Source organism: Balaenoptera acutorostrata, chromosome 1, assembly GCF_949987535.1.
Source record: "Balaenoptera acutorostrata chromosome 1, mBalAcu1.1, whole genome shotgun sequence".
In the NCBI taxonomy this organism is placed as follows: domain Eukaryota; kingdom Metazoa; phylum Chordata; class Mammalia; order Artiodactyla; family Balaenopteridae; genus Balaenoptera; species Balaenoptera acutorostrata.
Genome location: NC_080064.1, coordinates 133,002,417 through 133,146,595, shown reverse-complemented (window position 1 = coordinate 133,146,595; position 144,179 = coordinate 133,002,417). Strand labels below are relative to the sequence as shown.

General features: G+C 38.2%; 3 protein-coding genes and 1 non-coding gene across 6 annotated transcripts; 2 read left to right on the top strand and 2 right to left on the bottom strand.

The window, feature by feature from the left end:
- Window positions 1-12,039: 12,039 nt before the first annotated feature.
- On the bottom strand, window positions 12,040-19,200 carry FASLG (Fas ligand). Its single transcript, XM_007165334.1, has 4 exons — window positions 18,910-19,200; window positions 18,282-18,327; window positions 13,653-13,709; window positions 12,040-12,434 (listed from the first exon to the last, which is right to left on the bottom strand). The coding sequence occupies exons 1-4, from the start codon at window positions 19,198-19,200 to the stop codon at window positions 12,040-12,042; spliced, it is 789 nt and encodes a 262-aa protein (XP_007165396.1).
- A 45,384-nt stretch (window positions 19,201-64,584) lies between these two features.
- On the top strand, window positions 64,585-64,687 carry LOC114237600 (U6 spliceosomal RNA). The gene has a single exon (XR_003623130.1). It is a non-coding gene; the product is annotated as a U6 spliceosomal RNA (small nuclear RNA).
- Window positions 64,688-66,126: 1,439 nt separating this feature from the next.
- Window positions 66,127-140,006, bottom strand: SUCO (SUN domain containing ossification factor). 3 transcript variants are annotated; one of them, XM_007165331.3, is made up of 24 exons: window positions 139,810-140,006; window positions 122,522-122,630; window positions 120,668-120,778; window positions 118,326-118,480; window positions 115,014-115,151; window positions 114,629-114,779; window positions 110,999-111,122; window positions 110,167-110,291; window positions 109,024-109,091; window positions 101,242-101,349; window positions 99,572-99,677; window positions 97,011-97,031; window positions 96,753-96,808; window positions 96,183-96,274; window positions 95,296-95,361; window positions 90,203-90,271; window positions 89,151-89,241; window positions 84,910-86,067; window positions 82,214-82,301; window positions 79,387-79,491; window positions 77,667-77,821; window positions 76,978-77,069; window positions 69,276-69,331; window positions 66,127-68,145 (listed from the first exon to the last, which is right to left on the bottom strand). In XM_007165331.3, exons 1-24 carry the CDS (start codon window positions 139,869-139,871, stop codon window positions 67,702-67,704), a joined length of 3,750 nt encoding a protein of 1,249 aa, XP_007165393.2. In that variant the 5' UTR covers window positions 139,872-140,006; the 3' UTR covers window positions 66,127-67,701. The 3 variants fall into 3 exon arrangements, with proteins under 3 accessions (XP_007165393.2, XP_007165394.2, XP_007165395.2); XM_007165332.3 differs by lacking the exon at window positions 97,011-97,031 and having other exon boundaries at window positions 110,167-110,303; XM_007165333.3 differs by lacking the exons at window positions 120,668-120,778; window positions 122,522-122,630; window positions 139,810-140,006 and adding an exon at window positions 119,668-119,710 and having other exon boundaries at window positions 110,167-110,303; window positions 118,326-118,428.
- A 2,227-nt stretch (window positions 140,007-142,233) lies between these two features.
- Window positions 142,234-142,682, top strand: LOC102998723 (protein S100-A11-like). Its single transcript, XM_057530077.1, has one exon. It carries the CDS (start codon window positions 142,234-142,236, stop codon window positions 142,543-142,545), a length of 312 nt encoding a protein of 103 aa, XP_057386060.1. The 3' UTR covers window positions 142,546-142,682.
- Window positions 142,683-144,179: the final 1,497 nt, after the last annotated feature.

The window sequence follows — 144,179 nt, the reverse complement described above, 5'->3', positions numbered from 1 at the left end:
AGAAGCTGTACAAAATGGAAGGCTTTTACAGAAACAGAGCAGTACAAGGAGGTTATTAGCAAATGAAAAGAAAGTTTCAGGCAAGGTTACCTCGCTAGTACTGACCAAAAATTTCCAGAAATTCCACTCCTGGGAGAAGTGGAAACTGCAATTAAGTCTTTGTTTGCTGTTCTGGGGACAAGTGGTTCCACCTTGGGCCTATTGATTCTTTTTTCTTCCTTTTTATTTTTTTTTCACAGAAACAAACCCAAGCATAAAGAGAGCTTTGTCTAAGATTGTGCTGTCCTTTCAAATAAATGTGAAATTAAAAGATGGTGTTGCTTATGTAATCCACTATCTATTTTGAAAAAGTTGTTTAATACTTATCTCACACTATATAAAAGTAGATTTTTAAATACATTATGGAGTTAAAGCACAATGAAAGTTTTATATTCTAAGAAAGTAGAGAAATATATACCTATAAGCATAGGGTGAGGGAAGTCTGAGTGTGACAAGAGCTATACAGGAAACAATATATTTGCTTTTAAAAGTTAAATATTTCTGCATGGAAAAGTTAACAAACAGATGACACAATGGGAAGAGATCTTTGTAATATATGTAACTGACAAAGAGTTACATTCATACCACATAAAGAGCTGCTATAAACCAGTAATAAAAAGACAACAGCTTAATTTTTAAGATAGGTAATTCGCTGAAGAAGAACCACAAATGGCAGTAAATAAAAGTTTCAACTTCAAAAATATTTTAATGTAAACTATGGAGACCGTTTTTTGCCTGCTGGTGTTGTAAAAATTTTTACAAATGATCATATAAACAGGGCCTATAGTATAGAGAAAAGGCACTCTCACCTGGTGTGGGTAGGAGTGAAAATCAGTACAACTTTTCACGGAGCAATTTGATAATACCCATTGAAAGTCATAATATATAGCTTATACCTAGACCTTCCAATTCTATTTTTCTATCCTAGAGAAATACTAGCAGAAATACACAAACATGTATATAAACATAGTCATTATAGCATTTTTTTTTTGAAACAGCAAAACTTTGGGAACAAATTAAATGTTCCTTCATAGAGAAATGACTGAAGATGTGCTGACGGTCTATGCACCCAGCCATTAAAAAGAAAGAGGTAGGTCTGTATGTATGGAGGAAGAGATGTTCATATTGTTCTTTTCAATCATTTTTTCAACACACTTTTATTGAGTGCCAGAAAAAAAGTAGACATGGATCTAATTGGAAAAATACACAAAGGAAAAAAAGTCTAGGAAATCATTACAATAGGTGCTGTAAAGGAAAGAGAGTAGAAAATAGTAGGTGTAATCCTTGATTCATCTCTTTTCCATGCACCCAACACCCAATCAACAGACCTGAAAATTCTACTACCAAAAGTAATAGATCAAAATTTTCCACTTCTCTCCAATTCTCCTTCTACTATGCTTTTCAGTGGCTTCCACTAGAACTAACAATGAAATCTAAAGCCCTCACTGCAGTTTAGAAAGCCCTACGTGATCTGAGTCTCTATCAACCTCTCTAGCATTATCTCTTGCCGTCCCCAGACTCCAGCCCTGTGGTCTTTCATGTTATTCCTGCTACATGCCAAGCTCATTCCTGTTTTAGAGCCATCGCTTTTGATGGTGGTTTTCAACAAGCAGGGAGGAAGGGGCCACCACAGAGGGAAGTTTGGAAATGTTTGGGGGCTATATTTGGTTGTGTGAAAGGATTTCAATCTAAAATGGAACTGGAGGGTATGCAATGAAGAACCTCACATATGCGCCCTCAAAGGAATGGAACTTAAGAACTGAGAGACTGATTTCCAATAAATGCCTGGTTTATGGAAGACTGAGTCTTGTCTCCTGACCAATGAACATCTGCCAAGAATCTCTCTCCATCCTCAAGCCAAAAAACTTATTGCTTGGACTCTGCCTGAACTTCCCCCTCTTTGCACTGCTTGCTCATAAATACAGCCCACCACAAACCCTCAACAGACTTGCCTGTAACTTGCTACAGCACGTGTTTCCTGAATAGCAATCCCTCCACTATTCTCAAATCAACCCGATTTCTGGTAACTTGAGCTTGCCTCAGTTTACCTCTTTATTTAGGTTGACAGTCATCACAGTGACTAGTGAACCTACTGGCATTTAAGCTCTTAAGAAAGCTCAGCATATTGCTAGGTGCATTATGGTTTCAAAATACCATAAGCAAGCCATAAAAAGTTGTTGCCTCTGCTTGCAACGCTCTTTAGCTTAATCTCTGCATTCCTGGCTCTTGTTATTTTAAATGGTACCTCCTCAGAAAGGCCTTCCCTCTGATGTAGTTTTCTAGTCTCTCTTTACCTTATCACCTTATTTTAATTCTCTACATGGTGTTTATCTGATAATTTATATATTTATTTGTTTGCTTGTCTGTTTATTTTCTCCACCACCCACACCCCCAATTAGGATGTAAGTTTAAAAGAAGCAAGGAACTTGTCTGTCATGTTCACCACTCTATCCCCTAAACAATGCTTGGCACCTAGTAGGTGCTTAATAAATCTTTGTAGAATGAATGAAGGGTATTGGTATTATAATGGGGTAGCATGACTTTTTGCTTTAGGTAAGATTCCTTGGATCGTAAAAGCCTGGTCTTGAATCCTAGCTCTGTTACCCTGTGACTTTGGGAAAGTTACTTAACATCTCTGAAACTAAATCAGTTTTTGGTCACTTTCAAAATGGATTTGTGGAGTTGTTGTGGGGATTAATAAACATAAATGTCAGGTGCTTTGCATAATCCTCACAAAAAGGAGTCAATAAATTATAACTACTATGGCTATTTATGTACTTCATTGTTTGGCTTAGGGCAAGAATAAGTCCTGTGACAAGCATCCCATTATTTTTAAATAAAAAGTTGGGTATTCTTACCCAAGATGGGCATCCACCTTGTGAGTCATAAGGTATGACAGTGTGGACTTCGCTGTAGAGCAGAAAAAAACATATTCATCTCCTCTTCAAATGTTCTTCCAGCTACCTGGCCACTGACTGTACTCCCGCTTCCTTCCCAGAGCAGAGCAGTCTTTCCGTGTTCTTCTGGAAAGTTAGAAAGAGCCAGTTTGCCATCCTAAAGGAAGTATGAACCACCTCAGCCCCCTGCATGGTGTTCTTCTCTTTGCCACCCTCCCAGACCCCTGCAGAAGCCTCCGGAATTTCTTAGAAGCCAGAACACAACCTACCAAATGATGCAAAAAGGATGCTGAGGTTTGAGCTGTCTTCCCTTGCAGCTCACACTTTAGAGTTCTGTTTAACACCTTCGTGTCTCTTTCTCACCATCTGAGCCAAAGCTGTTTTCTCTTCTCAATGAAGACACGGGGTGAGGAGAAAAAGACGCATTGCATGTTATCGGAATCCCCAGTTTCTTCAAGCTACAGTCTTTAATCTGTTACGAAGGTCTAGAATCTTAGTTCATTTACTTAAGGCCAGAGACCTTTGTAGCTTCCTGAATCTTCCACCTGCCTTCTCTTCCAATCAGGAACAATTTATAGAAGCTTCCCTTCCAGAAAATGTGTACCAAGTTCCCTTCCACAGACTGGACATAGTGCAGGCGTGCTGCTGTTAGGGTGGGGTGTGTGAGAAAACTGAGACCTAAACCAAGTGAAACTAAAAGATCCTGTGCCCAGAGGCACTTTTGAGACACCAGTGATGCCTCTTCAACCCTCCAGTCTCCTTTGCAAAGGTTCCTGTCTTGCATATGGTGTCTTACATGTGCGGACACTTGCAGAGTTCGATAACGTCAAGGGTGCTTCTTACTAGCTCAGAGTCTTTGAAGTGGTTCACCCACAGAAAGTCAGGGCTACGACAGAAGAACCAAGAGGTTCTATCCCTTCTGTGATGAGCAGCCAGAGAAGGTGGATTTCCTTAGCAGCTCACATCTCCTGAGGCAACCCTGAGTTAAGCAGAGGGTTTTAGCTATAGATAAGGATAGCAAAGAGCTTAAAGTGTTGTATCTCACCAGTCAAATGTTTACACATCACTCTATTTCATTATATTTCAGGATTTAAAAAATAGGCATCAAAATGGATCACACTAGGCTGTGAATATAATGAGCACAGACTATATTTGATATATTCAACTAACTTTTATAGAGAATCTGACACATGCCAACTGCTTTTATGTGTATTACGTCATATATTTTTTAAAAACAATAAAAGCAATGAGAAAATGTTTTAAAGGCTATGAAAATGTAAGATATTATTTCATTTTTATACCTCAGAATGAGATTTACCTACATGTTTTTCCTCATTAGTATTTTTATGTGTGATGGGATTCATACAAAATATAGTAGGATTATGAATAATCGATTTTGTAAGCACATAAGGATTTTTTTAACAGTGACTTTATCAAGAAAGTTGCTGAGGGATATAACAATTCCACTGACTTACCGTCAGGAGTGATTTTCCAAGTCACAAAGTAGCCTCACTCCATTTGCCATTAACAATATTCCCAAAAAACCATAGGAAAAGGAATTGGCGTCCTTATTTTACAGAGGAGACAACTGAATCTCAAGATATTCATGTCACTTACTTAAGGGCCCACATATAGCTAGTTGAGTAACAGAGGCTGAACTCAACCCAGGCTTTCTGACCCTAAGCTCAATCTCTTTCCTTCTCACCTTATTAAAACCAGGATGCTATTTGCTGGTAGAGGGACAATAAGGGCAATTCAGATGGAACACAGTAGAGAGAAGAAACAAAAGAAGAATCTAAGAGAAAGTCTCAACACTGAAAATCTGTGACCTCTATCTATAGAATTACATCAATATATACATATGTTATATATAATATAACAATAAATATAATGCAGAGTATTGGCAATAGGCAAAGTGAGACTCACACTGAAAAGCAAGGAGCTAAGGAAACTCTGAAAATTAATGGGATGAGGCTCATTTTGAGCGCCATTATATAAGATACAGTTCTAAGAAGTCTCTTTGCATGTGGAAAGAACGTAAGACATAGGGTTAGACAACTAGAGTTAAGTCCCATCCACCATTTCTTACCACATCACCTTAAGCAAGGCTCACAACTTTTCAGTGTTTCAGTTGTTTTTGTGTATAAAATGAGGATAACAATCTACCTTACAGGGTTTAGTGAAAATTAAACAAGATAAGGTACATGAGAGAGCTTGACAAGCCATAAAATTCTATAGGCGTATTAAGCACCAAAGACTTATGGCAAATGTGTAGAGGATTTCAATTAAATCTAAGAAAGAACTATCTACAATGTAACATAGGCCAGTACAGAAATGGGTTCCCTCACAGGTCAGGCAGCCCTCTCTTCCGAACATTTTCAAATAGAGAATATGTTGGAAATGAGTTCCACTTGTTGGAAATATGGCAAAGAGGACTTCTACCTTAGAAGAGAGGTTGCCTTATATTATTTCTAAGATTACTTATGACCCAAGATCTGTGATGAGTAATTTTTGGCAACTGGGGCAGTTTCAGGTTTATATATGGCAATCTTCATACACACAGTTTCCTTCCTTCTTAAGGCTGGTATAGAGAACTTCTATCCATGAGAAGAACTCAAGCAGAACTCTAAGGCTGGTTGGTCTCTGTGCCTTTGGCTATTAGTGAAGAGTTGGCCCTTGTTGGTACAAACCCAAGGATGTGCAGCAGGAAACAAGAGTTTTCTTCCTCCGTCACAGACCGTGCCTCTTACATGACAGCAGCAAAACTATAATACAGTAAGTGGCACCACCAGCCCCCCAATTGCTCAGACCAAAAATGAGAGAATCATCATTTCTCTCATGTCCCACATCCAATCCATCAGCAAATCCGTTTAACTCTAACATGAAAATGACTCTCAACACCGTGGTTCAAGCCATTGCCATCTCTCATCTGGCGTGCTGAAGCAGCCTTCTACTGATCTCCCAACTCAGAGGCTGTTCTCCAGAAACAACTAGAGTGTTCCTTTTAAATTGTAAATGAGGTCACGTCACTCTCTGTTCTCTGTTCCCAGCCCTCTAACAACTCTCTATGACACTTGGAAGAAAATCCACACTCCTTTCCGAAGCTTCCAAGGCCCTACATCATCTGGCCTCTGGCTACCTTTCCAACCAGTTTTTATCAAGCTCATTCCACTCTAACCATATACCAAACATACCAACCACATCTTTGCATTTTAATTTCTCTACTTGATGTGCTCTAAGTGGTGTGCCCTCCCCACTTATCAAATAATCCCCTCCTTCTTCACCACTCTCTACCACCTTACCTTGCTTAAATTTTCTTCATTAACACTTACTACCATATGACTAATTAGGTATTTATTTGCTTCTTTTTTGTCGTCTATTTACCATCTCTCCATTAAAATATAACTCCATATGAGGCTTTCTTTTACATTGTATTCACAGTATCTAGGGTAGTTTCTGGTATATGGTAGATATTAAATAAACCATTTTTGAATGAATGAGCTTATGCTTCCTTTCAAGTACTAGGGTTTTGGGTGACACACTTAAGGAGATAATTGTGACAAATTTGGGGGATGATAGTGATGTCTAACAGTCAGTTTTAGGTATAACTTACACTGTGTGTGTAATGTCATCTCTATCCATTACCCCCAAACCATCAGTAAAATTTGTCTACACCCAGCAAGTTGTGGTAGTAGTGCCTTGAGGGAAATACAGGTATTCCACAATGGGAGTACCTTAGAGAACATCCACTGCCAGAAACCAGGTGAGAGCCAGGAAACCCGTTATCATGTGGACTGCCCAAAGAATGGAGGTATTTCCTGAAATTTTCAGAAAACTTAGAGAGAAGACAACTTTCAACAGAATGTGATTGAGGTTCATGTCATTTTACTGAGAAGGAGAAAAAAGGGTGACTCCGTAGAACTGAAGGAGCCTCCGAATGAGAGAGGAGAGACATGTGCATTGCACTTTCCTCTGAAGATGTATCCGTCAGAATGGTGAATAAATGTCTCCCAGCAAAGGGAAAGCTTTAGCAAAAGTAAGAAAATCATCACTGAGGTGATGCTTTTCTACCCTCTGGGTGAACTGTAAAGAGCAAAATACCCACTTAGCTGTCTATATTTCCAAGGCTGGTTGGCTTCTAGATGAATCCCAAAGATTCCTGGCTACTCTCAATAGTTATATTATTTCTGAATAAGGTCCATTGTTGAGCTTGAAGACCCTAAGGAATTGGCTTTAATTTGGCTCTCCTAGGATCACCTCATTCTGCCTCTGGATGATCCAAAACCCGGGGAAAGAAAAACACACACACACAAAGTAAAAAATTTATCTCTACTAACATCACAACTTAACCAAACTCCTATGAAAAAATGTTATTTAACATGTGTAATTTAACATGCAATTTAACAGCACACTTTCTTAGATAAGGACCAGGGAATGTCTATGGCTTAACCTCCTTAAGGAAATCTTATAGTCTGGCTTTGAGGAACCAGCCTTCTCCCCCCAGTTCAACCTCTTCCAATGATCTGTTGTTTCAAATTAGTCATTCTCACAATGATGATTCCAGTAAAGCTTTTTTTCTGTTAACCTGTGGTAAGTCAAAACCTACATCAGAGAATACAAAGTCACCACTCTGGGGCGGGGGGGCTAAGAAAAAAACATGGTTTTCTGCATTTTCAGTTGTTTGAAAAGAAAGAAAACCTCAAACTACTAAACCAGAAGTGACCTTTTTTTTTTAAGTAGTCTACTTTGGGTTTAGCATTTCATAAAGGAACAATGATTGACTCTACTTTTGATGAGCACATTCAAAAGGTTTTGGGGTTTTGACATTCCTTGTGTTCCTGCTTAAAGAAAAATAACTAAAGGAACTGTTAATATCTCTTCCCTGAAACCAGTGCTTAAAGCATAGTAAGCTACAACCCTGTCTTCAGAAAATCCCGAAGGCATCCTAGCAGAGCTCAGACTTAGATAAAAGTACCAGTAGTACCACAACTAGCTAATGGCATCAGTCATCTCAGGATACCCAGCACCATTCCTACTCCTCTTTGCTCTAATACCATTATGTAGGAGGGCCCACTGACCCAAAAAAATGGTCCAGCAAACTTCCCGTGACCATTAGAACTGGTGTACTTGGATGGATGGAGTCATATGAAGAAGAAATGGATGAGGAGAATTTCATTGTGAGGGTTGGGAATAGAGATCATCAGCCAAAAGAAGAGTGACTACCTCTCTGACTTTCTCCATGAGGTACCTGGTCAGAAACCTGACCATATAGAGCAGATTAATCAACAGAAGAGTTTCAAGGAGAGCAGGTGACACATTCCAACCTGGACTTTTAGTTTTGTTCATTAATTTATTCAACAAATATGTATTGTGTATCTCCTAAATGACAGTTTCAGCTTTAATTACCTAGAATTTTTCCTCAACAGTCTCCCAAAAGCTCCTGGTAATGCCAACGACCAAATAGATCTTTCTTGTTTTCTAATTCTATGAATTAGGGTGCACTATTTTTTTTTTTTCATCTGTAGCCTCAAACTCCCATTGAATCATCTAGTCAAAGCTGGATAAACAAGCACACACGTCCTTGAGGCAACACAACTATAGATTCACTACTCTGAAAAACATACACATTGAAAGACTTTTGCCTTATAATGAAAGTTATTTAGTCAACAAATATTTATTGAGCACCTAACATGTGCCAGGCACTGGGTTAGGTAATGTGGATACAGTGGTAAACAAGGCAGAAAAGGTCTTGCTTTTGGAATTTTTTTTCTAGCAGAAAAAAAAGAAAAAAACCCAGATATTTTTAAGTGGTTAAATAAATAACAGGCAGTTTCCTGGCTTAAAAACTGGAGCCCAGGGTTTCCCTGGTGGCGCAGTGGTTGAGAGTCTGCCTGCCAATGCGGGGGACACGGGTTCGAGCCCTGGTCTGGGAAGATCCCACATGCCGCGTAGCGGCTGGGCCCGTGAGCCACAATTACTGAGCCTGCGCGTCTGGAGCCTGTGCCCCGCAACAAGAGAGGCCGTGATAATGAGAGGCCCGCGCACCGTGATGAAGAGTGGTCCCCACTTGCCGCAACTAGAGAAAGCCCTCGCACAGAAACGAAGACCCAACACAGCCATAAATAAATAAATAAATAAAAATTAAAAAAACAAAAAAACAAAAAAACCCCAAAAAACTGGAGCCCATGTGTGTGGAGAAAACCTTCTCAGATGTTTGTCTCTATGGGGAAAATGAGAAATGCAGCCATTTCTGGAGGAAGAAGAAGGCTAAAGAAAGGTTTGGGGGTTTTTTTGGTTTAGTTTGGTTTGGTTTATCTTTCAGTGACAGGGGATACTTGAATCTATGTACATACTGGTGGAAATTATTTCATAGAGCTAGTTTGAAGATTTAGAAGAAAGAAGAAAATTTTTAAACAGGTAAAGTAGGGAAGAGGAAATTAGTGCACACAGAAGGTCCTCTTCCTCCACTGTATCAGATGGAAGAAAGAGATCATTCAGATACAAGTGGGTTTGTGTTTTGGTGGTAAAAGTGAGGTTCCATGGTGGGAGGAGGGGATGAGGTTGGTTTATAAAAGGAAAAGACATGATGTAGTTGTCTCAAACAGTGAAAAAAACATGCTTACCAGGGAACTGAAGAAAAAGTGCTGGGCTGTGTTGAATGCCTATTTGAAATCTGTGATCACTAATGTAAAGCAGTGGTTCTCAGCCAGGAGTGATTTTGCCTCCCCACCTTCAGCCTGGGGACATTTGGCAATATTTGGTGATATTTTTGGTTATCACACATGGGGGGAGGGGCATGGTACTGGCATCTAGTCGGTAGAGGGCAGGGTTACTGCAAAACATACGACAACGCATGGGCAGGACAGCCCTCACAACAAAGACTTGTCCAGCTCATAACGGCAATAGAACCGAGGTTGGAAAACCCTGATGTAAAGTGATGTCATATTTATGTACAGATCATCTCGGAAAAGCTACAGAAAGAGACAGTGAACCTCCTTGTGGGCAGAGATGGAGTCACGGGACAGGATGAGAAGAGGACTTATTTTCATCCTGTATCTTTGGGTACCTTTTAAAATGTGTGCTATGTGCATGTAGTACCTATTCAAACCTATCAAAAGACAGAAATAATTCACTGATAAATAATTGATTGGATGACTTAAGTAGCTGATAGATAAAAATAAAATGAAAATAGTCAATCGGTTTGTGTCATTTTTCTCCAGCAACATCCAGCTGTTAGGATGCCAGCATAAAGAGAATGGGATTTTTACAAGAGGAAAACAGGGACGGTAACAGAGTATTTTGGAATTCAGGGTCTTTCCAAGATACTGATTGTAACGACAGATGGTGGAACCTAAGCTGGATAGAGAAAAGAGTGAAGATAGAGAAGGAGCTGATGGATATATAAGAAAATGATAGCATTTATTAAGTAGATGTCACAACACAGTAAAATATATATACATATTTTTAGGAGAGAAAATGTTGGACCAACTGAGTTGGAAAGAGGACATGATGTTGTGAAAATAAGGTGTCTGAAATCAAATTCCAGAGGAGATGTTGTTATTTTTAAGGATGACAAAGTCTAGGGAGAAGTCATGGTAATGAGCATTTGGAGAAAATAGGAAAAGGTTATTGTGAGACCAAGGTGAGAAGGCAAGAAACCAGGTGTTTGGATGGATCCCTCAGATCAGTGGCTTCTTCTGGAGAATGAAGTGCCTCCCATAGAGTGGCTTATTAATAATGGCAGACACTATTGTTTGCCATTCTATGATGTGTTATATACTATAAGTACGTATCAGCCCCTTTTTGCCCAAAAAAGTCAAGTGATCTGCCCAGTGATTGCATAGTTAGTAAGTAGAGGAACAAAGATTCAAATTCAGGTTTTTTAGTCCAAAGTCTGTGCCCTTTCCACTATGCCACATCTCTGTCCCCAGGAAAAGACAAACTGTCATCAGATCTATGGGAAGTTGGGTGCGCTTAACACTGGCAATAATATTGGTAATGGAAACTCTGGATAGTGGGAGATGGAGGGGAAAGAGAATATAGTGAGGAGAGGAGAGCCTGGTGAAGATGCAAAGATTTGCCTCACAGCTCTTCTCACCCTAGTAAATTCTTCTTAAAGTGGGCTTAAGTCATAATGAATGAGGAGGCCATGGAAGAAAGAAATAATAAGGAAAAAATCCAGATCTTAGTGATTTCCAAAAAGGACACTCATAATGTTTATCTGTATTCTAAAATAGTTTTTGTTACATGTAGTCTGTTCATTAAAAATGCACAAAATATATATAAATATTAGTTATATTATGGGAAAACAGCTTTAATAACTGACAATCAAAGAGTTTTGAGGACTATTAGAGTTGGTTGCCCAAAAAGCATTCAAAATCTACCACCAAATGCAACCCATATTTTCCTAACACGTCCTTCCCAATCTCCATGTTCTCTCTACTTATGTAACTCTTCTAGTCAACGCGTGCACGCGTGCACACACACACACACACACACACCCCTACAATTGCACTGGAAATATACATGCTGTATAGGGAATGGACTGAGTCCTCAAAAGATCTCCCTTGCTTCTCTGTTAGCATCACCTGATGGCTCAGGCTATGCATTTAGAAGTAAAGATGCTGCCAGTGGGACACTGGCCTTTTAGTCTCTTTAGCTTATCATGTAAGACTAGTCCTCTTTTCCCATCCCTTATACATTCATGTTGCATCCATAGACGTGAAAGACAGCCTCCCCTGAGGTAGACAGTAGACCCACCCCAAGAGGTGAGTTAAAAGGTGTCATTTTCAGTGTACCAAAGTGTGCTAGGCCACTTAAGATGAGTGTAGAACACCCTGGGAGCTGCTTCTCCCTGCCTCTGCATCTTCACATGGCAGCCCAGAGTTTCATGTTCATTACTCATAGTCTTCCTCCTGTCTGGCTCGTGGACCTTAGGTGAGATGAGGAACTGTAGAACTGCTGGACCCTGTGGTCTCAAGATCCTCTTGGTTCATGTCTTCTCTCTTGACCTCAAGTGGACTTAAGAAGACCCTCATTCAAGACAACATTCTCAGTGCCTATAACAAGAAACCATAATGGAGAGAATCCCAAAGTGCTTTTCTTAGAGCTTATATAAGCCAAAAAATGTCTTAGATTCCTCAAAATTGACCAGAGAGAGCTCAGATACATTGACATATAAATGGTCAGCATTGGTGAGATTGAACACAGCCCCCAGGTAGCTGCTGCGGGCCCACATCTGGCCAGTAGTGCAGTAGTTCATCATCTTCCCCTCCATGAGCACCAGGTCCTGGGGGTACCTAAAGTTCCTCGTGTAGACCTTGTGGTTCAGGGGCTGGTTGTTGCAGGACTGACCCCGGAAGTACACTTTGGAATACACAAAATACAGCCCAGTTTCATTGATCACAAGGCTGCCCTTCTTATACTTCACCCCAGAGACCAGGGCAATTCCATAAGTGTCTTCCCATTCCAGAGGGATGGATCTTGAGTTGGGCTTGCCTGAAACCAAACCAGAGAGGAGCTTTCAGCCAGGAGCGCTCATGTATCACAAACCAAGCTTCCAAGGCAAAATTGTGGACCATTCCTTGAGCAAATGCTTTTTACCCCAAATGACATAGCCCATAGTGAAACAGGTGATGGATCAGGCCTGACCTGTTACTGAATTTCTTCACACCTTCATCAAATTGACGTCTTCAATTTTATCATCCACACATCTGGGACAATAGCATATACCCCTAATCAACTGCAGTGAGAAATGATTGGGATGATTTTAGCTCTCTGGAACAAAGGTTCAGAACTAGTACCAAAACTACTAGGGTTTGAGGTCCCTTCATGAGGTGGAAAGTCAAATCCAAGGAACTCTGAAGTTCTAAAGTTGGGAAGGACCTTAGGGATTATCTAGTCCAATCTTTACCTGCACTAAGGATTCTTCAGTGTGGGCGAAAATCCCCTTTCATTTGTATCCCCACAGCATTATGTACATTCTTAAGCAGAGAGTGCTGGAATTATTGCTTATGCACCTGTCTTTCCCTGTTAGATTGTAAGCTCCTTGAAGGCAGGAGCCATGTGTGGTTCATCTCCATGTCCCCCAGGCTTGGCACACAGCATGTGCTCAAGAAATGTCTGTTTATCTAAATTGGGTCATTTTACAGCCTCTGCTGAAACAATTTCAGGGACAGCAGCATACCACTTTCCGTGATACTTATCCACTTTTCAGGTATTTGTGGACTTTACACTGGGAGTGCCCATACCACCTTGCTATCAAATCATTTTACTCCACTACACGACCACTAGTGCCAGGACTGGGCCTCCCCTCTCCTTTTTCTACTCATGGACAAAGCAGGGTAAAGCTCTTACAGAAAACCAGGGAAACACGTACTAAAATAATTCATCATTCCCCATCTCCCCAGCTCTCACCTCTTGGACCTGTGGCCCAAATTCCCTAAGGGTCATTGGAGTGAATGAAAAGAGTGAGCTCGTTATGGGCAAGGATCACGTCATAAGCAGCTCCATTTCTCCAGTTTAGAACAGGGCCTTGCCCAGAGTAGGGGCTCAATGTGTGTGTGAGGTTGACCTGACTAGAAAGATGTAACTACTCTTGGGTTTCAAATACTGTCACTGGAAAGTATCAATTCCTGCAGAGCACAGTCATGGAGACCAACCAGCTCTTCTGCTTTCTGCCGAAGGCTTTTCCAAGCCCATCTTCCAGATACAGACCTGTTAAATGGGCTGCCTTTCTCAGCTCCTTTTTCTCAGAGGGTGGATTGGGGTGACCTGTTTCATAGAGAGATGAAAGATATATGTAAAAAATGACATAACAACTATTCTTTTTGTGGGACTCTAAGCAGGGCATTTAAATAAAAGAGGTTTTATAAGCATAAATGGCAACAGTCTAACATAACCAACTCATTCAAGTCCAAACTGTAGGAATTACAACAGCCTGTATTTCAGAAACAGAGAGGTAAAAAGGAACTAAATTAAAATAGACACATGCATAAATTATAATGTTACAATAAAATAATAGAAAGGTTAGTTTATAAAGATGTATCATATAAGTTATTGCATTTATAACTGGCCACAACTCTTTGAGGTAGAGATTACTGTCCCATCTTATAGATGGCAAAATGAGCTTAAAAGTTGGGTGACTTGTATACGTATAACTGAATCACTTTGCTGTACAGCTGAAACTAACACAACGTTGTTAATCAACTATACTCCAATATAAAATTTTAACTTTTTATAAATAAAGTTATTTCCTGAAAAAAAAAAACAAGTTGGGTGACTTATCCAAGAAGACCTGGTTACTCAGTGTCAGAGTGGGACTGACACTCAGGTCTCCTGAGTCCAAATCCAAGGCTCTCTCCTCTCTGGCTCAGCTGCCCTTAGGACTCTGCAGGACAAAGGCTGAAGAAGACTGCTAATCTCCAGGCCACTAGGTCTTCCCCAATGGCATTCTACAATCTGCCCCAAATAAATTATCCTAAGATCTCAAACACCTTGAATGCTCCTCATTGAACATGTAATTATGTACAAGTGTCCCCCACCATGTGATCTCTGCCTATCTGTCCAGCCTTATCTTGCTTACTCACCCACACTAGACATAGCTGCACAACAGTTCTGAACCCACCCAGCTTCCCTGCCTCTGTGCCTTTGCCCATGCTGTTCCTTCTGCCTGGGATGCCCTCCCAAACAGATCTCTGTGCTACATTCCTATCAACCCTGCATATACCATCTAAAATACCTCTTTTCTTGCAAAACCTTCCCAAGCCTTTCTAATCAAATATGATTGTTCCTGCCTTTGAAACCTAGAAGCACTCTGTCTTCACCTCTCTTGTCAGTTTTGACGCCCCTTTTTCTGTGGTAACTGTATAATTCATCTTACTCCCCAAATAAATGGCAAATTCCTTACTATATGTTTAATCCACCAGAGTAATTAGCTCAGTTTCTACCCCAGGGCATGTGATCAGTACATGTTTGCTAAATTAAATTGAAAGATTTAAAATAGACAACAGTTCTCAAAATAGGTACTATTTCTCTGACTTTATAGATATTTCAGTGGAATAGCTCTACCACTTAACTAATGAATTTAGCTAAGACGTTCAAGAAAGTTTCATAGAAAGGCGCTCATCCACATCAGGCTTCTCATGATTAGCCTATAAAACTCTATATGGTGTGAGAATGCTCCAATCAGCTGAGAATATGATGTAAGCAATTATTACCTCTGTAGCCACCCAGGACCACCCACCATGAATGAGGTGTTAGTGAACAGGAAAGGCAAAACTGAGTCTCTTCTATATTCCTACACCACAAACCATCTGTGCAGCTGATCTGGCATTCAGCCATGAACTGACAGGAAATGGAACAGAGAATCACATGTTGTATATCCCTCGCAGTGTTATTCTCATAGAAGGTGCTCAATAAAAATATCTGCTGGATAAATGCTGGAATAAAGTAGAAATATATCCTGTATTTTGGTGATGACTGTATCCTGCTCCAGGGTCTTTGCACATGCCATTCTCAGTGCTGGAATGATGTTCCCAGCCTCCTACCCACCCACACACATCCACACATCCACATTAACAACACCTCCTTAGAGGGGACTTTCCAGACCACTCAATCTTAGGTCACACTTAGTACAACTTAAGAGTATGTTGTCTGTTTGCTTGCTTTTGTTTATCTTCTCTAGCACGCTAAGAGCTCCATGAGGGCAAGCCTCTTGTGTCTCGTTCTGTCATCACCCACTACCCAACACCCAGCCTGGAGCACAGGAAACACTCCAAGAACATTTGTGAATGAATAAAAGATTTAATAAGTTAACTGTGGAAAAATGAAAGTGAACCAAATAAGAAAGGTTAAATAACCTACAATAGTACCTTCCAGAGAAAAATCACAGTTAACCTGTTGGAGTATAAATCCTTCTAGATGTTTACTAAGACTATAAAAATATGCATATGTCAATATTAAACTAAACACACTGCTTTATAACTTGTCTTTTATCCAACAATATAGAATGCACAATCTCTATGGCAGTAAATGTCCTTCTAACATATAGCTTTTTAAAAAAATTAATTAATTAATTAATTAATTAATTAATTATTTTGGCTGTGTTGGGTCTTCGTTTCTGTGCGAGGGCTTTCTCTAGTTGTGGCGAGCGGGGGCCACTCTTCATCACAGTGCGCGGACCTCTCACTATCGCGGCCTCTCTTGTTGCGGAGCACAGGCTCCAGACGCGCAGGCTCAGTAGTTGTGGCTCACGGGCCCAGTTGCTCCGCGGCATGTGGGATCTTCCCAGACCAGGGCTCGAACCCGTGTCCCCTGCATTGGCAGGCAGATTCTCAACCACTGCGCCACCAGGGAAGCCTTAATATATAGCTTTTAGTTGCTGCGTATTATGCTCTCGTCTGAATACATCGTAATGTATTTAACTAATTTCCTATTAAGAGGCATTTAAATTTCTTCTGACTGGTTTATTATAAATAGCCTTATAAGGAAGTGATGAACATCCTTATTATAAATTTTCAGGTACATTTTGATTATTTTCTTAAATAATAAAGCCTTAGTGATGAGATTACAAGGTAAATTAACAGTTTTAATCCTTTGATATCTTTTTCCCAACTGCTCTTTAGAAAAGGTGTAGCAATTTACATGCCCACTGACTCTCAACTGTTGAAGCAGACCCTTTTCTCTCACGTTTTTGCCAATCCGGGTTTTGTTTTTTTTTTTAAACTTCACTAATTTGCTGGATAAACCTGGGTATCCCCCTTTTTAAATTTGCATCTCTTAGCTCATTAGTAAAGTTGCTAATTTGATTTCCATGTGATAATTCACCAACTTCTGGTCCATCTGGGTTGATCTAGGAAAGATACTTGATACTTGTTTAGTGGGACAGGTAGACCTGACTCATCTGTTCACTTGACTTTTAATTACTAAAATGACTCCAGAAAGTGGGTGAAAGATGAGTAATTACGTACCCATTTTACCAGCCACATTCCACTGATTTTCAAAGCTATCTTATTTTAGAAATCCTCCAGAGGCTTTATTTTTCTAACAAATGCTTTTACTCTGCTTGGGTACGTCTGGAATTTCTAACTCTTTAGGGACTCAGACCCAGAACTAGAAACCAGAGGATCCTATGGATGGCTCCTACAAGAGCCTACCTGCTAGGGCAATAGGGTGACTTGGGTTTCTCAGGCATATCCTGAGAAATTGGAATAGGCTCCCCTTACTGGGTGGCCAGTGCTGTCTTCTGTTTTCTTCCCAATTTCTAAGGATGAGATTTAACTATTGTCTTTGCAGAGGCATCTTGCTTGTCATCTTTATTCTCATTCCATGGCCATCAGAACGAGACAGGAGTTTCCCTATGACATGAGGCACCAGAGCATGTACTGGGAAGCACTATAAGTGACAAGGCATTAGGAGCCTATGTTCCTTCTCACCCCAGTTTCACAGCAGTGGCCTTGGGCACATCACCTAATCTATCTGGTGTTTTGTTTCTCTTCTGAAAAATGAGATGACTGGACCAGATGTTCTCTAAGCTCCCTTCCAACTCTTACCAAATCTAAAGTTCAGTGAATCTTAGTTTAATAAGTTGCAGTATTCTAAATCTATCTGTCCACAGTTTCCAAAACTATGTCCTGAAACTTTAGAAGGTCAATGTTCAACATTTTCATCTTCTTCCTGTCCTGGATCTCATACAAAGGCTTTTCCTTTATTATCAAAGGTAGCTCACGATTGCCTCTGTGAGTGAAGTGGGACTACCCTTTGAATAATGGCAAAAGTCTTCCTCCAAGCTTTCCAGTGGCTGCAAAAGAACCATCCTAATGTGGATGATTGGTTGCCCACTTTTTAAAAGCTTAAATATATCCTATGAAAAAATTTTAAATAAGGTCTGACTCAAGTAATCTCTTATAGAGATTAAATAGGAGAGCACGGATCTTTCCCAGCAGCAGCTATCTCTGCCTTTACCTCCCCTTCTCCCCCGAGAAGTTATAGCCACAGCCCTGTGCACGGGAACCAGGAGGCCTGAGGAAGGGGACAGGCCTGGAGCCAACTGCTAAGGGGCAAAGGTCCAGGGTTGTATATGTGTGTTGCCCTTTCCAAATTCAAGCAGAAATTATTTTGACTTTTGTGCGATACTCAGCTACACTAATTTTGAACAATTAAATTCACTTCGTATTTTAGGCCAGCTCAAAGAACCAAAATGACCAGAGATTCAGAATTGGTTAGGATTCCTCTTCCATAGTATACATATGCCCAAGAATGAGATGGAATTCAAGGCATGCCCCCAACATGGTTCAGCGCTAAGGACTATCTTCCTAACTCATGTACACGCATGAAAGGACTCACCTATTTGCTTCTCCAAAGATGATTCTGTATGCCTTTGGCTGGTGGACTGGTGAAACCAAAAGAGAAAAGGTATATAATAAATATGAAGTTCTTTAAGCAAAGGAGGCAGAATTGTCAAATAAACTAAGCACTGGAAAGGGAATCTAAACACCTTAGAACCTCTGCTAACTCAGACTCCGGCCAAGTTGTGCCTCTCCATGCCTCAGTTTTGTGATCTGGAATAGTTCCAATATTTTTAAGTATTTTCAAGGAACTTTAGTTTGTCCATTTGAACAAATTCACTTGTAAGCAATATTCCAAGTTCCTTTTCTTTCTTGAATCACTGAGTATAAGGTAGGTAGCAGCCAACTGAGAAAAGAAGAACTCTCATTACCAGTCCTAATTTGGCCCTGATCCTTCCCAACATAGATAATATTCCTTTCACTCCTTTCACTTGAGCCCCCATTTCTCTGCATATAGAACAGGATGGCTAGAGTGATTCATTCCTAAGACAGGAGAAAAGGATTGCCAAGTACTTTGCAAGCAAGACTGTGGTCCATATGGATCCCTGTCACCTTCCTCCCTCCACTACAGCAGGGCTGTCTCACACCCGTGCCTTCAGGGCACAGCAATTCACGGGGCTGCTTACCTCTCTGAGTTCGGCCAGTTCCTTCTGCAGATGGAAGAGCTGAAATAGTCCCATCCCCAATCCAAGCAGGGCCACCAGAACCATGAAAAACATCACGAGGAGACACGGGCCTGTGTTGTGGTCCCTCCTCTTCTTCAGAGGTGGTGGTAGTGGCGGTGGCCTCCTTTGCCCGGGCCTTCCTGGCACAGAGGACGGACAGGGGAAAACTGACCCTGGAGAGGCCCAGGGAGAGCTGGCACTGCTGTCCACCCAGAAAATCTGGGGGTACGGGTAATTCAGGGGCCGTTGCATGGCAGCCAGTGCCTCGGGCCAGCCCCCAGCCAAGGGCTTTCCTCCTTCTCAATCCTGGGGAGTCCCAGGTGTCAAGGACGGGACTCCTGTTTCTTCTGAGTGCTCGAGAGAAAGGAGCCGGCTCTCTCTTTATAGAGTTTCCAGAACCCAGGGAAACACCTCTCTTTCGTTCTTTCTTTCCCTCTTTCTGCTTCTCAAAGAGACACCCACTCGCTTTGCATCTGAAGCTGAGAAGCCTCAAGAAGCTCAGAGCAAACCCGGGGAAGTTTCCGCCCACAATCTTCTGATGAAAGCTTTCAAAACCCCAATTGCTGCTGCCTTGCTGCCTGAAAGGCTGGTAGGGCGGGTTCCTCACCTCAGGCCCCGCGAGAGCAGGTAGCCGCAGCACCGCCCTGTGGACTTTGGCCATTGCCCGGCCATGGGGAGAGTGGCCAGTGGGGCACATTCAGGCACTGAGGGGCGAGAGCACGGAGTCATGGCCAGAGAAGCCGCTTCTATGTCTCACCTTTGGCAGGAGGGAATCGTCCCCCTGCCGCCATCCCTTCCCCACACCCAAATACTATTCACCCTGACATAGCAAAGCAACATAATTTACAGCTTACAAACCTGCTCCGCCCACTCTGTAGAGATCAGATCAGAGGTTACAAACCCGTCGCCCATATGCCTTACGGAGCCCACAGACCTGCTTTGCTTGTGCCTCACAGTGTTCTTTCTTTCTACAGACTGTCCCCTTTAAAAATTGGGATATTCCATATGTTTTTTAATTTATATTATCTTTTTTTTTTTAAATTTATTTTTGGCTGTGTTGGGTCTTCATTTCTGTGCGAGGACTTTCTCCAGTTGCGGCGAGCGGGGGTCACTCTTCATCGCGGTGCGCGGGCCTCTCACTATCGCGGCCTCTCTTGTTGCGGAGCACAGGCTCCAGACGCGCAGGCTCAGTAGTTGTGGCTCACGGGCCCAGTTGCTCCGCGGCATGTGGGATCCTCCCAGACCAGGGCTCGAACCCGTGTCCCCTGCATTGGCAGGCAGATTCTCAACCACTGCGCCACCAGGGAAGCCCTATCTTATCTTTATATTATGTTTTGAACCACTAGAATATTGGACCGTCTGGAGACCCTCTCTGCACACCCCACCAGCTGGAGCTGGGCAGCAGCTGCTCTTGGGGATGGGACACAGGTGTTCCAGGCTGCCCAGCCTGCACACCCTCCACTGTATTTCTCACGCATCTCACCGTGTGAAACGGCTTTCCTGGTCCCTGTAGGCCTGTCTGTTTGCCATATCTGTTATGGTTGTCAGATGGCGCCCAGTTAAATTTGGATCTCAGATAATAACTAGTTTTTAGGATAAGTATGTCTTAAACATTGCATGGACTATAGTAAAAATTACTCGTTTTTTATCTGAAGTTCAAATTTAACTGGTTATCCTAATTTTTTTTTTTTTTTTTAACTAAAGATGGGACTCTACCTAAACTTATTTCACATTTTCTCTGGCTTCAAATACCATTTACAGTAATTTCCAAGTGCTCAGCTCCACATAAATCATATAAACCTCTCATAAATCCCTATTTTCCATTTTATCAAAGGGTTCTGCCTTTGAAGTTTCATTAGTTGTTATATCATGTTTTGGCATTTCTATGGCTATCATTCTGCCTCTCCACCTGAACCAAACCGACACCAAACTTATTTCCCTGCTCCATTCTGCCCACCCCCGTTCCCAATACAACCTGTTTCACCTGAGGTCACTCTTTCTGGTGACAAATTCCACTCCACTCTCTTCCCCTCCTCCAGCATTGAACTAGTCACCCAGGACTGTCGATTTTACCTGAGCCATGCTTGTCACATGAGCACGCTGCCTCCCTACTGTCATTGCCTGAGGTCAGGCTTTTATTATCTCACCTGAAATATTGCAGTGATACTCTAACTTGTTTCCCGGCCACCAGCCTTTCCCAAGCCCAAGTCACCCTGCATAATGCTGCAAGAATGAGGTTTTTAAAAACAAATTCAGTTCTCACTTCCTTGCCTAAAACCTTCTGTCGGAAAGTTTGATTCTGGGAGTGGCCCAAATGCCTTAGTGTGACACACAAGGCAGTCTGTTGAAATCAGACTCCAACAGCTGGCACTGCCCCCTCTCCAGGCACTTCTGCCCACATCCCAGTCTCCATGCATGAAACAGGGAGACAGATGAAATCAGAATGACGGCACAATGTTCTCACTCTCTTTTACAGATGGGCAGAGGTAACATGCTTTAGAACTCACATACGGCTTTCTTCATAGTCATGAAAAATGATGTTTATAATTAATAATCAGAAAATATAATTTTAAGAATTCCACCATATGTACAACCAAAAACACAACCCTTAAAGTATCCTGAAATAACTCTTAATAACAATTGAATAGAATCATATTTTTTAAACTATAAAAATTTTCCTGAAAATGGCAAATATTCAAATAAATGGAAAAAATACACCATATCCTGGATGGGGAAGATAGAAAGAAAGTGTCACATGATGGTTAGGGAGTTAAACTGCCTGGGTTCAAATCCCAGTTCTTCCATTTATTAGCTATGTGAACTGGACAGGTCACTTTCCCTCCTCTATGCCACAGTTTTCTCATCTATAAAAATGGGCATGATCACGATAGTACCTATTTCATAGGTACTATTGTGAAATTTATGAAAATTAAACGAGTCAAAACATTTGATACACTTAAAATAGTCCTCAACATCAAAGTAAGCACTCAAAAAATGTTGCTGTTCTTGTTGTTGTAAATACAGTGTATCTTCCCACAAATGATTCATCTGTAGACTTAATGTAATTTACCTTCTTTCACTAAGGATAAAAGAAGGTAGAGGGGGTGGAGATGGGGGAGAGATGTTGCAGGGAAAAGTACAAGTCAATGTCTGACATCAGTAAGAGGTTGAATCCCTTGACACCATGATGATCTTACCCTATGTCCTCACCTCTACTTGGTATTATCCACTTTTCTAATTTTTACCAACTGCTATGGATATAAAGTCATATCATACTATTAATTTTTTTTCTGATTTCTTGTGAGGTTGAACATCTTGTCATATTTTTGTTATACAAATATCTTCCCTTTCGTGTATAATTCCTGTTTTGTACACCATGCCCATTTTTCAATTGGGTTTCTTATCTCTTTGTGTTTATTCACAGGATTTCCTTGTACTTGATATTCTAGATATTAATCTATTGTTACTTTTAGACATTGAAAATATCTCACACCATCACAGATTTCATGTATAGGCTTTCACCTCTCTGGAGTTCATCTTTGTTTGTGGTATAAAAGAGTTCATCTTTGTTTTTCTCCATGTATGAACCAGTTTTCCCAACACAATCTATATTTTCCCCAGCTGAATTACAGTGGTATATTTATCATATATGAAGTCTATACATGTAGTCGGGTCTTTTTCTGGGTTCTTATCTCTGTTTCATTGTTTTATTTCTCTATTCTGGTACTAGGGTCACACAGTTTTCACAATTATGGCTTTCTAAAATGTCTTGAGAGCTAGAATGGTAAAATTTTCCCTCTTTGATCTTCTTTTTCAAAATTGATGTAACTATTTGAGTATATTTAATTTCTCCTATATGTATTAGGAAAAGAAAAACTATCATGGTCTTAAAATGTTCTACTGGACTATTAACAGTAATTGCACTAATTAAGGGGAAGTGTTTTCTTTACAATGTTTTTGCCCTATCCACAGTTTTCCATGCGTTCTTTATGACTTTTAAAATTTTTCTTCAGGATGGTCTTATCCATTCTTTCTTAGATAAATTGCTTGATACTTTGTAATTTTGTTGTGATTATAAATGTTGTAATTTTCTGTGGCATTTTTAGATTCTGCGGTAAGCAACCTCTAAGATGACCCCAATGACCCCCCACCACCTGGTATTCATGCCCTTTCATAATTTCCTCCTCTTGAGTGTGGGTTGGACCTACTGACTCACTTCTAACTAATAGAATACAGCAGAAGTGTTGGGATAGCACTTCCCAGATTAAGTTATAAAAAGACTGCAGCTTCTGCATTGCAGATGACTGACCTCTCATTGTATCCTCACGTGGCGGAAAGAGAGGAAGCAAGCTCTCTCCTGGCTCTTACAAGGGTAATAATCCCATTCATGAAGGCCCCACCTTCGTGACGTCATCTAATCCTAGTTATTTTCAAAAAACCCCACCTCCTAATACCATCACATTGGGACACAGAATTTTAAGTTATGAATTTGGGAGGGACACAAACATTCAGTTCCATAACACCCACCTAAACCAACCTTGAATTCCTGACCACAGAAATTTTAAGATAAATATTTTTTATTTTAAGCCATTACATTTTGGGGTCATTTGTTATGCAGCAATAGATAACTAATACAGATAACTATAACTGGTTTAAATAAATGTTCTTCACTTTGTAACAAATAATCTTGAATCTTACAAACTTGTGGAACTCTCTTTTTATTTCTGATAGTGTGTCTATTGATTTCTGGGTTTTTTTCTATAAAGATATACATTATCAGTGGATAAAATGAGAAGTTTTAATCTTCCCTTCCAATCCTTATGCCTCATTTTTTTACTTTTGTTTTTGTATTGTCTCAAACCTCAAGAAGAACTACGTAAAACAGTAACTGTGATTGTGGGTATCTATGTCTTGTCCCTAATCACAAAGAGACTGCATCTAAAGTTTCTCACAATAAGTATGATGTTTTCCGAAGGTTTTTGTTTTTTATATATCACTTTTGTCAATAAAAGTTTCCTATTGTATCATCAGCATCTCATCAATCTCATCAGCACACAGATGAAACACAAATTAGGATAGCTTGAGAAGGGCTTAATAAAAAGGACTGTTTACAAACATAGAGGTAAAGTGTAGGGAAATCAAAAAGGATAGTATAATATTCTAGCAATATTATAAGGAACAGGGTTGTTATGACCACTAGTCAAGGGGAAAGGTAAGTTATTGGAACCTAAGGAGAGAATTGTGTGGAGAAGACAGCCTAAATAGGAATTATGACTTCCAGTCAAGACTTGCAGCCAGCCCTAGATGAGCCTGGAGAATAAATACCCTGTCCTACCACCTTCCCCCTTCCCTCCTGCTGGGGTTCCACACTAGGCAAATTCAACCCAAAGCCAGAAGGTGAGGAAGTCCATTGATGTAGTCCATACAGGATAAATTCACAGGAGAGAGAGCAAAATATAGTCCCCTTCCCCACCATCACCTTCATCATGTTCGTACTGCCTAGAATTTTAATTCTGGCTTGTGATGGAGTCTTATGGTTCCTTTGTACCAATATTTAAATGGCAATTTAGTTGGATATACATTTCCAAATCTAATGTTCTTTATCTCTCTTTTTTTCAAAATTTTGCAAATATTACTTTTTGTCTTCTCACATCCAGATTAGTGAGAAGTGTGTGGTCAAACCACCTCCTATTCTTTTTAGGCATTGTTCTTTTTCCCCTCTAGAAAGTTTCAGAATATTCTCTTTGCATTATTAATTTCACTAAAATGAATATATATCACTTCTTTTTCCAATATAGCCTATGTGGTACTTTACAAGCCTTTTCAGACTAAGGTCTTTTACCTTTCTTTTATTTGGGGAAATTGTTTAAATATTTCTTTCTCTACATTTATTTTGTTTTCTTCTGGAACTCCTATTACAAGGATGCTGACATTTCAATTTCTACTCTCCTCACCTCTAAGCTTTTCTTTCAAAATACTTTTCTACTTTTTTGATGCTTTGCAGCTTTCAGAAATCTTCCAGCTCAGTAATACATTCTTCAGCTCTATCGTTTCCACAACTTAACATATCCATTAAGATTTTTATTTCAACTATTACATTTTTCAAACCCAATATTTCCAATTAGTTCTTCCTTGAATTGTTTTTCTTGACTAATGTTATCAGTATTTCACCTTTATATTTTTTGAGGGTATTTCTCCTGCTTATTTTAAACTTATTTTCTCTGGTCTGTTCATTTTCTCTGCCTGGTGTATTTTGCTCAGTATATTGTCTTTCTTATAGAGCAGTGTGTTCCTTGTGTGTCTGATCACTTTTCCTTGCGAGCCTGTACTCACTCTCCTGGGAATGTCAGCTATCATAGAGGATAACGTGCAGCATGTATGTGGGAGTTGGAGGTCGGGAGAAGTGAAGGTGGCTAAAGCCCAGGGATCCAGGAGTACCTTGTGCCCTTCCTAGAGAGCTTAAGGAGTTGGCAGGTGGTCACTTCTTTGGAGGAAGAGCCTCTGGCATTATACTCTGGGGTCAATCAATCATCCCCTGTTTGTCACCTGCCTTACCAAGTAAAACTTCCCTAGTTTCTGCCTGGCATTGCTCTTTTTCAAGAGATTTCTTCCTCAGTTGGAGTCACCTGCCCATACCTGCTGTTGACTCTTCCCCATCTCAGCCAGATTCCAGCACTATCTTGATATTCCCCCCCACCAGTGCTGCTGGGCAATCACTGCTGTTTATCTCCCTCAAAATGACAACCAAGCAAGATAGGAAAGAGAAACAAACAGAACCATAAACCTCTGGCCCAACCTATCTTCCTACGGCATCTGACCCTCTTCTCCCATGTGCTGCTGTAAACATATACCCACATGTACACCGAGACCCAACTACCACCCTTTTCCCCTCACGAGTTTCTCATGCTTATGTCCGTTTCTCAGGCCCATCAAGATACATCCTGTTTCTTGGAGTTGTTTCAAGGGACAGAGTCAGAAACTCATGTTCATATGTCAACTTGTCAGCCCTGCTATGTTCTTTGCATCCGTTGCCCCTAGCATTACTATGGGGATTAATTAAATGAGCTAATTCTCGTGAGGCACTTTAGGAGAGTGTTTGGAATGTAGTACATGCTCTATACCTGTTAGCTGCAATTATTATTTATCATCATCATTATTAATATACATAATAAGTCTATGAAAATGAGTATATTATCTTCATACATGAGTAACTGGATTCAGAGGAGAAAAGTAACCCTGGTAAGAGTTTGAACCAGGGTTCAGTCACATCCAAGTCCATTGGATCTCCAAAGAGTGTGCTCTTCCTACTGTTCTTTTTATAGATGGCCCTTTTCTACTCCCACCTCACAAGATCTGATTGGCTCAGGAAAATTTGCAAGATGTTGAAGGCTTTTTAATTCACTTTACTAGGTAGATGACCACAACTTTCTTTGTGCTTCAATTTGATCTCTTGTCTCCAAGAGAAAGGCAACTTTGATGTTTTTTTCTAGTATAAAAGAATGGGTTGGGGGATAAGCTATCAAGGGGAACTCTTGTTTCTCCAGGCCACAGCAAGTTGAAGGGGGAAAATCAGGAAGCTGTGGATGACAGCAGCAATGGGGCTAAAATTATCCTTCAGCCCTGCCACCCCATGCAACAGTATTATTGGATGTCAAGACTACTCTCATCCTTTCCCTGTCCTTTGTGTATCAGTTGGAGTCTGGTCAGGAAAACAGAAGCCACTCTAAGTATACAAAGTGGGGAAAGGATTAATACAGGAATTAAAGACTGGACAAGCAAAGGTCGGGAAGGACACTTTTAGGAAAATTTGAAGTGCAAAACCTATGCTACAACCAATAGTTTCAGCTTCCAGCAACACTGAAGTTGGTGATTCTTAGGAGGACAGCAGAAAGCTGTAGGGAAACCACACACTACCTCTGTTGTCCCCACACCACACCACACATCAGTAGGTACTGTGACAACTAATGGCTTCTCCTTTACCACCTTCCGAATCTCATGCAATTGTTTCTCATTGGTGGAATCTAATTGGGATCCCACTTGCAATGGAGTGTAGGAGTTGTAATTTCTAGGCTTTATGCTCCTGGGAACAGAAAAGAGGGTAAAAAGACAGGGATAGTACTGAGTATTAACAACTTACATGTGGTACACTCTGTCTATCTTGTTCACCGTCACTGGGTAAAAACTCAACGAACATATACTGGCTGAATTAATAAGTGCAGGAGGGTCCCAGGTCAGGAAAAGCACTCTTTGGTGGGAACTGAGATTCTTCTGCTACCTCATTCAGTGATGCTATGTGCTCCACCTCCTGATGATACTCTGCACGTGCTATTGGCCTGCTGCTGACTTATTGTAGCAGCATGGCAACATTGTATTTCTTCACCTTCCACTGAGGTGGGCCATGTCACTTCTTCAATTGTCACTGATGCAAATGTAAATCTGATCATGTCAATTTGCTGTTTAAAAGTATCACTTCAGTGGCTGCCCATTGTCTTTAGAATAAAATCTGAACTCTTTATCATGACTTCCAAGCCCTTGCATTATCTGGGCTCTTCCTAACTCTCCAACTTAGCTCTTTCTACTTTCTTCTTCTCTCACCACAGTAAGGCCACACTGGCCTTTCAGTTCATCAAATACGGCCAGTTCTTTCCTACCTCAGGACCTTTGCCTGCGATGCTGCCTGGAAAGTTCTTTGCCCCACTTATATTTGACCAGGTGCTAGAACGCTTCAATCCTAAACTAAATATCACTTCCTCAAAGAGGCCTTCACTTGTCACTGCATCTAAATTAGATAATTACTATTTTCTTCATAATACTCTGGGGGTTTTTTTTCCTCTTCTGGTACTTATCACAATATCATAGGTATAGATATAAAATCCTGTCTATACTCTGCTCTTGATTGTATACCCAACCCAACACAGTGCCTGACAACTAATATGCACTCAATAAATAAATGTTGAAACTCTTTGCAGGCTCCTCATAAAGTAATTTTACAGAACGCTCAAGTTACAATTTACTTCCTCAATTTCTCCTCAATTGTTGGCTTTTAAACCCTGAGACAAGTCAGAATGCATTTGAAAGGAAACACAGACTTACTCCTAAAGTCCTCTACTACCATTAATAATCCAACTGGATCCCAAGCATCCTTTGGTCTTTCCTGCCTCCAGATGACCTTCTTCACACCCAAAGTATGTCCCAAGAAACCAGGGAGATACTCTGTCCTCCCTACTGGCTCAAAAGTTTTAATACCATTCAGTGCATTACTATTTCTCTCAGGAGGTTCATCATGTTTCCCTGCAGTTAGAACCCGGGTGGCTGACTTTGACATGGTAAGTTAGGTATGGCCTTGCAGATTGACCATCTTTTATTCTCAGTCCTTGTATGCGAGCACGATAATACATTGTGCACAACAGGGAACAGTGTCAGAGATCATACATTGGTTACCTGAATTTTGCCAGTGACTAATTGTTTTAATTTCTCGAAGAGAAATGGCTAAACATGAATTCCAAGCCTAGAATAGTGCCTTGTATTAGAGGCATTCAATAAATATCTATTGATTATATGAACATAGGTGAAGAAACTGACACTTACATAGGTTAAGTGACTTGCCTAAAGTCACACAGACTGTTGGTGTTTGAGCCAAAATTCTAATCCAAAAAGGACACAATGTGAGAAGGATTATGAAACAAGAATGCTCAAGACTACACTGTGGGGTTTCCCTGGTGGCGCAGTGGTTGAGAATCTGCCTGCCAATGCAGGGGACACGGGTTCGAGCCCTGGTCTGGGAAGATCCCACATGCCGCAGAGCAACTAGGCCCGTGGGCCACAATTACTGAGCCTGCGCATCTGGAGCCTGTGCTCCGCAACAAGAGAGGCCACGATAGTGAGAGGCCCATGCACCGCAATGAAGAGTGGCCCCTGCTTGCCACAACTGGAGAAAGCCCTCGCACAGAAACGAAGACTCAACACAGCCAAAAATAAAATAAAATAAAAAAATAATAATTAAAAATGAATATCTGCTTAAAAAAAAAAAAGACTACACTGTGAGCAGTGTTCCCAAGTATATAGGGCTGGGAATCCACTGCCTATAGGGCAGTAAGTAGGCAGGATAGAGACACTATCTATTAAGAATGGAAATGTCTGAAGAAATATAAAGATCAGAGCAGAAATAAATGAAATAAAGACTGAAAAAACAATAGAAAGATTAATTAAACTAAGAGCTGGTTTTTTGAAAAGATAAACAAAATTTATAAACCTTTAGCCAGACATCAAGAAAAAAGAGAGGGCCCAAATCAATAAAATCAGAAATAAAAGAGAAAAGTTACAACCAATACCACAGAAATACAAAGGATCATAAGAGATTACTACAAACAGTTAGACACCAATAAAATGGACAATCTCCCAAGATGGAACCAGGAAGAAATAGAAAATCTGAACAGATCAACTACCAGTAATAAAACTGAATTAGGAATTTTTTAAAAAGCTGGATGTGATGGTTTCACAGATTAAATTTACCAAACATTTAGAGAAGAGTTAATGCCAATCCTTCTTAAACTATTCCAAAAAGTTGCAGAGGAAGGAATGCTTTTTAACTCATTCTATGAGGCCAGCATCACCCTAATACCAAAACTAGACAAAGATATCACGCAAAAAAGAAAATTTCAGGCAAATATCACTGATGAACATAGATGCAAAAATCCTCAACAAAATTCAACAATACCTCAAAACAAATTCAACAATACATTAAAAGAATCATACACCATGATCAAGTGGGATTAATCCCAGGGATGCAAGGATGGTTCAATATCCACAAACCAATCAATGTGATACACCACATTAACATATTAAAGAATAAAAATCATATGATTATCTCAATAGATGCAGATAAAGCTTTTGATAAAATTCAACATCTATTTATGATAAAAACTCTCACAAAGTAGGTATAGAGGGAACCTACCTGAACATAATAAAGGCCATGTATGACAAGCCCATGACCAAAATCACACTCAACAGTGAAAAGCTGAAAGCATTTCCTTTAAGATTGGGAACAAGACAAGGATGCCCACTCCCACCACTTTTATTCAACGTACTACTGGAAGTCCTAGGCACAGCAATCAGACAAGAAAAAGAAATAAAAGGAATCCAAATTGGAAAGGAAGAAGTAAAACTGCTACTGTTTGCAGATGACATGATACTACACACCACCAAAAAACTACTAGAACTCATCACTGAATTTGATAAAATTAATATACAGAAATCTGTTGCATTTCTATATACTAACAACAAACTATCAAAAAGAGAAATTAAGAAAACAATCCCATTTACAACCACATCAAAAGAATAAAAATAAATCTAACTAAGGAGATAAAAGAACTGTACTCAGAAAACTATAAGACACTGATAAAAGAAACTGAAGGCAAGAAAAATAGATGGAAAGATATCCCATGTTCGTAGATTGGAAGAATTAATATTGTTAAAAAGAGCATATTACCCAATGTAATCTACAGATTCAATACAATCCCTATCAAAATATCAATGGTATTTTTCACAGAACTAGAACAAATAATTCTAAACATTTTTTGGAAACACAAAAGACCCTAAACAGCCAAAATGATCTTAAGAAAGAACAAAGCTGGAGGTATCGTGCTCCCTGATTTCAAACTATACCTCAAATTTAGAGTAATCAAAACAGTATGTACTGGCACAAAAATAGACACATAATTCAATGGAACAAGATAGAGATCCCAGAAATGAAACCACACTATTATGGGTAATCAATCTATGACAAAGGAGGCAAGAATATATGATAGAGAAAAGACAGCCTCTTCAATGAATGATGTTGGGAAAACTGTACAGCTACATGCAAAAGAATCAAACGGGACTACTCTCTCACATCATGCACAGAAGTAAATTCTAAATGGATTAAAGATTTAAAAATAAGACCTGAAACCATAAAACATCTAGGAAAAAAACATAAAGCACTAAGCTCTTTGGCATCAGTCTTAGTAATATATTTTTGGATGTGTCCCCTCAGGCAAGGGAAAAAAAGCAAAAATAAACAAACAGGACTACACCAAACTAAAAAGCTTTTGCACAGTGAAAGAAACTATCGACAAAACAAAAAGTCAACCTACTAAATGGAAGTGAAGGGGAGAAGGTATTTGCAAACAATATATCAAATAAGGGGTTAATATGCAAAATATATTTTTTAAAAAACTCATACAACTCAACATCAAAAACACAAACGACCCAACTGAAAATGGACAGAAGATCTGCACAGAAATTTTTCCAAAGAATACATACAGGTGGCCAACAGGCACATGAAAATATGCTCAACATCACTAATCATCAGGGAAATGCAAATCAAAACCACAATGAGATATCATCTCACACTTGTCAGAATGGCTATTATCAAAAAGACAATAATGGAGAGATATACCATGTTCTTGGATTGGAAGAATCAACATTGTGAAAATGACTATACTACCCAAAGCAATCTACAGATTCAATGCAATCCCTATCAAACTACCAATGGCATTTTTTACAGAACTAGAACAAAAAATTGCACAATTTGTATGGAAACACAAAAGATCTCAGATAGCCAAAGCAATCTTGAGAAAGAAAAACAGAGCTGGAGGAATCAGGCTCTCAGACTTCAGACTATACTACAAAGCTACAGTAATCAAGACAGTATGGAACTGGCACAAAAGCAGAAATATAGATCAATGGGACAGTATAGAAAGCCCAGAGATAAACCCATACATAAATGGTCACCTTATTTTTGATAAAGGAGGTAAGAATATACAATGGAGAAAAGACAGCCTCTTCAATAAGTGATGCTGGGAAAACTGGACAGCTACATGTAAAAGAATGAAATTAGAACACTCCCTAACACCACACACAAAAATAAACTCAAAATGGATTAAAGACCTAACTGTAAGGCCAGACACTATAAAACTCTTAGAGGAAAACATAGGCAGAACACTCTATGACATAAATCACAGCAAGATCCTTTTTGACCCACCTCCTAAAGAAATGGAAATAAAAACAAAAATAAACAAATGGGACCTAATGAAACTTAAAAGCTTTTTACAGCAAAGGAAACCATAAACAAGATGAAAAGACAACCCTCAGAATGGGAGAAAATATTTGCAAATGAAGCAACTGACAAAGGATTAATCTCCAAAATTTACAAGCAGCTCATGCAGCTCAATATCAAAAAAACAACCCAATCGACAAATGGGCAGAAGACCTAAATAGACATTTCTCCAAAGAAGATATACAGATTGCCAACAAACACATGAAAGAATGCTCAACATCACTAATCATTAGAGAAATGCAAATCAAAACTACAATGAAATATCATCTCACACCAGTCAGAATGGCCATCATCAAAAAATCTAGAAACAATAAATGCTGGACAGGGTGTGGAGAAAATGGAACCCTCTTACACTGTTGGTGGGAATGTAAATTGATACAGCCACTATGGAGAAGAGTATGGAGGTTCCTTAAAAAACAAAATAGAACTACATATGAGCCAGCAATCCCACTACTGGGCATATACCCTAAGAAAACCATAATTCAAAAAGAGTCATGTACCAAAATGTTCATTGCAGCTCTATTTACAATAGCCAGGACATGGAAGCAACCTAAGTGTCCATCGACAGATGAATGGATAAAGAAGATGTGGCACATATATACAATGGAATATTACTCAGCCATAAAAGGAACGAAATTGAGTTATTTGTAGTGAGGTGGATGGACCTAGAGTCTGTCATACAGAGTGAAGTAAGTCAGAAAGAGAAAAACAAATATATGTTAACACATATATATGAAATCTAAAAAAAAAAAAAAAAAGGTTCTGAAGAACCTAGGGGCAGGACAGGAATAAAAATGCAGACGTAGAGAATGGACTTGAGGACATGGGGAGGGGGAAGGGTAAGATGTGACAAAGTGAGAGAGTGGCATGGACATATATACACTATCAAATGTAAAACTGATAGCTAGTGGGAAGCAGCCACATAGCACAGGGAGATCAGCTTGGTGCTTTGTGACCACCTAGAGGGGTGGGAAAGGGAGGGTGGGAGGGAGACCCAAAAGGGAGGAGATATGGGGATATATGTGTATGTATAACTGATTCACTTTGTTATAAAGCAGAAACTAACATACCATTGTAAAGCAATTATACCCCAATAACGATGTTAAAAAAATAAAATATAAAAAAATAAAAAATAAAAATAACTAAAGTTTGGAAGAAAAATAAAGCAGATATAATTACATATGTAAAAAAAAAAAGACAACAAATAACAAGTTCTTGCAAGGATGTGGAGAAAAGGGAACCCCCCACCATGCACTGTGGACAGAAATGTAAATTGGTGCAGCTCCTGTGGAAAACAGTATGGAGGCTCCTCAAAAAGTTAAAAATAGAACTACCATATGATCCAGCAATTCCACTCCTGGGTATTTATCTGAAGAAAAGGAAAAGACTAATTTGAAAAGATATATGCACCACTGTGTTCATTGCAGCTTTATGTACAATAGTCAAGGTATGGAAACAACCTAAGTGCCCAGCAATAGATGAATGGATAAAGAAGATGTATATAATGGAATATTACTCAGCCATAAAAAAGAATGAAATCTTGCCATCTGTGACAACATGGAGGGTATTGTGATAAGTGAAATAAGTCAGACAGGGAAAGACAAATGCTGTCTGATTTTACTTATTATGTGGAATCTAAAAAACAAAGCAAATGAACAAACATAACAAAACAGAAACAGAGTCATAGATACAGAGAAAAAAACAGGTGGTCGCCAGAGAAGAAGTCAGTTGGGGACCACAGGGGAAGAAATAGGTGAGGGAGATTAAGAAGTACAAACTCAGTTGCAAAATAAATGAGTCACGGGTATGAAATGCACGGTGTGGAGAATATAGTCAAGAATTATGCGATATCTTTGTATGGTGACATATTGTAACTAGACTTACCATGGCGATCACTTTGGTATGTATAGAAATACCGAATAACAGGCACTCTCATAATGTTGTGGGTCAATTATACTTTAAAAACAAACCAACTCATAGAAAAAGAGATCAGATTTCTGGTTACCAGAGGCAGGGGAGGTTGGGAGTGGAATTGGATGAAGGCAGTCAAAAGGTACAAACTTCCAGTTATAAATAAGTACGAGGGATGTGATGTACAACGTGATAAATATAATGAACACTGCTATATGTCATATATGAAAGTTAAGAGAGTAAATCCTAAGAGTTCTCATCGCAAGGAAAAGAGCTTTTCTGTCTCTTTAATTTTGCATCTATATGAGATGACAGATGCTCACTAAACTTACTGTGATAATCATTTCGTGGGGTGTGTAAGTCAAATCATTATGCTGTACACCTTAAACATATAAAGTGCTGTATGTCAATTATAACTCAATAAAACTGGAAGAATAAAAGCCTGGAAAGGCCTGGGTCTTGTGGGCTCTTTTATGAACCCCTTATTGATGTTTGAAATGCTTCTTTGCAAAAACATGTGTCATGGTGGGTTTGTGGGAAAGTCACATGCACTAAGGACCGACTTAAATGTCAAAGTCGTTGTTTTTGTCACCCACTGTTTCCTTTGAGTGTCTAGCAGATGTGAGTCAGGTCTATGCAGCTGGATGCCTCCAGAGCCTTCCATCCTCAGGGTCTCATGAGAAGAAACTTTTGAGCACACAGCCTCTGAGCCTGGGATCTGGTTCACTGTCTGTTTCGGACCTTGAGGCAGCCCCAGCCCAGTGAGTGAAGAGCCCTAGGCCTTGTACCAGTTCGTTATTTGACAGATGAAGTGCTCCCCGCTGAGCTTTATTTGCAAACTAGCTGCAGTGCTGTCTTACCAACCTAAAACCTTACAGGGTTCTAGAATCTCAGCGCTGGAATAGGGAAGAGATCACTCTGTCGTGTCCCTAATTTTACAGATTCGGACCTGGGCTCCAGAGAGGTGAGAGGATTCTCCCAAGGCCACAGCCAGTGTGTGGAAGAGTTGGGAAGAGATCCTGCCCTGTCTCCTAGTGCTTCTCCACCACAACTTTCACATCTGGAAATGAAACACAGTAAACATTTGTTTCTGTTCAATTCCACCCATACATGTCTTGAGCACCTAATAGGTGCCACGCAGCATGGAAGGTTCAAGGGCACAGCCATGGTCACGCACAACTCCTTTAGGAGCTCTTAGTTTGGTGGGTCCTGTCCCTGGTGTCGTCTTCACATCCGCTGAAACTCATCCAGTCTTTTCTGTCCCACCCTGGTCAATCACTAACTAATGTTCTGTTGGGATGGGTGGGAAGGAAAAGGGGAAGGAAAGAAACATTTACTTAGCAACTACACTGAGATAGGAACACTGTACATTACCTTATTTGACCCTCAAGCAGCCTTCCATGATTCTTATCTCCATTTTACAAGTGATTTGGAGAAGCTGAAGAACCCACGAGGAGGCTGAGCTTGGATTTGAATTCAGGTCTTCCCACCAGACCACACTGCCTCTCTGGCTTTCACTTCACCTCACAGCTGTCTCCTCGTCCCTGCAAATTCTCACGTGCCTTTAGAACTCCTTCGACAGATAAGTTCCCCTCCCCAAACACATGCCATCAAAATCCCTACTTATCATTCTAGGGAAACTGAATTCCACGTGGAAGCTTCTCATTCTCACTTTCAAACCCCTGTGCTCCCAGCCCACACTCCTCCATGCCTCCTGGGTTTATAAGGTCTACCTGCCTCTGAAGCCACACTCTCAACTCCTAGCTCTACTTACCTCCCTAAATGCACTGTATTCTAGGACTGAGACCTGGACTGAGCTACTCAGACTCTACCCCCTACCTTCCCTACCCACCACCACAGGACAGGCAGCCCAGTATTGTCACTTTCTCTATCAACAGAAGAGCTAACGGGAGCCCAGCAAGGCTGTGTCTTTCCACAGCAGGAACTCCTGGACCCCTACACCTCTACTCCTCAGGGTTCCTGCTCCCAGACCTCCCTGCCCCACCCTGTGGGGAGGGCTCCCATGTCATGTTGCACGTGATTTTTTTTCCATCTCCTGGGGATCTCTCTATCATTCCAGCCCATTTCTTTATTCCCTCTATCCACAGTTAACTCTATTTTATCTTAGTCTAGCAGCCTGGGTTAGCCCAATATCCCCGAGTTATGCCCGGTGAACTCTTCCTTCCCAAGTCAGCTCAGACATCACCTCCTCTGTGAAGCCTTCCCAGGCACAGCAAATCCCTCCTTCTTCAAGGCTCCTGTAGCCCGTTTATTACAGCCCTTCACATACCAAGTCATTAGAAATCTCTTCTATTTCCTAAACTCAAGCATCTTAACTCCTGGGACGCTTTCATGTCAACTTCGCAATCTGTAACCTCTAGCCCAGAGGCTGGTACACGGAAATGTTCAATAAATATCCCGAGTATTGCTTGTCTCGACAGACCCTGTGGAGTAGAACTAGAGCCAAACAAACAGTGGAAGGTTCTGCTCCACTAGACTCCGGACTCCTCAGGGGCAGGGGGGGGGGGAATCTTCTTCCATCAGTGGGTCCCTGCTGTGTGTATAGCCGCAGTGCTGCAAACACAGCGCGAGCCCCCCTGGGCTGGGGTCGGTTCCCAGTTCAGGAGATGCCTAAGCTCAGGATAATGATGCATCGGCAGAGATTTGGGGCAAGGGCTGCACTAAATGTTCTGAGGTCCCTTCGAGCTCCAAATCCATGGTTCCATGATGAGGGAGAGGTCGGTTAAAAGATCAAAAGACAGATAAGAAAAGTGGTGGACAGAGGAAGGTGGAGGTGAAAGAGGCACAAGGCAGAAAATAAGGGTCGGTGAGGAAAGGGAGGCTGAAAACCGGAGAAAGAGAGGGGACCGGAGGGGCCAGGCAAGAAGGAGGACAAAATGAGGGAGTGGGGCCTCACTAACCGCAGGTAGGTGCTTGCACACTGGGCGTGATCAGGTTCCCGAGATCCCATTGCCCATAGGCACAAAGTCATAGAGAAGAGCTGAAATGCTGAAAGCTGCTGCACTTGGAAATCAGTCTGAAATGGACTTAATGTCTCTCCCACCCAAACGGGAAGCTAAGTCCTGAGAAAATCAGTTTCAATTGACAAAAACCAAGCCGCACGGGAACACAGTTAAAGCACTTACTGCCCTGCGCCATCTGGCCCTTCTCCATGTGTCGCAGCTTGGACAGCCCTGAGTCAGCATGCCGGGAGCACCAGTCCTCAAGCAACAAGGCCACAGGGAGGGCAGCCCACCCCGCCAGCTCTGGTGACCCACTGGTTCCATAACCCATCCACCCCCTTTGCCCAAAACTTATTGCACGTTACAAATGGTGACACTGCAGGCCGAGCTCTGGGACCAGACCGATTTCTGAACAGGAAATAACAGGCGCCCTGCCCTCTGGTCACCTTGGGGCTGAAGGTCCTGCTCTAACTTCATAACCTGGTTCTTATCAACAAGCAACCATCTGGTGCCCCCAGGAATGTTTACCAAGTATCATGAGCGTCAATATTTACAGAATACCCATCCCGTCCGGATACTGAATCAGATCCTTTATGTGGATTATCATGTCAGTTCCTCAAAATAACCCAGTGAGGTTAAATATCCCCATTGGCAGATAAGGACACCAAAGCTCAGAAAGGTTAAATAATTTTTCCAAAGTTATACACACAATTATTAAGTGGCAGAGCCTGGATTCAAACCCAGGCTGTTGAGCTCTTGTGTCCATAACAAACTGCATCCAGCAATAGTATTTTTTTTCTCTATCCCTGACGCCCTGCCCATGTGCCTGTTCCTCTCATACTCGGGCCCTGCTTTGCTCACCACCGTCTTCCCCAGGCCCGCTCCCCTGCCCCAGACTCTCCTCCCTGGACCATGAGCCTGGCACCTGTGCTTGAGTCCCCTGACGCAGCCCCCTGACAGATGCCCCATCAACCTACCGAGGTACCTCCCCGGCTGTCTCCTGTCCCATGCCTCACTGCAGTGGAGGCCAGCCTGCCTGCCTTTTTATTGCCAGCTTCAGAAACCCGCCCCCATCACCACTACAGCGGTTAACCTCTGCATCTTTCTGTCCACAGCGTGTCTGTCCTTCCTCCGACAGAACTGGTTTTCACACACACTGAGACACCTCAATGCATCCCCAGGACAGTGATTGACAGCCGGCTGAATCAGCTTCCTCTCTGCAGATATCTAACCCACGAGGACCCCGATCCTGCAATGCACATCCTCCTTACACATCTCGTTGCTCACACATCAAGGTAATTTGACGGTAAGGAAGGGGAGATCTCAGCCCTGGGCCTGGCACTCCTCAGGCTCCAATCCTCTGAGGGTGGGGATTTTGGCTGAGAGAGCAAACGTGTTGGGGTTTCCTTCATCTCGCAGCTCTGCACTTTCCTTATTCTTGCACAGCAAGTACTGCTCTCACACCTGCATCCTAACCTGTGTGTGCAACCTACATCCTGACATGTGTGTGTGCACACATAGTGTGTGCAACAGCCTGCAAAGGCACTGCTCACTCTCCCTAGGCTCATGTAACCCACACAGGACAGAGGAAGGGCCCAGAGAGGGTCAGGCAGAGAATAAAGACACCTACAAGGACCCAGTGACTCTGGCCACTAAAGCAGTTTCATTTCCACGACATTCCTTCAGTTGATTCTGTTTCAGCTCCAACTCCATAGAGTGAAGAGTGGGGAGCAGGGGGGCGGGTGGGATACTGAGGAAGTGGTCAGAGCAGCAGCAAGCATTTCCTTTCACAGGCCTTGGGGGCAGAAGCTAAGCATCATGACCTCTTGGTTCAAAAAATCTCTTCTCCTGCCCCACAGCCCCTTTCTCCAGCTTATAGACACATATTTTCTGTGTTCTCCATTTCTTCACATTTTCCTGGACCTATGTACTGTCTTCCCTCCTGAAGAGAGACCCCCGTGTTCATGGTCACAGAGTTGCCACTGAAATTCATCTTAGCACTCAGCCATCAGTTCATTCATTCATTCTTTCTTTCACTCTGCATCTACCATGTGCCCCTGTGCCAGGCATGGACCCTGCCTTGGGTTTCAACACAGTGTGATCATCCAGTATAACTTCCTCATTGTCCAGTTGGAAATCTGAGATGAAAGACCTTCCCAAAGTGAAATGAGCATCATGGTTGGCAGCATATCATTTACATTAATGAAATATCTCAGAGCGCTTAAATATGATATATGTTGAAATCAGAGGTTTCCTGTGCACAGATGTCTCTCTCCTCCCCTGCTTCATGTCCTCCATGCTTCAGGCACACAGGAGGCATCTGCTTATTTTTGTGGGCAACTTCATGTCACAAGGTCAGTGGAAAATTAAGAGTTGGTTGACTGTGTCCCAGAAACTAAGTCTAGTCCACACTGGATCTGAAGATATCTATGACCTAGTGACATCTCTTGTCCTGAAAGAAGGGTTGAACGTTATTGTCACTCACACTCCTCTTCTTTTTTTTCTTTTTTTTTTTTAAATGAAAGTCAAACCTATAGGTTTATAAATTTATTTATTTATTTTTAGCTGTGTTGGGTCTTCGTTTCTGTGCGAGGGCTTTCTCTAGTTGTGGCAAGCGGGGGCCACTCTTCATCGCAGCGCGCGGGCCTCTCACTATCGCGGCCTCTCTTGTTGCGGAGCACAGGCTCCAGACGCACAGGCTCAGTAGTCGTGGCTCACGGGCCCAGTTGCTCCGCGGCATGTAGGATCTTCCCAGACCAGGGCTCGAACCCATGTCCCCTGCATTGGCAGGCAGATTCTCAACCACTGCGCCACCAGGGAAGCCCCACACTCCTCTTCCTGAATCAAGCAGAAAGGTCTTTTTTAAATTTAATCCTACAGTGCCTAAGTTTTGCCATCTACAAATATGGGGGATGTGCAACCCAGAATATTATGGATTTTGAGTGTCAGCCAAAAATCAAATACTTTAGAAATAAAATGGAGTGCACTAGAGAGAAAACATCTAGTTGTCCAAACCTAACATTAAAGATGAGAAAACTGAAACCCAGGAAAAAAGTGAATTACTCAGTCTCACCCAGGTTATGAGTGGCAGAGCCAGGGCCAAAACCTCCAGTCTTCCAACATCCATCAAGGCCAGGTGCATCCCACTGCTGGCTCCAAACACTCTGATCGCCCTGGAGATAGGGCTCAAACCACATGACATATGGGTCCCATTCAGATAAATCTATGATGCTCTTTTGTCCCCAGATAATTGGTTTTAGAAACTTTGTGTTTGTCCTCATTAAGGAGCAGAGATTGTGCTTCTTGATTGTTTCACTGGATTGAGAAAAATAATTAAATGTTATTTTTCCTCTTGATGAATGCCCTCCACAAGAAAATATTCAACTATCTAAAAAAAAAGAAAAGAAAGAAAAAAACCAGCTCCTATATGGAACCAGGAGGGTATTGAGGAGGACGGGGAGACCCAATTGTAGGAGCCCAGCCCTTAAAGCTTAGATGGAGAGAAATGTTCCTATATGAACACTCTTGCTTGTAGGAAGGATGCAGAAATCCTTATAGAGTGACTGCGCTTGTTCATTGTAAAGTAAATTTGCCCTGCAACCATCACCCCATTTTTGGTAACAATGGTCCAATTTTCTCTGAGAAGTTTTCCTCCCTCTCTGTGCATGTGGTTCAGTTGCAGCTGATCCCATCTAGATGCCATCATGCTCCAGGACTCAGACTCGGTCAATAAAACCATGAGTCTCGCTGGCCTCAGTGACTGGGTCAGAGCTGGCCAAGGGCCCCAAGCTGGGCCATTACTGAGCATCTCTGGAAACTTTGCTGGCGCTGCTGGGAAAGAAGCGCTCTTGTTCTGCGGGGCTTGTTAATAACACAGAGGGGAGGCCTGGCCCTGCTTGTCTAGTCATCTACATGGGAGTGTCTAAGATAGCACAGCTGAGAGATGAGCAAAGATAGGTACTTGACGATATCACCTGAGTATCCGATTCCAGCGGGGCCTAAATTTTATAAACTGTGGGGATCAGAACATTTTCTTTCTTTCTTTTTTTAGTGTAAGCCTATTTGAGTTGGGTTTCTGTCACCTGAAACCGAAAGAGACCTAATAAACCCACAACAAGGATACTGAGGGGATGCTTAAAGAGAATAAGAGTTTTAACGAACGGGCACTGACAATGTTTGGGGCAACTGGCCTGAGTCTTGCCAGCCCCTGAGAAGAGGAAAGGTCAACCCCACTCAAATAATCAGGGCTGCCGGGTGGCAGAGCAGAGCTCACCAGGAGAGAAGAGCTCATCCTGGGCTGACATCTAGACCTCCACCCACCTAACCTTCCAGTGAGATTCAATGTGAGAATATGAAACTGCTCTCGATGAGGTTCGCCTCCTCTAACACCCACAATGCTTTCCAGGTCCCCAGAACATAATTTTTATTTTAGAGGCACCCAAAGATGTCTGATTTATTAGGAAAAAAGCTAAACAGTGGAAAGGGGGAAAGACTGAGAAAGAGTACTCGTGTGTGTGTGTGTGTGTGTGTGTGTGTGTGTGTCTGTGTGTGTCTGTGTAAAATGAGGGTGGTGGTGAAGGAATCCCTCCCAACCCTAAGTTCCATGAATAAGAGGGGGGCAAGATGCTGCAGCTCTCGTGACCCTGGTCAGACTGGCAGTAAAGGAACCGCTAAACTGAAGACATATGGAGGGCAGGGGTCAGGTCTACCTTATTCACTGTTATATCATCAGCACCTAATTAGAGAGTTTAGCAATCAGGAAATATTTGTTGAAGACAGGAAGGCAGAGTTTGCTATATGCCAGCCAATGATGGGGGTGTGGGGGGAGGGAAGAGAAAGCCGAGACAAAAGGAAGGCGATAGGAATCTGAGAAAGAAAGAGCACCAAGGGTGGTGGGAAGGAGAAGGCATCTATCTGGTGGGTTAAGGTGTTGAAACATCAACACCTGCAGCTGAGTAGGTGTCAGGGCTGGGACAGTGCTGGGGAAAGATGGCCCAGTCTTTTGAGGCAGGAGGAGTCTAGGAAAGGGCTGAATGAACAATGGAACAGGGCAAAGAAGGGCCAAGTCTCTAAAGCTTGTTACAGAAAGATGAGTCACTGCAGCACACAAAATTACCAGCCACATTTTCTCTATTGCTCAAACCCAAGTATTTTTGGTTGTTTTTTGTTTGTTTGTTTGGTTTTGATCATATCGATAGATATCCCAATCTCAAAGACCTTCCTTTTCTGTGACTTCTGTCCCTCCCTGTGTTCACCAGAACAAACAAGGCGGACATTAGTCCTTTAACAAAAGCACAGCATTAGACCCTCATGATTTATTGCAATCCTGCTTCTTGAGCAGTTGCCTTGATTTCTCATTGCCTTTCCTGGTTGATTTCCTGCTAATCATCAGTCCCTCCTCCCCCACACCCCAGCATCTGGAGTCGGAGAGAAGAGGTAAAGTACAGACTGAGGCGCCACCACAAAGCCAGGAGCTGATCAGTCATTCCGCCAACACCCCTTAGCACCAGGCAGCACCTACCACTGTGGGCGTACAGTGGAAGACAGGATATCCCCTGTCCTCAGGGAATTTACACAGCAAACCACCAGTGGGGATCTTGTTTGTAGCTCTCAGATTATAAAATGGCTATTAAAGCTATGAGCAGTCAAAAGACATAACACGTTTCTGAAGCTCATGCCATGCTGTCTGTTCTACCAACCTGATTTATTTGAACCATATTTAGAACACCTCCTGGCCATCTCCTTCCCAGGATGTGGCCAACGCTGGTAGTCAGTCACCAGAAGTGGGCAAGGGACAGGAGTAAGTCTGGGAGCCCCTGTGTTCTGCCACCGATCACTGAGCACCTGAGTGCCACGCCCTCACTACCCACCTCTGGGAAGCAAAGACGAGCAAGCCAGTCCTCAAACTCAGGTGGCCCGCGGTTAGAAAGGCAGCGTTGATGCAGAGAAGTCCTCATGGAACAGTAACTGCATTACAAGTGTGATAAACATTCTAGACACCGCCACATTAGTATTGCGTTAAAAAGGAGAGAAATCGTACTTGGACTGAGGCTGGAGGAATGGACAGAGGTGGGAGCAGAGGAAACACTTCATTGAGGAGGTTGACTGTGAGACGGGACTTGAAGAATTACCGCCACTCATTTATTTTAATTTGATGTCTTTAGAAAAAAGTTTGGGTCCATTCAACCGAAAGCTCATATGAAGCAAGTAAACAATTCAAGAGAAACTGCAAATCTGATCTGTGACCTGAATCCTCCTTGCTCCATGTGATCCGAATCCCCCAGGCATTCCTGCCAGCCTGATTCAGCCTGTCTCCCGAGCAGTGAGGGCAGCTGCAGGTGCATCTCTGCCCGTCCTGTCCACGACCAGCCCTCCTCCTCCGAGGCGAGGCACACACGAGTGATGCCCGTCGGTGGGCCTTTCCCCACAGCCGCCCCTTCCAGGGCACAAGCTTCCCAGACAGCCACCTGTTGCCCAAGGCTGCTCCTCCCTCCTACTGTCACGCACGGTTCAAGCCTGGTCACTTTCTTCTGGAGCGGCTCTGACACAGCTTGAAAGTCAGGGTTTCCAGAGATGAGACACATCAGAGGCTGCTCTGCCCACAGCCCTCTGTGGTCTGCACTCCAGATCTCAAGCGTTCCAGAGTGCAGTGGAACAAGTGTGTGCTCCGCCCGAGAAACAGAAAGTCAGCCCTCATCTTGTTCCAGGGGCTGGCAACACATGGGCTGAGGGAGCCCCAGCCCTGGGGCCTCTAGAAAACGAGCCAGCCTCCAGGCACACGGGCCAGGTTTCTCAGAATGTTAGACAAAGGAGGCTTTAACCACGGAAACTCGGGCGGCAGGAGCCGTGTGGAAGCACAGCGGCACAGCAAGGCAGAGACGCTGGTCAGTGATGGGGCTGTGCCAGGAGCAGCTTTTCGTGTTTGATGCTTGTCAATCATAAACATGCATCCTGCTTACCTAAGTTGTGTAGTGTAAGTTCACATGGTTAGGTCCCAGCCTGTAGGCACAGGAGATATAGTCCTCATCTTCTGATGTGTGCATGAATATGCGAATATGCAAATAGGATGGGTATATCAGCATCTGTTTCACAACCAGGTAAAGTCAGCTTTGGCTCTTTTGACCCACTGATAATACAAGACAATATTTTACACTCATTCATAAGCTGTCCCTAAACCAAAGGACACAACAACGTCCTTTAAGTTGGTTTTCCAAGTAATCACATGCACTGTTCTGTGTTTTGACAACAGAGGAAAGTGCTTTTCTTACTGGGAAAGGGCATGAAGAAGACAGAGCAGGAGAATTCCCCTCCCACCCAGTGGCTCCCTCACTAAAGATCTTCACAAAGATGTTCCTTTGATCATCAGAGATTTATAAAATTTTAAGGAAATACAGAAGCCCTCGATTTACTACACACTATATGGTGGGAGATATTGAAAAGTAAATATAAACTTAAAAAACAGTTATAACCTTGGGACTTCCCTGGTGGAGCAGTGGTTGAGAATCTGCCTGCCAATGCAGGGGACACGGGTTCGAGCCCTGGTCTGGGAGGATCCCACATGCCGTGGAGCAACTGGGCCCGTGAGCCACAATTGCTGAGCCTGCGTGTCTGGAGCCTGTGCTCCGCAACAAGAGAGGCCGAGATAGTGAGAGGCCCGCGCACCACGATGAAGAGTGGCCCCAACTTGCCGCAACTAGAGAAAGCCCTCACACAGAAACGAAGACCCAACACAGCCATAAATAAATAAATAAGTAAAATTTAAAAAAAAAAACACAGTTATAACCTCATGGTGAGAGTAGGCACAGTGCCATGGAAGCCAGGAGAAGGGTCACCAATCTTCTACAGGCAGGGTGGGGGTCAGAGAAAATATTTCAGAGGTTGTGATGCTCAAGCTACGTCTCAAGCAGCTAAGCCGCAAGGGAGGAAGCATCACTCCCAGCAGACAAAAGAGCAGGACAGGAAAGCAAGGCATGTTCTGCACCCGCCTCGCAAGAGCTCGCCCTGCTTTGTTTTTCTCTGTGGTACTTAGTGCCATCTGCCATTTTATACCTTTATTTGTGTATTGTCTGTCACCAGCAACTAGAACATAATTCCCCCAAGGGCAGGGACTTCGTTCTGTTCTCTGCTATAATCCCTGCACCTAAACATGTTTAGCATGTAGTAGGAATCAAATACTTGCTGAATGCATGGATGTTGGCAGGAGTGAGAAATGAAGCTGGACAGTCAGGCAGGGTAGCCTCGCCATCATGAGGGTCTTGTGTGCTCTGCTAGCGAGTGTGGACATGAACTTGGAGACTTGGTGCAATATTTACAAATTGGCAGCCCATAATTTACAAACAGCTCATGCAGCTGAATATCAAAAAACAAACAACCCAATCAAAAAATGGGCAGGGGCTTCCCTGGTGGGGCAGTGGTTGAGAATCTGCCTGCCAATGCAGGGGACACGGGTTCGAGTCCTGGTCTGGGAAGATCGCACATGCCCTGGAGCAACTAAGCCCGTGAGCCACAACTACTGAGCCTGCACGTCTGGAGCCTGTGCTCCGCAACAAGAGAGGCCACGATAGTGAGAGGCCCGTGCACCGCAGTGAAGAGTGGCCCCCACTTGCCGCAACTAGAGAAAGCCCTCGCGCAGAAACGAAGACCCAACACAGCCAAAAATAAATTAATTAATTAATTTAAAAAAAAAATGGGCAGAAGACCTAAATAGACATTTCTCCAAAGAAGACATACAGATGGCCAAGAGGCACATGAAAAGATGCTCAACATTGCTAATTATTAGAGAAATGCAAGTCAAAACTACAAAGAGATATCACCTCACACCAGTCAGAATGGCCATCATCAAAAAGTCTACAAACAAAACATTCTGGAGAGAGTGTGGAGAAAAGAAAACCCTCCTACACTCTTCGTGAGAATGTAAATTGGTGCAGCTACTATGGAGAACAGTATGGAGGTTCCTTAAAAAACTAAAAATAGAGCTAGCATATGATCCAGCAATCCCACTCCTGGGCATATATCCTGAGAAAACCATGGTTCAAAAGGATCCATGCACCCCAATGTTCACTGCAGCGCTGTTTGCAATAACCAAGACATGGAAGCAACCTAAATAAATGCCCACTGACAGATTAATGAATAAAGAAAGTGTGGTGTATGTATGTGTATATATATATATATATATATATATATATATATATATATATATATATATATAATGGAATATTACTCAGCCATTAAAAAGAATGAAATAATGCCATTTACAGCAACATAGATAGACCTGGAGATTATCATACTAAGTGAAGTAAGTCAACAGAGAAAGATAAATATCATATGATACCGCTTATATATGGAATCTAAAAACATGATAAAAATGAACTTACAAAACAGAAACAGAGTCACAGACTGAGAAAACAAACTTATGGTTACCAAAGGAGAAAGATGGGGGGGAGGGATAAATTGGGAGTTTGAGATCGACATATACACACTACTATATTTAAAATAGATGACCAACAAGGACTTACTGTATGCCAGTTTTAAAAAAACTGGCAGCCCTTGGGCCAAACACAGGAGTGTTTTGCTTGACCTATACTGTGCTTTTTAAATTGGGGTATTTTTAAAAATTTTTATTGGAGTATAGTTGATTTACAATGTTGTGTTAGTTTCAGGTGTACAGCAAAGTGAATCAGTTATACACATACATATATCTACTCTTGGACATATACATACTACTATATATAAAATAGATAACTAATAAGGACCTACTGTATAGAATAGGGAACTCTACTCAATACTCTGTAATGGCCTATATGGGAAAAGTATCTAAATTAAGGTATTTTATTTAAAAATAAAACCTAGATTTCTAGCTTCCCTTTAAAAATCAGAGGGTGCAGTAATATGGGGCCTGTAGTCTTTCGAGGCAAAGTCAGCTTGTGCTGAAAGCAGGTAGCCTCTTAGTAAGACCTGTACTCTCAAGTTCACCGGGGTCTTCTCCAGTCTCAATTGTCTTGCGAGGGCTTCCTTCCTCACATGTCACCTGCTGTTCCATCTAGATAAATGAGTTTGCAGCCTGTAGCCTGAGTTCAGAATGTCTGGTTTAAAAATCCCAACATGATAGCAAGTCTCCAAAATAATCTCCCAATGGCCCATGCCTCCCAGTATTTATGACCTCCCACAGTGAATCTGAGCTGTTCCTGTGTAACGAATAGACTGTGACGGAAGCAACACTCTGTGGCGTCTAAGGACAATTCATAAGAAGCTAGTCACCACACAAAAAGTCGGACTACTCTGAGGCTTCAATGCTGTGAGGAAGCCCAGGCTAACAATGGGGAGAGGCCATGTACACACAGAGAGACCCCAAGTGTTCTAGATATCCCATCTGAGATGCCAGACATGTGAAAGCCATCTTGACACCCAGGCCAGAACCCATCTAGCTACATACAAACATGTCCATCGTATGAGAGGCTCCAAGAGAGAACCATCCAGCTGAAACCTTTCGACCCACAGAACCATGATAAATATTAGTAAATTGTTTTAAGCCACTGTGTTTTAGGTGGCTTGTTACAGAGCAAAAGGTAACTGAATCGCATACACTACCACTTACTCAGAATGTGGCCTTAAGCATATTATTTAGCATCTTTAAGCCTCAATCTCTTCATCCTTAAAATAAGGAAAATAATAGTACTGACTTCAGAGTTTTTGAAATTCGAATTATATTATGAATGGGATGTACTCAGCCTGGAAGCTAGCACATCAGAAGCACTCAATAAATACGAACCATTATGTAATTTTACTTCTCATTTTTACTGTTGTTGAAGTCTGCCTAGTGGGTAGCATATTTCAAAACCAGAATACTGAAAAGGGAGGAGACAGGGAAGGTATAGATGGGCAGCTCAGGGTCAAGGAGAGGATCATGGAGAAGACATTTCTCAGTGTGGTATGTATGTCTTGCTCTCCCAAAGTCTAGAGTGCCAGGAAATTGGCTATTTTCCCCATTTGGGTATCTGCAGGAAGGATTCTGGAACCTCCTATCAAGTCAATTTATTAATTCATAACTCATTCAAAAAGTTTATTGAGCACTGACTCTATATGTCAAGCTAGGTACTGAGCATACAGCAGTGAACAAAACAGATAAAGGCCCCTGCCCTCATGGAGCTTCCATTCTAGTGTAGGAGAAGATCTCAGACAAATAAATAAAAGATGTAGTATGGCAGATGGTGATAAGTACAATGGAAAAAAATAAGTAAGCTAAGGTGATAATGAGTGTGGGATGGAGGAAACTGGGTTGTAATTGTAAGTAAGTGGGTCAAGGAAGGGCTCCCTGAGCATAGTAGAAAGTGAAAGAGGTATCTGGGGTGGGGAGGGACTATCATACAGAAAGATCCATACATAAAAATGAGCTGGGGGCTTCCCTGGTGGCGTAGTGGTTGAGAGTCTGCCTGTTAATGCGGGGGACACGGGTTCGAGCCCTGGTCTAGGAAGATCCCACATGCCGCAGAGCAACTAGGCCCGTGAGCCACAACTACTGAGCCTGCACGTCTGGAGCCTGTGCTCCACAACAAGAGAGGCCGCGATAGTGAGAGGCCTGAGCACCGCGATGAAGAGTGGCCCCTGCTTGCCGCAACTAGAGAAAGCCCTCGCGCAGAAACGAAGACCCAACACAGCCAAAAAAAAAATAAAAGTAAAAAAAATAAAATATATTAAAAAAAAAAAAAGAGCTGAAGTCTCATATTGTTACATCTACTATCAATCACACTGATGAATATATATGTCTTCTCCCAATAATTCTGTGAGGCAAATGTTAATATATGTTATCCTTAATTTACTCAGTTACTTTTTTATCCTATTGTGCTCTATTTCTCTTTAAGCTACTTTAACTTCTTTTTGGAGCAAGGCAAGATGATGTATTAGTCACGTTAAGTTAGGTTCGGCAACAAACAATCCCCAAATCTCACTGGCCTCACACAACAGCATGAGTCCACAGTGGCTGGCCTCCATCATGTCTTCATTCAGGGACTTTGGTCAGCTGAGGCATCACCATCTACACTGTCAATCACAGCGCCAGGGAGAAGGAAAGATGGAACACTGGCCCCAGCTCTTCAGTGCTTCTGCTGGAAGGAACACAAGTCATCACCTCTCCTCATTTTTCACTGGCCAGAGCAGGTCATGTGTAGCTGTGTATGAGTGTGTGTGTGATCGTCCTAAATGCATAGAAGTAAAAGGAAATAGATATTGATGAATAGTTTGTCTACCATAGATAGATAGATGGAAATGACAGGTGATAGCAGGTAATAATTGGTGAAAGAAAGAGAAGAGAAAGACAGAGAGAGAAAGAGAAAGAAAGATAGATAGATAGATAGATAGATAAATAAAGTAGATAAAAGAAAAGAAAACCGAGGCTTAGAAATGGTCAATCATTTGCCCACAGTGAAAAAGTCTGTAAATAGCCAAGTCAAGATCGGAACCAAAATCTACCTGGGTTTCATACTGGTCTTGGAGACAGACTACCTGGATCTCTGGTGCTGAGCAGAGTCCTTTGGTATAGAGTCAGATGTTATTTCATATCAGGTCAGGCACTGAATGTGCCTCTCTGACTGGGCGTTAAATGTATCTCTGAATTTTGCTTTCATAAAGCACAATTTGAGAACTTCTGCACTTTTTTTCTAGCAAATTTTCAAGACTATCATTATTCAATAACCACCACAAAGGACCTCAGTCAGCTCCACACACACTACTGTCCCATGGGAACATGGTTTGAGAATCACTATGATGAAAGTCTCACTCTGGGGTATTTTCTAACACCAACAGCCAATTCTCTGACTCTCCAGACGCCAACTGGGTGTTCAACAATTCAGTCAAATTCTGACACTAACTTCCCAGAGTGCCTCACAGTTTAAGGTCTCCATCCCACAGACTGCCCCCCACTTCAGGTGCCAGTCAAAAGTCCTGGGTCTCCCATACTTCTGACTGACTGGCTATAAATCAGGGGCTCAAGCTTCCATGCCGTGTCAGGTCACACCACCCTCCTAGCACCTTGATGTGTTTACCAACCTGCAAGCTCTCCAGACTCCGTTGTTTAGGGGTTTTTATGGAGGTTTCATTACACAGGTGTGATTAAGTAAATCATTGCCCGCTGGTGATTAATTCAATCTCCAGCCCCTCTACCCTCCCCAGAGATTGGGGGGTTGTCTTTCCGGCACCAGCCCCCATCCTGAATCGACCAAGGGGACCCTAGCCAGAGTCACCTCATCAGCATACAAAAGATACTCTTATCATTCCAGAGATTCCAAAGGTTTAGGAGCTGTGTGCCAGGAACCTGGGATAAGACCAAACATTTATTTTTTTACTATATCACATTCACCATGCTCAGACTAATTCCATTCTAGAATAGTCAAAACTTGCAGCTTTGAATGTGGAGACAATTTGTAACTCTCAAGAAATGGAAACTAGGACTGGGAGACATCTGAGAGAAACACATGTCCTCAGTATTTTAAAAATTGTTCAATTGAATTTATTCTGGATATTACTGAAACTATATGTCAATATCTGGATGATACGATTTTATGAATAGGTGGTGTGTGCATGGTTTCTAGAAAATACTTTATTTGTTGAGTTGCAGAGATCTGTGTATATATATGTGTGGAGATAGATATTTATATATGTATGTATATATATATATATATATATATATATATATATATATATATATATATATATATATAAATACAGATCTACAATCCTTCTTCCATAAAGGCCTGAAAACTGGAAGTTTTTCATAACTCACTTGGCAGTGGGCCCTAAATTGAATTCATTCGGTGACAGTATTTGACCTGAACTGCCATGAGGCTATTTAGAGTCTATATATAGTCTTTGTATAGAGTCTCTTTTCCCACTAGTGTGAATATTCATAGAACTGTCAAAATGTGAATTTTGATCAAATATTAGTTTGATCATGGAAACGTGATCCAGACTGGGGGTGTCACCTCATAGCAAAATACGTACTATGTTACCTTTTTAAAATGAAAACATTTTTAAATTTTGAAATACTTTTGGCCTTCCAGATCTGAATCAGAAATTATAACCTAGATTATCATCTTTCTTGCTGATAAAAATCATCGAGGTATTTTGCCCACTGAACCAATTTGAGAGCCATACTCTCCCCTGTGTAGGGACGTCTTTTCTTACCTCCCCAGGCTGAGACGAGACACGATTTTTCTGCCGGCTCTGTGCCACCAGTGAGCTATGTCACTTGTTGCTGGTGTCCTGATCTCTTGGTTGTTTATCGTCCTTAAGGGAAAAAAAAGAGGTCATTGCAGTTTGATGTTGCGTTTTTGCAAGCTTTGCCTCATGGTTTCCTCTTTGTTTTGGCCTTTCTTTTCAGAGTCATACTTATTTGTGCTACTCTTCTGTGTTCATGCATAAAACCTCCTGCTTCTGTACAGGTTCAGTTTGTATCCAAGCTAGTATAGAAATGTGGGCCTCTGTAGATGTTGTCTCCCCATTTCTTCCGCATTAGGATAATTCGTGAGTGATTGCCAGAATTTTGAAAGCAGCCAGGTTAAGAGGGTTCTGAAGTGATTTTTCCTGGGTCCTTCAGATCTCTCTTTAGGGAGATGTGATGTAACATCAAAGGGAAGCTCCACCAGTTTTTGTTCCCACCACCAACTCCCCACCCCCCTCCACCCCCACACCCCCGCCCCCCGCCAAAAAAAAGGTGGGGTGGGGAGAAGGAAGGACTTAAAACATATTGTATCAAACTTGGGGTTTTAAACCTGCTTGAGAGTGACAGACTCCTTTGAGAAATTGACAAAAGACAAAGACAAATAAGAATAAACTTGTGGCTTCCCTGGTGGCACAGTGGTTGAGAATCTGCCTGCCAATGCAGGGCACACGGGTTCGAGCTCTGGTCTGGGAAGATCCCACATGCCGCGGAGCAACTGGGCCCGTGAGCCACAATTATTGAGCCTGCGCGTCTGGTGCCTGTGCTCCGCAACAAGAGAGGCCGCGATGGTGAGAGGCCCGCGCACCGCGATGAAGAGCGGCCCCCACTTGCCGCAACTAGAGAAAGCCCTCGCACAGAAACGAAGACCCAACACAGCCAAAAATAAATAAATTAATTAATTTTTTAAAAAGAAGAATAAACTCAAAATTTTGCACAGAATTTCAGGTTCCTCAGACTCCTTCTCTAAGCCCAGATGAAGAACTTCCATCCAAGACCAGTGCTTCCCAAAGGCTAGGGACCCTGGGAGGTCCCTCAGATCCCTGGGCAGAGAGGTTCAAATTCGACACCACACATCCCCTTACTCACCTGGAAGCACCACTGAAGAAACCTTTGGACTAATGGGAAATGGGTCCCACATGTGTCCTCAATCTTGAGCTACTCAAGAAAAATAATTCCTCCAGGTGGGTCAGCTTTTTGATGTGAAGTATGTTTTCTGCAAGGGAGTGTCATTATGGAAGAGGGAAATTTTCCTGAAATAAATACCTATCAGGATTGATCTGGTCCTTGATCCAGACTTCTGAACTCAATCTTCCTGGTCATGTGGTGTCTTTAGTTTTTTTCCATGCCAATGACTATTTAAAAATTAAGATTTTCTCTTATTTTACTTTGGAATTTTTTTTCTTTGGCCTCCACAGAGAAAAGCAATGAAGAATATGAGGAAGTGACTTGCTTTTCCCCACCCCTTGCCTGAAAGGGATTAAAAATTCCTAGGTTGCCCATAGGTTATAGATATATGTTAATTCAGTTGATTAGCCCAGAAGAGAACCAATAAGGACCCATAAGGATCCACTATTACAGCAAAGCCTACTTTCTTAATCCCAGCTGGTCATCATCTCAAACATAAGCCTACAGCCACAATGTAACTGAGCAGGACCCGATGGGGCCTTCCCAGGACAGACCCCCTCCCCCATATCCTCTGCTTTAGCTCCTCTCTGACGTACCTGGATAACAGTATCTGACGCACATTTCCTGAGTTGTTTTATAGATGCCAAATCCACCACCAAATGGAAGAAATTAACTACTCAGTGATCATAAGCACGTAGGCCCCAGACCTACTGGCACCTAAGGATTGATGATGTTAACCCCTTTGACTCTGCCCTGTTACCTCACCATCAACCAATCAGAGAACTGTGCATGAGCTGATCACATGTCCGCAACGCCCCTCCCTCAACTTGCCTTTAAAACTGCCTTGCTGAAACCCATCCGGGAGTTTGGGCTTTTTGAGCACTAGCTGCCCTGAACTCCTTGCGTGGTACCCTGCAATTAACATTGCATTTTCCTTCACCGCAACCTGTGGTCTGGAGATTGGCTTTACTGTGACAGGCAAGCGGACCCAAGTTTGGTTTGGTAACAACAGAGGAGAGACAGTATTTGGAGGTCCCACACCTACTAATTAATCTCCGTGAGCAGAAAAGCTCATAATGATGGTTCAGTAAAGGCATCTTCATATCATGAAGGAAAGGCAAGAGTACAGGTAAGAATCTGATGATCTTTGCCCTGGGAGAGAAATTGAAATCCATCTGATTAGTGACCAGCTGTGGTTATGAAGCTCATTGCACTTTATGCCTCTGGGCTTTTTAGGGCTTTTTAGGGCTTTTTGTGGATGAAATGCCCTCCTGACGGCCGGTCTTAATTCCTACCCTTCCCCGACAGTGTCTACCGCCACTGCTTCCATTGCCTGGTAAACTCCTACTCATTCTTCCAGACACAGCTCAAAAGGCAATGCAATTTCTCTCTGAAATCTGCTCTGCCCAGGCAGTGGTATACCCTCCGTGTTCCTATAGCTTTTCATCATGCCACTCCTAGAGCACTTAAACATGATATTATATTAATGGTTGTTTGTTTGCATTTCTCTGTCTATCCTTGCTCACTAGACTATGAGGTTCCTAAGATTAGGGGCTGTGTTAAAACAGCCCTGCCTGAAGCCTCCGCATTTATTCTTGGGGGAGCTTCATAATTGCAAAGTAACCCAAATGAAGATGTTTCAGACAGAGATCTTAATTAGGAAAACATGAGTTAAGACTTTGAACTAGGCATATCCTTTGGCATTACTCTAAGACTTCAATCGCAGAAACCTCACAGTTCTAGTGAGGAAGAGGAGACATAGATGTCTAAGTAAATTGTTGTCATTATGCTATTATGATCCAATGTTAGAATAGAGGGATAAGTGGAGGGATGAAGGTTGTTAGAACGTCTTTTTCTAAATGTGTACTTAACCTTCATCTGAAAGTTATGAGGTTTGTTTCCTGGAAGGTACATGTATGTGCACAAGCAAGTGTGTGGATGTCCACGTGGACTTGTCCAAGCCGTGCCCATGGGAGACTGGAGCAGGCCCAGACTAAGGCAGGAGGTCAGGTAGACCTGACCTTCTCTTCTTCTCAGGCCACACCATGAAAGAAAATGGAACAAGACTTGACACAGCCCAGCAGCACCTGGATAGGGTCTGCTTGGCCCTTCCAAAGGGTTCCTTATGTTAGGAGAGTGTATTCTTGGACTCTGAGGATTTTAAAGAACTGGATGCTGTGCTAGTCAGGAAAAGTTTTGAAATGGGTCAGGCGATAAAGGATCCTCTGATGGGTCCTTTTTGAGCTAAGGGTAATAAATCAGTTAAGTTACTTGATTCCACAGAAAGAGCCCTAGACCCATAACACTTGTGATGAAAGTCAGCAGATTACAGGTGTGGGGGAAATTAGTCCATCTAATTACCAGTGGAAGTTTGTGCATCTGTAATTCCTCTTGTAGAAAGTATGAAATATATTAGCAATTAATGTTCCTCAGTAGAAATCTTGAGGGCAAATCATTTCCTTAAGTTTCATTTAATTGTCTTTTAGTTATGACTCCTCTTTCATGAATATCGCAGAATGGAAATACAAACCCACAGCCACTTTTCAAAGACAGATGAATTGATCATTTCTTTACTGTAAATAATAGTCTCTGAATTAGTTTACAGAGTCACCCTAGAATTGACTAAAAGTGATCTCGTTAGCACCAGGTTCAGCCTCTCATTCCTGATAACATACAAAGAGGCTTACCTATTTTTACAATCAAACAGCTGTTAGAGATAGCTCTAAACTGATCTTTACTATAGAAAAAAAAAAAAAGAGTAAACACTCTGAAATGCCCAGGATTATTTTATTTGCTATAACTATAATTAGGCAAACAATGGCCAGGTCTAGCCTGGGATAGGCAATATGGCCCTGTGGTAAATATTTAAGGTATTTCTGAGTGACTTGATAAACTTGGTCACTCTGGGATTCATAGAAACAGGCAAATCAGAGCTAACAAAACCCTAGTGGGGCTCATGCCATACATGTGAAGGGTGCTATGGGGATGTAGGGGGAGATCAGAGACTCTTGGGGGAGAAAAGAAGAGCCACAGTTTCCGTTCTCTGCTGTGCTACTAGTTGTTATTTTTAAGCAGAGCCTCTTTGATGTGATACACATTAGCATTTCATGCCCCCTCAAATCAATATTCTTTTTCATGTGGGGATTTTGAGTCATTTTTGTACTTGCTCTTTTAAAGTTCCATAAACCCCAATAAATAAGAATTCTGATTGCCTCCTCCTGGGGAGAGCAGACTCTTCTTTACCAGTGATAAAAATACTGTTCATTTCTCCTAAATGGCTGCATGGTTCTTAGAATTAGACTGTGTAAACTTCCTTATGCCTTAAAGTTAAGGGTTGTGGCAGTCCATCCCTAATACATGATGATCACAAAATACTTATCTTACCTCGTTGAATAAAATACCTCTTTGAAAGGACTCATATATCCTTTTCTTTTTCATTTTATTGAAGTATAGTTGATTTACAATGTTGTGTTAGTTTCAGGTGTACAGCCCAGTGATTCAGTTATACATATATTCTTTTTCAGACTCTTTTCCATTATAGGTTATTACAAGATATTGAATATAGTTCCCTGTGTTATAAGTAGGTCCTTGTTGATCTATTTTATGTATAGTAGTGTGTATCTCTTAATCCCAAATTCAGTTTATCCCTCTCTCTACGTCTGTGAGTCTATTTATGTTTTCTATAGGTTTATTTGTATCATTTTTTACATTTCACATTTAAGTGATATCATATGACATTTGCCTTTCTGTTTGACTTCCTTCACTTAGTATGATAATCTCTAGGTCCATCCTTGTTGCTGCAAATGGCATTATTTCATTCTCCTTTATGGCTGAGTAATATTTCATTATATATATATTATATATATAAATATTTACAGTCCCACCAACAGTGTAGGAGGGTTCCTATTTCTCCACACCCTCTCCAGCATTGATTATTTATTGACTGTTTAATGATGGCCATTCTGACCAGTGTGAGGTGATACCTCATTGTGGTTTTGATTTACATTTCTCTAATAATTAGCAATATTGAGTATCTTTTCAGGTGCCTGTTGGCCATCTGTGAGTCTTCTTTGGAAAATGTCTACTTAGGTCTTCTGCCCATTTTTTCACTAGGTCGCTTTGTTTTTTGATATTGAGCTGTATGAGCTGTTTTGTATATTTTGGAAATTAATCCTGTGTTGGTGGCAACATTTGCAAATATTTTCTCCCATTCCTTAGATTGTCTTTTAATTTTGTTTATGGTTTCCTTTGCTATGCAAAAGATCTTAAGTGTAATTAGGTCCCATTAGTTTTTTTGTATTTGTTTCCATTACCCTAGGAGACGGATCAAAATATATTGCTGTGATTTATGTCAGAGTGTTCTGCCTATGTTTTCCTCTAGAAGTTTTATAGTATCTGGTCTTACATTTAGGTCTTCAATCCATTTTGAGTTTAGTTTTGTGTATGGTGTTAGACAACATTCTAAATTCATTCTTTTATATGTAGCTGTCCAGTTTTCCCAGCACCACTTATTGAAGGGACTGTCTTTTCTCCACTGTATATTCTTGCTTGCTTTGTAATAGATTGACCATAAGTGCAGGGGGTTATTTCTGGGCTTTCTATCCTATTCCATTAACCTATGTGTCTGTTTTTGTGCCAGTACCATACTGTTCTCATGACTGTAGCTTTGTAGTATAGCCTGAAGTCAGAGTGATTCCTCCAACTCTGTTCTGCTTAAGATTGTTTTGGCTATTTGTGGTCTTTTGTGTTCCCATGCAAATTTTAAAATTTTATTCTAGTTCTGTGAAAAATGCTATTGGTAATTTGATAGGGATAACATTGTATCTATGGATTGCCTTGGGTAGTATAGTCATTTTGACAATATTGAGTCTTCCAATCCAAGAATATGGTATATCTTTCCATCTGTTTCTGTCACCTTCAATTCCTTTCATCAATGTCTTATAGTTTCAGAAGTACAGGTTTTTTGCCTCCTTAGGTAGGTTTATTCCTAGGTATTTTATTCTTTTTGATGTGATGGTAAATAGGATTGTTTCCTTAATTTCTCTTTCTGATCTTTTCTTGTTAATGTATAGGAATGCAAGAGATTTCTGTGTATTAATTTTGTATCCTGCAACTTTACCAAATTCATTGAGCGCTAGTAGTTTTTTGGTAGTGTCTTTAGGATTTACTCTGTATAGTATCATGTCATTTGCAAACAGTGAAAGTGTTACTTCTTCTTTCCCAATTTGGTTTCCTTTTATTTCTTGTCAATTTCCATGGCTAGGACTTCCAAAACTATGAATAAAAGTGGTGAGAGTGGACATCCTTGTCTCATTCCTGATCTTAGAGAAAATGCATTCAGCTTTTCAACATTGAGAATGATGTTAGCTATGGGTTTGTCATATATGGCCTTTTATTATGTAGAGTTAGATTCCCTCTATGCCCACTTTCCAGAGACTTTTTATTATAAATGGATGCTGAATTTTGTCAAAAGCTTTTTCTGCCTCAATTGACATGATCGTATGGTTTTTATTCTTCAATTTGTTAATGTGGTATATCACGCTTATTGATTTGCAGATACTGAAGAATCCTTACATCACTGGGAAAAATCCCAGTTGAGTGTGGTGTATGATCCTTTCACCAAATTGTTGGAGTCGGTTTGCTGGCATTATTTGAAGATGTTTGCCTCTATGTTCGTCAGAGATATTGGCCTGTAATTCTCTTTTTTTGTGGTATATTTGTTTTGTTTTGATATCAGGGTATTGGTGGCCTCATAGAATGGGAGTGTTCCTTCCTGTGCAATTTTTTGGAGGAGTTCCAAATGGATAGGTGTTCTCTAAATGTATGATAGAATTTGCCTGTGAAGCCATCTGGTCCTGGACTTTGGTTTGTTGGAAGTTTTTTAATCAGTTTTAATTTCAGTATTTGTGATTGGTCTGTTCATGTTTTCTATTTCTTCCTGGTTCAGTCTTGGAAAGTTGTACCTTTCTAAGAATTTGTCCATTTCTTCTAGGTTGTCCATTTTATTGGCATATAGTTGTTTGTAAAAGTCTCTTATGATACTTTGTATTTCTGTGGTGTCAGTTGTAACTTCTTTTTCATTTCTAATTTTATTGATTTGAGCTCTCTCCTGTTTTTTCTTGATGAGTCTGGCTAAAGGTTTATCAATTTTGTTTATCTTTTCAAAGAACCAGCTTTTAGTTTCATTGATCTTTGCTATGTCTCTTTTTCATTCATTTCTGCTCTGATCTTTATGATTTCTTTCCTTAACTAACTTTGGGTTTTGTTTGTTCTTATTTCTCTAGTTGGTTTAGGTGTAAGTTTAGGTTGTTTATTTGAAATTTTTCTTGTTTCCTGAGGTAAGATTGTACTGCTATAATCTTCCCTCTTAGAAATGCTTTTGCTGCATCCCATAGGTTTTGGTTTGTTGTGTTTTCATTGCCATTTGTCTCTAGGTATTTTGTGATTTCCTCTTTGATTTCTTCAGTGATCCATTGCTTGTTTAGTAACATATTGTTTAGCCTCCATGTATCTGTGGTTTTTACATTTTTTTTTCTTCTGATTGATTTCTAATCTCAGTGTTGTCAGAAAAGATAGTTGATATGGTTTCAATTTTCTTACATTTACTGAGGCTTGATTTGTAGCCCAGATGTGACCTATTCTGGAGAATATTCCATGTGCACTTGCGAAGAATGCATATTCTGCTGCTTTCAGGTGGAATGTTCTATAAATATCAATTAAGCCCATCTGGTCTTATGTGTCATTTAAGGCCTGTGTTTCCTTATTGATTTTTCTGTCTGGATGACCTGTCTATTGATGAAAATGGGGTGTTAAATCCCCCACTATTATTGTGTTACTATCAATTTTCTCCTTTTATGGCTGTTAGCATTTGCCTTACGTTGAAGTGCTCCTATGTTGGGTGCATATATATTTACATTTGTTATATCTTCTTCTTGGATTGATCCCTTAATCATTATTCTTTTTCTCTTGTAACAGTCTTTACTTTAAAAAAAATAAATATTGTTTACTTTATGAGTAAACATATGAGTATTGCTACTCCAGATTTCTTTTGATTTCCATTTTCATGGAACACATTTTTTCCATCCCCTCACTTTCAGTCCGTATGTGTCCCTAAGATCTGAAGTGGGTCTCTTGTAGACAGTAAATATATGGGTCTTGTTTTTGTATCCATTCAGCCATTCTATGTGTTTTGGTTGGAGCACTTAATCCATTTACATTTAAGGTAATTATCAATATGTATGTTCTTATTGCCATTTTGTTAATTGTTTTGGACGTGATTTTGTAGGTCTTTTTTCTTCCCTTACTCTCTTGATTTGATGACTATCTCTAGTGTTGTGTTTGGATGGGTTTTTCTTTTTTGTGTGTGTATCTATTGTAGATTTTTGGTTTGCAGTTCCCATGAAGTTTTGATATAGCAGTCTGTATAGATACAAGATAGTTTTAAGTTGCTTGTCTCTTAATTTCAAATGTATTTCCAATATCCTGCATTTGTACTCTCTTCTCATGATCGCTGGTTTCGATATCATATCTGTGTGGGGATGACTTCATATCTTTACTTTGTTTGCCTTTACTGGTGAGCTTTTTCATTTGTAATTTTCTTGTTTCTAGTTGTAGCCCTTTCTTTTCCTCCTAGAGAAGTTCCTTTAGCATTTGTTGTAAAGCTGGTTTGGTGGTGCTGAATTCTCTTAGCTTTTGCTTTTCTGTAAAGCTTTTGATTTCTCTGTCAAATCTGAATGAGAGCCTTGCTGGGTAGAGTATTCTTGGTTTTAGGTTTTTCCCTTTCATCACTTTAAATATAGCGTGCCACTCCTTTCTGCTCTGCAGAGTTTCTGCTGAAAATTCAGCTGATAACGTTATGGGGATTCCCTTGTAATTTGTTTAAATTTCTTTAAATCTCCTAGATCTTTGTTATACATTTCTTGTATCTTCTCAGTCTGTGCCTCCATTCTTTTTCCGAGATACTGGATATCTTTACTATCATTACTCTGAATTCTTTTTCAGGTAGATTGCCTATCTCCACTTCACTTAGTTGTTCTTCTGGGGTTTTATCTTGTTTCTTTGTCTGGAACATATTTCTCTGCCATCTCACTTTGTCTGATTTTCTGTTTGTGGTCTCCTTTCTGCAGGCTGCAGGATTGTATTTCCTCTTGCTTCTGGTGTCTGTCTGCTGGTGGGTGAGGTTGGTCCAGAGGCTTGTGCAGGATTCCTGGTGGGAAGGACTGGTGCCTGCCCACTGGTGGGTGGTGCTGGGTTTTGTCCCTCTGGTGGGCAGGGCCATGTCAAAGGGTGTATTTAGAGGTGGCTGTGAGCTCAGTACAAGTTTAGGTGCCTGTCAGTGGATGGGTGGGGCTGTGTTCCCCCCTGCTGTTTGTTTGGCCTATAGTCATCCCAGCACTTGAGCCTGCAGGCTGTTGGGTGGGGTCAGGTCTCAGTGCCAAAATGGAGACCTCCAGGAAATCTCATGCCGATTAATATTCCTTGGGATTTCCACCACCAGTGTCCTTGCCCTCAGTGAGCCACAGCTGACCCATGCCTCACCAGCATACCCTCCAAGACCCACAGGTAGGTCTAGCCCAAGCTCCTATGGAGTCACTGTTTTGTGCTGGGTCCCAGTGCACATAAAATCTTGTGTGCACCCTCCAAAAGTGGAATCTCTGTTTCTCCCAGTCCTGTGGAGCTCCTGCACTCAAGCCCCAGTGGCCTTCAAAGCCAAATGCTTTGGGGGCTCCTCCTACTATGGCCAGACCCTCAGGCTGGGGAGCCTGACATGGGGCTCAGAACTCACTCCTGTGGGAGAACCTCTGCAATATAATTATTTTCCAGTTTGTGGGTTGCCCAGCTGGCGGGTATGGAATCTGTCTTATATCATGAAAGTGCCCCTCCTACCATCTTGTTGTGGCTTCTTCTTTGTCTTTGGATGTGAAGTATCTTTTTTGGTGGGTTCCAGTCCTTTTTGTCAATGGTTATTAAGTTGTTAGTTGTGAATTTGGTGTTTTCGTGAGAGGAGGTGAGTTCACATCCTTCTACCCCTGCCATCTCGTCTGGAATCGAGGGGCTGCTTTTAATTTGGATGATTGTTGCCTCTTTCCACAGTGTGTGCTGGCTCTTATCCTCTTGATATGAGGTGTGCAGGCACGGTGGCCTGTGCACACTCCTGGTATGGCGGGGGCATTGATTGGCACCCGCTCCCGGGTCTCCCAGTGGCAGCAGTGGCCCATGCAGTCCCAGGACAGTAGGGGCAGCAGATGGCGCCTGCTCTTGTGTCTCTTAGCGGCAGCAACAACCCACCTACTTGCAGGACAGTAGGAACAGCAATTGGTGCCTGCTCATGGCCTGTGCGTGCTCCTCATATGGTGGGGGCAGCAATTGGCACCCACCCGCGGGCCTCACAGTGGTGGTGGCGGGCTGTGCAACACCCCCCCCCCCGCCAGGACAGCAAGTGGCACCTGCTTGCAGGTCCCCTAGCTGTGGCAGTGGCCCGTGTCTCTCTCTGGAGCCCATGATGGTGGCAGCAGCTTGCACCTGCCCCCAGAACGCGTGTAAGTGGTGTCTTGTTGCCTGAGAGCCCACAGGTAGGAACAGAAGCACCTATGGTGGTCCTGCCCGTCTTCTCAGGTGCCCCCCAACAGTGGTGTTTTGCCTCTCTGGCAGGCCCAGGCCTCTTCTGAGTGCACACTCAGTTGTCACTCTCCAACCTTTTCAGGCTGTCTCCATGCAGCTAACCCTGGTCCTATCCCTGGGTCTGACATCTGAAGCTCGAGCTTCAGCACCCAGCCCCGCCCACACCAGCAGACAAGCATCCCAGGCTGGGGAGCACAGGGCAGAGGTACTGACCATCTGTGCAGGTCCTTCCACAAACTGGTTGCTGCACTCTCCTCCAAGGCTCTAAGGCGCCCCCTCCATCCAGGCTGATCTCCCCACCATTGAGGGGATTTCCCAGGATGGGGGAACCTTTCCTCCTTCACATCTCCCTCCCTGGGGTGCAGGTCCTGTCCCAATTCCTTCTTTTTTTTTTTTTTTTCTTTTGTCCTACCCGGTTACATGGAGGTTTTCTTGCCCTTTTGGAAGTCTGAGGTCTTCTGCCAGCATTCAGTAGATGTTGTGTGTGAATCGTTCCACTTGTAGATGTATTTTTGCTGTATCTGTGGGAGGAGGTAAGCTCCACATCCTACTGCCCCACCATCTTGATTCCTCTTCCATTGCTGTTGACTTTTAAGGGTGTTGAGTTGAAATGGTAAAAGGGAAGTCCATCTTTCAGCCATTCTTGGAAGTCAAGGATAAAGATAGGAAGCATTGCCTTTGCCCTAATGAAGAATAAGCTTCCTTTGAAAATATTTTGAGAGTGTCATTTTTTTCCCCTCCCCTATAGGAAAGAGAACTTTCTTTTGAGTGAAAGAAAAGTGATTTGGGAGTGGGACAAGAAAGACCAGGGTGTAAAGGGAGCTTAAGAAAGCCATCATTGTTTTATTGTTTTAGGGCATGTCTCATGACTGTTGCATGGTTTTGTTTTTAAGGAAGCCTGCTTGGTTTTGTGGTTAGGCAAACCTGCTTTCTTGAGTGATCATTAACTCACAGGGGTCTCCCATACTTTTTTCTTTACTTATGTTCCCTTAGTGGGATTATCTATTTAATCACCTACTTTGTCCCTTTACTCTGTCCTTATCAGTATGACCAATGGACTGTAGGATTCAGTGAAATCAAAGAATTGTTAGAGTTTGGGTGTGAGGGGGCATTAGCTAGAAAAATAGGAGGTGGTGGTCAGAGTTGGGTGCTTGAAATTGGTATTAAGGATTATGGATATTGACAGTGGCAAACACTAGGGTTTAATCAGGGGAGTAAGTGGCTGATACAGGCTGGAGAACAAGATCTTAGGGGCAAGAAGGCAAAGAAGTGAGAAACTAGAAAAAATAATGTAGACATTGAAATCAAGGATTATGACAGAAGCAGTATTAGAATGACAGTGACCCCATGAATGAAGATGAGAGTGAGAGAAAACAGGGGTTCACTTGCAACAAGGATAGAGTAGATGCTAGAGTTTGTCAATATAAGATAAAAAGTGAGGCGTTTTAGGCACTTGAAGATTAAGGAGACCATCTATTCTACCTCTAGGTCGAGTGGTTTGAGGCAGTCAGGAAGAAAAAAAGTGACCTCCTGGAAAGGATTCAAGGAAAGTAGTTTCAATTAGAATAAGGAGCTGAAGAGAAGGTTGAAAGACGTTAAAGATTTAGGAAATTTTACTGATGACTGATTTCTGAGTTCCAGAGGGCACAGGGGAAGTGTTTTTAGGTGTTGGTGAAGGAATATGGGTCCAGAAAGAAGGATGTGAAGAGCCATATGGGGTTTCTTGTGGTGATAAAATTAATAAGAATCAAAGGCATATGAAATTTGCCTTAATGGTTTTGAGGCATAAAATTGTGGCAAGGCCTTATAACAAGGGGTAGCAAGGTCTTTCCAGGGGCCCTGCAGAGCTCTGGAGTGACTTACTGACGCCTGCGATGGAAGCACTGAGGGTGGAATCTTACGCAGAGCACATCCGGCTCAAAGCTCCCTGCTGACTCTGCTAATGGATGGTGGTTGTAGACTGAGGCTGGAGATGACAGTCTTACACCTGCTGGTTGAGGCTCAGAGACAAAGGGATGAGATCTCACTCTGAGCATCAAAACATTAATAGCTAACATTGTGTGTACTACGTGCTAGGCACATGATAGTTTTACATGTATAAGCATGACTGATCCTCAGAACAATTATCTGAAATAGGTGCTGTTACACATATTTACAGGTGAGAAATCTGATGCTTAATGAGATTATGACTGATTGTGATTTTTGTCTAATGCCAAACTCAAGAGATAGAGAACAAATATGAAACTAGGCAGTCTGATTTAGACACCTGCTCTTAAGTGGGGTAGTACACCACCTACATGGGGAACTATTTTAAACCATTCTGGGTGTAAAACTTGGTTTTTATCCCTTATAAACTTAAAAATCACAAATGCTTCTGTTTGCTCAAAAAGACTTATTTTACAAGTTTTATAACAGAAGGTATTTGTTTGGGTTTTCAATATCTGATTTGTCAAAAAAATGGAATGCAAAGTTGGTAGTCTAGGGTGTATGACCTTACAAATGCAAGTGATGAACTGCTGTAAACAAATATTCTAAAGATTAATTTTGGAAGTAGTAGACTAAGTGGGGTATAGTGCACTGGAGTATAATACATGTTCTAATAGGATTTTTTTTTTTTAATGTCTTCATGTCGTATAAATGAACACTTGTGGGTTGGGATAAAATTTATAGTGACGGTGTTGATACATCACTAGAAAAGCTCTTAATAACCACTTTGGTAGCCCAGACACTAAAACTGGAATGACTCAGAGAAAATAAGTATGGCCCTTACACAAGGAAGACATGCAAAGTCATAAAGCAATCTGTACATTTTAAAAGAAACTAGACAATGAAACCAAATGAAACTTGACTGGCCCTTGGTAAAGAAAGAAGGAAAGGAAAAGGAAGGAAAGAGTATGCATGTGGACCTGTGGAGAAATCTGATCATGGAGTGTGTATTAGATATTAGGGAATTACTGACTTTCTCAGGTGTGATACTAGTATTATGGTCATGTAGGTGAATGTTCTTATTCTTAGAAAACACATGCGTAAGTACTTAGGGGTTAAGGGGGCATGATATCTTTTAACTTTCAAACGGCTCACCCAAAAAATGTGTTTAATACATGTGTATGTATGTATAAAAAGAAAACTACAAATGCTAACTGTTGAACCTGGGTAACGGTGCATGGGAATTCACCTTTTCTATGGATTTGAAATTTCTCAAGTTAAAAAGTTGGGGAAAAGCATGAGGTTTTTAAGTAACTTTGTTCTATGAAATAGAGAGTTAAAACATATTTCTAAATAGACATGTTGCTTATTATACTGTGATCTTAAATTTGTTCAACCAGGTTAACAAATATAAGTTTATATCTACTTCATATTCATGCCGACAAGTTTATATATTCACACTGGTGACACGTCAAAAACTGGCAAATCAGTAAGTGGCAAAATAAGCACAGTAACTGGAGATACAGAGTTGAAAATGGTTGCTGCTGGGGAGCAAGAAACCCTTGATGGGGGGAAGGCTGGGGAGTGGGGGACGTGTAGTGGCAGAGAATAGAGAAGAGCTGTCTTTCTGTGTAAACCTTACCTTATAAAACAATTTCATTCCTCAAATTATATAACTCTATTTTTAAAAATCCAATTAAAAGAACTGCTTTACTTTGTGTTCTTGCTCTTACAGATCCCTTCGTTTCTTCTTATTTCTTACTGTTTTAATGCTTTACTTAATATTAGAAGAAATAAAGTTGACTACCAAGGAACATTGAAAGCCTATTACAAATATATATATATACATACACACACACACACACACACACACACACACACACACACACGCATATGTATAGCTTTGCTTCTCACCAGGCACAAATCTATTATTGGCAAGAATTTTCATTTTTTTTCCCCCTCATGTAAGTATAATCTCAGAGAGGAAAAATAAACCCCAAATTGTAAAATGTTATGCTATGTTTATATATGGAAAAAATTAACGATTAGTAGTCTTAAAGATGGCACCTAATAAGAGAAAAGCACATAAACATAGTCTATTAAATATTCAAAATTCTCATTTCAGTGTTTGAAATGGTGAAATTCTGACTGTATAGGGAACAAAATGTTTCTGTCAAAGTTCAATCAGTTTGTAGTTGGCTGAAATGTGATCAGTTATTTCACAGGATGCTGCTGTATTTAATGTTAAAAGTGGCAAAAACAAATCTGTGTCCAGAGTAACAAGTTTGTAAAAGTTCTCCTTCAAAGAACAGAAGAGCCAGTAATTAATAAAGACACGTGTTCAGATTTATTTGGAAATTCACAGTTTCTAATGGCACTAGAGCTCCGTAGTTACATATTGAAAGTCTTCTTTCCACAGCCGTGGATGCTGCACACAGACGGGGTAACTTCCTGCTCCACCTCTGCTCTCATCTGGACCTCTTTTCAATGGGTTTCTATACAATCAGGCCCTCTTGCTCTGAATGGCTAATTGTACAGACTGGAAAAAATTTTAAATCATCTAAAACATACTGTTAACCTAAAGCAGCAACTTAAACAAAAGAGGCTTTAAATAAGTCACATTACAACCAATACCCCCAGAAAGGTATTAGACAAGTTTAAAAACAGTTATTACTAAAAGTGCTCAATAACTTAAATCTTACAACACAAAACGGTCAATTCTCTCCCTTTCAAAAAGAAACTTTCCACTTTCACTCATTACTGTACAAACACATACTTAGAAATCATTTGATTCAAATACAGTCACTGCCAATTATTTTTAAAGAAAAAAGACAAACACATTGACGTCACACATGTATATCTCTGCACATTTGTAGCCAATACAAAGCAAACATCAAGGAATAATAATCCCTTTAGACTTGACCAATTAGACAAGGCTTGACAAACTCACGAGCTGGTTCTGTGCATACATACATAGGCAGTGATTATGAGACCTGGACTCATTTGACAAACCTTTGAATTTTCCATTTGTAAGAGAAAACAGTGATCTGAAAGTTGGGAGGACTAGTGCTTATTGTGAATGTTTAAAATGTAATGTAGCTAAGGAAAACCCTTAAAAGTGGCTAAATGAGTTTAAAGGGTGAGTTTATAAAACAATTATTTGCAAATACTAATCATTTGCAAGAAAAGATCCTGTCGGGTTTTTTTTTCTTCCCCTTCTCATTGAATTGGTAACCAAAGAAAACTAGTGTGAGTAAGTTAAATGAAAATAACATCAAAAGCATCACCACTTACCTAAAAGAACAGACGTAAAAATTCCATCAAGTGTCTGTTTCAAGTGAGTTTGCTAAACAGAGGTCTAGTTGGCCAAGTCTTTAGGATCTTTACACTGTCTTTACTGATCTTTACTGAACTCCAGGCGCAGATCACATTAAAGCCTTGTAGTGTTTGCAGCTTCAAAAAACTAACAAAGTTATAAAAGAAATCAAATGACAGGAAAAGTTCTCCCTCCTCTTCCAGTGGCATTATAAATAGACAAAAGGCACATAAATATGGGAAGGTGCAAGAAATAGGAACAAAGCTAAAGGAAGAGGTTTAGGCTTTCATTCCTATCCCACCCAAGGAACTGGGCTTCCGAATTACTTTTGTCCCAGTAATTAATCTGTGAAAAAAATCTTTATAAAATGTCTACATTGTCCTTGTAGGAAGTGATCAGCCTCGTAAAACTGCAGCTCATTAACCAAGATTGACACAATCCCACCTACTTTTTAAAAAGGCAGAAATAATAATTTCTGAATACTTTTCCCATTAATATCTTCTCCCTTCCCCAAACCCTTCAAATACCACAGACCGTTCTTCAAAGAACAACAAAAGTCTCCAGTATGAAAAGTTGATTAATTTTAAATATGTCCCGAGACTGCTGTAACACCAAGTGTTCCCACGGTGATCTCTTTGTTTCCTTTGATTATGTCATGCAGGCTTGGCAATGATCCTGACTTAGTCTGTATGAGAGTTTTTATCAATTTTCCTTGGTCTTGGACTTTAGACCGCCTTCGTTTCAAAGCCCTCTTCTCAGTTTTTGTCTTTTGGGACTGTCCATTGCACAGACTTGTGCAAGCTGAAATGCCACAAAAATAAGACTCTTCTGACTGTGATGAAGTTTCTGAGCTTCCTTCAGACGGAGGACCCTTATAAGAAGAGTGATAAACTTCTCCCATATTAGAAAAATCTCTCTGGTTCGTAAAAGGCTTTCTTCCTTTTATGTCGCCATTGGCTATAGGGTGCAATGGATGTGCTGGCTTTATGGTCTCAATTTTTTCAGTTTTGTACTTGCAGCGTTTCTTCTATAACACAAGGAAAAGAAAGGGTAGGAATTAGACCTCCAATAGTTACCTAACCAAATTCAGAGAGCTGAGCTACTGGAGTAAAGTGCCATCTCCTGGCAGAAAGTAAAAGAGTATTATAAATAGCAAAACATACTGTTATGTTCTGTACAGATACCATAATTACCTTTTCATTTTGTAAATACTACTCAATCAAACTCTTTACTTATCTGCCACCTCTGAATATAGATTAGGGGGCGATAACTAAAATCTGAATGCCTATTATGTGCCAGGCATCATTCTAGTTGCTTTCATGTGTATCTTACTTGCTAACCCTGAAAGGTGAGTATCAATATTCTGTCCCTGGTTACCAAATGAGAAAACCAAGGTTCACAGATGAACCTTGAGAAATGAGAAAAACAAGATTCCCTGCCCAAGTTACAAGGTAGTATGTGGTGAAGTTAGGATTGAATCCTAGGCTATTTCAATCCTAACTTCGCCACATACTACCTTTTGGGCCAAGTTACAAGGTAGTAAGTTCTAATGGCCAAGTTCTTTCACCTAGAGACAATTACCTCTAATCAAAATGAGTACAACTTACTTTAAGAGGCAAAATGGAAAAAGCACACACTTTGTAACCAAAAAAGCCTAAGTACAGTCTGATTTTTGGCACCTATTTAATGAGTCATTTAAAGAAGATACAAACTCTGAGTTTCAGTTTTCTCACTTAAAAACTGGGGAGAGTATCGTCTTCAGGGTGATGTGAGGATTACAGGAATAGCGCACACACTGAGTCATTCTTTATTATCACTGCATGTCAGGCAAGCAGCCAGGGGTCAGCAAGTTTTTTCTGTAGAAGCCAGGTAGTAAATATTTTAGGCTTTTCAGGTCACATTCTCTCTTGCATATTCTTTTTTATTTTACAACCCTTTAAAAATGGCTTCAGGCCCGTATAAAACAGGCCACAGGCCATATATAGCCTATGGGTCATAGTTTGCTGACCCCTGTAAACATTTACATCATTATCATCATGATTGAAAATAAACAGTAAGTTTAAGGACCACTTAAAGGTTATATTAAAACTTTCAACCTATTTCTTCATCTACACCCACATAACACACCAATATACTTAAAAGGAAACAAAACATTACCTTTTTTTCTGGAGAGAACTTGAGGGGTTCTACAATGTACAGATCATTTGGGTCTACTGTAAGTAAGAAAAAAAGCAGACGTAAAATGTAGATTATACTATGATTAAATACTATAAATATATTATCCCTTTATGATTATTTTCTTAACAGAACCAATGAATTTATATTTATATCATATATTTATGCACTTGAAATTAGTAAGCCAAAAGCAATAAGTTAGGAGAGGGCACCATTCTTATTTTGGGCTTGATTGATCATCATCAAATAACTTAAGTTTTTAACTTACTGTGTGTTGGCTATCAGCTATCAGCCAACACAGTAAGGATCCTTGTTTGGGCCAGCTCTACCCTCTTACGTGGTGAGAAAAATCACATTCCAGGTAAGCTAATACCAAACCTACAGATCATGTGAATATTTTTCCAGAAGACTAAACTCTATACTGTGTTGCAAATATGGGTTAACTATGTGCAACAAGCAGTTGTGACTGTGTATGAAAGCCAGTTAAAAGAACATACAAGAAGTTTTTTCTAATTGTTTATTACTATGATTTACTGTGATCAAAACTATGATTTATTGTGATCAAAACTATGAACTCCAAAATCTTAAAATAGCTTGAATATGCAATATCAGCGATCAAGCAATAATGAATAAACACTCTGGCATGGTGAGTAAATTAGAAATACTAGTCTTAGGTTGCTGAGATTTCATTACTTTAGCACATTCACGACAGCTCTATGCCACCCCCACCCTGACAAGATAAACACGTATATAAAAGAGGCGCTCTGAGACTTCAGTCCTATTCAATCCACTAAAAGTAAATGATTTATAGGCTGATGCAGGCAGAAGTTTATAAGTAGCAAACTCACTATAAAAGTTCATGTACCGGAAATTTACTAACAACATGATTCAACGAATTATAATTTTTTCATTGTCTTAGAAATTTGTTGAGAAAGTCACCAAATACATAAAAGTATCCAAGATTCCTTTAAATAGTCATTTCTATCAGATTACTAATCTCATTCAAATTGCTTTTTTAAAAAACATGATGTCTACTTCTAGGAATGGTTGTTAATGGTTTTCAGATCAACCTCAAGCAATTAAGTATGAATTTTAAAAAAAATCACTAACAGCACTGAAGGGCTGTCAAGACTAAGTAAGTAATCCCAGGCCACAATTGAAGGAAAAGTAGGAACCCAGACAGTCAAGTGGAACACAAAAGTCATTTTTGTCCTGAGAGCTTGCTGCCACTGCCCAGCATCATGAGAGAGAATCATACTACATATTACTAGCCTGGGAAAGGTCAAAATTCAAAGTACAATTTTAACTGAATGCATATTGCTTTCACACGTCATGAAGTTGAAAAATTAAGTCTGTCGTGAAGTTGAAAAATTAAGTCAAACCATCATAAGTTGGGGACCACCTGTACATTATAGTCCCCTTTCAACAAAAAATTACAAGGCATTTAAAACGGGGCAAACACAGTTTGAAAAGACTAAACGTGCATTAGAACCAGAGTTAGATATGGAAGGAATGCTGAAATTATTAGACCAGGAATTTTTAAAAACCATGATTAATATACTAAGGACTTAAGTGGAAAAAAGTAGACAACATGCAAGAACAGGTGGAAAATGTAAGCAGAAAAATTCTAAAAAGGAATTAAAAAGAAATGCTAAGAGGGAAGAGAAATGGGAACATATTGTATATGTATAACTGATTCACTTTGTTATAAAGCAGAAGCTAACACACTATTGTAAGGCAATTATACTTCAATAAAGATGTTTAAAAAAATAAAAAAATAAAAAAAATTAAAAAAAAAAGAAATGCTAGAGATCAAACACAGTAACAGAAATGAAGAATGCCTCTGATGGGTTCATTAGTAGACTGAACACAGCTGAGCAAAGAATAACTGAGGCTGAGGATATGACAATAGAAATTTTCAAAACTAAAAAGTAAAGAGAAAAACGAATTTAAAAAAAATGAACAGAATACCGAAAAACTGCGGGACAACTACAAAAGGTGTAACATACGAGTAACGAGAATACAGAAAGACAAGAGTGGGAGAATGGAACAGAAGCAATATTGTAAGTAATAATGACAGAATTTCCCCAAATTAATGTCTGACAGCAACCACAGATCCAGGAAACTCAGAATACCAAGAAGGACAAGTGCCAAAATTACTACACCCAGGCATTTCATATACAAACTTCAAAAAATCAAAGATACAAGCTAAAATTGAGGAATTGTTGCCAATAGACCTGCTTTTGCAAGAAATGTTAAAAGTAGTTCTTCAGAAAGGAAAATAATACAGGTCAGAAACTCCGATCTGCATAAAAAAAGGAAGAGTATCAGAGAACGAGTAAGTGAAGGTAAGATAAAAACTTTTCTTATTCTTAATCCATAACGTAACAACTTGTTCAAAACAATAATAGCAACAACGTATTTGAGTATGCTTATGTAACTATACATGCTTATATAGAAGTAAAAAGAATGACAGAAATGATATAAGGGATTGAAGGGAGGAATTAGGAATATTTTGTTATTATAAAATATTCATATTACCTGTAAAAGTAGTATAGTGTGATTTGAAAGGGGACTTGTGGGACTTCCCTGGTGGCGCAGTGGTTAAGAATCCTCCTGCCAATGCAGGGGACACGGGTTTGATCCCTGGTCCGGGAAGATCCCACAGGCCGCGGAGCAACTAACCCCGTGAGCCACAACTACTGAGCCCGCATGCTGCAACTACTGAAGCCCGCGTGCCTAGAGCCCGTGCTCTGCAACGAGAAGCCACCGCAATGAGAAGCCCACACGGCACAACGAAGAGCAGCCCCTGCTTGCTGCAACTAGACAAAGCCTATGCGCAGCCACAAAAGATCCCACATGCCACAACTAAGACCCAATGCAGCCAGAAGTAAATAAATATTAAAAAAAAAAGACTCCATGTAAAATAGGTTGTCTCAAGAGTGAAATAGATACCTGCATGAAATAAGATATCTGCAACATTTAACCAACCAATAATTAGAATCCAAATCTTAAAAATAACTATAAACCAGTACGAAAGAGAGAAACAACTCAGTAAAAGAACAGGCAAAAACCTTTAATGCCCAGGAACGTCAAATGAATAAAAGGCATAAGTAAACATGCTCAACCCCACTAGTAATCAGGTAATGCAAATTACAATTGCAATGAGGTTAAACACTTTAAAATTTGACAATTCTAAGTGCGTGCTGGTAAAAACATAGAATAATGGGAATTCTCATGGTACTGGTGGAAGGATAAACTGATATGACCGCTTTGGAAAAGTTTGCCATTATCTTATAACTTGTAGGTAAGCATACCCTACAACCCAGCAATTTTACATCTAGGTAATATTCCTAGAGAAACTCATGCAACTATGTGCCGGTATACAAACAAAGGGAATGTTTACAGCAGCATCATCTGTAATAGCCCCAAACTGTAAACAACACAGTAGAATGGATAACTACATTGTGATTTAGTCAGTTACTGAAATACTATACAATATTGAAAATGAAGTATAATCATGTATATGAACCTTACAAATAGAAAGCTGAAAGAAAGAAGACAAAAAAGAATATATATGGTATGATTCCATTTATCAAAAGCTCAAAACCAGGCAAAAATCAAATTATACTGTTGAGGAATCCAAACACTAATGGTAAAACTATTAAGAAAATGAAGAATATGACTATTTCAAAAGTCAAGACAGCTACCTCTACAGGAGCAATACCAAAAGTGCTGGCCTTGTTCTATTTCTTGATCTGGGTGTTAGTTACACAGGTGTTCACTTTATAATTACTTTGCATGTTGTGCATTTCAGTTTTGTGCACTTTTTTGTATTTCACTTATTTTATAATAAAAATGTCTTACAAAAATCAAAACAATTTTGGTCCACCTGGCTGGTCAACAAAAGTGAGAGACGCAAATCAAAGTATAAACTACAAAACACTGATGAAAGAAATTAAAGAAGGTACAAAAAAATGTAAAGACATCTCACGTTCATGACTGGAAGACTTCATATTGTCAAGATGTCCATACTACCAAAACGATCTATAGATTAAGCATAATCCCTATCAAAATCCTAATAGCATTCTTTTGCTGAAATGCATCCTAAAATTCATATCAAATCCCAAGTGATCTTAAATATGCAAAACAATTTTTAAAAAATAAAAATAGAGGACTCACACTGCCTGATTTCAAAACACGTCACAAAGCTACAGTAATCAAAACAGTGTGGTACTGGTATAAAGAGGCATACAGACCAATGGAATAAAAAAAAAGCCCAGAAATAAATCCTCTCACAAATGGTCAAATAATCTTCAACAAGGGTGGCAAGACCACTCAATGGGGAATGAACAGTCTCTTCAACAAATAGTGCTGGGAAAACTGGATATCCACATGCAAAAGAATGAAGTTGAACCCTTATCTTACATCATATACAAAAATTAACTGACAATGGATTAAGAACCTAAACATAAAACCTAAAACTATAAAATTCCTAGAAGAAAACACAGAAGGAAAACTTCATGACATTGGCCTTGGCAGTGATTTCTTGGATGTGACATTTAAAGTACAAGCAACAAAAGCAAAAATAGACAAATGGGACTACATCAAACTTAAAAAATTTTTGTCCATCAAAGGACACAATCAACAGAGTGAAAACTCAACCTACAAAATGGGAGAATATAGCTGCAAATCATATATCTGATAAGGGATTGATATCCAGAATATATAGAACTCTTACAATTAAACAATAAAAAATAACCTGATTTAAAAATGAGCAAAGGACTTGAATAGACATTTCTTCAAAGATGATTTACAGATGGCCAACAAGCACATGAAAAGATGCTCAACATCACTAATCATCAGAGAAACACAAATCAAAAGCAAAATGAGATATCACCTCACATCCATTAGGATGGCTACTATCAAAATAGAAAACAGGTACTGGTGAGGATGTGGAGAAATCTGGAACCACTGTGCACTGTTGGTGGAACTGTAAAATGGTGCAACCACTATGACAAACACTGTAAAGTTTCTTCAAAAAAAGAACTACCATATGATCCAGCAATCCCATTTGAGTACATAGTTGACCCTTGAAAAACATGGATTTGAACTGCATGAGTCAACTTAAACATGGATTTTTTTCAACAGTAAATACTACAGTACTACACAACATGTGGTTGGCTGAATCTGCGGATCCAGAACCTCAGATACGGAGGAACCACAGATATGGAGGGCCAACTATAAATTATACATGGATTTTCAACTGCACAGAGACTCAGTGCCCCTAACTCCAGCACTGTTCAAGGGTCAACTATATATCCAGAAGAACTGAAAGCAAGGTCTTAAAGATATATTTGCACACTCATGTTCACAGCAGCGTTATTTCACAATAGCCAAGAGGCAGAAGCAACCCAAATGCCCATCAACAGATGAATAAACAAAACATGATTATATCTGTACAACAGGATATTCAGTCTTAAAAAAGAAGAAAATCCTGTCACATGCTACTACATGGATGAAACTTGAGGACACTAAGCTAAGTGAAATAAGCCAGTCAGAGAAAGACAACTCATGTAAGAGGAATCTTATATTATTTATCTAAAATATTCAAATTCACAGAAACAGAAAACACAACGAAGGTTACCAGGGGCTGGGAGGAGAGGAAAAAAGGGATTGGTTTAATGGATATAGAGTTTCAGATTTACAAAATGGAAAAGTTCTGGAGATCTGTTTCACATGACTGTGAATATACTTAACATTACTGAACTATACACTTAAAAAGTAAATTTTTAAGAGCAAATTAAATTTCAAGATGGTAAATTTTACATGTCTTTTACTACAGTAAGGAAACAAAATAAGACATGGACCCTTCTCACTGAGCTTAGAATTAAAAATAAGGCAAGTACAGGATGGCTAAAATCAAAGTAGGCTATAATAAATGCCTTAAGAAGAGATTTAATTCAAACAGGAGAATAAATAAATGAATTAACAAACAGCGGAGTCAGAATTAAAGCCAGCTTCCTGCCTACTGTACTCAACTGTTTTAACTGTAAAGATGAACCAAGATGACACAGTTGTTTAAAACAGAAGTAATTCTATTATCAGGTACAAAAGGCTATTCTATCTGGCTTTGAAGAGTTACATAGAGAAAAGAAATAGTAAAATAGGATTTCAACTAACTTAAAATGAGACTAGAAATGCTGAGAAGGAAAAACATCTCAACATATTTCCTAATCACACAAACGCAGCTCAAATAAGTAATGTACATACACCCACCACAACGGCTAAAAGACCAACAATACTAAATGTTAATAGGGATATGGAACAAATGGAACTCTCAAAAAGAGCTGACGGGAGGGCAAATTCATACAACACTCTGCAAAACTGTGTGGCAGTATTTACTAAGGTGGAATATACACAATCTTATGATAGAGCAATCCCATTTCTAGGTATATACCCAACAGATGTGTGTTCATGTGTTCGCCAAAAGATATGTAATAGCCTCAAACTGAAATAATCCAACGTAAATGAATAATGTATAGTATGTTTGTATAATGGAATACTATACAGGAATAAGAGTAAACAAACTACAACTATACTCACTGACATGGTGAATCTCACAATATCAAAATATGTAGTGGCTGTACTGAGGGGATGGGCAGTGTAGAGCACAGGAAGTTTCTGGGGTGCTGGATAATGTTCTGCTTCTTAATCTGGGTGTTGGTCACACAGGTATGTTCAGTTTGTGAAAATCCACCAAGCTTCACATACGATAAGTACACTTTCCTGTACAAGTTATACTTCATTTAAAAAACTCAGTTATAAAAAGATACATCAGCCAAAAGAAGAAAGAAAGAGAAAGAAAAAGGCAGGAACTCGGATGAAATTTACTAGTCGTAAGTAAACACACATGTAACGGATTAAGTCTGTAAAGTTTTGTGATAACAGTAAACCAGAGAATCTCAGGAATGATTGCTTAAATGATTGAATCAATTGAAACATGCTGCTCAGTTACTAAATCCTAAAGAAAGAGAATCCAATGATTATTAAGAAAGCACTAGTTGAAATATATCATTAATTTGGCTATTTTAATATTGCTATGAAGATAAGCACTAATTACAGTACTAATTATAAAAAGTACTGATACAGGAAAACAACCACTCAGCACACACCCATTCATTTAAATTTAAGTATTCATTAAGTGTTAGACAATGGAATACTATTATAGACCCTGGGCTATGAAAAGGAGAAAGACCTGATTTATTTTTCAGAAAGTGCCTCACAGACCTAAACTAGAGACAAAAGGGGTCCTACCTGTACAGGAAGAGAAGGCAGATAAGCACAGGATACTATGGGAGCACATTCAGGTTTTCCATATCTGCTGAACTTTCTCAAACACCCCTTTCTAAAAAGAAATACTTCTAAACAGGAGCATGTGCAAATAAGGCCACCAATGGCTAATTTCACTAAGCCCCCCGCCCCACCCTCTGGGCTTTTAGGAACAAAGATAGATTTAAAGTATGGAAATGGTAAAGTGGCTTTGACACTGCACAAACAAAGCCTACTTATACCCACTGTTCTGTTGCAGATGGTCTCGAACACAACATTGACATTATGCTTCTGCTAGAAGGAAGCTAGATTCATGTTTCTATACACGTATTACATATCCACAAAAATCTACCTTCTTTCCCAGTTAATTGTAGAGACTTGGATCTGATGAGTGGGAATGACGTTCTCCTTTTCAAACTCATATCATCATAGGAAGAGAAACACCTAACATTAAGAAAAAACAACATTGGGCACAATGAGTAAAATACATGTAATTTACTCTGTAGTTGGGGCTAGACAGACGTTAGAGAACTGTTCATGCCACATAGGACTAATCTCTAAAGTAACACTCCAGTTATTGATAACACATGTAAAAAAAATTTAAGGATCATTCTCTAAAAGGTGTTGTATTAGAATACCTATTCTCCTCCTCCCCCTTTAAATTCCACATTGAAGCATCTTTCACAACCATTTCAAGGGTTTTTATGCACTTACTATCAGTGTTTTCTCTATTAGAGTCTATAGAACCTTCCAGGCATAGGACCATCTCACTAGTTCCAATGATGTTTTTAACATTTTGGTTTCAAGATAATCATACGGGGAAAGAAATTATCTCAGTATCCTTTATTTGCTCAAATTTCTCAAAGGTATAAGAGGAACTGGACTTCCTTGGCAGTCCAGTGGTTAAGACAGCGTGCTTCCAATGCAAGGGGCATGGGTTCAATCCCTGGTCGGGGAAGTAAGATCCCACATGCTGCACAGTGTGGCCAAAAAATAAAAAATAAAAATAAGAGGAAAACTGAAATATAAATGCTGCCTTACCTTTTAGGGCTTGGATACTGATTACTTTTAGGAAGTTTTGAAATATAATCTCCATCAAATTGAGAAGTGTTTCGACAACGCTGCATACAAAGCATCAGTCCCAAGACAACACAGAGAACCAAAGATATGACAAGATAGTTTTGTCGATCTGAAACCTGAGATGAGAAGAGGGCTTAATAATAATAATAATTTGAAAACTATATTAGAAAAAAATACAATGGGATCTAAAGTTCAAAGGACAAATCATTTTAAACATTTTTTTTCAGAGTGCTTCAAAACTGTAAATGCAGGGCATGCTCTTTGAAAATGTACTACGAAGGCGATGTTTTACTTTTTCTTCTCCCCCGTTCCATTCTTTAAAAATTTTCAAACCTATGGAAAAGTTTTAAAAATAGTATAATACAATGAATATAACATAATATGCCTTTCACCAATCATTAACATGTTCTCCAATCATTAACATTTTGCCACATATGTTCCATTTTTTCATTTGTACTATCTTCTCCTTGGTGAGAAAAAAAAAAACCATGCTCTTACCTATCTTTCCCACCTTACAAAACTGAACCACCAATGGCCCAGTGATTTAAGCCTGGGGATCACCCTTAATTCCTCACGTCCCACATCCAATCTTTCAGCAAGGCTTGTCTTTCTACCTCTAAAATATATCCTGAATTCAGCAACTTCACAATGTTCTCCACTTCTAAAATGCTAGTCCAAGCCAACATCACCTCACCCAGGCTACTGCAATTGCCTCCTTAATTGATTTCCTCCCCACTTCCACTCTTGCTGGTCTCTAAGAGGCAATTCTCTATAGAGCAAAAAACAGGGAGTTTCTCAAAGTGTTTTCAATGAGATGATCCATGTTACTTCTTTACTGAATACTTTCCAGTGGCTTGCAGTGATTAGAATAAAATTCAAACTCTATATTGCCTACAAAGGCCTACATGACCAGGTCTCTGCCAATTTCCTAAACTCATTTCTTACCCTTCTCTCATTCACTCTGCTCCAGCCACACCAGCTTTCTCTCTGACCCCAGACACATTACACTGTTTCTAGTCACAGGCCCTTTGCCCTACTTCTGCTACTAACAGATTTGTTCTGACCCCAGGCTCTGTGTGGACGCTAACTCCTCTTGAGCACTCAGTTCTAATGCCACCTCCTCAGGCAAGCCTTCCAACATCACCGTAGCTAAAGCAGCAACACTTAAAGCACCACCAGTCCACACACACAAGTTTCACTCTCTACCCCACTGTCCTTCATATATATTTACTGTACGTATTCCCTCTCTCCCCCAGGTGAGAGGGCCCTGTGAGGCTAGGGACTCTTCACTGCTGTATGCCTCAACCTAGAACTGGACAGCTCATGCTTCACACTCACTGGTAGCTCAATAAATACTGCTTAAATCAATGAAAAAATTGTTTCATTAAGCAATTAATAAGCCTATTTGAACTGAAAATGAAGTATATATTGCAACTACCAGTGGTTTACAAAAGGCCTAACAGAATTGCTTTATAACTGTAATTTAGGTTAAGACCTAAACTATGAAAGCTGTGTTTTCCAAAAGAGTATGATAATTAATATATTTCCAAAACTTTAAAATGCCACATTCTGGTGTTCTGAAAAAGTTCTTTATAAATGACAGTCTTCTTCGATTAAAGTTCTTAGATATGAAGCCTGCCTTTATGACACTGTTTCCTACAATACCATCAATAACAATTACCTCATGTTTTAATTCTGCTACTGTTGTTGATAAATTTGAAACAAGCTGTGTCATGTTGGTCAGTTGTGCTTGTAGCAACTGGATGGCTTCAGTTTGCCGCTGATCCTATAATAAAGGAGGAAATAAATATTATTTTCCTTTGTGTTTCATGTGTACTTTAACTACATTATAAATTCAAATAAAAAATCTGGAAAAACTGTTAAATTCCTCAGGGCGGGGGGGGGGAACATATTAATAGGAAGCTCTTAATGAATGAATACTGTAAACTTGGACCAGAAATTTTAAAAAAAGACATAAAACACTTCAAGAATCTAAGACTATTCAACCTTCCTCCCCTGCCCCGAGCCAAAAAAACCCAAAAACCAAAAAACCTTTTGCCATTCACTGCTACCATGTAGAATATTGTCTAACAGATGCTAATAAACTGCTTTTCAAGTTAATATGGGCTCCATATGTATAAACCAGTATATAACCAGCTATACGCAAAATAGTCACTTTGTCAAGCGTGCTTTTTTTTTTTTTAAACCAAAGCAGTCAATACAAAGACATGTTGAAAAATTTTTGAAGAATGTTTCTGGATATCAAGCAGGCTCATACCAAGAAGGTTTTAAAAGTTCTATTTCACAGCATATTAGGATGGAACTTAGGATGTCACAGTCAAAAAACTACAACAGATCCTCTAGTCAACCAGTGAAAAGAAATTCATCAAAAACACCCATCTTTCCAGCTCTGAATTTTAGAAACTTTTATAATCAACAGACATGTCTTTATTTAAAATATCACTTGCATGCATATTTTAGAGACTTATGCAATATACTCATGGTCATGAACCTACGTTAGGTAGACTATACTGAAAATTTCAACTAACTAGTGAATTTAGGAAGAAGGAAAAGAGGGCAGAAAGAAGTCAGGGAAATCTAACACTCTAGGACCCTCTACGAAATAGCTACATAACCATTTATTATTCTAAACCTAAGTTTTTGAAATTTAGATTTAAATAATCTTTAAGTCTCCACTGTGTATGTGGGGGTGAGTAGGCGGATGTATAAAACTGTAACAAGAAGTTTCACTTACTTCCCTCACTGTGATCCACTGTGGTACTTTCTATCCTACTTCATCTTTTTAAAATGCTGAATGTGATTCATTAAACTGTTTCTTTTGACTCACTTTTGACAAACACTGAGAAATTCTAGACAGTTTTAAAGGACAAGTTATTACAGTTATTAAATTGGTTAACACTTCTAATCAAGATTTACTTCCAATAGTGTTAATGATACACAAGATTATTTAAAAGTACTTAAACAAGTCTTTCATAAAGCATAGATATTAAATATAAAGGGAAAATATAGAGGGAAAATGTTAATGAAGAACTAAATAAATACTGTGTTCATGGGTCAGAGGACTTAATACTATTAACATGTCAATTCTCCAAACTGATCTATAAGTTCAACACAAACCCAATCAAGATCCAAACAGGTTTTGTTTGTTTGTTTGTTTTTGGTAGCAACTGACAAGCTGATTCTAAAATCTGTATTAGTCAAATCCAGATTAGCCAAAACAATTTTGGACAAGTGCAAAGTTGGAGGATTCACTCTACCTGATTTCAAGAGTTCCTATAAAGCTACAGTAATCACAACAGTGCAGTATAAGCAAAAAGGCAGACATAGATGAACAAAGCAGAAGAGAATTCCAGAAACAAATCCACATGTATATGGTGAACTGATTTTCATCAAAAGTGCAAGGGAAATCCAGTGGAGAAAAGATAGTCCTTTCCACAAATGATGCTGGAAGAAAGGAATATTCATGTTTCTCAATCCCCTCCCTCACAAAAAAAGAACTTTGATCCATAGTCTGTAACATGTAAAAATTAAAATGGATCATAAACCAAATGTAAAACTAAAACTATGCAAATTCTAAAAGAAAACAGGAAAACAATCTTTGTGACTTTGGGTTAGGCAAAGAGAAAACAGGTAAATTGGGCTTCAATGAATTAAATTCGGCTCTTCAAAAGATATGTTTAAGAGAATGACAAAACAAGTAATGGATTGGGAGAAAATATTTGCAAAGCCTGCCTCTGATAAAGGACTCATACTAAGAATATGTAAACAACTTTCAAACCTCAATTTTAGAAAAAAAAAAAAAAAAAAGAGGGGTGGGGAAAACCTTTGTGTGGAACCACAATTATAACGTGTCACAAACTGGGAGTAAGATGCAACTAAACTCTGCAACCTGAGGCCTCCTCACCTCACCTCACCTCACCTTCCCTTAGTCCCAAATAACCTTTTAAAAAAGTTAAATATAAAATTTCTTCATGATGGTAACACACTATAAAAACTTATTAATGAACGTCACATTTAATGCTGCAATACTGAAATCAATCCCTTAAAATCAACAAGACAGGGGAATGGCCACTATCAGTCCTATTGCATCACTGTACAGCTCTAGGCAAGAGATAAGAGTTAAAAAGAAGAAATAAAAAGGTATAAGGATTAAAAAGAAATAGAGCTGTTTATTTGCAACCAATAAAACTGTCTACACAGAAAACCACAAATGATTTTAGAGTTTAACAAGGTTGCCAAAAAGTCCACTGCACTTCTACACACATACAGATACATACAGATCTTGAAATGTAATACAAATAATGCTCAAGAAAATTTTCTCTTGAGGAGATACGGATGCTAACAGCTAGAAAACATCATATTACAGCTTAATCATCAGCTATCAGGGAAAAAGTGAACCAACACTACTTATCCTTCTTACCAGAGAGATCTTACAAAATTCAATGGAAATTTATATAAAAAGTAAATAAGATATGAAGATGACCGACCTGCTCCTCTGCTATTCTTGAAGTATTCTGAAGTTTTACTATTGTCTTATTGAAAGCCTTTTGCATTTCTTCCATTTGTTTTCGGTACCTATGGAGTAAGAATTGATTTAAATTGGTTTTAATTTCTTATTTATTAACTTATTACTGGAAACACACTTCTGATTTCAATATGTAAGATAAATCCATATTTCTGAAAATGACTCTTACTGAACCCTGTGCAACACAGGAAAACTTACAAAGGTAAAATAAAGAGGTCCCTTGAGGTATTTGCTACCTCAAAATCAATTCTATGTTCCTCACTGCTATAAAAGATTTACTAGTCGCATATATAGTCAATAATTTATGACAAAGGACCCATGAATATACAATGGGGAAAGGACAGTCACTTCAATAAATGGTGCTGGGAAAACTGAACAGCCACATGCAACAAAATGAAACTGGACCCCTATCTTATACCATACACAAAAATTAACTCAAAATGTATTAAAGACTTGAACGTAAAACCTGAAACAACAGAACTCCTAAAAGAAAACACAGGCGGTAAGCTCCTTGACATGAGTCTTGGAAATGTTTTTTGGATTTAACACCAAAAGCAAAGGCAATAAATGCAAAAAAACCAAGTGGGACTACATCAAACTGAAAAACTTCTTACAAAGCAAAAGAAACCATCAACTTAATGAAAAGGTTACCTAGAGGCCTGCGCTCTAGAACACACGCACCACAACTACTGAAGCCCTCGCGCTTGCAACTACTGAGGCCGCACACCTAGAGCCCGTGCTCTGCAACAAGAGAAGCCACTGCAACGAGAAGCCCGCGCACCGCAATGAAGAGTAGCCCCGCTTGCCACAACTAGAGCAAGCCCGCGTGCAGCAACAAAGACCCAATGCAGCCAAAAATAAATAAAACATTAAAAAAAGAACATTGGCAGAGAATCTCAATAGATATTTTTCCAAAGAAAACAGATAGATGGCTAACAGGTGAAAGATGAAAAGATGCTCAACATCATTAATCATCAGGGACATGCAAATCAAAATCACAATGAGTTATCACCTCACATCTGTTAAAATTGCTATTATCAAAAAGAGAAAAAATAACATGTTGGCGAGGATACAGAGAAAAGGGAACCCTTGTACACTGTTGGTGGGAATGTAAATTGGTGCAGCCACTATGAAAAACAGTATGGAGGTTTCTCAAAAAATCAAAAATAGAACTGCCATATGATTTAGCAATTCCACTTTTGAGTATTTATCTGAAGGAAAAAAACCACTAACTTGAAAAGATATCTGCACCCCCATGTTCAGTGCAGCATTATATACAATAGTCATGACCTGGAAGCAAACTAAGTATCCATCAATAGAAGAATGGATAAAGAAAATGTGGTATGTGTATACCAAGGAACATTATTCAGCCATAAAAAAGAAGGAAGTCTTGCCATTCGCAACAACATGGATGGACCTTGAGGGCATTACTCTAACTGAAATAAGTTAGACAGAGAAGGACAAATATCATATGATCTCACTTACATGTGCAATCTAAATAAAAGGAAAAAAAATCTTGAACTCATAGATACAGAGAACAGATTGGTGATTGCCAAGGCGGGGGGTGGGGGTGGGCAAAACTGATGAAGCGGGTCAAAAGGTAAAACTTTAAATGAATAAGTAACAGGAATATAATGTACAGCATGTTGACTATAGTTGATAATATTGGATTGTATATTTGAAAGTTGCTAACAGAGTAGATCTTCAAATTTCTTACCACAAGGAAAAAAGAAAAGTTGTATGTGGTGATAATATTAACCAGACTTATTGTGGTAATCATTTAGCAATATATACAAATATCAAATCATTATGTTATATGCCTGAAACTAATACAATGTTCTATGTCAATTACATCTCAATTAAAGATTTATTAGTGATTTCTGTGGTTCCTTTAGTGGGGCAAATAGGGTGGGGGTGGGGAGAGGCAAGAACAGGTATGATGTAGGCATGCACACACACCCACAGAAAATTTGCCAATAAATTATATGTATGAATTAAGAAGAAACCCCTTTCAGGATATAATGACGACCTTAGTGACATTTCATTAGCAGCATTTTAATTTAAGAAGATTACGAAAAGGTAGCCGTTTCAGAAATTCTGGGCATTGAGTGCCTAGGTGGTTACAAAATGTTGGAAAAGCCCTAAGGACGCTGGATACTTAAGGAATAAAAAAAAAAGTAAATAGGAGATTAAAAAGTGGAGAACTGTGCCTGAGACCTTCATCACTGCATAAGCAAACTGGCATGACCTCTGGCATTTTTCTAATCTTCACTTATTTAAACTCTTAAATAATATCTGGTCAAGTTCCACATAGAGCTTTAAAGTCTACAGACTAATTTTTCCCATGAGTGCTCTGGGAATCAAACAGCAAAAGTGGCTAAAGTTAAGCAACAGAAGAAAGGAGAAACTGATTATAGATAATTCAAACTTGTTATCAGCCTAATAATAGTCACTTAGTAATACTTCTAGAAAAGGAAATCAATTCTTACGATCACTGATCAACAGCCAAATAACTTTCTTTCTCTCTCCAGTTAAAATGGTGCTTATTACTATTATACCATGAGATAATTAAATCCTCTCCTTCTCTAGTCACAGATTATACTTTACTACTTAACTCACTGTGCAAAGTGGATTGTGCTAATTCATAATAAAGCTTACCTTTGGCTAAGTTCCTCCAGATAGCGACCACTGAGAGACATGTTAACTTCTAAGGCTTTAATGCGGTTATTAAGTCTCATAAATACTGATTCCTTTTGGTTTGATCCATGTACAAGATTTCCATTAGCATATCCTAGATCTGAAGAATTTTGCAATTCAGCATAAAAATCTGTAGCTGTCCTCTGTAACCCTCTTAAAAGGGCATCTTCTGGAGACTGTTCTTCCTCTTTTGCTTCAGGTAATGAAGAAGAATCCACAACAGGAGTCAAAATTTGCTTTGGTGTGTCAGCTATGTTCATTTTGGCTTCCCCATCTTCACTGTCTGGCACAGTAGCTGTGTTTACAGGTGACACTATTGTTTCGGATAGCTTTGTGATCATTTGCATGGAGTCTTCTTTTACAATATTATCCATTACTTCATCAAGTTTTTTTGTTTCATAGGTCACAGTTGGTTTCTCTATAGAACTAAAACTCTCAGACCTTTTTTCTGTTTCATTATCAACCTCAACAGAACTCTCTTGGGGAATCACTTGTGATGGCGTACGCCCTGCCTCATATTTAATAGGCTCAGATACTTCTATTTTAGATAATGAATTGATTTCTGGAGTAACATCTAAGAGAAGAGACTGAGAAAGAGTTTGAGGATGGCTTGGTTCAAGTTCAATTGCATCTAAAGTGTGATTAATCAAACCTCCCTGGTGCACACTACTTAAGTCACCTAGAACAATAGTTTCAGCTTTCTTTTCCTTACTCTTACTGTCTGGTTCTCCACCTGGAGGTTGCAATACTGAAACATCTACTGATTCTTCAGGAAGTACTAATGGTGATTGAGCTGACACAAGATACTCCTTTTCTTTACTCATAGCAGTTCTGCTGCGTTGCCGATAATGAGCAACTCTAACTGAACACCATTTATATATGTATTCCGAAAAACTAGAAATACAACAAATTGTGGTCAGTTCACTGCAAAATATTTGTGTCTCTGACTCAAACCAAGGTGACGTTTCATCCTCTTGTTCACCACTACCCAGAAGGGTCACTGTAGAAGGACTTGCCTCCTCTTCCTCTTCTTGAACTAGCTGTACAATGGGACCCTCTTTTGTAGTATCTGGTGATGATGGCTCTGTGTCATGTACAAGTCCTTCAGTAGTTACAAACCTAGAAATACATATCCATAATTATGTTTAAGGAAAATAAATGTATCATACATAAGATAAAAGGAAGGCTGGAAATACAGAAAACACTCAATTTACTTTGGATGAATTATTTCCCTTCAAATCACTTTCATTATAAAAACAGTATTATTCAGAAATGGTAACAGAAAGATAATTTATCAAGTGACCAGCCAGATAATTCAAATCACCATATTTACCAAATCAAATTTTTCTTTAAACTCTGTTTAAGAGTTGTTTGTATGTGAATATTTCCATTTACTGAACGTTTCATGTAACTTTCCTCCCATAAATATTCACCAATATCACAAGCCTCATCACCCCTTATATCAGAAATTGAGCTACCCAGAGCTAGTCCCAGAGCTAGAACCAGAAGGCAGGACTCTTATTATGAATGCACTTTGTGCTTGAATATCCTACTTTCAAAAGGCAACTACTGTTGACCCTTCAACCGTATGTGGGGAGTTAGAATTGCTGGCCTCCATGCGGTATAACTTATAGTCAGCCCTCCATATCCACAGTTCCTCTATATCCATGGTTCCTCATCCACAGATTCAACCAACCAAGATCATCTGTACTGTAGTATTTACTAATGAAAAAATGCCATGTATAAGTGGATCCGTGCAGTTCAAACCCATGTTATTCAAGGGTCAACTGCAGATTTCTCAGTTGAAATTTCTCTATGGATTATTATTTGAGGAATTTATGTTTATAAATTTATAAACATAAATTTATAAATTTATATTTATAATATATTTATAAATTTATAAATTTATATATTATTATTGAGGAAATCATCTATGGATGATTTGAGGAATTTCAACATGGCATTACACACACACACACACACACACACAAACGATTATCTGCCAAGGAAGAAGAAACATATCCCCACTCCCCCCAAATAATCTCAGTATCACCTTGGCTAATTTTCAATTGTTGAAAGCTAAATACTTAACCATTTTAATGAAAATCCTGACTAATAATAAACTAGTAGTGCCACTAACTCAGTCCTATCTTTGGGCTCTGGAGTATGTGTGTAGGGTAGGGAGAGTGGGAAATGGAGCTGGTGGGAACAGTGTTATAAATTATAATATCTGTGGTCCCTTCCAAGATAAAGATAATGAATTTCTGGGTGCAGCCCTTGCAGCACCAAAGGTATAATTTGAGAAAACAAAGTAATTTCAATACCAAAAAAAACCCTTCATATGCAAATTTTCCTACTGTGAAACACTACTAAGAATGCCAGGAAATGTCTTCAAAGAAAGCCTAATATCACAACAGCAAAAGTAGGAATAAAAAAGACAATATCTAAAAGCTGGACTTTCATCTTGTTGATAATAAAATAGTAAATGAACTAAACTAAAACATAATTAGGCTATGCTTCCCTAAATAGATGATATAGATACAGATATCAATATATAGTCACTATACAACATTTCTTACATACTCAGGTGGTATACTGTTTATTATCTACCAAATAAATTATAACAGTAAAAAGGAGGAATGTCTGAAGAAGGGGAGGGAAAAAAACTAAGCTGAATTAATTTGCTAAAAATTAAGTTATATACCATATATATATACACCCTAATCAGAGTTACACTTTAAAAAACTCAAACCTGGGAAAAGAAAGTAAGTCATCTTTTCATAATAACTTTAAGAGTGATACCCTATCATGGATTCTTTTATTTTCTTCAGAGGACTGCCATATAACCATCAAAAAGAATTTAAGACAAACATACATGAAGAAATATTAAGTAAAGAAACAAACAATTATGCAAGAATATCTACTAAAAAACAAACTCTAATATAGAAAAGTAAAAACTGCTACATTAGCCTGATGTGATACCTTTCAACAAATATTCATACATATGTATGAGGGGTGAATGTGTATATGTATATATGTGCGTGTGTGTATATATGTGCAAAATGAAATTAATTTCATTTAGTTTTGAAAAATAAGACATACTATTGATATATGTTATTAACTAAAGAATTTAGTTACAAAACCGGGACAGCTCCACATAACTAGAAACACCAAGAATCTCTATCCCAAAGAGATTTCTCAGGACCTTCTAGGGATCAATAGCACATAATGTTATATATTTCACTCTGATTACCCAATAAATATCTTTAGTCACTTTCAGGATTAATACAGGAAAATACAAATTTGACACTGTGCGCTTCAAAGCACAAAAATCTCATTTTTTAATTAAGATTGTACTTAGGAATTACAGCTTGAAGCACACCCACTGGAGGTTTCATTAGTTATAACCTTGAACTAACTGCTTCTTGTTCAAATATCTTATCCCATTAAGTAGAGTTCCTCTGAGAGAAAGGGCTGTCAAAGTTTACAGGGAGTATATCCAACGAAATATACGGAAGCTACATTTGTAATAACTATATCCAAATTATCCCAATTATTGTCCCAATAACCCAAATCATTAATGAGCCTATCTATTATAGATCAGAAGTTGAGGTACCGACAAACCTTAATAACCTCTGGTAGAAAGGACCAAATGAGGTTATTTCATATGTTACCTACATATATACATCCCTGCCCAAAGTACCCACTGCAACCTGGGAAAAGACCTATATCATTCGATTTCAGAAACTGAACACTGTTAAGAGTATGCTGTGTGGCAAACAAATCATTTAAAAATCACTGCTCTAAGTATTTCAGGTACCCTTTATAGCTTTCTAGGCATAGCACAGATACTTAATCAATGCTTTTAAATTTGAACTTAATAAAAACAGACCTTTAATATTTGTCCTCAAACTTATACCTGCAGAGTTAGGTTAATTATGTGCAACAAAGAAAAGATTAAGTATTGTAAATAATAAAAGTAACACACAAAATCAAAACAACAAACATTTGGTCTGGAGTGAAGTGAATTCCTAGTACCCAAAAAGCAACTCAAAGATGTTTTAAGTGGCTGTGGAATGTCTGTCCCATGATCCAGAGCTTTCTATAGATAATAATTTCCCACAAGTTACAAGTACCTTTTTATGTACAAGTATACTTAGCTTTCCATTTTAATAGAACTCTAATATCACAATATAACTTACTCATGTGATGGAACAGGAGTTGAAACAGGAGCTGATTCAGGCATTTTAGGTGCAGTTGAGGCAGTGGCATTCTCAGATATACTTTTATTTCCTATTTTAAGAAAGATGTCCATATTGAGTTTAATTTTAAAAAGCTATACCATGAAAATATTTCACTATAACGAATAAAGGACTTTAGTTTCTCGAGAGAGAAGAAAAAAGTCAAATAGGTTTACTACTGCAGACTTTGTGGGTTTTTTTCATCAAAGTTCTTTTGGAAAGAAATAATCGTAGAAAGTGACAACTACAAGTAGTGCATATTCTTTCTCAGCTTCTCAGATAATTAAAGCAAGTAAGATGACTATGAATTTTGTGTAATCTTACATGATTAATAAGACACCTGAGTTACTAAAAGAGAATGAGAAGAAATAAATGGGTCATTTTAAGTTTGCACTTGGAACTGAATTTTTTTTATTGAAGTATATTTGACATACAATATTATATTCATTTCATGTGTACAACACAGTGATTTGACATCTGTATACACTGCAAAATGACCACCACAATAAGTCTAGTTACCATCTGTCACCATATTGTACTCCACATGTTGTACATTACAACCCCATGACTTACTTATTTTATAACTGGGACGAAGTATTTTTGAAAACAAAAAAGGCAAGATTGTTTCTCCTTGCTAATAATATTCTTATTTGACATTCTTTAAGGAAATAATTGCTTTCTTAATTGAACAGCTGTTTGATAAATAAAAGCATACACTTTAAGTACCTCTAGAGCACCAAAACCTCAGGAAAGAGATAAGGGATAAAATCATTACTTCTACGGCAGGGAAGAATTAAAAAACAAATTCATGATTTTATATAGACAGGATCCTATTTACTAAAGAGAACTTGTGAAATTCAAATAAACAATAATAGAAGACTGGTAAGTTCCTTTGAATGGTTTCTGTATTTCTAAATGAAAAATCAAATTGCTTGGCTTATTAATTAATTTTACTAACTAGGAAGATCCCTGGAGTATCATATATTTAAAAGACCCATAAAATGATTAGGTACCTTCTGTCAGGTCTTCAGTTTTTGCTCCCAGAATATTAGCGGCAATATTCACCATATTTAGAATGGCATCTAAAACAAAATTCAATCAGAGAAAAATAACAATACACCTAAATATTTTCATATAACTCAATATCAGATAGTCAAAAACCATTTGTAATGGTCTTTTTTCATTTTTTGGACTAATTACCTTTTTGCTCGCCTTACTATGTAAGTCCAATATAGGACACAAATTTCAGGCAAAAAGTATTAAGCATAAATCTGAATTTTTATGTTCATAAAATTTAATTATACTTTTTTGTAAAACTTCCCCAAACCTTTTAGCAAACACTACCTTCAGCATATTATAAAATTCAAGTATAATTCAACATATAGCCTGTACTGAGATAGGAAAGAAATGTGATAACCAAAATTTGTATTTTATAGAAAAGTCTTTTTTTCTTTAGAAAGGGGTTCTACAGTTTAAATCAAAAACAAAAAAGCCTGAAGAAATAAAAGTTTTTCCTAAACATGTGACTATCATAGGTAAAAATAAATGAAATGGGAAGATTATTATCCAAAGAGCAGCAGAACGACTTTATTTTCAACTATGAACATAAAATACCTAGGTAATATGCTTAAATCCAAAATGACACTGCATAGAATCATGTATTTGATGACTTTTAACAATGTTTTATGGCCAATAAATGACATAAATTCTTTAGTGAACTGGATGAGCATGGGCAAGGGCAGATGAATTGAAAGTCAAAGTCATAAAACTTAGCTGGCTGGGAACAGAAGACTTCCTTCTAGTAATATAATGTAATTTCAAGGGAAATTAACTTCCAACTCCAATCTAATCTCTGAAATTCTATTAGAAGTTAATTCACCAGGTATTTATCCTATTAAAATACTAAGATCTGGCAGGGGCTACATATTAAGCCTCATCAGTTTTTTCCATTTTAGTTTCCTTTCCTAAAAGAGATCCATAGAGTTTTCATCACACTTTCATGAAAACCATAGATGTGAGAAGTACGAAAGGATCTAAAGAAGGAAAAGCTAGCACATCAGGAAGGCTGGGAACAAGCCAAGCACTGTCACCTGGCGCTGATACTGTAAAGATATGCTTTATGGCAGGTAAAAATAATATATTTTAGACTTTTAAAAGTGATATCTGGTAGACAGTTATTAATTTTAATCTTTACATTAACTATGATTCTATATTCTGAAAGACAACAAGCAGTGGTACTTTGTTTCCAATCATCAGTTAGACACACAAAAGCTTTATATTTGCTTTTTAAATATCTAGGATTACAGGTCAACCTTGCCCTTTGACCTGGCAAATTGTTAAACAGAGAAGCAGTCTTGGATCTTAGGCTAAAGAGATGCCTCAGCATGAGATAAAAACAGGAATGGAAACTCTATTTTCTTACAAACTAAGATAAAGTAGCAAAGGAAACTCTGTTATTTCCTCATAAATACAATGTCACCCAATACTGCAATAGTAGTATGTGATCCTCTACTTAGCCTGACAGCTGAAGTTCAGTCAAAACTGACGGCTTCACAGAACCCAAATTTTGTAACCAAGTCTATATTCTAAGACCCTTGTGCTTCAAAGGGCAATCGTACCACAGATTTCAAACTTTCTGCCTTTAAATTTTCTGGTATTATTATTAACAATTTAAAAAAATCTGTTATCTATTAATCTGTGTAGAGAAAGAAGCTTTAGAGTATTACTTTTTAACCTAAATTTTAATACTAGTACCTACAATAAGGAAGATTTATACTACCCATCATTTAAAAATATTATTATCATCATTTCAGGGGGCCACTTGGTAACAAAAGCAAAATCTGGCAAATTTCTTCTTTCTCAGCCCATCTAACCTGTAAGAAAGAATCTTCCTATGTTCACAGGACACTGACAAATATAATGTTTTTCTTTTGTCTTTTGAGAGAGAGCAGCTTTGTGAATTTTCTTAACCATTCTCACTTTGCGTCCAACTGCTTGTCATGATGATAATCTGGCCACTAAAAAGCCTTCAGAAAGGCTAAAGGGTAAAAGTATAATTTGGAATATAGTGCCAAACGAGATACCCGTCCTTAATTTCTTATGGATTAGCCAACTCCTTTCTCTTTGAGTTGGGCAACTATTCATCCCATCCCATTTCTTTAGGGATGAAATTCCCTAGGGACCAAATATCAACATGTTATACTCAGTCTCCAGCACACCAATGGCTCTTTTTGAGACAGAAAACAAACTGCCTATGCTACAGCACAAGACAAACAAATGAAAAAACTACTTCCTCCCATGTGTACTGAGCATGCCTACCTTCATTCTCTTTTCCTTCTAGGACCTTAAAATATAAAAAATACTCTGACTTAAAACAAAAACTATACTTTGTCTTAAACATATACAGAAACGTAAACAGAAGCCTGGACTTTAGCAAATCTGATGATTCTAATAAAATGCAGACCATATATAGGAGTAAAGGCAGACTTGCAAGAATATCAAAGTAGAGAGTGGTCAGGAAGATCCACATGACCAAGCACAAGTAGAGCAGAGTGATACAAAGAATTTCTGGTGATATAAAATATTTAAATGTTCTGGTTCAAGAATGTAAACAAAAGATTCAGGCAGAAGAGTTGCCAGAACTGGCATATGTAAAAGCCAAGAATGCTGCTCTAAAATAGTAGTTTCTCCCTTTCTGGCAGTTCAGTAAATTATGTAGTATCAAATATGTCTAAATATGCAGCATGCATGCTCTTTGACAACCAAGTCCCATCAGAAGCAACATACTCTGGTGACATATATTTCCTATGACTACTAATTGCTCAACAACAAAAAGAAAAAAAGAGTTTCTCTTTAGATTAAAGCCACAGGATTCTGTTTTGAAGACATTACATAAATATTGAAAATAAATTAGGTGCAAAATTGGCCAATTTCAAGCTAATTTAGAAAGTGGTGATGATTATAGTCAAATTCAGACATTACAGTGCCAGAGACTAGCTCTTTGGCCTGATTCCACATTGTTATTTACGCCTTAAAGTTATACTACATTGGAGGCAGTAACTAGGTCAGGCTCAAAACCAGTCCTAGACTGTTCAGAGAAAACTAGAAGGATACAGGTATAGAAGGCAGCAGTGTTAGGTCATGCCTATAAACTTTATGACAGCAGTCTTATCACTCGGTTACTACTGCCTCTCTTGTTCTGAAACTTCAAGAAATAGAGATCTTTTTAAACCCCATTTTTCATGCTTAGGCTCAGCTGACATCTTCCCACCCATCTTGTCTCACTACACAAAATCTTTCAACATCTAAACACTGGAAGGTAAATGGACTGTCCTTCCAGAAAGCCACAAAAAAGAAAAATGATGTGTTACCAAGAAACACACCTTCAAGGAAAAAGATCCAAAGAGTAGGATCTAAAAAAATTCTATGTCTCATTAATTAAAATAATACATTAGTCAGAGAAGTGATTACAAATAGGGAAATGTCCTCCACTGAAAACATTTTAATGGTGTCTTGGAGTTAATCCCATAGGAAGGTAGAAAAAGAAAGCAAGAATATCAACAGAGTTTTCCCTTATCTAAAACTTCTAAGTCATTACTTCTGAAAGGTGCCTCTTCCTTCCCAGTAACCACTGGATACTAGAGAGCTTTTAGTCTGGGGCTATTTTCTGACCCCATAAAATAATAATTCCTCCTCACAGCTAAGTCAGCATTACTGAGCTATGATATGATGACTATTATATAACATAGTTTTTTATTACAAATTTAAGGACATGAACAATAATATCAATATCCAGATAAATAAAATAGCATCATTTTTTCACTCCTAAAAAACTATACACCATAGCAGTGAATGAGGCACCTGTTTTAATGCTATCATCAGCTAGATATAGCTAAGGAACCTACTTAAAAGTAGTCTATAATATCTAAAATGTCAGTTGACTGGCAATAGAGTAAAACAAAATATATTGAGCTAATCTGTAACAAGGCTAAATATAACATAAAAGCATTCCCTTTATGCAGGTATTTTTAACACTCTTCTTCCTATTCCCTAAAAAGCCCACTGAAATCTATAGTCTTCTGTGGAGAGGAAGAGGACACGAAGAGAAGAAAGGGAAAAAAAGATGAAAAGAAAGAGAAGTGACTCAACTCCATATACTGTAGCCACCCAAATATCTACCTAAAGTATATGTACTACTGGTTGAGTATCTTAAAAAGGTATAAGGACAACGTACACAGTGAGATTGGGATTCAAGCAATTCAACTCACTAAAAGAGAAATGCACAAATAGTTTTCTATTTTACTAAGACTTACTTTCATTAAATTCAATTATTAATCTCCAAATAAAAACTCCTTCCAGTAAGTTCCATATTATTCAGGAATAACCAAAGATAACAAACATTAAATATACCTACCTGCATTCTAACAGTAAAGCTAAAGTGTCAGTCGGTAACGGTCTTTCAAGGAGTCTACTTAGTTAGCCTACCACTAAGTTCGGATAATAGGTTGGCATGACAAGAAATTAAACAACTAGTATGTTAGTCATTGTTCTTTTTAGTTTACAAAGAGTATATTGTTATTGCTATTATTGTTACTGGTTGGGAATCATCATTATTATGAATAAGAAACAGCCTTTATGTTTTATAATTAAGTAGGAAACCATACCCATATATTAACAAATCCTCATTTGGTAGGATTTCACTGATGAGTACCACCTCTAAAACTAATTCCTTTCCCATCCAGTATGATTAGCCAGACGCTCTTACTCATATGGTCTAGGACCTCTTTAATAATTCTTTCCCCAAGTAAATTCATAGCCCATTCTTCACTGTAAGGAATTTGCCTAAAAATATAGCTGCTTAATTTTAGTAGAAGAACCAACTTGTGCTTGCATTTTTCCCTCTCTTCTTTGTTTTCATATATTCTTCCTGTTTTATTTCCATGGAAATACTTTTCGAAAGTATTTTCTTTGATTTCAACTCAAAGTTTAACACTGGGAGAGTAGGAGCCCCCTAAACTATACCACAACAAAATGTTCACATATGCCAGGAAAAAAAAAGTTGAGAAATACTTTAATTATAGTGACTAGCAAAACCCAAAATACTCACTTGTAGCAGAACCAAGAAGATTTTTTGAGGATTTATCCTCCCCAGTATTATAATCCAGTGGGTAATCTGTTCAAAGAGAAAATGAAGGTACTTATGCTAAGAACTATCTCCAATATGTTTAAAAGCTCAAATTATATCCCGTCAAAGTCAGCTGACATTTAAAACAATTTTATAATTTTTATTATACATCTAAAACACATCCACAAAAAGAAAATGAAATTCACAAGCCATTTATCAAACAGATATAAACCAAGGAAAATATTTCTACTGCTTACCAAAATTTTAATCACATTTATAAGACTTTTATTCAAGCTTTCAATGTAGTTTACCAACCCCTAGTAAATGTCTTCACTTCACTTATGGGAAAACTAGGGAAGGGAAAAATTAGATTTTTCAGACTACAGTTTAAGACATCTTAAAACAAGAACTGGATAAAGTAGAAACGGAGGGTATCATAAAACCTTCTCCGACCTCTCCAAGTTCATGGGAGGTTCTCAAAAACTCAGGCCTCAATATGCTTGCTCTGAGGCTAAAGGCAAATCAAAGAAATTAATTTTCAATTCTACTATTTCAGTTGCCTTATGAGTAACAGGTTTTTGGGGCTGGCATAGGGATATAACCATAATTTATAGCACTGATGTTATTGAAGGGAGTTCCAGTCACAAATAACTGATTGTTAAGCTTGGAAAACAGCTCAATTTACAGAGCAGAAAATTATTTTAGAAAATACGTTTAAGAAAAAATTAGTTACTAGGGTTAAAAACAAGGAAAAAACTAAAGACAACCATCATATTGATTTTTTTAAGTGACCTACATTTACCCATTACCATTAGATTTTAAAAAGCAAAAAATAATACATAAATAGTCACTGTTTTAAAGTCACTTACCATAGTCTTCATCAAATAGTTCTTGACGTTCTGACTGGTACTGGGAATCAGCAATCTCTTCATATTCTTCCACCATGCTAGTGCCAAATACCCTATTAACAACAATTTCATTAAAGTCTTTCAAAACTAAACAGTTGTTAAGACTCACCTCTTCATAATAAATGACAAAATATAATAACTTTGGTTATGTTTTGAGGGCCATTAACTTCCGGACTCAAAAATAATGACCACTGTTTCTCAATCCACTCTTTCCATTAAAATGTTGATCTATTTAAGGCATTTAAAAATACAATGACTAAGTTTTGTATCGGTCTAAAATGTTTCCATATATTGTCATCATATCAAGCAAGCTAAATCGAACACATAAAATGAAGGTTCTTTTTTCTTAAAGGAAATTTTTACATTTTTCTAAACGGTATTCAAGAGTAAGAAAGGTATAGTAGCTTATATTTCTATGGTGTTATCTTCACATAGTAGAACATTATTTCTCCACTTTAAATATAGTGGGATTTTTATGTATCCCTTTTTTTCTTTTTAAACCACTCAGTAAATTTTTTTGTTTTGTATTACCTTATAAGGCTTAATGGACAAAAGTGCTCTGATCCAAAATGTGATACCAACTCCACCTAAAGAATAAAAGCACATGAAATGGGAAGCCAGTACAGTGCATGTGAGATTATCTAACAATATATTCATTTTTTCATTATAACATTTCTAAAAATAAAGTCCTCGTTTCCCCAAAGATCAATACTTGTAAAGTTTTGCTTTTTGCCATGAATAATATGCCATGCCCTGTTATTCAGTATTGCAAAAGAGAAGGATGCTAACCTTTATGTACTTGATGAACATCTGAAGCAAGAGAAAGGAAAAGAAAAAGAAATCAGTTCCAAAGTCTGGATAACATACCATAAGCAACATTTAATATTTGTAAATTATTGTATAATTAAGGAATAGAAAGCAATGTACTGTGATGGATAACATTGTAGTACTCTTATTTCTTTGCAGAAACCAAAGCAATGATTTAAATTTTTACCAACACAACTAGAAAGTATAGTCTAACTGTAATGAAATAAATTAACTTTAACCTAAAATTCATTGCTGCTGTTTTATTTATCCATTAGATATGAAAGCACTCTAAAAGTAATTAGTAAAGAGTATCTAGAAATAACCTGTTTTATATTACTTTAAATATTATAGGTATGTTATCATGTATATACCCACATATGAATTTATATATTGATACATATGCAGCTACACATATCTATGAACATTCATATTGATAAAAAAATTAACTAGCATAATATGAAATATTGATTCTTGCACAGTACTGTATACAAATTGTTTTAGGGAAAACATGAATTTTTGATATGCTATGCTATTTCAAGTATAACTTATAGAAGTAGAATATATTTATCAATAAATTTTTAAAATATAAATTATTAAAAAGTATTTTGTAAATTTGGATTTAGTTCTTTTGGGATGAGGAAAACCCAGGTAAACTTATATAACATTTACCAGTATAAAATGAGAATCAGTAGTAAATATTTTTTGCTTTTAGACTTAATTCTACCAAAAAGGGCTTTTAAGAAAACCAATCATCAAAATGCTCTCTAGTCTCCCATCATAAAAAGGACAAAGTAGGGAGTTTTATATGGCATTTTTTGTATCACCAATAAAATGTTCTTCCATTATTAACAAGGTAGATGATATAAAGAATGATTCTTGGAACTATTTCATAACATGTCAGTTGTCTTAATTGTAAAATTAGGTATACTTGTTATCACCTGCCAAATTATTTTTAATTTTTTTTCCTGATCACAGTGTAGAAACTGTGTTACATAAAAAAGTCATTAAACAACTGTTTCAGTATTCACTTTAAAAGAAACTAAAAATGTACCTTCGACCTTTCTGAACACAGCTGAATCATTAATTGAGACTATCAACTGTACTTTAAAAACAGCATTTTTATAAAAGCATTTTTATACGGAGACTAGGAATACTACAAGTTTACCCATTTACAGAAGCCAATTTAATACATGCTTAAAAAAGACATAGACAGTAAAATCCCAAAAGACAAGTAGGTAGCTATAAGTTTTCACATTTAAAGAAGAAAAGATTAGAAAGAAAATTAGAGCTGCTCATTCCAAAAGGTCTTATTATTAACACAGTTGTACTTTAAGGTATGGCTGTATTATTTTAAAGAAAAAAAAAGAAGAAATAAGAGGAGTAAGAAATTCCCATATTTTGTCTAAATTCAATTCAAGAGTGATTAATTCTACTTTGGTAGATAATTCAACCTCTACATTGGGGGAGGAAGCAGCAGGAATTTATTTATTTATTTATTTTTTATTTCTATTGGAGTATAGTTGATTTACAATTGCGTTAATTTCTGCTGTACAGCAAAGTGTTATCAGTTATACATACATCTGTTCTTTTTTAGATTATTTTCCCACATCGGTCATTACAGAGTATTATAGAAGAGTTCCCTATGCTATACAGTAGGTCCTTATTAGTTATCTATTTTATATATAGTAATGTATATGTGTCAATTCCAGTCTCCCAATTTTTCCCTCCCCCAACCCTCCACTTTCTCCCCAGTAACCAAAAGTTTGTGTTTTGTTTCTGTTTTGTAAATAATTTCATCTGTAGCATTTCTGTTTTGTAAATAAGTTCATCTGTACCATTTTTTTTTTTTTAGATTCCACATATAAGTGATATCATATGATATTTATCTTTCTCTGTCTGACTTATTTCACTCAGTGTGACAATCTGGAGGTCCATCCACATTGCTGCAAATGGCATTATTTCATTCTTTTTTATGGCTGAGTAATATTCCTTTGTATATATGTACTACAACTTCTTTATCAATTCCTCTGTTGATGGACATTTAGGTTGCAGCAGGAATTTAAATGGTTAAAACTTTATTTGAAATTGTTACTTAGACATAATATTTCATTTGAGTATACAAAAGGCAAAAAGCCATAATGATAAATAACTAGATATGAAAATGGAAATGATCTTAGATTCCAATAATCAGACCTGCTTTAAAGACTGCAGTGACTAACTGATTTGGGTTTTAAAATATAAAGAAATATAATACTATAAAGATGACATTTTATATCAAGACTCCAAAAATATTACGAGTTATAATTTGGAATTTCATCAGAGCCACAGATATCAAAAAACTAGCCTAGGTTTCCAGTTATACAAAAGGGACTTTATTAGTATTTGTCCCATAAAATAATATATCCAAGTAAGAATTGTTTTATTAAAAGGAATATTGCAGTAAATTTCCTCTTAATTTTTCTTATTTCTAAACAGGTGAGGTACAAAGTATGAATAACAGGTATGTTTCATTATAGAACATAGTTCTGCAAATATAAACATACCTTCACATATTTTGCATACATCTGTTCATCTAAAGGGAAACTCTGGACAGTCCTCTCATCTCTACCATGGAAAGTACCCAGCTTAATCCATTTATTTGTGGGGTATCTAGAAAATATAAAATATAAATATTCCTTTTTAGAAAATCATAAATCACATATTGAGAGGTTCCATCACATTTTCAAAAGAGATCCTATGCATTATTTTCCCCCTCTCCAGGTAAACATACTCACTTAACATAGTTTAAATATGAGTTAAGCATCGAGTTGAATAAATACATTTTTTCTTCCAGCTAAACTCTGACAGGTTCCTCCTTATGAGGAAAGATGGTCTTGAAAAATTACACCATTATCAAATAGAAGACAGAGGAAGACAAAAGTAGGACCAGGACTGCTTCTTGGGGTTTGGGAGGGCTTCCAAGTAAACTGGAGGTTTTAAAACAGAAAGTAGCCAAGAGATTGTTTTGGAAGAAAGAGGTACTACTTCTTCATGTACCAATAAGTGTGTGATGATATGAAGTATAAGTACTGGTGGAAAGGGAAAAAGAAAAAATCCTTTACTATAATATTTGAATTTCACAGCTTATATAGCTTTTCCCCCTTTAAAAGGAAATCTAATGTAATAGCCCAAAACTATTATTTTTGTTTACTACAGCATTTAAAGAATCCCTCAAAGTAACAAGTGTTCTCTCATCACATTAAAAAAAAACACTTTAGTTGTCAAAGCTGAATATTCATTTGACATATAAGAAAATTACAGCTTAGAGAAAAGGAAATGATTTGAGCAAGATTAGTAAAAGAAAAATGAATGAGAGATCTTGAGAATTCATTTCAAAAACTGTATTAGGCAATGCTAAGTGTGGGGTGGGGGAAGAAACACCACAGAAAACCCTTAATGATCAATGATAAAAGAATGGTAAAATAAAAAACAGCATCCTACATGGTATATTATGGGCACTCAAAAAGGATTTATGGAAGGAATAAACACCTCCACTGGGAGGAAAATATCAAGTATTCATTAAAAATGATGTGTTTAAAACACAAAAGGATATTCTCAAGATGTAAGCATTAAAAACTGACTTTTTTGGTAGAATAAATGTGTAGAAAAGACTGGAAGGAATGTATTAAAATGCTAATACAGTTATCTATGGTTGATAGGATTGGGGTTCTCTACCAAATTCCTTACAATGTATGTTTATTTCTCTTATAATCACACATATATACCAAAGTTTTTAAAATATACTTTAACAAAAATATACCTCATGATATAAAATGCTCATGTATGTTTTTAATAACTTTTTAAAGAATATCTGGAAGCAATAGGGCATAATATATTAAAAGTAAGGGCTTTAAAGTCATACAGATCTACATTTGAATCTTGGTTGTCCAAGCCACAAGTCATGCGACCTAGGCAAGCTACTTAATCTCTCCTTGTCTGTTTCCTCATCTCATAAGGGAATAATATCAGAGGGTTGTAATAAGCACTATATAAGTTAATGAAAGTAAACTAACAAGTGCCTTTCCTACAATAGTATTACTACTGTTCTTACAAATTGATACAAGTTGATTAAAATAAAAAATAAAGTAATTAAAGTTTTAAAATGTGACCTGTTTTTAAATTTTTATTCTGAAAATCCAATATAAACTCTGTAGAAACCAGCTTTAGAATTTACCTGTCACTGATAGAAACCAGAAAGTCTTTAGGAGTAGAAGAAAATAATTCATAATTTGCAATATCAAACTGTTTTACTTGAATTGGTTCACAGAGTTCAATAACAAACCTTTAAAAAGAACACAAGACAATTATTTAGATAAACCAACCAAAATAACAGTTCATATTAAACATGACATTAACAGCTTACATAAACTAGACCTCCATGAAGTTACTCATTAAAAAAATGTAAGGAAGGAAGAGGATTTGCAACCTTGGTTATAAATAAGGAACACCCTTAAGTATTTCCCAAGCATATCATTAGTGGGAAAAAAAGATACTGATTTTGTCCTATAATATTTTTTTAGAAGATTCTTTTCTAATGACAAACTTCATTCTTGGAGAAAGAATGACTTGACTAAGAACAGCTAGTAAGAGTGTAACCTGACCAGTCTAGAGGGCAGTTTGGCCATATTGTCTCAAAAGGTACCACAGCCTTTGATTCAGCAATATACTTTTAGAAATTTAATCTATGGATACACGTCTCCAAATGATCACCCTTGAATATACATCTTAATAAACATAACAAAGCACAGTTTATAAGAGCGGGGGTGGGGGGGGGCGGGGAAGTCAACCTAAATGTTTAGCACAGAGCATTGATTAACAAATTATGGCCCCACCCAGACAATGAACTACCAAACAGCTATTAAAAATGGTATTAAAAACTATACATTCCATTTATATAAAAATCTAGAAAATATAAACTAATGTATAGTGATAGAAAACAGATCTTTAATTGCTATGGGGTTAAGGCTGGGAGGGAAAAATTATAAAGGGGCATGAGGACTTTTGGGGGAGACAGACATGCTTGTTATCTTCATTGTGGTGATGGTTTCATAGATGTATAAATGTCAAAACTTATCAAATCGTACACTTTAACATTTTGCAATTTATTTTACATGCAGTTTTTTATGCCAATTATTCCTCAATAAAGCTGTTTTTAAAAATACAACAAACTAGTAAATAAAACAAAAAAGAAGCAGACTCACAGATATAGAGAACAAACTGGTGGTTACCAGTGGGGAGAGGGAGAGGGAAAGGAGGAGGGGAAATAGGGGTAGGGAAGGGGAAAAAAAAGGGTTATTATAGGATTATATGAAATCATGTGTATGAAACTTTTGAAAAAAATGATAATTGAGATATATATATTTATGGACATGGAAAAGATGCCACAAAATATTGCTGTTTAGGAAAAAATTAAAAGTATGGTTCTACATGTGTAAAATAAAACTGCATAAAGCATGGCACTTCGGGAAAAGAAATACTCATGACATCTAGCACTCCAATACTTTAATAAACTAATTATTATATCAAATGAGATTACATACACTGACAATTAAATGTTAAATAAATTAAAGGCATTGAAATTAACATATTGTGTTAATCCTGGAAAGCAACAGAACTGAGTTCCAGAAGATGGTAAAAACAGCCATGATTCAGAGAAAAGCTCATGAAAAAAAGGACACTAACATTAGCTCAATGCTTACTCTGGGTCAGATACCATGGTAGATGATTTATATCCATCCTTTGATTTAATTCTTACAACCAAACTGCATAGGACACTATCTCCATTTTATAGAACCATTCAATTATCACTAATTGGTTACTTTACATTTTTCCTTTCTGCCTTTTTAGTAACAGAACCTGTCCCCCCCTCCAAAGATGTAGCCAACCATACGGCCACCCATCAAAGACTGTTTTTCCCAGTCTTGGCAATGTTGCTTAGTTATGGGTCATGGGATGTGAGGGGCCTGTCCAGTGCAACTTCCAGGTCAAGCCTTTAAAAAGAAGCTGCTGCCTCTCCATTTGCTTTTTCCTACCTTGCAGGCTAGAATGAGGATGTGGTAGGAAGAAATCATCCCAGCAATGCGGGCAGAGACAACATCTCCGGGGTGGTAGAAAAACATGACAGAAGGTGTGTGGGTCCTTTAATTGTTCTCTGTTCCCTGCACCACCTACCAGCTTGAGGTTTTTATGTCAGAGAAAATTAAATATCTATCTTTTTTAAACCACAGTTACCTGGTCTCTGTTAAAGCAGCAGAATCAAGAGCCCTAACTAATAGTCATTTAGCCAATAAATAGTAAAGCTAAAAGTCAAAATAAACATCTATCTGGCTCCAAAGCCTAAACATTGTCCATACCACCACAACACCCTGGGGAGAGGAAACTAAAGAAAATCAGACTCAAGACTTTGCTTTTTATTTACAATGGAGAAAATAAATCTAAAAGAGCACTGAGAAGAAAAAGCAAATTCTCCTCTACCTCCTTTTTTTGCATACAATGTTCTCAATTTCTAAGAAAATAGGAGCTATATTACTAACAGTTAAAATAAACTTTTGGACAAATGTATTTCCAGGTGTAAAGAGTCAATTCACTGGGCAGATTTAACAATTCTAAAACTTGTATGAAACTAACAGACTCATAAAACATTAGTACATATGTAATTATTCCACATGAAAGTTGATTTTAAAATGCTTTCTTATCTTACTGCCTCATCTTTTCTATTTTCTTAGAGGCAGACAACACTTTGTAAATTAATAGAACTACATAAAAAGCTGACAAATCTAATTTCAACGTACTTCCCTTAAATATTTATAGGTCAGGAATTTTAAAAGATCAGTAAAGTAGCAGATCTAAACATAAGAATAGTTTGATAAAATACCATGTGTCAAAATTCAGATGATATGAACATACTACCCAAGGCAATCTACAAATTCAATGCAATCCAATGGCATTTTTCACAAAACAAGAACACATAACTTTAAAATTTATATGGAAACACAAAATACCCCGAATAGTCAAAACAATCTTGAGAAAGAACAGAGCTGGTGGCATCACATTCCCTGACTTCAGACTATACTGCAAAGCTACAAAGAAAAGATCTTTAAACAATAAGAGAATACCATAAACAGCTTTACTACAAAAACTTTCAAAATGGATTAAAGACAAATTCCTAGAAAAATGTAATTTACCAAAACTAACTCAAGAAGAAATAGAGGGCTTCCCTGGTGGCGCAGTGGTTGGGAGTCTGACAGCCAATGCAGGGGACACGGGTTCGAGCCCTGGTCTGGGAAGATCCCACATGCCGCGGAGCAACTAGGCCCGTGAGCCACAATTACTGAGCCTGCGCGTCTGGAGCCTGTGCTCCGCAACAAGAGAGGCCGTGATAGTTAGAGGCCCGCACACCGCGATGAAGATTGGCCCCCCCTTGCCACAACTAGAGAAAGCCCTCGCACAGAAACGAAGACCCAACACAGCCATAAATTAATTAATTAATTAATTAAAAAAAAAAAGAAATAGAAAACCTATATAGTCCCATAATTATTTCTTTTAAATATAATTTTAAAACTTCCCATCTATTCACACAAGTATAAAACAGTGTATGCACAAGCTTATTTATAATAACTGGCTGTCATGGCAAAAGATTATAAACAACCCAAACACCATCAACAGAAGACTAGTTAAATCTTGGTACAATCATATAATGGATTTTCATGCAGCTATCAAAAAAAAAATGAGAAAGTTTTATATGAGTGAAACAGAAACATGACCAGATATTTTTAAGTTAAAACTTAATTCAAGGTGACATAGTAAGTATAATATACTACTGTGAAAAGTGAGAGATAAATAAAAATCTCTAATTTTTTGCATAAAGAAACTAAAAATATACCTAAAAATTTAACACTGAATAGGAAGATAGATGACAGATTGGAAGTATATTTCTCACTGTAACTCCCTTACCTCTTTTAAATACCTTTTTGGGTTTGAGCCATGTGACTATACTAAATATTTATTTATTTATTTATTTATTTATTTATTTATTTAAATTTTTATAGCTACTTTATTTATTTTTTTATTTTATTTTTTTGGCTGTGTTGGGTCTTCGGTTCGTGCGAGGGCTTTCTCTAGTTACGGCAAGTGGGGGCCACTCTTCATCGCGGTGCAGGGACCGCTCTTCATCGCGGTGCGCGGGCCTCTCACTATCGCGGCCCCTCCCGTTGCGGGGCACAGGCTCCAGACGCGCAGGCTCAGTAGTTGTGGCTCACGGGCCCAGCTGCTCCGTGGCATGTGGGATCTTCCCAGACCAGGGCTCGAACCCGTGTCCCCTGCATTAGCAGGCAGATTCTCAACCACTGCGCCACCAGGGAAGCCCTAAATATTTATTTTTGAAATCACATACTTAATTTAAAATTAACATCTTCCCAGAGGCCTGGAAGGTTTTACAGTTGAGTTCCAAATTTAGAACATTGAATCTTGAGAAAAACGAACAAAGCTGGAGATATCATGCTCCCTGACTTCAGATTATACTACAAACCAACAGTAATCAAAACAGCATGGTACTGACACAAAAACAGACAACAGATCAATGGAACAGTATGGAGAGCCCAGAAATAAACCCATGTACTTATGGTCAGTTAATTCATGACAATGAAGACAAGAATATACAATGGAGAAAAGACAGTCTCTTCAATAAGTGGTGCTGGAAAAACTGGACAGCTACATGTAAAAAAAATGAGATCAGAACATTTCCTCACACCATATACAAAAGTAAACTCAAAATGGATTAAAGACCTAAGTGTAAGACCTGAAACCACAGACCTCCTAGAAAAGAGCATAGGCAGAACACTCTGACAAATCATAGCACTATTTTTTTGGATCTGTCTCCTAAGGCAAAAGAAATAAAAGCAAAAGTAAACTTAAAAGCTTTAGCACAGCAAAGGAAACCATCAACAAAACAAAAAGACAACCTACTAAATGGGAGAAAACATTTGCAAATGATGACTGATAAGGGGTTAATATCCAGAATTTATAAACAACTCATACAACTCAATATCAAAGAAAACAAAGAACCCAGTTTAACACATTATTTTATTTATTTATTTTTATTTTTATTTTTTGGCTGTGTTGGGTCTTTGTTGCTGTGAGCAGGCTTTCTCTAGTTGTGGTGAGTGGGGGCTACTCCTCGTTGTGGTGCGCAGGCTTCTCATTGCGGTGGCTTCTCTTGTTGCAGAGCATGGGCTCTAGAGCTCAGGCTCAGTAGTTGTGGAGCAAGGGCTCAGTTGCTCCGTGGCAGGTGGGATCTTCCTGGACCAGGGCTCGAACCCGTGTCCCCTGCATTGGCACGTGGACTCTTAACCACTGTGCCACCAGGGAAGCCCAACACATTACTGACTGGGGGATTTTTGCAGAAACTAATGCCTGTGGCCATAATACATCTCTGGTCAAAAATGTGTTAAAAATGGGCAGAAGACTTGAATAGACATTTTTCCAAGAAGATATACAGATGGCCAACAGGCAGATGAAAAACGATCAACATAGCTAATCATCAAAAAATGCAGATCAAAACCACGATGAGATATCACCTCACATATGTCAGAATGGCCACCCCTGAAAAGTCTACAAATAACAAACGTTGGCAAGGATGTGGATGAAAGGGAACCCTAGTACACTGTTGGTGGGAACCCTAGTACACTGTAAAATGGTGCAGCCACTATGTAAAACAGTATGGAGGTTCTTCAAAACACTAAAAATAAAACTACCATACGATCCAGCAATTCCACTGCTGGGTATAAAACTGAAGAAAATGAGAACATTAATTTGTAAAGATACAATATGTGCACCCCAATGTTCATAGCACCATTATTTACAGGAAAAACTGGTGCATGAAAATATGTTCAGTCTCATTAGTGATTAGGGATTGACACCTTCCTAGGATCTCAGCCTAATTTGTGAAACAATGTTATTTCTAGTATCAGCAACCTCACATAACAGGTGCTCAATAAACATAGAAAGAATGAAAGAAGGAACAAATGAATGAATGAACACATGGACAAACTATCAAATGAACAAGAAGGCTCAAAATCCTAAAATGTCAATTATCCTGAAATTCATCTAGACATTTGATACAATTTCAATAAAAATGCCAGCATGATTTTTTTTTTAGAATTCAACAAGATTCTAAAATTTAAAAGAAAAAACAAAGGGACAAAAGTAGTGAAGATACATCTGAAGATGAGGTATAAACTTATTCTACCAGATATTAGGATTTATAAAGCTATAATGAGACTGTGTGATCTTAATATACCTTAGGTGGGTCAACCCAATCAAATCAGGTTAAATCAGTAAAGGTGTTCTGAGGTTCTTTAATTATACAATGAAAACATGCATAAATGGATGAGCAAAAAGTAAAATATACAGTAAACACACATACACGAATACATGCTGTCTGCAAAAACATTAAAATACAAACGGGTAGCTATGATCACTTATTCTGTAAACCAGAATAAAACAAAATGATTGCTTCATATAACTTCATCCCAGCATGTCTTTGCTTAAAATACAAAATTTTAGAGCATAAAAACTGAGTTGTTACTGACTACAGGGGCTTTTACAAACAAAAACAAAAACCCCAAAATAACATTTTCATTATGATCTCAGATAACTATTTCCTCAAATTCAGTTTCCAGACCAAATGGCATATGGGAAAATTAAGTTTTTTAATATTATCCCTTAATGCCCTTAAATAGCTTGGTGTTAATTTTCAAACTGAACTTAAATATGTATATTAACAAAAGGAGTGAAAACCAAAAGTAGAAAAGAATATAAGCATTATCTTTAAAGAGTTTCTCTTTAAATTAAAAAAATTATATATATATATATTACTCAATTTGATGGTGGTGATTTATCTCAATTCTTTTTTAAAACAGCTGCTTTTGATCAATGAAATCAAGTAATCTAATAAAATTGTTGGTATATCAATTGATTTCCCACATAAATCGGTTCCTTTGCCTATATTCTTAGTTAACGGCAGAATCACAGATCCAAGCAGGGAAGCCAAAATCAAGGGAGATTAACAGATGCCTCTCTCTTCTTCACATCCAGTTACTAACCCAGAGCTGTCAATTCTATCTGCTACACACATTTTTCAGATTCCCCTCTCTTCTTTATCCAAATTGCCAATGTCTTAATTAAAGCCCTCATTTCTCACCTGATCTATGACAACAGGTTCCTAACTGGTTTCCCTGCTTCCAACTGCATTATGCTGTAGGCCACCTTTTAAGGATAAGCCTTCCTAAAACGCCAGTGAGGTCATGTAATTTCCTTACTTAAAACAAACACTACCCTCCACGGTCTTTAAGATAAACTTCAGAAACTTTTAAGCTGGGTATGCGTAGCATGGAATGGCCTGGTTATTGCTAAACTGACTCTGCTGTCTCATCTTCCATGATGACTCTAATTGTACCTCTATTCTTGTAATCACTAAAATAACTTCTTCAGGTTGCTTCTACTTATAGTTGCCCAGAAGATAAATATGCTCCTTTTAGCGCTATCCCCTTATTCTTATAGTTCCTGAATACCTCTGCCTCCCTCATCTGTGACTTCCTATGAATTCAAGGAATTCATCCTTCAAGATTCAGCTCATGAACTACCTCTTCTAGCAAGCTCATCCTCTTCTGCAGTTATATATCATCCCTTATCCTATAATACCTTTTCAGCAGTACTTTTTATACCATTTGGTAACTGTTTAACTAGATCTGTCAATTTTTTTGTGTGATGTCCTTAAAAGGAAAGGCATTTTTGTCTTCAATTCTGTACCCCAGGACCTAAGGTAAGTACAGTACCACCACCAACCAATCATAAATGCTTATTAAGTGACTATATGAACAAATCAATCTAATCCCAAAATAAAAGCTTAATATAATACATGTATAGAGTACACTTTATTAAATTTTATATTACTTACCAAATTTTAGTGCTGCAAGGATTCAACATATAAAGATCCATATTTTCTATAAGAATAGCAGATGTGCTCTATTTTTAGAAAGGGGGAAGGGAATAAATTACTTAAAGAAAAAGATTTATTTCAACTATCAAGCTTTCTAGGTTTTCTATATTTTTAGATCTTAAAATACACCTAAGACTCTGAAACATTCACTTTGGGAAGAAAGCATAAAAGTGGCTAATATTTACAAGTTTTGTCTATACTGTGCTAAGTTAGCCTTATAACAAGACATTTAAAATTAAATGTCTGTTACTATAGGGGAAAAATTATTTTTCTATTAGCTATTTCCTTCTGTAAATTTCACACAGGTTTTAAAAGTTTAAAAACAGAGTGTATGCCCTTCAGTAGGTGAATGGATAAACTGTGGTACATCCAGACAATGGAATATTATTCAACACTAAAAAGAAATGAGGTATCAAGCCATGAAAAGACATGGATGAATCTTAAATGCATATTAATAAGTGAAAGAAGCCAATCTGAAAAAGCTGCGTATGGTATGATTCCAGCTATATGACATTCAGATAACACTAGGGAGATAGTAAAAAGATCAGTGGTTCCCAAAAGTTGGGGGAAGGAAGCAGTGAATAGGTAGAGCACAGAGGATTTTTAGAGCAGTAAAAATACTCTGTATGAAACTATAATGGCAGATCCATGTCATTATACATTTGTCCAAAACCACAGAATGTTTAAGAGTGAACTCTAATGTAAACTATGGACTTCAGGTGATAACAATGTGTCAATATAAGTTCATTAACTGTAACAAATGTACCATTCTGGTGGGAGATGTTGATAATGGAGGAGGCTAACACGCGTGGGGACAGGGGGTATATGAGAAATCTCTGTACCTTCCTCTCAATTTTGCTGTGAACCTCTAACTGCTCTAAAAAAATTGTCTTTAAAAAGAAAAACCAAAAATAGGGTGCAATGTATCAACCAATACACTAAGAATTCATGCAAGAAAATGTCTTTAAAAGCATAATCCTGCATTTATTAGTGGATTAGGAAAATAGCTCATGTTAAAATACAGTTCCCAGGAAACCACTGCTTATATTTAATAAAGTCACTGGTTTTCTATATGTACAGAAGAATTTTACACTGCAGTACCTTGGCTTCTGGGTTAGCTGCCAAAATTTTGGCACCACATTCTACTGAAGCATAATTATTTCGATTTTTCTGGACCTTTTTTGTGGCATGTAGACCTCCATTAGAAGATGGATGCATTGACTGACCTGCAGACAAACCTTATTATGAACATATATATATGATGATTACGATTGAAAATACCCAGAGCAAACAATCTCAAGAGCAACAGGCTGCCATCTAGAGAACAGGTTTTAATGCTTAAGAGAATATTTTAAAAACCCACATGAAAATCAAAAGGCTTCAGCTCAATAACTTTAAAATATCCCTAATACACAAATTAACTACAAAAATCCACATTACTTGATTTATGCCTAGTACAAGTCACAAAATGAAGCTTATCCATGATAATCAAAACTTCTGCATATACATTTTATTCTATTAAGGATGAATGCTATCCTTCTATCTCTAATCCTAATCATAATTTTTAACTCTGAGAGTTATTTTACAACAACAAAAAGAAAGTATGATAATTTAGTCCAATTCTGTTTACAGTTTAAAGCTTTATGACTCAGAACTTTCCATGCCTCAACTTTCCTCTTATAAACTGAGATGAAAAATCACTGCTCTGCCTACTTTATTTTAGCCTCATTTAATAATTTACAATAATGGATTTTAATCAAGATTAAGGCATATGCACAGCTAAATTGCATGTGGGTAATCAAAAGCATCTTGGTAAGTTTCACCTTTAAAATGTTTTCAGAACTGTTACTTTGTTTTACCAATTAAAAAGAGAACTACATATTTAAACCAGGCCCTTTAAAAAAAAGAAAAAAGAATCACAGTGCTTCCTTACTTTTTTCTTTTTCTACTTCCATAACTTTCTTCTTCCATTCATCAAATGTTGGTATATCTTCTGGATCTTTGGGATTTGTTATAGATGCAGGGTCAATTTCTCCTGGTTTTGTATAATCAGAACTCTGACAGAAATGTCAAAAATAAACAGATTTCAGATTTCAAAGAATATAGAGAAAACAGATTAATAAATTATAATAGTAAATACAAATGTTTCTGTCAAATTAAATAAAAGTCCAATTTTATAAGGAATGATAGTATTTTGAAAAAAAACCAAAAAATGTAAAAAGAAAAGTTTTGGTTTAACTTAAAAGTTGAGTTTCTCTTCGAAGAATTAAAATCTTCTACCTAAGCACCACAGGATGAATCCCTTCACATGTTAGCAATATTAGCATAGGTTGTAAAAAAAAACCTATATAATATCGTAAGCCAAAAATTACCCATACAAAAACTGTATAAATAAATACTATAATTTTAATGCATCCATCTTAAAATCTACATTAAAATAATATACACATTAAAGGAAGCTAACTAATTTTAGATGTCGTATATTGTTTCTACAAAATCCTTAACAAGAAGTACCATTTACATAACGAATAACGACCTAGTGTATAGCAGAGGGAAATCTAAATACTCTGTAATGACCTATATGGGAAAAGAATCTAAAAAAGAGTTGATATATGTATAATTGATTCACTTTGCTGTACAGCAGAAAGTAATACAACATTGTAAGTCAATTATACTCCAATAAAAATTTAAAAAAAAAGAAGTACCATTTATATAAAAATTTTACGGCGGATGTAAAAACCTAAATGTGAAAAGCAAAGCTTAAAGAAAGTACAGAAAAACATCTTCATGATTCAGGCTATAAAAGGATTCAACAAGACGAAGAAAGAGATCATTTTTAAAAAGGCTGATACATTTGGATAGATTATAATTTAAAAATTAAATATATCAAAAGACCATAAACCACATGGTTCAAATAGCCAGAGACAGAAATAAATATCTGCAACACATTCAGCCAACAAAGAATTATTACCAACTATAAAGACTGCCTACAAATCAATAATGGGGGAGAGTAAAGGAGGAACAATAAACTAAGCAAAGAGAAAATACAAAATGTTCACTCTCAGTATAATCAGGGAATGCAAACGAAAACTAAAGATACTAAATAAATTATACCAATCTGATTGAGGTTAAAGTGTGACAGCCTATTGAGCCATGCGACATCTATTAGACTGCTAAAGTGAGTTTAACATTTAGGAATATTAAATAAAGATATGCATACCCTATGACCCAATAATTCCACTCCTATGTATAAATATCAGTGAAAACACACATATGTGCCTAAGAAAATATGCATAAGGATACTTACTGCAGCACTATTGATAACATCAAAAAATTAGGAACAATCTAAATGTCCATTAATTGAAGAATAAATTGTGGTAGAATCGAACAATGCATAGACAAAACTCATAAACAATGTTGAGTAAAATGATACTTAAGACAAGAATGATACCATTTTACATTGTTTCAAAATATGCCAAATAATAGTATGTATTGTTTGTAGCAATGCATATTTGGTAAAAGTTAAAAAACATGCTCTACCAATGTAAAAAACACCAAATTCAAGATAGTGGTTATATCTGAAGTGGAGAGAAGAAATGTAACTGGGAAGGGCATACAATTCAATCTGTAATTTTTTTCTTAATTGGAAGAATGTATGCAAGGATGTTCATTCCATTTTTAAATTACTTCTGTATTCCTAAAACAACGCATACTAATTAACAGTACCTTGAGAAGTGTACAAAACATCTATTTAGACAGCTTACTTTGGTAAATAGCGCAAATCTCATACAGTATATATTTGCTATATTAGGGCACATTTTCGAGTACTAATACTAATTAGTGTATTAGTGTAATACATCAATACAAATACCTATTACCTCCTTTTAGGAAGACTTATTAGCAAATTGGTTCCTATACAACCTCCACGTCGGAGTGTTTTGCAGAACACACTAATTTATCAAATAAAGTATGTGGCTATTAAAAAAATACATAGCAGAAAATAAAATTAAAGAAGTAGCATTATACTAATTTAATTTAAAAATTAAATAACAAAAATCTAGTTTGAATGAGAAAATAAACAAATATTTATAAAAATTAATATAGTTGAGATACTTAAGAGTAAAGCCCAAATACTAAAAGAAATACATAAGAAGTAAGAACATACACACACTCTTTGAGACCCAGGCAGAGCAATCACTATCGCCTCTTAGCAACAAATAAGAGAACTAAACAATACAATAAAATTACTTTGTAAAGCATTATAACAGGCAGAAGAGTGGAATTTTTAACTGTATTAATTACTTCCTAAATAACTTAATATTCCAGAAAAATTGTCAGATAATGAGCATATTATAAAGTGTCCAGTAGTTTTGTATACTATCCAGTTCAGGATAAAATTCTGCCCTGTTAAGTTTGTGTGAGTGGGAGAGAGTTTATCCCCGTTATCTCAAGGATCTGCAAGACACTGCTGCAAATGGTTAAGGAGAACAAGCAAATCTTGGACAAAACTGGCTGCCATGCTTGAATTTTACATTTGATACTTAAATAGCTCAAAGAAGACATTTTTGTAATGTTTGTCTAATTTTATTTATGCCTGTGGTATTTGACAACTGAACTGTAACATATGCTTGATTTGGTTTCACTGGGAAAATTAGTTCCTTCAAGATGTTGGACTATGAAATGGGGACCTCCTATATTTATAAAAAGCATCAAATAAACAGCTGGCCCAACGACACTAAAGTCTCCAGAATGAAGTTTAGTTAGTTATGAGTGCAGAGTCACAGAAAATATGTGAAAGAAAAGGTGGAGAACAGAAGATCCAAATTATAAAGAAACAAATGTGGATGTGGTACTCAGTATTTTAAAATACTCTGATTCCAAGCGTTTTGAAGTGCACAGAGTGGCCTTCATCTCTTTTATTCAGCTATTTCTTAGCTGAAGGGAGCACACTTCTCTGTCAACATTTCTTCAGGAAATTCTGTACTGGCCTCTACATGAAGTCAAAGTAGAACTCAAAAGAAGAAAAGAAAGTAAAACTGCTACACAGGAATGAGCCCTGTCTTTATTTTAAGAATCATATTCTTTAATATAAGCTAGTCTAGTTGTATTCTGCACACAAATAACAAAGGGTAAAATGTCCCTTTAACATAATTCTGGTTGAAGAGACTAAATTTAATCTCGTATTATTGAGTTAAATTTTTATTCTGAAGATACTTAAATTTAACAATCATAACTTCTTCTATATAGCTCTCTTAACTGCTTAAATAAGGACTTTATGTATCTGGTTATCAAATAATCAATGGTGGCAAAAAAACATTTATAATTAAATATAACCCAAGAGAGTTCATACTTGGGACAACACTATGTATCAACAGTATCCTGGCAATAGTTCTGTGAAGCAACCACTTGCTCTCTGGGAGCACAGTTCACCTCAGTTCCACGTTCATCACTAACTACTAATCCCCTGGCTTTATGGCAAATACGGATAGCAAATTACAAGATTAGCTAATAACAAAAATGCATTGTATAATAAAGTAGGAAACAGTGCAAGTTATTTACCTACCTCACTTTTTAAATTATCTGAAGCATTCAATGCAGATTTTGGATCACCACCACCCTGATCACTTGATGAAACTTTTGATTCAAATTCCGATTTTGTTATCTTTCCTTTGCCATGCGAAGATGACACATTTTCTATATGCTGGCCAACAAGGCTATTTGAAAGCAAAAGGCATATTAGATAAACAAATTTTAGCTGAATAACGAGTATATGCAATCTAAACTATTGTAAGTGTACATGAGTACAAAGTAAACCAAGAACGGAGTACAAAGGGATCAGTTTTCTCTTAGTCATAAAGTGGAATTAAGCATGCACCAAAGTCTACTCAAACGTGACACTGCTGTTTATTACAGAACCATACAAAGGGCAAACAAGTGCTCACACCCACCTTTCAGGTGGACTGACAAAGGAAGGCTGGTCAACTGGAGCATTTGCATCAAGGGCCTCACCAACATCACAATCAGTTTCAGATTGCTCAGTTTCACTTGGCTTGGCTATAGGAACAGTACCAGATTTTTCTATTTCACTAAAATAGAAACAAAAAAGACAATCTGACAATTTAATGGATATAATGAACCATAAGTTAAAAGTGATATTACTGATTTCCAAAACAAATCTAAGCCAGAAAAGAATGCTTTACAGCTCTGCAGACGATTTTCAAGAATTCAGATATTTTTAAATGGTGTAAAGATTTAAATTATGTAAACCGTTGACTCGATCTGTTAGTGCCCTTGCTTGGCCTTTAAATATTGGGTTGGCCAAAAAGTGCCTTGGGTTTTTAAGTAAAAATAAAAGACACATTTTTCATTTTCACCAAGAACGTTATTGAACAACGTATTCACCCTTTTGTTCCACTACCTTCTGCCATTTTTCAGGCAACTTCATAATTCCATTTTCCCAAAACTTTTTAGCTTTTTGAGCAAAGAACTGTTCAGGTACCTTTTACAGTCTTCCAGGGAATTGAAATTTTTTCCATTAAGAGAATTTTGTGAAGACCGAAGTAAATGGAAATCCAAAGGTGCAAAGCCTGGTGAATACGGCGGATGAATCAGAACTTCCCAGCCAAGCTGTAACAGTTTTGCCTGGTCATCAAAGAAACATGCAGTCTTGCGCTATCCTGACAGAAGATTATGTGTTTTCTGTTGACTAATTCTGGATGCTTTTTGTCGAGTGCTGCTTTCAGTTGGTCTAACTGGGAGCAGTACTTGTTGGAATTAATCATTTGGTTTTCTGGGAGGAGCTCATAATAGAGGACTCACTTCCAATCCCACCATATACACATATACACAACATCACCTTCTTTGGATGAAGACCGGCCTTTGGTGTGGTTGGTGCTGGTTCATTTCGCTTGCCCCATGATCTCTTCCATTCCACATTATTGTACAGTATCCACTTTTCATCGCCCATCACAATTTGTTTTAAAAACAGAATGTTTTCATTACATTTAAGTAGAGAATCGCATATGGAAATACAGTCAAGAAGGTTTTTTCCGCTTAATTTATATGGAACCCAAACATCAAAGCGATTAACATAACCAAGCTGGTGCAAATGATTTTCAATGCTTGATTTGGATATTCTGAGTATGTTGGCTATCTCCCTCGTGGTATAATGTTGATTGTTCTCAAGTAAAGTCTCAGTTTGATCTCTATCAACTTCAGCTGGTCTACCCGACCGTGGAGCATCGTCCAGCGAGAAATCTCCAGCACAAAACTCTGCAAACCACTTTTGACATGTTTGATCAGTCACAGCACCTTCTCCATACACGGCACAAATCTTTTTGTGCATTTCAGTTGTTTTTTTACCTTTCTTGAAATAATAAAGCATAACAGACCAAAAATGTTGCTTTTTTTCTTCCATCTTCAATATTAAAATGGCTACACAAAAATTCACCAATTTTGATGTCTTGTTTTAAATGCATGCTGATATGACAGCTGTCACATACAATCTAACAAAACTGCTTCGAATGAAGTTAAAGACAACTAAGTGCTACTAGAGTCATCTTACGGAAAAAAATGAACGAACCTTTTCGCCAACCCAATAGCTAATTACCAAATTTTAAAACAAAATATTATAGGTTAATACCTGATCTTGCCAAAAATAAGATTTTTAAATTATTTATTCTAAATGCATCTTCGCTAATGTTTCATTTCTATTAGTACATTCTACCAATATTAGAATTGTTGCCTATAGTATCAAGAAATCATCTATTATCTCAAAACGCTTCACTAAAATTCTTAAAGCACTCCTGTAATTTCATTTAAAAAATATATACCTTAATATTTTTCTTTACCTCACTCCCATTTCACTAGACAGTCATGTTCAATATAATGAGAAAATAAGATGTACTGTTCAGATACATAGTATCTAGCCTTAAATTCTTTCTAAGAATTTAATATTTAAAAATTTTAAATACTATCATTATTTCTAAGCATGTCTTCTGTTACCTTGTCCCTTACCAGGGCAAACTCCTAAATGGTAACTGTAACATCTTTGTGTACAACTCCTTCAACCCAGTCCCTTACATTCATGAAGAGACTAGGTGTCTAAAAAGTGCTTGTGGTAAAAAAAAAAAAAAAAAAAGTAGTGATGATAAAAATGATGATATTAACTGACACATATATTCTTACTATGTGCCAGATATTGTCCTATACATTTTATATAAATTAACTCATTTGATAAAGGATATGTTTAATGTAGTATTAAGAGAAGGGAATTTTGTTTTGTTCTTTGTAGTGTTGCTGGAGCTAGGAGTATAAAAGAGATTTTCTAAATTAAGGAAACCTTCAACATCACTAATCATCAGGGAAACGCAAATCAAAACCACAATGAGATAACCACCTCACACCTGTCAGAATGGCTATTATCAAAAAGTTTACAAATAACAAATGTTGGCAAGGATGTGGAGAAAAGGGAACCCTTGTAGACTGTTGGTGGGAATGTATATTGGTGCAGCCACTGTGGAAAACAGTAGCGAAGTTTCTCAAAAAACTAAAACTATGACCCAGCAATTCCACTCCTGGGTATATACCTGAAAAAAACAAAAACACTAATTTGGAAAGATACATGTACCCAATGTTCACAGCAGCATTATTTACAATTTCTAAGACATGGAAACAACTTAAGTGTCCATCAACAGATAAATGGATAAAGAAGCTGTGGTGTGTGTACATATATATATATATATATATATGTACACACATACCCACACACACAATGGAATACTAGTCAGCCAAAAAAAAGAATGAAATTTTGCCATTTGCAGCAACATGGATGGACTTGGAGGGCATTATGCTAAGTGAAATAAGTCAGAGAAAGATAAATACTGTATGATATAGCTAATATGTAGAATCTAAAAAATACAACAAACTAGTAAATATAATAAAAGTAGCAGACTCACAGATACAGAGACCAAACTAGTGGTTACCAATGGGGAGGGTGGAAAGGGGCAGTACAGGGGTGGCAGGGTGGAAGGTACAAAGTACTGGGTGTAAGACAGGCTCAAGGATGTATTGTACAACATGGGGAATATAGCCAATATTTTGTAATAACTATAAATGGAAAGTAAACTTTAAACAATGTATAAAAATAAAACAGGCATTATTACTTAGGTCTGCTATAAAGCCTTAATGTCAAATTTGAGTATCAAAGAAATTTTTCTGTCATTATCTAATCATATTTTTTTCTCTTTGTAATGACTTACTCAAGCTTTGAGATTGGAGTGATCTCTGAGGTAGATGAGCTGGAAGTATTTTCCACGTTTTCACTGTCCACAACTACACTGGAAGGATCTTCAGGCAGATCAACTGTAGGGAGTGTTTCAATCACAGATGGACTTAACTTTTTTGACTCCGTATTCTGTTTTTAAAAAAGTCAGTTATATTTAATGTTGGGATTAATAAACTATGTCTTTAGCTGAAGAGGGTATTATAAAAACTATGTCTCAAAAGTAACAATATAAATAAATAATGTTCACTAAAAAAGTAGTTTTATAAAAATCCTTTCTTCCAACATTACCACCCTAAGGAATATATTTCATATTAAAATACAGGCTCTACACATTTTTCATGGCATTTCATAAACTAGGACAAAGCAGCTTGTCTTTCTTCTTTCCTATTTCCTATTTTATATCAGGACCCACAAAATCTCCCTCTTACTGTAATTAATTAATGCTAATAGCAACACAGAAATCCTATATAAATATATAAAATAGTACAACGCATAGTTTTTGCCCCTGAGCAGTTAAGAAGACAATGTGTATCAACAAATAACAACACAAGGCATGTATAAATAACATTACAAAGCAATACATGATTCTTGCTGCTCCTTCAAGGCCCGTATGCTCTGGGCCATTCACTCCTCCAAAACACAAACTGAAACGTACTTAATACCTACTCATGTTTGAAAACCTCTTATCAGTACCTCCTCCCCCACAACTAACCCTAAATAGAATGAGCCATTCCCCTTCCTCTATGCCTCCACTGTTCTCTGTACAGACTTTAATCACAGGATCTATAACACCTCAATTGCCCTTATTTATTTCTTTCTCTTCTTCAACTACACTATAAATGTCTTGAGTAAGGACTATATTTTCCTGATCTTCATGTTCCTAGTGCCTAGCACAGTATCTAGCACACAGTAGATATTTAATAGTTACTAAATGAATATCAAGTGAGAGGTACTCGTGGCTCAGTTCAAGGTAAAGAGAAACGAAGGACTACTCTGGACTAGAAGAACTAGGACTCTGAAGAACAGGGCGGCCAGTACAGCAGCAGAAAGAAAACATGAGGCAGAGTCAGAAGAGTACAAAATAAAATGTGATTGTCTGGGGAATTATTTACACTAGAACGAAAAATTCACAAAAGAATACAAATACTTTACATTTTATTTTATGATGGAGGCTTTGAGAAAAGAACCATTACAATATTATCAAATACTGCATTATCATTCAATATGCATGCAATATAAAAAAATTAGTAAGATATTTTACACTTTTTTTTTCTTAGTTACTAAGTCTCCAAAATCGATGTGTATCTTATACTTACAGCAAATCTCAACTTGGACTATCCACATTTCCAATGCTCAATAGCCACAGGTAGCTAGTGGCTACTATATTGAACAGCACAGGTCTCTAAGATGCAGTAAGCACTTCAAAGTATTTGAACAAGAGAATACCATAATAAAAATTCAGGAAAATGAACAAAGGCTGGACTATTCAGGATACTCATAAAATTGAAGGGCTACAGAGATCACTTTTCTTACTCTTATGCACAAATCTTTTCCAAATGTCCTCCAGAATCCAATAAAATGAAACTTACTATATCTCCTTAGATAACCCAATTAACTCATAAAATAACTCTGGCTGCATTTTTTTAAAGAGAATTCTCCCTCCTTTTAAGCTGAAATTTGTTTTTGTTAATATTTGAGATATTTAGTTTTTCCTTAGTCCTTCTTCCCTCCAGATCAAATATCCCCAGTTCCTTCAGTCATTCCTGATACTAAATGGTTTCCAGATGCTTCAGCATTCTGATCAGCTTACATTCTGGTCTAGTTTTTAATATCTTTCATAAAATCTGGTATACAAAATGGAAAATAACATTTAGGATGTAATATGAGATTAAAAGGAAAAAATACACTCAACCTATTATTTATTAATCCATATTCCACACTAAGTGGTAAAATTTTGGTATCAAAATGCTCTGTGTTCTACATATAAATACATTAAGTCAGAAAATAATTTCCCCTGACATCTGAAAAACTGAAGAGACAAGATAAACTATAGAGAGTCAAAATGGAATCTAGAAGAAAGGAGGACTTACAACCAAACCTATACCACAGAGAAAACAGTCACATTTACTATTAAACCTGTAATTCCGAATTTTCTCAAAAGTAGTACTCTTAGCAGGTGACTAGTATTAAGGCCAGCTGCATGGTACTACAAAAAAAATAAAATAAAAATACACAATATGGTGACCAAACAGGTTTTCTATTTTGTGAAGTGGTTTGAAAAGGCATATCATTAAAAATCAAAGCAACAAAGCTTACTTCTACATTCACAACGTAGTCATCTTTTACTTTGTGTTCTTCTGGAGGAACAGGTAAGCTTGAACCCACCTTTCCTGATAACTCGGCATTGATAGGTCCCTCTCTTTCATCCTATATTGCAACAAAGAAAAGGCCAACTGATAAAATTGTTTCACAAAACAGTCCTGAAGCAACATTAAAGACCATCTTTCTATACTTTACAACCAAAACACTTTACTGTGACTTTAATGTCTTTTGTTTCCATGCTTATTGTCTACCTTCCTGCATTACCCTCCTTACTGCTTCACTTCAAATGTATACTACATGTGTGTGCTGGTGGTATAGTGATGAGCATAGCTGCCTTCCAAATATACACTACATCTGATTTCTTAATAAACACTTTAGTCCTACTACCCAGCACTATGTGTCAGTAAGTACTTGATAAATGAATGTACTTATAGTTTTTGTGTCACCTCTCTTGACACTCACTTTCAAATTAGAATTTCAGATATATTGTCCTTAAATTTATCTTCTGGCATATAAGCTTCATAAAAGCAAAGTTCATATTCATCATTATCTAAGCCTGTATAGCATATACTAGGTACCCGAATGTTTGCTGAAAGAATGTTTCCCCTTCCTTAATGCTTTGCTTAAACTCATTCTTACAACATTTAAGTTTTCAAATTTCTCATCAAAGAAGATACCAGCTCTAAATCTTATAGACTGTAGATAGAAGCACACAATTATACTTTATTTGGAGAGATACGCAGCAATAGTCTTCAAAATTTTAACTGCTCCATCCCAGAAATATATACTGTATAACTCAGAAATTTAAATAATCTACTCTAAACACAATATCATGCCAAAAAAAAAAAACCGCCCAAGCATGTAATTATAAGTTTGTGCATTCACACACACACACAAATGTATACACAAACATGCATGCACACACACAGCTGAGAAACAATGCAAAAGTCTGTCAATAAATAAATGCTTAATAAATTGTGATACACCCATATGACAGAATAAAAATGTAGCCATTCAGAAGAATACAGTAACATGCAAAGGTATCCATGAGATATTACTGGGGAAGAGGGGAAATAAATTTGTACAATATTTTTTTAATAAAAATTAAAACATTAATTTGTATGCTACAAAATGATATATCTATAACAACAGAAAACGGTCTGAATGTTTTCACAAGAAACAGTAAATTGTGGTTCCTTTGAGGAGGGGAATGAGATATAAATATGAATATCTTATAGTGGGTATAAATTACATCTGTAATTTAAAATAAGTATATTGATTTGGGGGGAGGGGGGAGCCAAATCTAGCTAAAGTCAATACTCACCTTTCATCATTTAAAATGATAGCTCACCTTTCATCATTTAAAATGATAAAATAATAAATTATTTAGACACCATCAGATTTTTTGGACTCTGTCTATTCACTCCACACAATTATATAAAACAAAGTACATAGCCACTAATTGCAGACTTTCCCTATAATACTCATTTCTGATAGTTTTTAATTTATAAGACTGGGGTTTCTTTAGAAACCCTTTAACTAGTTAAAGCATTAAAAAGAGAACCCTAGTTTTCTCTCTGAATAGGCACTATTTTTTCTCCTTACTGTAGGACTAAGAATGTTATTACAACATTCCAAATATAAGCAATAAGAATAAATATATAAATATCTCAGAGTCACATTAATTTCAGAATTACCTGAGTAACTCCTCATATTATAGCAAAGAAAATTACAAATCTCCACCAAAAATTATGTCATAGTATTTTTGAAATACTTTTATTCCAAATGTTTTGAGGAAGTCTTAGAAAGCTAATACACAAATTACAACTTCAACTTCATTTAAGGTACCTTTTTCTGGAATTGTACATCTTCATTTTCTAGTACACAATTGTCATCTTGAGAGTAGTATGATGAAGCTGAAGAACTCTCTTTGCAACATACATGCCAACTGGGAAGCCTGTAAAACATCCACCGTCACCACCACCAAAAAAAAAAGAAGAAGAAAGAAGAAAAAAAAGTTGTTAAGCCAACATATTCCATACCTGGACTAGAATTTGAGGCAATAAACAAACAGATGGTTCTTATCCTAATGCCCTTGAGAACTTAACAATTTAATGATGAAGACAAATGTACATAAGACAAAGATTTTTTATTTAATGCCCTAAGAAAACCATAAACAGTGTTATCAGCACTCCAAGTAAGGCATCATGAATCTCATGAAGGTAAAACAGGAAAAACTTCACAAAAGGAGTATCTGATAATTATCACAAAAGGAACAGAGAAAGTTGTCAAAGAGCTAATCTCCTCAGAAAGCATCAGATGCCAATGATACTCCAAATTTTACCAAATATTTAAGAACAGATAACTCTAAAACTACCTAAACTATTGATATTTCAAAGCATTTAAGGTAATTTAGGGTAATATGTATGGTAGATCTGAAAACCACATACTGAAGTGGCAAAAAAGGAAACTTAAAAAATTAGACAGACTGACTCTAAACTTTATATAAATAGAATAGTCAAGAAGATTTTAATGTGGGGAAACTAGACATCTAAGAAACCACAATAATCACAACACTATGGTAGTGAGATGAGAGAGGAAAAGGGAATCCCCAGGGTGACTGGAAAGAGAATTCCTAGGATGACAGCTGTATGTACACAAAGAACAGAGGGCAACCATACTAAATTGGAGATCATCAGAAGCTCTGGAAGAGTCTTCTTTAGGAGGATGAAATTAACAGCACAACTGATGAGTCTGAAAATCTCAAGAACAGATTTACATAACTGGTAGATAATTTGTAATTAAATAGAAAAATAAGCAAACATAACAAGTCAAATATTAGTACCATGAAAAAGGAAAAGCAGGGCTTCCCTGGTGGCGCAGTGGTTGAGAATCTGCCTGCTAATGCAGGGGACACGGGTTCGAGCCCTGGTCTGGGAAGATCCCACGTGCCGCGGAGCAACTAAGCCCGTGAGCCACAACTACTGAGCCTGCGCGTCTGGAGCCTGTGCTCCGCAACAAGAGAGGCCGCGATAGTGAGAGGCCCGCACACCATGATGAAGAGTGGCCCCCACTTGCCGCAACTAGAGAAAAGCCCTCGCACAGAAACGAAGACCCAACACAGCCAAAAATAAAATATAAAAAAAATAAATAAATAAAAGAGCCTTCCCTAAATTAAAAAAAAAAAAGAAAGAAAGAAAAGCAGCTTCATTATTAAAAAAAAAAAAAAAGGAAAAGCAGAACAGAAAAGGGAAAAGTAATCATGTTTTACTACACAGCTCAGTTGTATCATTTATAGTAATAATATAAACACTGAATACTGATCTAACCCAAATTATGACTAAACTGTATTACTAGCATGTGCTTAAGAGAATCTGATCATCTGTAGTAAAATACCTAAAACTGACATTAAAGCAATTATTTTAAAGACAAAGAGGTAAACATAAAATTCATCAGCTAAGAGATGAAAGTGGTTTCCTTGAAAGAAATAATGGGGAAAGAGGGATGAGGGAATGGCTTATTTGCAAAAGCAAACAAACAAAATCCTTTTAGAGCTATCTGACTTTTTGATATGAATACATCATTTTGATAAAAATTAAAAACAAAAAAAAAACAAAAAGAGAAGAGCAAAGTACATAATAATATATACATATAGTATGCTACCATGTGTGCATATGTGTACTAAAGGCACCTGTATGTGCATAAATTTCTCTGGAAGAATTAAAAAGAAAAGAAAAAAAAGCACCACCTTGGTTGCCTCCAGGGTGGAAAACTGAGTGACTGACTGGGTGACAGGATAATAGATGGATATTCTTCACTCTACAATACTCTATGTCTTTTGAACCACAAGGATATATTACTTATTCAAAATTTCATATAGATATATCACTATTTATTAAATATTTCTTTATTGATAGACTTTTGCATTGTTTCTCAGCTGTGTGTGTGTACACATGTGTGTTTGTAGGTGCATTTGTGAGTGTATATATACACATATTTGGGACAGCAAAAAGTTTCAGATATTCAAAACTGTGGGTGTTAGAATTTTGGAGATTATGCCCCCTTGTTTTCTATATTCCTTTCTATACTTTCTAAATTTCTACCATGAGCACATACTAGTTTTATCATCAAGAATTCTGCATGTGTATGTGTACACGTGTGTATAAATCCTAATATTCACAGTTAATGTGAAGATGGCCAAAAGACATTAAATCTCATGATCCTAAATTTTTACTATCATATAATCAAATCCCATTATCCAAAGTTAGGAGTTTTTGGGTGAGACTGGCATTTGAATCAGTGGACTCAGTAGACTGCCCTCCCCAACGTGAGTGGGCATCATCTAATCCTCTGAGGGCCTGAACTGAACAAAAATCAGAAGAATTTGCCCTTTTTTCCTCTGCCTCACTATTTGAGCTGAGGCATCTCATCTTCTCCTGCCCTTTAACTGGGATTTATATCTTCAGCTCTACTGGTTGATAGGCCTTCAGACTTGGCCTGAATTAACCACTGGTTTTCCTTGGTCTCCAGCTTTCATATCGCAGACTGTGGGTCTTCTCAGCTCCCATAATCGTGTGACCCAACGCCTCATTTTATTTATATATATATATATATATATATATATATATATATATATATATAGTTGGTTCTATTTCTCTGAAGAATGTGAATACACCTGACATTAATATAGACTACATTCTTTACCTATCTACCCTATTCCTCCTCTTAATTACAGCTTTATCAACAGTATCACTTAAATACCTCTAACATATCAGTCCCTATTTAAGGACAGATATTAATTAAGGACAGACCTGTAAAGATAACCTTAATTTTGTGTATAAAAAAAGCCTAAAATAGATAAAATTTATCACCAACTAATAACTGTCAAGAAATTTTAGGGCTTCCCTGGTGGCACAGCGGTTGAGAATCTGCCTGCCAATGCAGGGGACACGGGTTCAAGCCCTGGTCTGGGAAGATCCCACATGCCGCGGAGCAACTGGGCCCGTGAGCCACAATTACTGAGCATGCGCGTCTGGAGCCTGTGCTCTGCAACAAGAGAGGCCGCGATAGTAAGAGGCCCGCACACCATGATGAAGAGTGGCCCCCGCTTGCCGCAACTGGAGAAAGCCCTCGCACAGAAACGAAGACCCGACACAGCCATAAATAAATTAATTAATTAAAAAAAAAAAGAAAGACATTTTAAATCACCAAAGTAAAATGAAATACCCCAAACCCACTCCAACTCTACTGAAGAAGAATGAATCGCTATAATGGGGTCTTTACTTTCAACAAGTTCTCCAAGGTGAATTAGATATGCATGCCCCCTCATTAAGAATCAGTGGGTCACATTACAATGGCTGAGGGTACTTTGTTGCATGATTAAATGGGTCTCATTCCATATTACTTAAGCAAGTTTCAAAAACTGTACTATGAAAACCCCAAGCCTGATGAGATGAGTTTCAAAACTTTTAAGAAGTTCAGCACCACAAATCACATCAAGATAAATGGCAGTCTGTGAGCCTGACACTCTCCCTCAGTTCAAAATGAGTACTCCCCACTACTATTTGTAAGTTGATTCTGTGCCATGTATATCCTCTCTTACACTTAAACTCTTTGAGAATCAATTCCATATTCCTAACTATTGATACTTTAGCCCCTCCCTACAAAGCCAAAACCTGCAAACATTATGTGCTTAATAAATATTTATTAAATGAATAAGGGTTCTGAGGGGAACTGTTTTGTAGCAAGTAGCAGAAAGGAAATTAGGTCACTTTTCATTCCTCTTCCCATCAGCCCCATCACCTCCATCACTACTACTCCCCAACTCACCCACCCACCCACCACCCCCTCACACACACACAAGCTCAAAAAACAGAATCTGGAAACTAAGAGGACATTTATACCTTTTTGCCAATTCCTCCCCAATAACGTGGCATGGATTCACCATTCATACAGAAAGGTATTAACTTTCAGAGTAAATGTAATTAAAAGTCTTGTAAAATTCACATTTGAGTGTCATTTAGGATAGCAACAGCTAACAACATTCCAAAGCCTGGAAACAAAATTATGCAGCAGAATAATCCTTTGGTTAAAGAGGAAACAATAGGGAACATTACAAAACATAGCAGAAGACTACAGGTCGAAATTGGTGGGATGCCGGTAAGACAGCAGCAGGAAAACTATGCTTCTGAGCACATTTGGAGACACTGAATACAAAAGAGCTAATCTTTCAACTCAAGAAGATGAAGAACTGTAAATCTAAAGAAAAAAGGAAGACTATAAGGACAGAAATCACTGAAATAAAAAACAAAACCAAAAAAAGCAAAGAAGATTAAGAAAACCAAAAGTTAGTCTTTCGACGAAAATATTAAAAAGATAAACCTCTGGAAAAACCGATAAAGGAGAGTTGGTGATGTGAATTAACAAAATATGTTCTAAAAGCATGAAATAACCACAAACAAAACAGATTTTTTAAAATTATAAAATATTACCAGCTATATATACTAATATATTTTAAAACTCAGAAGAAATGGATGTTTCTAGAAAAATAACAAAATTGGCACAAAGTATACAAAAATTGGAATTAATTGATGATAATTAAAGAAATTTGAGTGGATTAATCAAAACCATACACAGAGAAAAAGGAAATCTCACTCTTTCTTTTCCCACTTTTTATTTGGAAATAATTTCAAACTTTCAGAAGAAATGCCAACATAGCACAAAGAACATCCACAAACCCTTTGCCCATATCAACCTATTGTTAACATTTTGACCCATTGGTTCCATCATTTGCCATTTGCTCCTGGCAAGCACATAGCCCTCCCTCTCTCCCCACTCCACGTAATTTATCTCTAAATATCTTCTGTATGTATTTCTTCAGAATAAGGATATTCTCTTACACAACCATGCCACAATTATCAACCTCAGTAAATGTTACATTGACACAATAATCTATGTCCCCAGTAGTGTCCTTACAGCATTCCCCCTCTCCCCACCTCAAGTACAGAATCGAGTGTAAGATCATATCCTGCATTTTCCATGTGCCTTCAGCCTCCTTTAACCTGGAATAGTTCTTGGCTTTTACCTTATGTGGCACTGACATTTTGAAGGACATAGTCCTTTTATTTTGAAATAATATGGTCCTTTTTTGAGGTTTGTCTGATGTTTCATCATGAGCAGATTCAGGTTATGTATTCCTGGCTGGAAGCCTTCATAAGCGATGTTGTGTCTTTCTCAGGGTATTATATCCAGTAGCATACGATATCCATCTGTTTCGGTGCTTGCAATTCCACTTTTAGGTACTTCTTAAGGGAAATGAAAACTATGTGTACAAAAATGTCCCCTGTAGCTTTCACTCCTAATAGCCAAAAACTGGAAGCAGCCCAGATGTTCAACAGGAAAATGTAAACAAACTGTAGTATATTCATACAATGTACTACTTCTCAGAATAAAAAGGAATGAATTACTAATGAATGAAAAAAGATAGATAAATCTTGGAAGCATTACACTGAGTGAAAGAAGCCAGACACCAGAATAAATACTGTATAATTCCATTTAAATAAAGTTCCAGAATTAGCAAAACTATCCATGGTGATAGAAATCAAATCACCGGTTGCTTCAGGGAATTCTGTAGAATGGGACATGAAAAAACATTCTGGAGTGATGGAAATGTTCCATACCTTGATGGGGTGTGAGTTATACAGATGTATACATTTGTCAAAACTGATCCAACTATACAGTTGATGCCATATGTGCATTTCACTGTATGTAAATTATTTCAATTTAAAAATATAAGAAGCAAAAAAGTCAATATTTTCCTCCCCAGCAATAACAAAATAGAAAATAAACTATTAGCAATAACAAAAATTATAAAATAATTTACAGAAATTAACCTTAAAAATTACACAACCACTTATAGAGAAAAAATGTTAACTCTAATAATGACCATAAAATGAAGAGACAAATAAATGAAGATCTAATATGTTCATGGATGGAATGCTACTGACAGCAGAGTAAAGACAGCAATTCTCCCCAAAGTAATTCATCACTCAAATATAACTCCTATCAAAATACCTGAAGGGGGACTTCCCTGGTGGTCCAGTGGTTGAGAATCCGCCTTCCAATGCAGGAGACGCGGGTTCAATCCCTGGTCGGGGAACTAAGATCCTACATGCCACGGGGCAACTAAGCCCGCATGCTGCAACTACTGAGCCCGCACGCTGGAACGAAAGATCCTGCGTGCTGCAACTAAGACCCAACGCAGCCAAAAAAAAAAAAAAAAAAACGACAACAAAAAAACCTGAAGGATCCTTACTGTATAGGACAGGAAACTCTACTCAACACTCTGAAATAACCCATATGGGAAAAGAATCTGAAAAAGAATAGATATATGTATATGTATAACTGAATCACTTTGCTGTACACCTGAAACTAACGCAACATTGTAAATCTACTATACTCCAATATAAAATAAAAATTAAAAGAGAATCCTAAAGACAAAAACAAACAAACAAAAAAACCTGAAGGCTCCTAATGTTCTAAATATGATATGGAAAAACCAGTCTAAGAATAACTATATTAACAAAAAAAGCAAAGACAAGTGTTTCACCTTGCCAGATAATTAAGATTTACTACAAAACCACCCTAATTCATCTATAGTACTGGGATCGCAAAAGACAAGCAACTGGAACAAATACTTCCAAATGCATTTGTTGGCATAAAGTCTCTCATTAGACGCAGCCTGCACACAAAGGGCTCAATAAATACCCATTGAATGAATGAATAAATGACATCAGGCCTTCCTGAGGCATCTGCCACATCATTAACTACGTAGAATTCACTTAATGATGATTCTAGTAACTAAAACAAGCTTCTAAAAAAGTGTTCAGTGGAAAAAAGTAGGAAAAAGAATGAGATTAATAGCATTATACCCTGTATGTAAATTTTAAAACATATAAACAAAACATTATTTTGGAAGAAAACACAAGTATATGAAGTAAATACATGAAGGTCGACTGGAAAAACACATCAAATATACTCTAGGGTAAATGCCTAACATGGGGGAAATAGGAGTGAAAATGAAGATAGAAGATAAAAGAGTAATGATGTAAAATGGAGGAAAAAGGGGGATCCATACAGAAGGTAGCATAAACAGAGTATGATCAATCCAATCCTAAATATCTGATGTCTCTAGAAGAAAACAGTCTTTTTTTTAGTGTGCCAGGCAGTTTAGATTAAAATATTAATCTAACTTTTACAAGTAAACTAAAGCTCAGAAGTTAACTGGCCCAAAGTCACTCAATTTGTGACTACAAATCTAGATCTACCTCTCCAAAGCCTACAATCTTTCTGTAGTGCTACATTTCTTATTTAATACTCTCTGGTCAATAGATAAATGAAAAGAAAGGTGAGAAAATAACACTAATCCATTCCCTTAAGAACTGATGATGTTAGTCATGGCTAGTTACAGCAGAACATAAAAATATAAGAACTACTACAAGGGAGGGGCAATATTTACCTCTTGATTTAGAAAGCAGCCACAAGAGATAAATACAAAGCTTTGTAGTGTAGTGGCTAGGGCATGGACTTCAGAGTCAAAAGACCCAAGTGTTAATCCCAGGTGCATTCTCTTGGACAAATTACAAAACCTGTATGTCTCCACTGTAAAATGGGAAAATGAAATAATGCATGTGCAATGCTTAGCCTGGCATAGAATATGCACTCAAATGTTAGCAGTTGTTATCAGCTACTATCCTTATCTTCTTTCATTTATCAAATTCCAGAGTAGTGTAAACAGTTGTCCCTAGGTATCTTGGTTCCAGGACCCCCTGCAGATAGCAAAATCCACAGATGCTCAAGTCCCTTGCAGTAGGCCCTCAGTATCCCTCCTCAAATCAAAATGGGTTGAATGGTTTGAAACATACAAGTATGAGGCTACTCCAGCTTCCTGTATCCCTTCTGGCTGCGAAACAAATGTGTACGAGCTCACACTTACCACTCTCCAAACACCTTCTATCTCCACTCACAAAAACTTATCAATCACCTCTCTCTTTTGAAAACAAGGCCTTTTTCTCAATTTTCAAGCTTTTCAGGCTATCTGAGACTTTTATATTGCTGACCATTCAAATGACCTCCTTAAACCTCTTTCCACCTTCCCAGTTTCCGCTCTCAGAGCTTTACTTTGCTTGTCACCTTTGTTTGTTCTAAGTATCTGCAGAAACTCCATGTTCAAAGGTTCTGTTTCAAAAATGATACCCTCTATGAGGACAGCTCCAGCCCAAATCTCATTTTCACTGAAGTCTGCATTTAAGTCCCTATATAACGTTTCCACTAGGATATTCTCCTCGCCTCAACTAACATCTCCTTCTCCTTTAAAACTCTTTGCAACTCTTCCAGTTCTTTTTTAACACCTCCAATTCCTCTAGTTGCCCAAGTTAAAAAAAAAAATTAACTCCTCTTCTCTCTTTGAACTTTACTTCACAGATTCATCATTTTAGACCCTAGAATTTATTCTCTCAACCACAGTAGGCTCCAAGAAAGCAGCTACTTTTTCTATTTTGTCCACCAGAATCTTGCACAGAAAGCAGCACACAGAAAAGCCTCAGTAAACATCTCTTGACATTGAGATGGACAACAGAAAGGCAGTGTTGAAGACCAAGAGCTGGTTAGAGGCAAACTAAAACCCAGTTCTTCTGTACTGCATTGCCAACTTGCCAACCTATCACCAAACCAGATCATTTACTTCCTGGAAATCTCTGCTCAATGAACCCTCTTCATTTCTACTGCCAAGTTAAGTCCTTGTTATGAAAAACTTCAACTATTCCAATTGCTTTTCATTTAGTATTCATCCCTCCAGCCTTTCTCCTGTAACACAATGATGTCAAAATAACACTCTCCAAACACCACTTCTCTTGCTGGATCTTTACTGCCTTACTCCTTGGTTTAGCTTGCAAAACCCATCACAATTTCCAGAATACACTCAGCCCTCCGCATCCACGGGTTCCACATCTGGGTAGAGGGAGGGCTGAGTGTACTATGCCATTTTACATAACAGACTTGAGCATCCAAGGTTGGGTCCTGGAACCAATCCCCCACGGATACCAAGGGATGACTTTAGCTTTTATTTTCTACTCAGGCTTGTCTGCTTACTATCACTTCCACCCATATCAAGTACATCGTCTCTTTTACTCATAACCTTTCTCATTTCTCCTGACAATTAAAGTACTATCTGCCCACTGCAGGCAGGCAAGCAGACACACACACACAAACTAGGGAAAGGCCGCTATTCATATTAGCAGCACCAGTGTATCTTATTTCAGTTCATGAAGCACCTGTATTCCACAGAAGTAAAGTATATGAACCACACGTCATTTCTCTTAAAACCAAGTCTTCCTTGACAACTCCAGTCCAGTTTTTCTCCCTTTTTTAAGCAACTACTAAACAATTCAGCTCTTTGTACTGTTCACTAATGTTCAAATCAGGTATCTTAGAATGTTAAAAGTGCAAAAGAAAAGTCTCAGAATTCATTTAATTTAGCAGTAATGACTGGAATGCACAAAAGAGTATCCCAAACTTAACCAAATCTCCAAGGTAAGTGCCGTAGGCATGTATTTTTTTTTTAAAGCTTCATGAATAATTCTATTATTCATTCCTTGTAGAGCCAATCCAGTCAGCTCCATTTTTTAGATAAGAAAATTGACAAAGAAAAGGTAGAGAAACTTGCCTAAGGCCACCTCCCAGCCTACAGGCAGCAGAGAGTAGTGGTTAAGAGCACAGGCTCAGACTCAGGCTACTTAAATTCCAGCTCACTGCTTACTGAGAATTTAGGCAAGTTGGCTAATTTCTTTGTATCTTTCTTAGTCTCTTTAAAATGGTATGTCTATCTCAAAAGAGTTTAATTAGAATAAAATGAGTTAGTGTATATAAAGCACTTAGAACAGAAATAAGTGCCCAGAAAAGCTGCTCAACATCACTAATTATTAGAGAAATGCAAATCAAAACTGCAATGAGGTATCACCTCACACCAGTTAGAATGGGCATCATCAGAAAATCTACAAACAACAAATGCTGGAGAGGGTGTGGAGAAAAGGGAACTCTCTTGCACTGCTGGTGGGAATGTCAATTGATACAGCCACTATGGAGAACAGTATGGAGGTTCCTTAAAAAACTAAAAATATAACTACCATACGACCCAGCAGTCCCACTACTGGGCATATACCCTGAGAAAACCATAATTCAAAAAGACACATGCACCCCAATGTTCATTGCAGCACAATTTACAACAGCCAGGTCATGGAAGCAACCTAAATGCCCATCAACAGACGAATGGATAAAGAAGATGTGGTACATATATACGATGGAATATTACTCAGCCATAAAGAGAAACGAAATTGGCTCATTTGTAGAGACATGGATGGATCTGGAGACTGTCATACAGAGCGAAGTAAGTCAGAAAGAGAAAAACAAATATCGTATATTAACGCATATATGTGGAACCTAGAAGAATGGTACAGATGAACCGGTTTGCAGGGCAGAAATAGAGACACAGATGTAGAGAACAAACGTATGGACACCAAGGGGGGAAAGTGGCCAGGGGTGGGGGTGGTGGTGGGATGAATTGGGCGATTGGGATTGACATGTATACACTGATGTGTATAAAATGGATAACTAATAAGAACCTGCTGTACAAAAAATTTAAAAAAAGAAATAAGTGCCCAATAAATGTTCACTGTTAATACTGGAAATAAAGGATTACAGCCAAGCTCTAACTTAGTTTCATGCCCTTTCCACTACACCAGTACCTACCTAGTCTCCTGCTTCTTCAGCCACCCCCACCACACCAAATACATTGTTGGCAACAAAATAATATTGGTATTTTGAACAGATGTATGGATTCCTACTTCTGAACTCTGATACCTCAGCCTAGGATCCTACTTCTGCCAAAGTATCCAGGATGAATGAATAATAAGAACTTACATAATAGGGCTTACTATGAGCAAAGCACTGTTTTAAGCACTTTTCACATTTTCTCCTGTTATCGATTTCAAATACTCCATAACAAGAAATATAAAATGAGCTTAGTACTTATAAGCCATGTTAATGCTACAAAACATTTTCTACCAAAGCTAGGTGTTACTTTTATGGAAAATATAAAATAATTTTAACTAGTGATTCATTACAAAAACAAAGTCCTAAAATAAAATCAAATTTTCTTTCAAAAAACTCAGCATTTATGAAACTAGTCTGTCGCAAAGGATTGACATTCCTATACTACAAATACTCAAAAGCAATTTCCATTCCCTTGAGACAGGTACAATTTTATTTTTTGAATCTACTTTAAAATATGGTCTTGAAAACAAAACAGGTTAACACACACCTGGCACTAAAGTACAATCTGCAACATGTACGTTTCCAAAAAAGAGTATTTAGTTTCTTACTAAAGTATTTTAAACATATAAATGTTTCTACCTAACAAAATGTTTGTGGATATCTATCCACAAGATATTGTGGATATCTATCAACTCTCTCCTAGTGTGACTGCCACTTTAGGGCTCCCTGTCTCCAAAGTCTGTCCTTTCCAATCCACTCTATCCCCCTAGTGATCTAACTAAAAGATCAATCTGACCTCACTCTCCGGTTTCTCCTATTTAAACTAATTCATTGGCTCATCCTCTCAGTCAGGTTAAAATCAGAGTTCACCTGCACAATAATCAAGTCCCTTCAAAACCTGGCTCTAACCTCCCTTCCCATCTCTCTCCACCAACAGGAATCTTTCCTCTGCCTGAAACAAAATTCTCCCATCTTGATTCTGCAAAGCATTTTATGGATGACAACTGAGGCTCATAGAAATAATCTGTCCAAGGACACACAGCTAGTGATAATAGACCGTTATCTAGAATACAAAGTCTTCCCTTCAAGTTTCTAAAGACCTTTTAAACTATTTTTGGTAACTATTTGTCAAATGTATGAGAATTGTTTGAATGTCAGGCTCTTCTCATTAGCTCTATATATGAGCTTCTCCAAGATGATCCTTTCGGGTTCAGGAAGAAAAAACTAGATTTTTTTAGTCGTAAAAAATAAATTAAACCACTCTGGTGGGGGATGCTGATAATGGAGGAAGCCGTGCACGTGTGGGCGCAGAGAGCAAGTACTAAAGGTAAACTGTACCTTCCGCTCAATTCTGCCATGAACCTAAAACTGCTCTAAAAAATAAAGGCTATTTTTTAATTAATTTAGCTTTATCAAGATTAATATAAGGATTCACACTTGATCTGAAGGTCAGCTGGTCATTAACAGCAGAGACTATATAGTCAGAAACCTGAGGAAAGAACAGAAGTTCCACAGACAGTGGGCTTTACTTCCAGCACATTGTGAGGCACTGCAGTTTACGTGTGCTCAATGAAGCAAATTTAGAGATTATATTATTTAGTTTTAACTAAACTGACTTTCACAACTTGGAGAAGTAGCTTTGAAAAAATTCCTGCAAAGACTGCAAAGATAATAATAATGCAAGCACAAGCCAACAAGAAAATAGCAGCGCTAAGTACAAGCTATTATTCATCCACGTTATGATGTAAAATAATCTAGTCAGTCAATCACACACCTCTCACCAAACTACTACTTTTTAAATAAGAACAAAAAGGTCTGTTAACATAAAGTATTAGACTGTTTATTTTCTTTCTCATCTTTCTTAACCATCTAATTTGTGTAATTTATTATGTATAGCAATATGCTATTAGTATACTAATATACTAATACCATATTTACATATATATAAATCTTATAAACAATTAATTACATATTAAAGGTTCTTGAACAATGCTTTTCTGATGAGGGGAATACAAAAAAATTTGAACATCCACCACTTAAGGCACCGACCAAGTCTTTTTTTTTCCTCTTTAGGGTGGTCATCAATCTTCCTAGTTTGCCAGGACCAAGGCGGGTAGGCTAGGCTGCATAATGGCCCCTCCAGAGATGTCTGAGTCCTAATCCCTGAATATATTGCTTTACATGGTAAAAAGGTCTTTGCAGAAGTGATTAAGTTAAGGAATTTGAGATGGGGAGATAATCCTGGATTGTCTGGGTGGGCCCAGTGTAATCACAAGAGTCCATGTAAAAGGAGGCAGGAGGATCTCTCATTAGTAGATGTGAAGACTGAAGCAAGAGGTTGGAATAATCCGAGGAAGGAGCCACAGAATATAAGCAGCCCCTAGAAGGTGAAAAAGTCAAGAAGCAGATTCTTCCCTTAGTCTCAAGAAGGAACCAGGCCTGCTGGCACCCTGACTTTAGCCCAGTTAAGACTTATTTTGGACTTCTGACCCCCAAAACTGTAAGATAATAAATGTGTGTTGTTTTAAGTCACTAAATTTTTGGTAACTTGTTACAGCAGCAATAGGAAACTAACATAGGGGATTCCTGGGACTTAGGACTTTCACTGCTAAAACCAGGATAAGTTGGTCACCCTATTTTCACATTTTCAATGCCCATAACAACATCTGGTACTTAATGAACATGAGAAAAACCTTTGTTGAATGATTTTATGATAAAACATATAGATAATGCACCCTTACTATTTTACAAAGATGTACCATATATATTATCTCATGTTATCCTCCTAACAACCCTGTGGGGTGTGAATGAATTAGTTTTCCCACTTTTAGGATATAAGGACTAAGGTTCAAAGAAATTACAAAACATGTCCAAGGATGCAGATCTAGTAAGTGATGGAGCCGTACCTACAATATAGTTTTCCTGACCTACAAAGGATTACAGCAGTCAGGATCCCATGAATCAGGCGGCCTAGGTTCAAATCCAAGCTCCAAAACTTAATAGCTGCTTTACTTTAGCCAAGTTATTTAACTTCTCTACTTCCTTAACTATAAAATGTAAAAGTAAATTATCAATAATACTAATAGGGTTGTTGTGAAGATTAAAGGTGCTAAAATGTGCAAAGTACACACCACAGGTTTGTCAGAGATAGTTGACAATAAATAATTGCTATCATAATTATTCTGGCCACAGCTATAGTACATTTATGCCTAAAATACTCTGTACTATTTGATAAAGAATCACATGAAGTATGCAAAAGGAAAAAATAGCAACCAGAATAAATATTAAGAAGGATAGGATGAGTCTTCTGTGAAAGTAATCTAAGGTTAGGACTCCAGGCTGGAAAGACAAAATGAGAGGGGAGACATAAGCAAGATCTATAAATATGTGACAGTATAAATAAAGTGATTATAAGATTCAGTAATTTTGGTAGGATGAGGAGTTTAGGAACTTAGAAACTATAGAGTATTGTAGTATAAACATATAGCACTCATAAATCTACAAAATGGTATGGCTTAAAAAAGAAATGGATGGGCTTCCCTGGTGGCGCAGTGGTTGAGAGTCTGCCTGCCAATGCAGGGGACACGGGTTCGAGCCCTGGTCTGGGAGGATCCCACATGCCGCGGAGCGACTAGGCCTGTGAGCTGCAACTGCTGAGCCTGTGCGTCTGGAGCCTGTGCTCCGCAGCAGGAGAGGCCGCGATGGTGAGAGGCCCGCGCACCGCGATGAGGAGCGGCCCCCGCTTGCCGCAGCTGGGGAGAGCCCTCGCACAGAGACGGAGACCCATCACAGCCAAAAATAAATAAATAATTTAAAAAAAAAAAAAAAAAAAAAAAGAAATGGATCACAAAATCTTGGAACACTTTATAAATGACAGAAACAAAAATGACTCTTGCAAAACTTGTCAAACCCTACAAGAGCATTACGCTAAGGGAGAATGGAGATGTCGAGAAATGACCTAACAGACCATCTTGTAGCAAGAGTTAGATCTCCAGCTGAGTCAGTGACATAATTTCATTATTCCAATTTCCCAAGGAAGAACAGCCTCAAAAGACACAACATACCCTTTGCCAATCACACCACACATCACTTCTCTTCCCTGATGTCATCATCACCCTTCCAAAAAATTCTCAAGCCTTAATATCCTATAATGCCTTTCCACGGCCTCAGTAAAGAACAATTAAAATATCTTAAAATTTGGCAGTGCAAACAAATCTCAAAACAAACCCAACTGTTTCTTAAACAAAAGTTTCTTAAATTTTGCACTATTTACTTAATCCCTCAACAACCATTTTTCACTGTGAAAGTCAACAAACTTTACAGAACTTTATGACTATTATTTTCAATACTAAGCTAACTGATTTTTTTTTTTTCCCCTAACAGGTCATGATCTCCTCACTACCTCCAATGAATAAAGTTGAGAAACCATATTGAGGTCAGCTTAAGCAAAAGACAACCCAAAATTAAACAAAGTAATAGAAGCATGGATAATTTAAATCTGCAAATGATTTTAAAAACCACACCGTAATGCTTGATTTCACTGCCACCAGCCAATTAATTTTTTTAAAATCATGTTTAAGGGTAGAAACTTGCAGCTGGTAGATAAGTTAGTCCTGGAGATCACAGTATAGTGAGTGTAGACAACACTATTGTACTATAATTATCAACTTGCTAAGAGACCAGATCTTAACTATTCCCACCACAAAAAGAAATGATTATGTGATGTGAAAGAGATGCTAACTATTGCTACCATGGTAATCATATTACATTATGTAAATGTATCAATTCAACATGTTGTACACCTGAAATTTACACAATGTTATATGTCAAGTATATTTCAACTAAAAAAAAAAAAAAAAACCAGAGATCCTGGTGTGTTTTAAACTTGAATGAAAAGTGTAACCTCTTTGCCCTCTCAACCATTTCAGACAGTGATGAAGAATACACGGCCTAAAGATGGGCAAGATCAAGTAGAAAGAGGAAAGAAAAAACATATATAACCTACAAACAACTAAACAGCCCCCAAAAAGAAGTGTATATGAACACACAAGGTTTCCGTATCTCATGTACAAATTTAAATTTAAAATGAGGTGAGCGGACTCATCTCCTACATGCATTTCTTGGTAACCAACATGATACTAAAAAGCAGAAGGTGAGATAACATTGGTCTCATTAAAGGGTTCGGAATGAACGTCAAGAGGCCAAATTTCTTGTTCTCTAAAACGTCTATCAACCTGCCAATCAAAATTCTTCAGCCAGGCAAGTGTTTTCTTTTCTTCTTATTTACGTATTATTTTCTGTGAGCAACAACTCTACAACTTAAGTGTCTTTGGAATCCATTAGGCACCCACATAAATGAAAAAAATTGTTGGTGTTTTGCAGAAATAAGCTAAACAAGAAACTTAGTTTGTCTAGATTTTAATATAACAGCAAATCACTCTGACTGAAGAAGCATCTTTACAGTCAGCAAATGTCACACATCTCTGAAGAAACTCCCTCGGAGGGCAGAATGGATTTTCCAAGTACAGTGGTAGCGATCCTTTGACTGACAAGCTTTCTCTTCTCCTTCAAAAAACCCCAAATGTGCCAGGGACTAACAGAAACTCCACAAACTTATAGACAAAGCACTCTTCCCGCCTCCAAAATGCAGGACTTATCCTTCCATTACTACGGGACATTATCCAAGCCACACTTCCAGAAACCCCTGTACACACTACACCCTAAGACACTCTCTGCTAAACAGCTTCTTATCATCTACCCCTTGAAAAAGTGCTTCATAACGCCTCCCGAAAGTCTCCAAGAACAGCAACCCCAAGTGTACCCGAGGCCAAAGACTAAGAGAGAAAGGGCCAGGAGAACCAGCGCTCGTACATTAGTCACCTTCACGACAAGTCACGTTTTTAAAATCGCCTGTCGGGAACACATCACATCCGACATACCTTATGCCCTTCCCAGACCATGAAAACAAGTGGCTGCTACTAAGCCCGAGCAACTTACCCAGCCTCTATGTGAACACTTCCCACACACCCCACCATCACCAAGGGCCAGGGTAACCGGGTACAAAGGCACCCAGGCGCCTCCCTCTCCCACTTAAGTCTCTGTAAATTCCAAAACGCACCACGAAAACCTCCGCAGAGAGGGCTGCCAGGCCAGCCCGCCGGAGAGTCACGGAGTAATCGGTTTGTCGCTTCATAGGAGCCTTGGAGACCCGCACCCTAAAAGCCGGGATGATTTGGGGGTGTGACCTGGGCCGCTCCCTGCCCCCCTCTCCCCTCACGGGAAACTCCCGTGTGGTCGCGGCTACTCACCAGACCAGGGAACACAGAGACAGGCAGGAGACTAGGGCCAAGGCCCGCCGGTACTTCTTCATCTTCTCCTCCTTCTTCCCCCTGCCAGAAGGCGGCACATCCTCTCGGCAGCTGCTACTGCCGAGGCCAAGATGGAGGAGCCGGAGCAGGAGAGCGAGGATGAGACCGAGAGTCCGAAGGGCTGCGGCGCTGGAGGAGCGGCTCCTGAGCGGCTCTCGCGCTGGCCGCTCTCTCCCAGGGGCCCACAGCGGCGCCGACGGGTGCGCTTCACAGGGGGCTTCCGAGGACCGCCGTTGCTGCCGCAGCCGCCGGCTCGTCCGCGCCCGCCTCCTCCAGCCGCCGCCGCCGCTGCCGCCCCATATCCCCCCCGCCCTCCCCGGTTCTCGCTCCGTGCTGCCGGCGACCAACGGCCGCTGCGTACTAGCCTCTCAACAACCAATCACCGGCGGGGCCGCGACACCTCACACACCGCTGAGCTGGAAGAAGACGCGTCACCCACGTCCCGCGGCGCTCGCACCCCCCACTAGCCTCCGCGCGGGCCACGCCCCCTCCGACGTCTCAGGCAGCTGAGCCAGAGGGAGGAGGACACAAAGCGAGAGAGGCGGGGGTGGCCACCGCCCCGCCCATCTCAAGTCCCGCCCACTTCAGGAAGTCCGAGAGGAGCCTCGTGACCCTCAGCCTTCTTCGTAAGATGTCCCGCCCTCTAGCCCAGGGCTCGCCGAGTCCGTGCAAGGGCCCTTGGGAGCTGTAGTTTTCTCTCCGGAACCCTTCCCTTTCCCTTTCCCTGTCCTTCCCAGTATCACTGTTTTGATGAAGAGGTCTGTGGTTTCGCTTCTCACTGCAAGACTGGCCAGCTTTGGAATTGTTACATCCAGTTTTCCTTTTTTGACCACAGTTTGTGGGAAGGCCTAGAATGACGGTGGGGGAAAAGCTATACTAATAAAATTTAAAAGACGTTTTCCGGGTGTCAGTGGGCCGGGCCCATCGAGCTAGGTGCTGATTGGTTAGCGGAAAGGGGTGTGCCAAGAGTTCCTCTCATCTGATTGGTTGGAGTGAGAAGTCTTCCGCATCTTTTCCGCCTCTGGGAGAATTTCGCTCCCCGCCAGATTCCTCCACTGGGATCGGCTCGATTGGTCTTCAGTCTCTTGGATTCGTGCTTTGGGTTCGCTGCCGTGGGGCCGGAAGGGAAAACTGCGGCTCCTTATGGGGGAACTCCAAGTTCTGAGGTTCACCGAAAGCGGGGAAGGTGGTCGTGTACACACGTCTGTTGTTACAGTCTGAGACAAAAAGTGACCGCTTCTCAATCTTTAAAACGAGCAGTGTGCCCCCCCCCGAGATTTTTATGCCACTGATGCCCCTAAAGATGTCTCAGAAGCTAGTTTAGGGACCCTCTGCCTGAAAGTCAACAATGCTTGACCGCTTTTCTTCCCAAGCGCCTCTTGACGTAGTTCTCTTCTATGAGGTGGTATAGAGGAAGACGCACGAGCTTTTGCTCGGGAGACGTCTGGCCTCTGGCCTCATGTGTTCCTTCTTCTGTCTATGGTGATGTATTTGACTCTTGACACTAAGAGGGAAGTTAGTCTCTACGGAGGGGTATTTCTTTTATAAAATAAGAAATATAAAAGTATAACTCAATGGTGTTTCCCTTTTTGTCTTGGCTGTCGGAAACTCAGAACTACCTTCTCCAGAAAGCAGCCAGACATATGGGAGAATGGAGACTCCAGTTGTCTGTGCCGTGGAACATGGCACAATGTCTAGTGTAAGAAATGTTCAAAGCACGTGTTATTAAAGCGTGGGCCACTTGGTACTCATGTGGTCGAAGGAAAAAGGACTCAGTAAAGTGCCCATCTAACACAATTTTGAACCACGTAATTTCCTTGTAAACCTTCTAAGTTGAATTAGTTGTTAATTGCATTCCCAGGGAACAGAATGTTTTGACTCATTCTAAAATTCTTACTATAAGTCAACTGGATATTAGAAAAATTCTACATAGGATGATTTGGTTTTAGAAGAATTCATCCTAAACTAATTTTTCTGGCAATAATTAGGTAACAGTTCCAATGATCTGTTCATGGCGCTTTTAGTATATGACAATAAAATCACTTCATCTCTCTCACTGCAGTGGGCAAGCACTTAACTCGCCCAAGAGCAGTATCAAATGATTAATATGTAAATTAAAAGGAAGGTAGGGGCAACAGAAGGATGGGGATTATTTTACATTCTTTACCATGTGAGGCACCCTTTTCCTTTCACTCCAGGAAATAGGTTATTCAGGGCAAGGAACAGGTGCTCCTGAGCTGATCCTCAGTAGATCACAGCAAAGAAAGTTCTGTTAGAATACATGCTCCAGCAGACCCGGCCCACCGCCCAGTTCGCGCCTCGCCGCTCCTTGCTCACAGCCCCGTGCTTCGCTCTTCTCCGAACATGGCAAAAATATCCAGCCCTACAGAGACTGAACGGTGCATCGAGTCTCTGATTGCTGTTTTCCAAAGGCATGCTGGAAGGGACGGTAACAACTGCAAACTCTCCAAGGCCGAGTTCCTTATCTTCATGAATAGAGAGCTGGGTGCCTTCACAAAGAATCAGAAGGACCCTGGTGTCCTTGACCGCATGATGAAGAAGCTGGACCTCGACTCTGATGGACAGCTAGATTTCCAAGAATTTTTTAATCTTCTTGGCGGCCTGGCCCTAGCTTGCCATGACTCCTTTATTAAGTCTACCTCTTCCCAGAAGTAAATCGGAGAAGCCTTTGGGCCTGGCCTCCAGCCCCACTCCCTTTCCTTCAGCCTCCCAATTATCATCTACCCCTCACAGCCCACACATACCCTGAGCCCAGTGCACCCACCACCCCATGAAGGCCACTCCTGCTGGTAGTAATAAAGCAGTATTGTTTTTTAAAGCACACACACACACACAAGAAAAGAATACATGCTCAACTCAAGCCTGGCAAGTTATCATGTGCCTCTCTTGTATCCTCTCCATCTCACCCCAAACCCACAAGTCCACCCACTGCTTTTCCACTAAGTCTCTGCAATGATCTTTTGGAATATACAGTTAGTAGATAGAATTTTTCTTCCTTCTTTCCTCCCTTCCTTCCTTCTTTCCTTTCTTTCTTCTTTTTTTTCTTTCTTTCTTCCTTTTTCCTACAGTTGGGGCTTTATTGTGACCCCTGGGGTAGGGTTGCCATTCATCTAATTATTAATCAATCATTAGCTTTTATTATTTCAATCAATAAATATCTTTTTCTCTTTTTGCTAGTTTCATTTCCATTGCTTCATGTTAAGGTATAATTTTCAGCCCTCTGAGCCTTTTCATTTTTCTCTTGGATATTTCATAATTTCAGTTCTCATCTATACTGTTGACTCCCAGGTCTATATCCCAACTTCTCTTCAAGTAGGTGCTGGACATAACACTAATTCTACCATCACTTCAAATTTTACCTGTATAATATAGAACTTGTTTCCCCATAAATTAACTTCTTCACTTGAGTTTCTATTTGTGTTAATTCTTCTTTGTTTTAAGGCTTCAGATAGTGAGAATAAGAGAAGTTCCATGGAGGTGGCATTTGAAAAACTGGTAGACATTTTTCTGCATGGTGGTAAATATAATGAGAAAAAATAATGGAAAAAATTATATTATAATGAAATAGATAAATATAATAAGAAAATGAGTAAGAATTATATAAAATAAATTGAGTATAGATAAATGCCACCATACTCAAAAGTATACCATGTGCCAAAGAATGGCAAGAAAGTATATAGAAAAATCAAAATGTGTATATAATCTTTAAGGCTCACGCTAAGTAATCACCATTTACCACCTCTTAACTACACTACAGTGATTCTCAACCAGGGACAATTTTTTTTCCCTTGGGGGAAAATTGGCAATGTCTGGAAATTTTTTGGTTGTCACAACTGAGGTAATGCTATATCTAGTGGGTTCTACCCGCTATTCAAGGATGCTACATCCTACAATGCAGAAGACAGCTTTACATAACAAAAAAATTATTTGGCCTGAAAAGCTGAAAGTACCCAGCTTGAGAAACCGTGCTATAGCAGAATCTCACAACTCAATAAAATCTATAAAGCACTGACCACACACATGATAACTCACGTGACTTGCAGATCCTTGGATTATTCAGGAAGTCACCAAGGACTAAAATGCATGATGAAGAGGAGCTCTCCCATTCCTAAAAGGTTAAAGACACAGAAACTCTGGACAGGTTGTCCCTGCCCTGATAGAGATCAGATACCCTGTTTGCTGATGGTGAAGAAGAAGAAGCAGATCTCAGAAAAGAAGCCAACCCCTCTGGCCATCTCCTTTGTCATTTATCTCATATATAAATCATACTTTCAAAGCACAAGAGAAGA

Excerpts from the sequence above, each read along its gene's own strand:
- SUCO (XM_007165331.3), bottom strand. The coding sequence starts at position 139,871 with ATGAAGAAGTACCGGCGGGCCTTGGCCCTAGTCTCCTGCCTGTCTCTG. Across the intron at positions 118,481-120,667 it reads ACTACGTTGTGAATGTAGAA|AATACGGAGTCAAAAAAGTT; the intron begins GTAAGCTTTGTT and ends TTTTAAAAACAG. Across the intron at positions 111,123-114,628 it reads CAGATAATTTAAAAAGTGAG|AGTTCTGATTATACAAAACC; the intron begins GTAGGTAAATAA and ends CATTTCTGTCAG.
- LOC102998723 (XM_057530077.1), top strand. The coding sequence starts at position 142,234 with ATGGCAAAAATATCCAGCCCTACAGAGACTGAACGGTGCATCGAGTCT.
- FASLG (XM_007165334.1), bottom strand. The coding sequence starts at position 19,200 with ATGCAACGGCCCCTGAATTACCCGTACCCCCAGATTTTCTGGGTGGAC. Across the intron at positions 18,328-18,909 it reads AACTGGCCGAACTCAGAGAG|TCCACCAGCCAAAGGCATAC; the intron begins GTAAGCAGCCCC and ends TGGTTTCACCAG. Across the intron at positions 12,435-13,652 it reads AAAGGCAGCCCATTTAACAG|GCAAGCCCAACTCAAGATCC; the intron begins GTCTGTATCTGG and ends GTTTGGTTTCAG.